General features: G+C 38.3%; 6 protein-coding genes and 1 long non-coding RNA gene across 15 annotated transcripts in view; 3 read left to right on the top strand and 4 right to left on the bottom strand.

Moving 5' to 3' along the window:
- The window catches only part of LOC125244520 (NACHT, LRR and PYD domains-containing protein 12-like), a 46,999-nt gene extending 31,393 nt beyond the window's left edge, over positions 1-15,606 (bottom strand). Inside the window, 3 exon segments of the mRNA XM_048154591.1 lie at positions 15,082-15,141; positions 15,273-15,441; positions 15,544-15,606. Of these exon segments, the coding sequence (XP_048010548.1) occupies positions 15,082-15,141; positions 15,273-15,441; positions 15,544-15,606 (292 nt within the window).
- An 8,128-nt stretch (positions 15,607-23,734) lies between these two features.
- On the top strand, positions 23,735-114,221 carry LOC125245792 (gastrula zinc finger protein XlCGF57.1-like). 6 transcript variants are annotated; one of them, XM_048156551.1, is made up of 4 exons: positions 103,467-103,540; positions 106,707-106,740; positions 107,246-107,393; positions 112,406-114,221. In XM_048156551.1, exons 3-4 carry the CDS (start codon positions 107,309-107,311, stop codon positions 114,073-114,075), a joined length of 1,755 nt encoding a protein of 584 aa, XP_048012508.1. In that variant the 5' UTR covers positions 103,467-103,540; positions 106,707-106,740; positions 107,246-107,308; the 3' UTR covers positions 114,076-114,221. The 6 variants fall into 6 exon arrangements, with proteins under 6 accessions (XP_048012510.1, XP_048012505.1, XP_048012509.1 ...); XM_048156553.1 differs by lacking the exons at positions 103,467-103,540; positions 106,707-106,740; positions 107,246-107,393; positions 112,406-114,221 and adding exons at positions 23,735-23,832; positions 24,585-24,729; positions 27,233-28,563; XM_048156548.1 differs by lacking the exons at positions 103,467-103,540; positions 106,707-106,740; positions 107,246-107,393 and adding exons at positions 23,736-23,832; positions 24,585-24,729.
- On the bottom strand, positions 42,225-52,275 carry LOC125245824 (gastrula zinc finger protein XlCGF57.1-like). The gene is made up of 3 exons (XM_048156606.1): positions 52,157-52,275; positions 49,208-49,357; positions 42,225-44,310 (listed from the first exon to the last, which is right to left on the bottom strand). The coding sequence occupies exons 2-3, from the start codon at positions 49,299-49,301 to the stop codon at positions 43,058-43,060; spliced, it is 1,347 nt and encodes a 448-aa protein (XP_048012563.1). The 5' UTR covers positions 49,302-49,357; positions 52,157-52,275; the 3' UTR covers positions 42,225-43,057.
- LOC125245809 (gastrula zinc finger protein XlCGF57.1-like) lies at positions 54,110-62,865 on the top strand. 3 transcript variants are annotated; one of them, XM_048156577.1, is made up of 4 exons: positions 54,154-54,172; positions 56,169-56,259; positions 59,835-59,985; positions 61,207-62,865. In XM_048156577.1, the coding sequence occupies exons 3-4, from the start codon at positions 59,901-59,903 to the stop codon at positions 62,706-62,708; spliced, it is 1,587 nt and encodes a 528-aa protein (XP_048012534.1). In that variant the 5' UTR covers positions 54,154-54,172; positions 56,169-56,259; positions 59,835-59,900; the 3' UTR covers positions 62,709-62,865. The 3 variants fall into 3 exon arrangements, with proteins under 3 accessions (XP_048012533.1, XP_048012534.1, XP_048012532.1); XM_048156576.1 differs by lacking the exon at positions 56,169-56,259 and having other exon boundaries at positions 54,110-54,172; XM_048156575.1 differs by lacking the exon at positions 54,154-54,172 and having other exon boundaries at positions 55,469-56,263.
- Positions 68,133-72,861, bottom strand: LOC125245932. The gene is made up of 7 exons (XR_007179621.1): positions 71,627-72,861; positions 71,323-71,454; positions 70,366-71,062; positions 69,845-69,946; positions 69,303-69,375; positions 68,907-69,049; positions 68,133-68,541 (listed from the first exon to the last, which is right to left on the bottom strand). It is a non-coding gene; the product is annotated as an uncharacterized LOC125245932 (long non-coding RNA).
- A 4,519-nt stretch (positions 114,222-118,740) lies between the features above and the next one.
- LOC125245876 (gastrula zinc finger protein XlCGF8.2DB-like) lies at positions 118,741-126,598 on the top strand. Of its 2 annotated transcripts, none has more exons than XM_048156686.1 (3): positions 118,741-118,883; positions 122,243-122,399; positions 125,443-126,598. In XM_048156686.1, exons 2-3 carry the CDS (start codon positions 122,315-122,317, stop codon positions 126,276-126,278), a joined length of 921 nt encoding a protein of 306 aa, XP_048012643.1. In that variant the 5' UTR covers positions 118,741-118,883; positions 122,243-122,314; the 3' UTR covers positions 126,279-126,598. The 2 variants fall into 2 exon arrangements, with proteins under 2 accessions (XP_048012643.1, XP_048012644.1); XM_048156687.1 differs by lacking the exon at positions 118,741-118,883 and adding an exon at positions 118,903-119,130.
- Positions 126,599-132,421: 5,823 nt separating this feature from the next.
- Positions 132,422-137,528, bottom strand: LOC125245873 (chymotrypsin-like protease CTRL-1). Its single transcript, XM_048156683.1, has 6 exons — positions 137,215-137,528; positions 135,843-135,863; positions 135,564-135,738; positions 135,209-135,480; positions 134,947-135,092; positions 132,422-133,106 (listed from the first exon to the last, which is right to left on the bottom strand). Exons 1-6 carry the CDS (start codon positions 137,261-137,263, stop codon positions 132,843-132,845), a joined length of 927 nt encoding a protein of 308 aa, XP_048012640.1. The 5' UTR covers positions 137,264-137,528; the 3' UTR covers positions 132,422-132,842.
- Positions 137,529-144,179: the final 6,651 nt, after the last annotated feature.

The raw sequence follows: 144,179 nt of genomic DNA, 5'->3' as shown, positions 1-144,179 counted from the left end.
CTCATGAAATCCAAAATGACATTTCAAAATGTCTCACTTTCAACATTTGATGTGTTATCTATATATCTGTTATTCTATTGTGAATAAAATATAAGTTTATGAGATTTGTAAATTATTGCATTTCTTTTTTATTCACAATTTGTACAGTGTCCCAACTTTTTTGGAATCGGGTTTGTAGACAAATAAACAACTTCCATCAATAATAGCTGGTATTTATAAATAACTCAAATTCTAATGCAGTAATACCACTTTTTAATGATTTTGGCACATGAACCTCATAAAGCAGACCTGGACATTGTATGGCACCTGGGCCACATCCAACCCTCAGGTTATACTTGACTGGCCCATGCAGGGCCGTTTCTAGCAGTTTTGGCACCCTAGGCGAGATTTCACCCCCCCACCCCCCACAACTCCACCCTCCCAACACCATACCAACAATTTGCACCTTCCATAAAAAAAAAAAAAAAAAAAACAATAAATAGTAACTATTATACAGCTGTATTTCATATGAGAAACATGCACACACCTGCTGATGGCTTAGTCTGGCCAGAATCCAGTGGTGTCAATCCAGTGGCTGTCCCTGAGTTTAATGTGTCAGCTTCACCTACATGTACAATCAAACATACCATTTTAAACACTTTTGAAACTATTCTATATAGCTAAAGCTGTAAACAAGAAGTAAACACTTACAGACTGGGTCTTGCCTCTGATGCTTGTCTTCCTACAGTAGCATCTACCTTGTGTTTCTCGAAAAATTTGTTGAGTGCACCTGTCATGATTGTTTGTAACATTAATATAAAACTCTCCAGCGTAAACAAATAGATTCTCATAATCTACACACCCATAGTGCCTCGAAATAGCAAAAGTACAAAATAATAATAAAATATATATAAATAAAAAAAATCTCTTGGTGGGGCGAGGGCTGTTTGCGCCCTTATTTTGAAGGCAACCGTTGTTTGTTTTTTACATGCGTGAGACTGTAAGCACCTTCACTCAAATGTGTTCACGATCACGTAGGAACTTTTAAGAAATGTGAGTTTGCCGTTAGCCATTAAATATGATAGCTAATGTTAAAAAATGAGAGACTGATGCAGAATGTTTTAGTTTGTGGAGAACAGATAGCTGTGTTAAAGGATTACAATTTGAATCGCTATTACAAGAACAAACATGCAGAGAAATAAAAGCGCAACTAAGCGCAACTAAGTCCTTGCAGATGATCCAGAATGTAGCAGCATGTCTGGTCTTCAACCAGCCTAAGAAAACCTACGTCACACCCTTCCTGATCCATTGGCTCCCAGTTGCATCCAGAAACAAATTTAAGGTTAAAGGCTGATTTAAACTTCTGCATCGAGTGTACGCCGTAGCCGAGTGTACGCCGTAGCCTGACGTGCACCTCTTCAAAATGTAACAATGTGTCAATTCTACGCGGACCACAAACGCTGTGATTGGTCTGCTAGAACCCCTCCCTCAGGTCAAAAAACTGGCGCGGGGCACTCGGAGAAGAGCGAGCGTTTTCCACTTCCATAGGAATGAAAAAATGCTCTGTTTCAGGTTGTTACCTATTTGCTGCATCTATTTATAAGCTTCTCTGACAACGTACATTACAAGCTGCTTCTTAGGTTTTTGCCTTGATACTCAACATGGCACTGCCCACTAGTGGTCTGCATGCACGTCGACGCGGACAACGACGCAGAAGTATAAATGAAAACAGACACCTGTTCCACAAGAACCTAACCACCCTACACTTTTAAATCCTTTAAAAATCTTCTCTGCATACATTGCTGGTTTGGAAAGATGTGAAAAAATATTTGAATATTCCTCAGGTTATTTCTGTTCGATCTCCCTTAGCTTTGAATCCTGATTTTCCCATTCAGATTAAGAGTATTGATTTGTTGGATTGGAGTTCTAAGGGCTTGTCTGATTTTTCAGGCCTGATGATTTCTGAATCTCTGAGGTCATTTGCGCAACTTAAAGTAGAGTTTAACATTTACCCTGTAGATTTTACAAATCTTAAAATTTTACATTCAGTTCAGCAGACTGGACTAAGATCTGTAATGGCATTTTTCCAAAAGGTACTTCAATTTCTCTACATGAACAAAATTTCACATTTTTTCACATGATGCCCTGGCTCTGTTACAGCTTAAGGGCATCAATGTACTGAAAAAAGATAAGGAGATCCCTGCCAGCCAGTACCAGAGGCTGTTGGGCCATATAGTCGCTGCCATCAACATGATACCTTGATACCAACATCTCTCTTGGCTCATTAATTGCCTAGAGATGAAAGCTGTATTTCTAGCTCTGAGGTACATTCTCCCAGATTTGAGAGGTTTTGAAATTTCACTAGTCTCTTACATAAGTTCAAGTTGCTCAATTTAGATTAAAAAATTGCTCTCTGTTGTTGCTCTCTGATGGCATCCTACATTCCAGGGTGCTCAAACTTGGGAGTGGGCATCATGTAGAGGCAGGGGCTAAGGCCCAGGGATTTAAGACACCACCACATGGTATTGTTGGATATGAAAAGGCAGAGGTATTACAGAGCAGAAGTTGATCTGTTTGCCATTAGTAGAGTAAACCCAATGTCCTCTCTGGTTTGCTCTCACAGCTCCAGCTCCATTGCGGATGCCATGGTACAGATGTGGCCAGGGTTTTCAGATTTTTTAAAAATTGTATTATTCTCTACCAGTCCTGTATAAGCATATGGTCAAACTCTAGAATTACAGTGGCCGGAGGATAGTTCCATTATAAATCTATATTTTCACTTTCTACAATGTTTTGTGTTTCTACCAAGAACTTATATTGTAGTAAATATATGCCTATCGCTGTGAAAAAATTTCCCTTGTGGTTATTATGGGTGACTCAATAGCGCAACACGTATTACCGGCATTTTTTTTTTTTTTTTTACATTTTTTTTTTTTACAAACCTCATTTATCCTGATTTTAGTGCATATAAAGCTCTAATGTTGAGTTGTTATTATTATTATGTAGCATATATTGTTAAATTTATGTATTATGTAGCATATTATTGTTAAATGCCAAACAGCTATAAGAGCATGCCTTTTCCATTTTAACCCTCTACCGCATAGTGTTGCCATATGGCAACATACACTTTGTGTTCATTTCCTTGCCACTGTCTCTTTAACAGAACATTTACGGTTTTTTTTGTTGGTAAGAGAAGACCTTAGTTTAGCCAATGATGTGCTTTGGTTAAGTCGCATGACATGCAATTTTTTTCTGTGGCGCGATTTTCTGACAGACTGCCGTCTCTTGTCGGTAGTTGCTGAAAGCAAATTAAAACGTCAGTAACAAACAAGGACCCGCCCATGTCACATTCACAAAAAAATTGTTAACATCATCTCAGGTAAGTTATGATGACATATTCACCACTAATTTTTTTTTTTATGAAATTAGTTTTTGGTAAATCGATAAAATGTCTGTGTTGCCATATGGCAACACTGTGCAATAATGGAATGATATTATTATAATAGGTTAGATAGCTAGCAAAAGCCAGCTGAAGTCTGTTAAGCTGTAACAATAACAACATTAATGCTAGTGATATAATGTTGATTAGTCATATGTTAAGGACTGCCATGGCATTTGTATTATGGATTAAATCAACATCGGAGACCTGCCACCACAGCCAGTATACTGGCCCAGACCAACCACTGGCCTACCATTGTGTCTCAAAAAGGCAGGTGCAAGTGGCTGTAAGTGTATTGTTAGGGTGAAGTGCACCAAATGTGATGTGTACATGTGTCTCACCTCTGAAAAAAAAAAAATGCTTTTTGAAGTTTCATACAGAAAAAAAGGTGAAGTTTCAAGGATTATGGGGGGTTCATGTTCATAACCTTCCTCTCATAAGATTGCGTAATGTTGACTTTTCATGAACTGCAATGTTTTTGGTTTTATGTCAATGTTTTATGATACATGATGAACAATATTAGATTTGTTTTTAACCATCTACATTTGCAATTTAAATAATATTCACGAAAAACGTAATGAAATTCAAAGAATATACAGCATTATTCAGCAAAAGAGAATGGAATAAATAAAAGCACATGTTGGAAAATAAATATAAGGTGTTTTTTATATTTACTGCTAAAGCTTATAATAGCACCAATTGATTCAATACAAACAACATTTTTTAGGAAAAATATTAACTATATACACTTACACTTATTCTAAGTTATTTCCACTATTGTACGTTGTTGCCATATGGCAACATATCATAAAGTACCTTAAAATAATATTTTTTTCCAAAAATTTGTTATTTATTTATTTTTTTTACAGCACTTCAAGTTAAGCCATTCTAAGAAAAGAAAAAGAGTCAAATATTTTTTTTTTATAAATTTATCATAATGCGTGCGGTAGAGGATTAAAAAATGAAAGAAATCAAAGAATTCTAAAGTATTTTAAAGAACTCTAATTCGAAAGTCTTACATTAAAACAAGCAATAAGAACATGCCTTTTCCAATTTGAAAAACTAAAGAATTCTAAAGTATCACATGAAAACAAAGTGTGAATGAAAATAAAGAAATAAACAAAATACTACTTTTGCATTAACGAATGTGATTTAGAACTGGGTTATCATGTCCTTGTTTCGCGCTAGGAAAACCAACATATTAACCTTGTGTGGTCGCATAGGGATAACAATTTTCCTGGTGGCACTGAAAACCCTTTCTGATGGTATGCTCAGTGCACAAATACACACAATGGCACAAAAAAGACCCATATCCTATCCACCTACGCTCCAACTGAGACTGGCCAGGATGCAGCCAGGAACAACTTCTAAAACTAGCTAAGATCAGACAGACATTGGTACAGACAGGACTGGATGAGAAAAAACTATTTGGTCATGGTGATTTCAATTACAACAAACTGATCGAACAAACTGGTAGCAGGTAACAGCCACATTCAGCACCATAGCAAAAACCAGCTTACAGGGCGCAACCAATCTCCTGATGCCGGAGCTCAGAACATGGAAGAATGCCGTTATCATGTCAATCCTAAAGAAAAATCATAGCCAGTATTGCAAGAACTGCCACGGCATCAGTCTCTTGTCGTTCACAAAGTGTTTATGAAGGTCATGCAATCAAGACTGCAGATACATCATGAACAGATGAAGCAAAAAGAGCAAGCAGGATTCAGGCCACATTAGGGCTGCATAGGTCTAATTCTCACATCACATCAACTGGCAAAGGAATGAACTGACATTACGACAGCATACTTAAAGGGATAGTTCACCCATAAATGAAAATTCTGTCATTTATTACTTATCTTTTTTTTAATTACCTACTTAACACTCCGGCCATCACTAAATAAGTCGTTATTTTGTTTTTTTGGCAAACCAAAAATATTCTTGTCGCTTTATAATATTAATATTGAACCACTGTACTCACATGAACTGATTTAAATATGTTTTTAGTACATTAATGGATCTTGAGAGAGGAAATATCATTGCTGGCTATGCAGGCCTCACTGAACCATCGGATTTCAACAAAAATATCTTAATTTGTGTTCCGAAGATGAACGAAGGTCTTACGGGTGTGGAACAGCATGAGGGTGAATAATAAATGACAGAATTTTCATTTTTGGGTGAACTAGCCCTTTAACAGCAACTTAACCATGCCCACCTCTTTTCAAGGATGGATACTCTACGCTACTCTAATGGCTTGCTCGCTGACATATCTGATGATTTTGGAATAAATTTTGGAAAGCACAATCCTTTATATCAGGCTGTGTTGAAACTATTTTACATAATTGAGACACTTGTGTTTGCTCTAGCAACATAGCTAAAAGTATTATAAGGATTAGACCGTTTTATTGAAAGTAACCTACTTTTACCTGTTGAGATATACCTTCACAAGCACCCATAAGAGCTGTGTTTGTAATGTTCGAGTTGGCGAGGCTAGTGCTGCAGGAACTACATACTTCACCTTTAAAGCAGGATGGATAAAATGGTGAATAGCAACCAGCCTTCTCTGCTCATTGATTTCTTTGGCTATGTGGGCTGTCAGTCATTAATCTGCTGTAGGGTCAATTAAGTGTAGAACTTCAACTTCAAATCCACATTAAAATGTATTCACTGGAGAGAGCACGTACTGCAGAAGATCATCCAACTCCTCAAAGCTTTTTTTTTGTTTTTTAGAAAGCTTTTGTAGCATTACTGTCACTTTTAAACAATATAAAGCACCTTGCAGAATTAAAGTATTGGCATATGTAGTTTATGAGGACATAAATGTGTATAATGACATGGGTATTACAATGTAATACAACATACTTTCTGTGTCCTCATAAACCAAATGGCTTAAAAAACATACTAAATTGTGTTTTTTTGAAATTCAAAAAATGCAGAAAGTTTCCTGTGCTAGGTAGGTTTAAGGGTAGTGTAGGGGTATAGAATATACAGTAGCCTACAGTATAAAAACCATTATGCCTATGGAGAGTCATGTTTGTGTGTGTGTCTATGTGTGTGTGGTTTTTTGAAATGAGGGCATGAAAATACAGAATCAAGCATTCAAATAACAATACGCATTCTGATGTAATTAGCTAACTCTTTCAATTAAATGACACATTCATCAACATTAAAACACATGTAGTAGGCTACCTACTTACTCAAACATGTAGAAACCTAACAGGTAATATTATCATTAGTAATACTTAAACCACCCGGAAAAAAACAAAACAAAACAACAACAAAAAAAAGGTAGCTAATGGTTTAAAACAATTTGAAAGCAGTTCGTTAAGAAAGTAAATTTAATTATTATCAAAAAGTGAACCATACACATTAAGAAAAATACACAATATTGCCTATTGATAATTACCAGCATAGGTAGGCTATAATTAATTATCAGAAGTTTACGTTCACATTTGGACATAAACCAGTAAATAACAAGTGGGCAAGAAATGCCCAAAGAGAGGCAAACAATAAACCAGTTAAAAAATTAAATTATAAATTAAATTGTATAAATTAAACTTACTTATATTATTAACGCACAACAACCAGAATTAGACGGAAAAAAGCTCCATTCCTTTTGTATTCCAAATTCCCAGCCGAGCAGCGCAACTGTAAACAAACTCACTTCACGGAAATAAGGAGTGGTAGGTAGCGTGTCTTTATTCCTTAGAGCAGTGCAAAGTGTTGAACTGTAGGCTATAATTAACCTACTGGGGTGGAGTAAATCAGAAAGGAAGTGGACTTTTTGCAAATAATATCTGTAGATCTTTCTTTTTCCTCTGAACTGTCGTATTAAACAGAAGCTCTGAAATATTTTTCACTTATGCATGTTTTTCATTAACCAAAGGTGCGTATGTTTGGAGATCTGTGCTGTTTTCAGAAAGTGGGCAAAGGTTAGGCACTGTGCGTTTGTACAAGTTTGGCTATGTACCAAACTGTCTTGTCTAATCTAGTCAAACCTGTAGAAGGACATAACTTAGACATAACTTATGTGGCAAGCAGGTTTCATATAGCAATTTTTATACACCATGGTCATTTAAAGTGCTTTAAATAAAATTATTTAAAAAATAGAACTAATAAAAAGGTTAAGGAAAAAAAAAAAAAACAATAAAAAGGAAAAAGGAAATAATATATTAATAAAAATTAGAAAAACAGAAGACGATTAAAATAAAACTACAGTGCGATCAGTATGCGAAACAGCGGTCAATCATGGAATGCACAGCTAAACAGTTATGTATTCTGTTTGGACTTTAAAAAAAACAGGTTACAATAGGGCACATCTGGCATCACCTGGAAGCTGGTTCCAGCTACGGGTGGAATAATAACTAAATGCCATCTTATTTGGTTTATATTCTACCAGCATATCTGCAAGGTATTTTGGTCCTTTAGGATTTACATTTACATTACTTCATTTACATTCATGGCAGACTGGCACAATTAGAAAGACGGGTGAGAAAATTAAGATATGATTGTTTGGAACAGAATTGATTAAATACAATTACAAGTACTTTTTGTATTTTAAATTAAACTGAAAGTGTTATGGAGATAAGTCAGGACACCCGAGTGTGTCTCTGGCCAGAGATTATTTTTTATTTTGCAATACTCAGCAACTTAAAAGTTCACCACATCTGTTCCAAACAATCATATCTTTATTTTCTTACCCGTCTTTCTAATTGTGCCAGTCTGCCATACGCTGGTCAACCCTTTATCATAAACAAGATGTAATATTTCCAAAGGAAATATGGCTCCTTCCCAATCATCACCAATCATTCACAACCTCTTGTGGTGTCCTGAAAAAAACCCTAACTTAGCAGAATCCTCAGTGGATCACATGACTTGCTCCTGACCTTGTGACAGTTCTTACAGTCATATAATAGGTCATGAGGCCTTCAAAACACATCTGGCTGTTTTATTATTCAAACTATTTCTACAATGGTTTTCTTATATGATTTATAAAACATTCCAACAGAAGCCAGTGTAATGACCTAAGAACTGGTGTGATATCCTGATTTTCTTGGTTTGGGTCAGGAGCCTGGCAGCAGCATTCTCTATGAATTGTACTTGTCTATTGGTCATTTTGGAAGGCCAGTGAAAAGTCCATTTCAGGAATCTACTCTGCTGGTAATGAAAGCATACTTCTCTAGATCTTTCTTGAACACAAAATATCTTATTCATGCTATGTTTTTTAAATGGTTGTAGACTGATTTAGCTATTGTTTGACATGGCTCTTGAAGCCACGAGACTCCAGAATGACACCAAGATTCCTGAACTTCATTGTTAGTTTTTAGACTCCTGGAGTCAAGGTATGCATTCACCAATGATGTTTTTCTTGTTTCCAAATACAATGACCTCTGTTTTGTCTTTATTTAACTGAAGAAACTTTTGAAACATGTAGCTGTTAAAGGCATAGTATGTAAGTTTCATTGCTAGAGGTCGCTCATTCAAAACAATAACAAAGGTGTAGCTTGATGACGCCATGAATGAGTGTGAAATCATGGGAGTCTTCACCTCCACAGCCAATGGAAATCAATCCGATGGGACTCAGGCAGAAATCATGTTCATGGTGAGCTAATGTATTAAAGTTTTATTAACATTACTGTGGTATGAAACAGGGCAGGGCCGAGAGCATGGGACATTTTACCTTCCCTGAACTTTCTTACATTTATGTTTTATCACTTAAATTTACATTATTTTATTTCCTTCTAATAAAACAGCCACAAGTGAATTACTACTTAAACAGGTCACTTTATCCAGCAAATTAAAATTGTGGGGTAATGCAGCGCTGTTTTCCTTGGTCAAAAAAAAAAAAAAAAAAAATCATACAAAAACTGTTGAAAGTTAATGTTACTCTGTGTGTTAGCTTGTAGAGCTGTACAATTATGGATAAACTGAGATCACGATTTTCCCACAATTCCGAACAGACAACTAAACAAAATAACAAGAAATATACCACTAGAAGTTATGATAAAATGTTAATTGCTGCAGTCTATTTATTTGATTTGAATAAATAATTTTTTTTGAATGTATGATTCAATGACTCGCTCATAAATACTTGTTTCATTTCTGAATGAATCAGCATTTTTGAACAAATCTCTTAAATGAAATACATTTTTTAAAAGTCACCTGTTGTCACCTACAATCATTATTTGAAGTGCCAAGTTACTTTCAAAAGGTAATTTGCTATATTTTGTCCTCTACCGTAGACATCAGTGTTTATATCTGAACTGTAAACTTTTATCCTAACTACTTTTGTGAATATTTGTAACAGAAATAACAATGCTGTGTGTGGTTGAAAAGACTGGTTCGTACATGACAACTGCTCTCTCTGGCTCAGCGGCAGCTCAAACACAGATTAGAATGTTCTGGTGGGATTTTGTCAAAGGTTTAATAGGCACAGGGAAATCACTGTCATTTAGGAATAAGATTGCATAGGTGTTTGAATTGAGATTACGATATTTTAACTAGAGTTGTCAAAAGTACCAACTTCGGTACCAAGTAGGTACTGAAATTTTAAAAATGTGATGCTTTGAGCCCTCTTGAGTGGATTCGTAAACACCTCTGATTGGCTATTGTGTTGATGCTTTCATTGGATATGTTTGTGATTGGCTTCAATTATCAACGCTTCAAAAACGTTGTAAACACTCAATAATGATGCTCTTTACCGAGCACTTACATAGATACACACGGAAGCATTTGAAAGCAGGCATAACTACACCCTTGCTTCATTTAGTATACGCGGATCTATGAATACGCTAATTAGCCCTGCCTCCACTCACTCGCACAAGCTCAGAGATCATCACTGCAGTTTTAAAGAGAAAATACTCAACAATGGTGCTGACTTATGAATTTGCACATGGTTTGTCTTAAAGCATATTGAAAACACTACATAGACATATAAACAACATTAAACAAAAACATTAAAATTTTCACCCCAGGGTGACTTTAAGTCTGTCTCGTTTTTCTCTTAAGACATAAAGTATCCTAACTAGGGTCGCAAAGGGGCGGAAAGTTTCCGGTAAATTTCTGGAAACTTTCCACAGGAACTTAACCTGGGGAATTTTGGAAATATTCCAATATGGAAATTTAACAGGAATTTATGGGAATTTACTGGAATTTATGGGAATTCATTGGAAATTTTGGGAAATGTATACAGATTTATAATATTTATATAAAATGTATCATATAAAACAAATATAAACATTTTGTTTGGTCATAACATGAAATAACAGTTATTTATTTTTCACATTCAATTAATTCAAATTTAGTAAATATGTAAATTAAATATATTTTTATTGCAGCAATTGTTATGTGTTATTTATTTCAGTGTCACATGATCCTTCAGAAATCAGCCTAATTTTGCTGATTTGATAATTATTTGTTATTATCATTGTTGGAAACAGTTGTGTTAGCATGTTAGAATGATATCTGAAGAATCATGTGACACTGAAGACTGGAAAAATTATGCTGAAAATTCAGCTTTGATCACAGGAGTAAATTATATTTTTATGTATATCAACTATTATACCATTATTTTAAATTGTAGTTATGTTTCACAATATTACAGTTTTTTTCTGTATTTTTGATCAAATGTGCATGTTATGGACTGGGGGAATGCACAGTGCATGCAGGGGGTGTGGCCTCAATAGCCCTGCAGTAAGTAGTGTGCTGTGTGAATGTCAGGGTAAAAATTAAACTAAAATTGCATTACATATGGTTGTTTTAACCAAAATTACAGGTGCTGGTCATATAATTAGAATATCGTGAAAAAGTTCATTTTTTTATTGTAAATTATTTTTAAAAATTAAACTTTCATTTATACTAGATTCCCTACATGTAAAGTAAAACATTTCAAAAGTTTTTTTTTTTTTTTTTAATTTGTTGATTAGAGCGTACAGCTAATGAAAGTCCAAAATCCAGTATCTCAAAATATTAGAATATTTACATTTGAGTTTCATTAAATGACCATCCCTACAGTATAAATTCCACGTATCTCTTGTTCTTTGAAACCACACTAATGGGGAAGAGAGACAATCATTGACACCCTCCACAAAGAGAGTAAGTCACAGATGGTCATTACTGAATGTGGTGGCTGTTTACAGAGTGATGTATCAAAGCATATCAAATGCAAAGTTGACTAGAAGGAAGAAATTGGGTAGGCAAAGGTGCACAAGCAACAGGGATGACCACAAGCTTGAGAATACTGTCAAGTAAAGACGATTCAGACACTTGGGAGAGCTTCACAATGAGTAGAATGAAGCCAGAGTCAGTGCATCAAGAGTCACCACACTCAGACATCTTCAGGAAAAGGACTACCAAGCCACTTCTGAAACAGAAACAACGTCAGAAGCATCTTACCTGGGCTAAGGAGAAAAAGAACTGGACAGTGAACAGTGGTCAAAAGTCCTCTTTTCAGATAAAAGTAAATTTTGCATTTCATGTTGAAATCATGGTCCCGGAGTCTGAAAGAAGACTGGAGAGGCACAGAATCCAAGCTGCTTGAAGTCTAGTGGGAAGTTTCTGAAGTTAGTAATGATTTGGGGGGCCATGACATCTGCTGGTGTTGGTCCATTGTGTTTTATCAAGTGCAAAGTCAATGCAGCCATCTTCCAGGAGATTTTGGAGCACTTTATGCTTCCATCTGCTGACAAGCTTTATGGAGATGCTGATTTCCTTTTCCAGCAGGACTTTAGCACCTGCCCACAGTGCAAAAACCACTTCCAAGTGGTTTGCTGACCATGATATTACTGTGCTTTATTGGCCAGCCAACATGCCTGACCCCTGGATCTATGGGATATTTTCAAGAGAAAGATGAGAAACAGTCGATCCAACAATATACAGATGATCTGAAGGCTCAATAGTGCCACAGGTTTATCACTTCCATGCCACACTTCACTGATGCTGTAATTTGTGTTAGGAGCAAGTCATTTGCTGTAATATGTGCTGCCGACCAAGTATTGAGTGTACAAATGAACATACTTTAAAGAACTTGAACTTTTCTGTTTTGAAAATCCATTTTTTGATTGATCTTAGGAAATATTCTAATATTTTGAGATACTGGATTTTGGACTTGAATGAGCTGTACGCTCTATTCATCAAAATTAAAAAAAAAAAAAAAAAAAACTTTTGAAATGTTTTACTTTACATGTAGGGAATCTAGAATATATGAAAGTTTCATTTTTAAAAATAATTTACAATAAAAAAAATGAACTTTTTCACGATATTCTAATTATATGACCAGCACCTGTATGTTGCAAGATGTTTTTTTCAACTACATTTAAGTACCCTGTTATAGGCTAACCTGCAAATTCCCTGTTTATTCCCATTAATTCTGTCATGATAGAATACTGGAAACAATAGCGAGTTAACACGTTTATTGAGACGTATAAAAATGGACAGTCACTGAACGTTGAGTTCACTGGTGGCACAGGGACTGAGATGGTCAGCGTGAAGACAAGGTGCGTTGATGAGATGAAGTGTGCTGGTGAAGACGACAGAAGAATCCAGACAAAGAACGTAATCCACATAGACACCGAACAGGAACAGGAATCACGAGACTGGCACGCCGAACAGGAACAGGATGGTAGACACAGCACGGAGACATCAAACAACGATCTGACAAATGAGATGAGATATGAGTGAGTATATATAGGGTGAGCAAATGAGCTGCAGCTGGTGCTGTGATAGGTGTCAGCTGGAAGCGCTGATCATCCAAGTGGCTCGGGCACGCCCACAAACACACACACACACCACAACAGTGACACGAGACAAGCAGGAAACAATGCATTCAAATACCGTGACAGTACCCCTCCTCCTAGGAACGCCTCCTGGCGTTCCCCGACTCCCTTACCTGTCGATTGTAATCATCGATAAGGGAGTGATCCAGAATGTCTCTGGCAGGTACCCAACTTCTCTCCTCCGGACCGTAACCTTCCCAGTCCACCAAGTACTGAAATCCGCGTCCCCTCCGTCTAGCATCCAGAATGCGATTAACCGAATAGGTGGGTTCCCCATCTACGAGTCGCGGCGGTGGGGGAACCGGGGCTGGCGGATTAATTCTAGAATGAAACACGGGTTTTACTTTGGATACATGAAAGACGGGATGAATCCTCCTGTACGCTGGAGGGAGTTTGAGGCGGACTGCCACCGGACTAATGATCTTGGTGACAGTAAACGGACCAATAAATTTGGGAGCAAGTTTATTAGACACGGAGCGGAGAGGAATGTTCTTGGTAGAAAGCCACACCCTTTGACCAACGACGTATACGGGAGGCTTAGACTGGTGGCGATCGGCTTTGGCCTTGGTGCGCTCCCTCACCTGGAGAAGAGTCTCTCGGGCTCTAGTCCAGGTGCGGTGACACCTCTGGACGAAGGCGTGAGCGGAGGGGACCGCGACCTCGGATTCCAGACTAGGAAAAATGGATGGCTGGTAACCTACACTACACTCAAACGGAGATAGGCCCGTGGACGACACTGGCAACGTATTGTGGGCGTACTCCACCATAGAGAGTTGCTGGCTCCACGAGGAAGGATTCTTAGAGACCAAACATCGCAACGTTCTTTCCAAATCTTGGTTGGCTCTCTCAGTTTGGCCATTGCTCTGGGGATGAAACCCTGAGGACAGACTGACAGTCGCTCCTAACAACTTACAAAATTCTTGCCAAAATTTAGATACAAACTGGGGTCCTCTGTCGGAAACCACGTCTGTCGGGAGGCCATGTAAGCGAAAGACGTGATTCACGACTATCAACGCTGTCTCCTTGGCTGATGGCAATTTGGGCAAGGGAATGAAATGGGCCGCCTTCGAGAATCGGTCCACCACGGTTAAAACTACTGTGTAACCCTGAGAGAGCGGAAGGGCGGTGATAAAATCTAGTGCGATATGGGACCAGGGTCTCGAAGGGACAGGCAGCGGTTGGAGTAGCCCATCAGGAGGACGATTGGAAGTCTTACCAGTGGCACAAACTGAGCAAGCCAAAACAAAACTGTGAACATCACGAGCCATAAGTGGCCACCAGAATCGTTGCTTGACTAGAAATTTAGTGCGTTTAACTCCTGGATGACAAGCCACATTAGAACAATGTCCCCACTGGATGACCATGGACCGTAATCCCTCCGGCACGAATAACCGGTTCGGTGGGCACCCGGGCGGAGGAAAACCGCGGGGGAGTTGGAAAGCCCAAACGGCATAACCAAGTATTCAAAGTGCCCCCTAGGGGTGTTAAAAGCGGTCTTCCATTCATCCCCCTCCCTGATGCGGACCAAATGATAAGCATTACGTAAATCCAATTTTGTGAAAATTGACGCTCCCTGCAACCTCTCGAATGCTGAAGACATCAACGGCAAAGGGTAAGTATTCTTTACCGTGATGTTGTTCAGTCCCCGGTAATCAATACAAGGTCGCAGAGATCCGTCCTTCTTCCCCACAAAAAAGAACCCCGCCCCCGCTGGAGAAGAGGAAGGGCGGATGAACCTAGATGCCAGTGAATCAGAAATATATTTCTCCATAGCCTCCCTTTCCGGAACAGAAAGTGAATATAACTTGCCTTTAGGCGGAGATTTACCTGGCACTAAATCTATGGCACAGTCATAGGGACGATGCGGAGGGAGAGAAGCAGCCCGAGACTTACTGAACACCTCCTTCAGGTCGTGGTACTCCGCGGGCACGTTAGATAAATCCACTGTTCCTCCTGAAAAACAGAAACAGAGACAGACGGACATGCAGACACAAGACACGACTCATGACACTTATTGCTCCAAGCCCCGATGGACTTCTGGAACCAGTCCACCTTGGGGTTGTGTTGAACTAGCCAGGGATGACCAAGGACGATGGGTGCAAGAGGAGAGTCCAAAATAAGAAAAGATATGATCTCGGAGTGGTTGCCTGATGTGATGAGGGTGAGGTCTTCAGTGGTGCGTGAGATGGTGGGGAGTTCTTGACCGTTAAGAGCGTGTACTGCAATCTTGTTAGTGAGGGATTTGAGGGGAATCTGAAGTTTGAGTGCGAATGCATAATCCATAAAATTACCTTCGGCCCCGGAGTCCAGAAGTGCTCGACAGTCGTGAATGTGATTAGACCATCTCAATCTTACCGGGAGGAGCGTAGATGTGGATGAGGTCTTCTCGGCGGAGATCCCACCCGATAGTAGCCTCATACTTACTACCGGGCTTGACCTTTTACCGGACAGTTGTAAGCGTAGTGGCCAGCTCCCCCGCAGTAGAGGCAAAGGCCCTGGGATCTCCGCCTCTCCCTCTCCTCCCGGGAAAGCCGAGCTCGCCCTACCTGCATGGGTTCGTGATCTTGAACGGGGCTGACCGCATCCCCACCGCTGGATCGTGAACTCTCAATTCCTCCAGAAACACGGCTGGGTAGGACTCGTCGCTCGACCCTGGTCAGTCGAGCATCCACTCTCAAAGCCAGTTCAATCAGTCCGTTAAGTGATGTGGGAAGATCCAAAGCATAAATCTCCTTGTGGATGCGGTCAGCCAACCCATGCAGGAACATGTCCCACTGCGCCTCCTCGTTCCATTGACACTCTGCCGCTAAAGTCCGAAACTCAATGGAAAAGTCAGAAACCGACCTCTCTCCCTGACGTAGCTCCGCCAGCATTCTGGCCGCTTCTCTCCCAGCAACCGCGCGGTCGAACACGCGTTTCATCTCAGCGGCGAGTGTCTGGAACGAGGCGCAGCACGGATCTTGGTTCTCCCACACCGCCGTTCCCCATAGCGCCGCCCTCCCAGTCAGTAGAGTCAGCACAAAAGCGACCTTGGCACGTTCTGTGTTGAAAGTTCTGGGTTGAAGAGAAAAATGCATAGAACATTGTGTGAGAAAAGATCTGCAGTAACTGGGTTCACCTGCATATGATTCAGGAACTGGTAGTCGGGGCTCCAGCTGGGCGACGCTTTCTGGTGGTGTGGGGAGAACGGCCGGTGTGGGTGGCGCAGTGGGAGCACGTAGAAGTTGGAGTTGTTGGGTGAGCTCGGACACCTGCGCCACCAATGCTTGAACAGCACGACCCGTGTCGTTCAGATTCTTCTCCTGTGAATCCATTCTATGAAGACTGCTGTTGATAAAATCTTCCAGCGCTGAAGATGGATTACTCGCTGCTTCCATGCTTTGGTCAGATCGTTCTGTCATGATAGAATACTGGAAACAATAGCGAGTTAACACGTTTATTGAGACGTATAAAAATGGACAGTCACTGAACGTTGAGTTCACTGGTGGCACAGGGACTGAGATGGTCAGCGTGAAGACAAGGTGCGTTGATGAGATGAAGTGTGCTGGTGAAGACGACAGAAGAATCCAGACAAAGAACGTAATCCACATAGACACCGAACAGGAACAGGAATCACGAGACTGGCACGCCGAACAGGAACAGGATGGTAGACACAGCACGGAGACATCAAACAACGATCTGACAAATGAGATGAGATATGAGTGAGTATATATAGGGTGAGCAAATGAGCTGCAGCTGGTGCTGTGATAGGTGTCAGCTGGAAGCGCTGATCATCCAAGTGGCTCGGGCACGCCCACAAACACACACACACACCACAACAGTGACACGAGACAAGCAGGAAACAATGCATTCAAATACCGTGACAAATTCCTGTTAATTCCCATATATTTTTAAAATTCCCGGAATTTTGCAACCCTAATCCTAACAAACTACTATGTTTTGTCCATGTTCTTTTGATTATCGCTGTTGTAACATATTGGGAAACCAGAATGCATATCCATCGACTGAAAAATATGCCAAATCTGTCTGTTTCACATGGAGTGGAGAACTGAACGGTTCGAATTTATGACGAGAACCGTTCCACCCTTAATCACAAGCCTGGCTGTAGGTTGTGACAGCACAATGTTACCGAAATGGCATTAATAGATATAGTCACTGTGCTTGGAATGCTGGAGTATGAGCTGAATATTCTGTGTACAGTACAGTAACTTCATCTGGTAATTCAATTTCACAGCCCTCACACATATTTGATTGCGCTGATCGGCATAGTTTAGCATAATGTCCAATCTTTTTAGACTTGCTGCATGTTGCAGTTGCAGGTGGGCAGTTTATCAAAAAAACAAGTTATGAAGCAAAATATCATACTTCTGCCAGACCGGCTTCAGTGTTCAAGTTATGAAGGAAGTGTAAACTGGCGTCGCATCAGTTACACTTTTTCCATAAGTCGAATAGTGAAGGCATAGGACGTAGCTTTTTGAAATGCAAGATTATATGGAAGGTGGTCTAGCGGAAGCTAGATATTTTACTTCATAACTTGTTAAATATTTTTTTTTTACACAAACGCATCGCTTCGCTTCAAAAGGCCTTTATAACCCCCCGGGGCTGTTCCATGTCTGGAACTGAACGCTGCGCTTCTGCACATCAGCCTTCACCGAATTCAGTACATCCTAGAACACTTGGTTGGGGATGATTGAGACGTTTACCGTTCGTAATATTTCTGAACTTACTAAAACGATTTTCTGTAGTCAGGACATTAAGGTATGTGTCTATACAGAAAGCGACTTAAACCTATCTGAGAAATATTCCCTGGAATAAAAAAAAGAATAAGTGATTAGGGAGAAACAAACAAGAATTAGTGATTAGGTAAGTATTTTTACAATTTCAAATTTGTGGAAAGGTGTGTCATGAAACCCTTCTGTTTTAGTACTAGTCGTTCACACCTCAGATTTGAAAAAGACTCAAGAAATGGGCGTGTAAAGGCCAGAACACACCAAGCCAAGCCGTCAAAGTAGTGGCGACGAAAGCAGACTGCGGGGTTGGCTCACATCGGCAACGTCTGTGTCCAAAGTTGTCCTGACACACCAAACTGACACTCGACAGCCGATGGCCAAGTAGCACGTCAGTTCTGCGCCTGCATGAGATGAAATGCCTTTCCGAACCAGCAGGCGGCAGTAGCTGAACAGCCAATCAGAATGATCAGATGGCCCGACGTACCGGCGAGCTCCAATGCCAATTCAACATTTCGAATCGGCCGAAAAAAGCCGACGAGGACCAACTTCAGCCAACGGTGCGGAACACACTGGAACAAACTTAGTCGGCCGACGAAGAAAAACTGCCAAAGAAGCATGTCAAAATTATTCAGGAAAATAAGATTTTCTTATCAAGGTGATAAAATGTTGTGTAGCAAAAGTGAGTACACCCTTCTAAAAGTTACTAAATAAAACTAAATAAAAATTTTCTGGTGTAAGTTTAAGGCAATGTTTGATCAACAGGTAAGTATGTTTAACCAAAACATTTAAAGAGAAGTAATTTCTTGACAATTAAAAATGTTATATAGCCCACTGAATCATTCTCAGACTTAATACTGACAACAATGGAAGCACTTGGGAGAGAACTGTCAGGAGACTTATTTCTTAGCACAGAAGAGGACAGTGCTACAAGAGGATTACCAAATCATTGTTTTAAGTGTGAAAATATAGCAAAAGTAACACAGAAATTCAAAAACAATAGACTTGTGACAAGGCCCCTGAAATAATCAGGCCTTCATTTTAAGCTTTCGTTTAGTATGAGGGATTTTTTTTTTAGACAAAGAGCAGGAGAAATACCAAGTGAGTGTCTCAGAGCCAGCAAAAGCTATGAAAAGAGTGACTGTTTATCTCACAGAGTAAGATGCAGCCTGCAGAAATGACATGCATGGTTGTGAATAGCCCCAGAGTCGGGGTCGACTCCAGCACAGGAATCAACTCTCGGTGTCGACTCTGTTGCTGTGTCCGGAATCGCTTACTTGTTTACTGATTCTCGAATCCATAGCCTACATAATGCATGGCAGTTAAGTGCATAATGTGTATGGTTAAGTAAGGAGTGAACGAAATGAAGCGAGGAATTCGGACACTGACGAATCGCGTCAGAGAGCTGTCGCAGAAACTTTGTCACATACATTTATTTAGCTTACTTTAGAAATAGACAACAGTCACAGTGACTTTAGTTTGTAATTATACCATAGACTGTAAAAAAAAGATGGACGCCGCGACGCCGCCTTCTTCCATTGTATTGAACTGAAGCCAAAACGGACGATGGGCGCTGACACGTTACGCAAAAACGTCAAAAAAAAAAAGTTTGGAACCTGGGCATGCGCAGAAAGACTCGTCAGTGGAGCCCGGAGGCGGAGTCGCGGTATCAAACTTCCGCCCAAACGACTGCATCATCATTGATGTATTTTAAATAGGCTATATAAATTATACGTAATTTAAAATTCTACCTATAAAATAATAGGCTATTCTGTTTCTAGAGCAATAATATTTTTGAAACAGCAAATTCAGTAGATAAACTCAATATAATATGCCTCTAGAAACTCTAAAATGTCAGAAACGGTCCTGCCATTTTAAATAAAATGTTTAAACTAATGTTACAGGAGATCGATTGCTGCAGACAGTGCTCTATAATTAATTAGAGTTGGCTATCATTAGTTTTATCCTGCTAATTATTATTTTATACCCATAAAAATAATTAGTATCTGCCAGATAACGATCACCTGCTTTTTTTCCCGTCATGGCTAACTTTAGGCATGTTATCTTAACTTAATAACGTTTATTAATTAGCTTATAAAGTCCACATTACGTTACCGAGAAAAGCTCAGATATCCGTCAGATCCTGTAGGTCAGTTAGTACAGTTTACTGCTGAACAGCTCATTTTGTCGGTGTGAAATAACACAGAAATTGAAAATTAATAGTTATTTATTTATCTTCAATCTCCCCTCGAAGCTCCGACAGTCCTCAGAGAAGCTGTCAATCAACTGTGAATCACGAAGACACGCCCTGTTTCTATAGTACCAAATTGCTAGCTAAAATCAAACTTATCACAAAAACGAACAATTGAATATAAATCAGCATGATAACAACTACTTTAAATGACCAAAACCATCTTTAGGAAAATTTTATTTGAAGCATAATTTATTTTTATGTTTTAACTTAAGTCTCATTTGTCTACATTGAGCGGGCGGGGTTTATGACCTGTACTGCATCCAGCCTCCAGGGGGCGATCAAAGAGCCCGCAGCTTCACTTTTCAGGACGTATGAGGCACACCCGAATTATACATACAGTTTTAGTATTGATGGTAGCTTATTATTGCATTAAATATAGATTTGATTTTCCATAGTTAACCTTGTTAATTAAACTAACCATACATAAAAATAATAAAAAAACTCACATTCAACAATAAACACATTAATAAGTATGCATTTTTTTATGTATTGTATTAATTTTGATATCTTTAACTCTCGTGTCCAAGCACTTTTAAGACAATTATCATGTGCGTGTAGCACCATACCCCGACCATTATAATGAGATGAATTCATTAAAGGTCCCGTTTTTCGTGGTTTTTTGAAGCTTTGATTGTGTTTATAGTGTGCAATATAACATGTGTTCATGTTTCGCGTGTAAAAAAACACAGTATTTTTCACATAATTTACTTATCTGTATACCGCTGTTTCCACTGTCATAAAAACGGGCTGATGACTTCCTTGTTCTATGAAGTCCCTCCTTCAGAAATACGTAACGAGTTCTGATTGTGCCAGCGGTTCCTGTGTTGTGATTTGACAGCAGCTTAGCGCTCCTTGCCCGGAAAGGTCACGCCTCTTACCATAACGTGGAGATGCACGCGCTCAGTGTTATTGTAAACATGTCTTTAATTTTACCCTATCAATTTGAGCCGGAATCAGACCCGGTGATTGGACTGCGGGATGAAAATAACAGCGTTTCGACGACATGGTGACAAACACACTCTACAAACGCAACTCTTGTGTATTCCTGTGGGCGGAGGTTAGTCAAAAAACTGTTTTAGTGACGTCATTAAAGAAGGAAGTAGAGGGATGTAGTCCAAACTGGCCATTCGATGTAGGCGACTTCTGTTAAATAAAATATCTCGCTTGGCATTGAACTTTGAGCTTTAAAATTTTACAGATTTTATTTATACTCTAACAACAACATTACACACTAACTAAAGTTTGAAACATGGGATCACGAAGACCTTTAAAGAATCCCTGCTTTCTCGTCTATTTAATTCTGACATAATATTCGACCACAGATGTTTTTTCGTGACTTTTCTCTCAGTAAAATTAGGTAGAATTTATTTTTCCCCGATGCGAAGCCTTAAAATCCCCTCATTAAAACAACACGCGTTTAGCGAGACTGTCCAAATTAGTCCAATTTATGACCCTGTTTTGATGTACAGTAAACAGAGTCGAACAACCCTAGAATTCCTACACCACTGTGTAATTTAATACACAAACTTGAAACAAGATGTTACCCTTTCCTCATTCCCTGCATTATTGGGCATTTTTTCAACATGACAATGAGGATATCCATTCTCCCATTCTCTTACTTTGGATTAAAGCGCTAGAAACACCGCACGCTGGCGACACGTGCTGATCAAAACTGTAAATGAATCTAGAACATATTTTACACACCAACTGTATCTTTTCATTAAAATATTGTATATTAAATGTAGTTTACCTATTATTAAAAATGACATATTACCAAGTGTAATTTGTATTCTTGAATTAATATGTAGTGCTAGTTTTTTTATTTAAGATAATCTGGTAATTTAAAACCATTAACTATCACCATGACTGACTCCCTTACCAGTGCGCTGACTACTGAGATGCACCCAGAGATTTAGTTTGGATTTATTTTCAGAGCAGTATATTCAAAATTATGGAGGGCATACTAAGTACTAGAATATTATACATTTGTTTAATTAAATCTAGGGTGTACTCATTTCTGCAATCCTTAATTTAAACAAAATTGGCTAATTTACTTATTTTATGGCTATTAATGACATATATTTCTCAGTTTTTATTATGTATATGTTTAAAACATTTTAGTTTTCCCATCTTTCCATGAATTGTATTAGTGATCATGAAGAAAATACATCTTTTGTATTTGTTAAGAGGGGGTGTACTCATTTATGTTGTGCACTGTAGAATAATACATGTGTCAGCAAACAGAAAGAGACAAAGCAGGTAACTTCCACAAAAAGGTGTTTTATTTGCAGGCAAGAGCAGGTTAGGTCGGTATCAAACACAACTAGTGCAAGCTAGTGCAAGCTGACTGGCTAGTGACTGAAGATGACTGAAGACTGGAGAGGATTGCAGAACGGAATGCCACAGGTAAGTATAGCGGATAATAAGTTTGGTAGGAACAATGAGACCAGTCAATGGTGAACTGAAAAGTGACTGCTAAAGTAGTGAGTTTGTGATGAGCTGCTTCCACTGGAGGAGGTACATCATCAGCACCAGACCTAAGGGAAGAAGGAATCAGAGGATTAGTGAATGGTTTGAGTAGTGAAAGACGGAATGTGAACGCAATGTAACATTAAGATTGAACCACTGTAGTCACGCTGACTTTTAACAATGTCTTAACTACTTTTATGGACCTTGAATGTGGTAATTATTTTGCTTTCTTTGGGGGATAAAACTTTCATATTTCATCAAAAATGTCTTATTTTGTGTTCTGAAGATGAAGGAAGGTCTTACAGATGTGGAACGACACGAGGGTGAGTAATGTCAGAATTTTAATTTTTGGGGAACTAACCCTTTAACTATAGCTTTTTTTTGGTTACAATTATAGGTTAAATCAAGTAATATGCATGTAGAGATTAAATTCAACCAAGATTTATTAATGTTGTAAAAATGTTCATTCATGTTATCTAATGATGCTGTCCCACTGAAACACATATAGCTGTCTCTGTTCTATGTTGTTCTTCAACATCAACAAAGTTGTAACTTCATCTGCCAGTTGAAAAATAAATAAATAAATTTTTTTAGTTTAGTCAGTATGTTTATGGCTCAAAAATGAAAACACGTTTCTCTTTAGCTCCTACAAAATGTTTAGATATGTTACTCTGAACCAATATTAGCTTGAGCGACATATGCTGGCCTCTAGAAAAGATGGGTGAGATTTTCCTGGATGAAAAAAAAAAAAAACCCTAACAAGGAGGTCAAATGTTTCACAAATGGTGTTACTTAAACCAGAGAGAATGCATACACAATCAAAATTAATTTTGCACAATTTATAATACATTGCAACATATGTTGATTCTTGTTTTTGTGTTTTTAAGGTAGTATGTGGCCATAATATACATTAAATATACAGTAAATAAGACAAAATGGCTTTGTGCACCTAAACTTGACTGTTTTGCCTTTTAGACAAAATCTCACATTTTAGATGTGGTAGTTATTTATTGGGCAACATGTATTTAAAGTTGTAGAATGAAACTCTGAATTCATCTGACGTATTTTTATTATTTGCTTTACAATTCCATGCTCTTTTGTGATTTTGGCTGATCAGTACTTTTATTTTGGTCTAACGACCTGACGTCACAAGGCCGCGCCGCGCTCTTGCGTCTTTGATTTGCCTCAACAAAGGTTTGTGTTTATAAGCATTTAAAGTGTTTTAACCAACGTAACCCATTGATGAAATTGTTTATCCTTTAAAAGAATTCTGTTTTCATTGTCACTGAGTTTGGCATTGTATTTCTTTAGCTAGTATTATTGAACGTTATTTTTGTAAGTAAAGCGCATCCGCACCATACATAATTACGTTTCATTTCGTTTCTACAGAGTGAATTAGTTCATCGAAAACACTAACTTTACTACTGGCAAGTAGTGATGGAGAAACTGAGCATTTCGAAGTCAACTGAACCAATTCAATTGACAACCAAAATTGATTAATGCTGCAAGTTTAATCCATGTCACATTTGTCGGCCGTATACATCATCAAATAGCTCTTATTTTAATAATTATAACGTTGCCTGTTATTGCTCATATGGCCCAAATGACTGTTTCTTACTTTGGATTAAAGCGCTAGAAACACCGCACGCTGGCGACACGTGCTGGTCAAAACTATAAATGGATCTAGAACATATTTTACACACCAACTGTATCTTTTCATTAAAATACTGTATATTAAATGTAGTTTACCAATTATTAAAAATGACATATTACCAAGTGTAATTTGTATTCTTGAATTAATATGTAGTGCTAGTTTTTTTATTTAAGATAATCTGGTCATTTAAAACCATTAACTATCACCAGTGGCTGACTACTGAGATGCACCCAGAGATTTAGTTTGGATTCATTTTTCTCTCTGTTAATTATTCTCATCCTAATCATGACAGAGTGTCCAAACACTCAGAAAAACTCCTGGTGAAACAACTGAGATCCACATGATGTACAAGATGGCGTTTATTAAAGAGGAGAGTGAAGAAATGAAGATTGAAGAAGCAATTAGAGTGAAACAAGAAGATACTGAGAAACAAACAGGTTAGTTTCATTCTCAAAACTAAACTCAATCATTTGATCCTTTTTATAATGTTGACACCTACATAAATCATATTTTTGAAGATTTTTTTTTTTTTTTTTTTTGAGTGTCCTAATCAAAGCAGTTGTACTTGGCTTGGAACACATGACCAGCCAAATGAAAAGCGCTTACTTCCAAGCTGGGAATTTGTTAGGAAAAATAATGCAGAAGTAGTCAAAATATAATTGTTTTGTGTGATATTAAACCTAGTATCAACTTCTGAATTGAAATCAATGAAAACCATTAATTTAATCATCATCACATCACTTAATGCTACCGTATCTAACAAAACATGGAGGCTACAGTAGCAAAAATTATAAAAACTCACATAAAAAAAAAGATCTGAATATAATTAGCAGTAAATATTCATTGAATCAAACTATAAACAGTTGTGACTTAAGAAATTTCCCTGTTCAAGTCTCTACTCATGTACATTGAGAATACTATCTTAACAGCCATTCATGAGCACTAATTATTCATATCACACATTTAAAGTCCCCCTGTGGTGTTTTATTTTATATGCTTTAAAGCCCTATTCGGACGGGACTAGTTTTCCAAACGACGTTTGAGTAACAATTCTTATCAACCTACGTCTGTGATTTTATGTACGGATTCGGACGGGACTAACATCTCCGTGTTTATTACCGAGGTAGGAGTGTCTGTGTTTTACATGTGGGCATTTCAGAAGATCAAGTGTTCAGAATGCACTTTGAAATATAAAGTAAAACGTCCTAACACATTTAGTGTTTTGTAAACATTTTATAAAAATTGTAGTGTGAAAAAACTAAACATACATTTATCATCATGATTTAATAGAACTGGGTTCTTATAATAAACCCACTGGAATAAAAAGTTTTAACTTATGTAATTTACACATTATGTAATTAAGTGCAGAAATGAAAGTAATCTTACCTGAAATCTTCTTGTTGATTTATTTTTTTTTATTTCTTCGCAGTGTACCAAACACATCTACATCCATTATCGGTGCGCAAAAAGCAGAAACTTGAATACCGGCGCGATAGCGAGAGATTGTACGGTAGTTCACGTTGACCAAAACACACAAGAAAAAGCGTTTTGGAAAAAACATTTTCGGAAATCACAGACATTCGCATTCGGACGGGATTAGATTTCTCTGAGGACCGCCGAGTTTGACGAAAAACAGTAGGTAATTTGCTCTGGAATTTTTACAGAGGTCGTGTGAGAAAAAGACAGACATGGCAGATTCGGACGGGATTAAAATCTCAAAGTACGTCTGTGAAACAGAAATTTCTCTAACGTTCCCCTGTGAAACTAGTCCCGTCCGAATAGGGCTTAAGACAAACCATGTACCATTTCACATGTCAGCACCAATGACTTTTGACCCGCGGTTTGAAATCGCTTGTGTGTGTGATGTCACAAACTACCTTTGTAGCCGAAGGGCTTTAGAATATCAATAACAGCAAACTAGCAGGGGAGTCTCGATACCAGGGGCCTGTTATAACAAGGCGGTTCAACCAACTCTGGGTTGAAACTTGAACTCTGAGTTGACTTACCCTGAAATGGGAGTTTTCGGTTTCAGAACAGCTGAATTGAGTTAATTCAGTTGACTCTGAGTTAAGCCTGTGCACCATGACTATGAAAAGCCATCATCAATGGAGCTCCGATATTACGATTCAACATGGCAACAGCAATGACGTCCACATACTTCTGAGTCAATGCAAGTTTAATTCTTATCACTGTTATAATATCAGAGGTGAAAACTGGCAGAACAGTAAGTCATTGAACTAATATTCATTTTCATTTTATACTGGCAGATACATACTATTTGCACCTCCAGTATTGTAAAGTAACGGGATGCAATAATATCAGAGGGTAAATTATTTTATCATTATTAAACACTCGTTAGGCAAATTCCTTCCACTTTTAGAACATTTTCTTCATTTTTATTGAAAATAAATGCCTTTCTGATGTGATAAGGAAGAAGAGCGAGTTCGGAATAAGGCAGATTCGAACCCCGTCAATCGCGTCTGACTTACCCTGCTTTCTCGGGTTTGACATACCTCCCATTCTGAAACAGAAAACCCAGAGTTTCCCTCATTTCAGGGTTAACATACTCAGAGTTCTCACTTAACCTCCTTTCTGAAACAGGCCCCAGGTTATCTCGGTATATTTATATATCATATTATAAGAAATGAGGTTACGTGTATGCTTGGTTGAAATTATATCTTTGTCCAGGACTCAGACTCTTTCAATTAGAGATGCACCGATGTATCAGCCTCTGATTTTTGCTCAATTTACAACCATCGGTATATCGGCTATAGCAGGAAAGAGGCCGATATAACAAACTGATGGTTTATCAATTAACTTCTTGAAGGCACTGAGCTGTAAAATGTCTGTTGCATGATCCTATCACTTTTTGATCCATTACATTTTTTGCTTTGTGCCATTAAAATGGAGTTAACTTGTATATGTCTTTTTACATCTTAGACCTAATGCCGCTAAAAGAGGAGAATCAAGAACTGAATATAATGAAAGAGAAAGATCAGAATGAGAAACATCATGGTATGATAACTGGAGAAAAATTGTTAAGTTGCTCACAGACTGAAAAGAATTGCTCACAAAACAATGCTCAGAAGACGGCAACTAAAAGTAATTTCACCTGCCAACAGTGTGGAAAGACTTTCAATCAACATGGAGACCTTAAAGTCCACATGAGACTTCACACTGGAGAGAAGCCTTTCACCTGCCAACAGTGTGGAAAAGGTTTCACTCAAAGTGGAAGCCTTAAAGTCCACACAAGAATTCACACTGGAGAGAAGCCATACACCTGCCAAAAGTGTGGAAAGAGATTCACACATAAAGGAACCCTTAATGCCCACATGAGAACTCACCCTGGAGAAAACCCTTTCATCTGCAAACAGTGCGGAAAGAGCTTCTCTCGAAAAGAAGGTCTTAAGACTCACATGAGAATTCACACTGGAGAGAGGCCGTTCGTATGTGGTCATTGTGCAAAGAGTTTCAGATGTAAAATAAGCCTTAATTACCACATGAGGATTCACTCAAGAGAGAACTGTAATCAACAGGTATGTCGTCAGTGTGGAATGAGTTTCACAGACCGGAATAACCTTAAGAATCATGTAAAAACTCACATCGGAAAGCCTTACATGTGCCACCACTGTGGAAAGACTTGCAACAGCAAAGCTAGCCTTGACGTTCATATAAGAGTTCACACTGGTGAGAAACCTTTCACTTGCCCTCAGTGTGGAAAGAGTTTCACAGTTAAAGGAAACCTTCAGACACACATAAGAATTCACACTGGAGAGAAGCCTTTCACTTGCCCTCAGTGTGGGAAGTGTTTCACATATCAGAAAGACCTGAAACGTCATTTGCAAACACATTGCGGAAAGAAGTTGCAGAATTCTGACAATCTGAATTCTGAGTCTGATAAGAGTGAGACAATAAAAAGGAACAATTTTGAAAATCACATGCACATTCACTCTGGAAGGCAATTTAAATGTGATCTGTGTAATAAAACATTTCTTTTGCCATCACACTTACAGATACACATGAAAAGTCATGGATTTTTGAGACCCTATTTTTGTTCTTTGTGTGGAAAGGGTTTTAAATGGCTCAGAAGTTTAAAATGGCACCAGAAAATATGTATCTGTGCAAAATTATTTACGATTGTGTAGAGGTGTCACTTTCAATTTTGATTTGTTTAATATGTTAGAATCAAAATATTACATAAACATCTGTCTTGCTGTGAAATGCAACATTGTAAATAAAGTTAGAAATAAAAGGACAAACAATGAAATAATGAACATTGCACTGCATTATTTTAGTCATCTTTAATGACATAATGTTTATTAAGCCTTGTGTTAGAATTACCTTTAGTTGTATAGAAACAGATTATGATAAGCTTAAATGGACTAAAAAGGGACTTTATTTTTTTATTATTATGAAATGTATTTAGAAACTGATTTGACAAAGCCTTAAACACAGGGGATAAACAAAATATTTACGTTCATATTTATGAGTTTATGCACCCCAAAACTTGTTTCTGCAAGCTTATTTAAGGTAAATTCAGGTGTCCTTCCAAAAAGGATCCTTGGAATTCAAATTATTTAAAGGCATCCAAAACCACACATTAAAAACAAAACACAATTTGCTCCTGATCCATGCAATGTTCTCACCTTTTTCCCGCCTTACCTGTTTGCATCTCTGCAATTGGGAAAAAAAAAAGGTTAGGGTTAGGGAATGACTACTAAGTACTAAGCTACATTTTATTCTGTTTTGTACCCTTGCAGAATATGCAACATTTTAAAGGTGCCCAAGAATGCTTTTTCACAAGATGTAATATAAGTCTAAGGTGTCTCCTGAATGTGTCTGTTAAGTTTCAGCTCAAAATACCCCATAGATTTTTTTTTTATTAATTTTTTTAACTGCCTATTTTGGGGCATCATTAACTATACCCTGATTTTGGCAGCGCCGCCCCTTTAAATCGTGTGCTCCCTGCCACACGAGCTCTCGACTATATTACAGTGCATTTACAAAGTTCACACAGCTAATATAACCCTCAAATGGATCTTTACAAGATGTTCGTCATGCATGCTGTATGCATGCTTCGAATTATGTGAGTAAAGTATTTATTTTGATGTTTATGTTTGATTCTGTATGAGTCTGAGGCTATGCTCTGTGGCTAACGGCTAATTCTATACTGTTGGAGAGATTTATAAAGAATGAAGTTGTGTTTATGCCTTATACAGACTGCACATGTTTAAAAATGAAAATAGCGACTGTTACGTAACAGTCGGTGTTATGTTGAGATCTGCGTGTTTTCCGGAAGTCTTTTAAACAAATGAGATTTATATAAGAAGGAGGAAGCAATGAGGTTTGAAACTCATTGTATGTCTTTTCCATGTACTGAACTCTTGTTATTTAACTATGCCCAGATAAATTCAATTTTTGATTCTAGGGCACCTTTAATAATTTTAACAAAATAAGAGGGGTAATAAAAATGGCATGTTTTTATTTAGTACCGTCCTGCTTAAGATTTCACATAGGGTAACAGATGTTTACATAATCCACAAGACAAAATGACTACATTTATAAAAAGTTGGCCCATTTAAAAATTTACATACCCTTGAATCTTAACTGTCCTGTCATTATCTGGATGATCCACGACTGTTTTCATGTTTTGCAATATTTGTGAGTCCCTTGTAACTGTAAAAAAAAAAAAAAAAAATAATTGCGACTTCTTATCTCACAATTCTGACTTTTTTTCCTCTCAATTGTGATATTTAAACTCAAAATTGCTAATTATATTTACATCATGAGTTTATTTCACAATTCCGACTTTTTTTCTGGAAAATTGTGAATTTATATCTCACAATTCTGACTTTATAACCTCGCAATTCTGAGAAAAAAAGTTGCAATTATCTTTTTTTGTGTTACATACTTATTAATATTCCAAAGTATTCTAAGGTATTTAGATTAAGTTACAAAACTTGGGTAATCTAACAAAATACGTAACACATTACTTTTTAAAGCATGTATTTTGTAATCTGTAGTGAAACAGATTTTAATAGTAACCTACCCAGCCCTGTCTTATAGTATTATATAGCTCTCCATGTGAAGCATATCTTAACTTAATTCAAGCCACACAACATTCCTGTCATGTCAGCCGTTATGTGCTCACAGCTCGCACTCTTTAATCTTGCGTAAATTTGGCACGCTGTATATCTAAAGTGCAAAAGAAACTACGTCGTAGTTAGTCAAGTCATGAAAAAAACACAATCACAATATATAAGGCACAAGCTGATAATTGTATATAATACACAAATGGATTATATTTAAATGCATAAAATAACTCATTTTACATTCTGGCATTCATGTGCGACTTTCGCTCTTATTCACATTCTTGCACATGGGGATTCAAAAAAATGAACACTTTTCCCCCCTATTTACCGAGTTTAGGTATGCAAGAACTGTTATAATTAATTTATTTTAACAACTAATAGAAAGTGAATCATTCAGTGTTTTCTTTTTCGCAAGTTTTTGAAACAGACCTTACAGTCTAGCTCAGAATTGTTGAAGAGCTCAATGATTATATAAAATTCAGTGAAGATTGAGTAATGTATGTAGCTATCTGCATGTCTCATCCATGAAGATGCAACAATGGAGAACCAGAACCAAGCTGACTGAGCTAGTGTGAGCCCCTTTATTAATATGCCTGGAGGTTAATTAATATGTGGAATAATACAAAAATTGTCAAATACACTCAGTATTCCGTGATCTAATTCACTACTATCTCAATTACAATTAAGTAGAAATGAACTGTATTCATTTGTGTTGCAGACACTAAAACGCTATTTCCCTGCACTGAAATTTTGGACAGTGAGGCACAACAAAAAGATCAGTTGGTCATTCAAAGAATTTTGAGAGGTACACAAATGTGCCGAAATGCCATCCGTTGACGTTAGAGCGGCTAGCCTGGGGTGCGTTTCTCAAAAGTATTGTTAGCCAACTATGGTCACAAGTTCTCTTGAATTGTGTTTGTATTGACAAAACTTGCGACCATAGTTGGCTTCAGTAAATGCACCCCTGGTTGGAGATATCGGTCTTGAATTACAGAGGCATGATCTGTGCTATGCTATGTATTACTAGAAATATGACAATGAAATGCCTAGGCTGAAAGATGTAGTGGGTAGGCTGCCTTGAGGCTGTGAACAAGAGGTTGTGTTGGAAGTGGTCAAATTTGTGAGCTATGATCCAGAACGGGTATTAATTAAGTTTTGAGCAGCTCCATGTTCTCATTGAAGAGCTGCCAATCAGTCAGGCATGGCTGCAGAGTCTGCAGATCCTCTCCAGGTTTCTGTTGCCCAAAGTGTATTCAGAGAAAACTTCCTTCAGAAATACATTCATAGAATTCATTCATATTTTAATTCATATAATTTCCATCAACGCTTGGTTGTAAAACTTAATTTTTCAGACAAAATGAACCCTATGCTTCATGCTGTGTCTGTGTGAGACTGTTGATTACTTTGCTTAAAGTCAAGTCATCCCCTTTATTTATATAGCGATTTTTACAATGCAGATTGTGTTAAAGCAGCTTTACAGTGATAGAGGGAACATAATTTTGGCTGTACAGCAGCTCTAAAAGAAAATGGTGTTATTGCCCACTTTAAGTAAGTTCAGCATTGATTCATTCTGATGTCAAAATCATTAATTATTAATTTAGCTTATTCATCTATACAGCGGCTATGGAGAAAACAGTGATGTCATCGTCCAGCTCAGTTCAGTTCACATATAATGGTGTCAATACAGGCAGATCAAAAACATTGTTGAATATCAAGTGTCCCCAACGAAGCAGTTCAAGATGAAAATTATCCCATGATTTACTCCCCCCTCAAGCCATCCTAGGTGTAAATGATTATCTTCTTTCAGACAAACACAATCAGAGTTTTAATAAAATATATCCTGACTTTTCCAAGGCCTACTGAAGCAAAGCAATGGGTTTTCATAAGAAAAATACTAGCTTCCGCAACAGCCCTGCGGTTCTGAGTTTGCTTAGGCTGTGCGCTTTTCTGTCCACATGTGTTGTTTTGTGTGCGGTGCATGGTCTTGATCCCGGCATTTGGTCTAGTTTAGTTTTGGTTCTGTATTGGACATTCATGCTTTGTGTGTTTGTCTTCTATTGTGAGCGCATGGGATTGGCAGTCTTGTTGTGCGACTTGTGCATGTAGATGGGGGTACACTTTTTGGGCCTGCCAGTATTTGAGAGGGTCCTTACTTTGAGGGAGGTATGCATCATTGATGTATCTCCTGACCTCTATGGTGGCATCAGCATTATAGCTATTGTGTCTCACTGACCCGGCTATCCAGGAGTTCCCACAGGTAATCTGAGGATGGTGGATTCTGAGCTGCCTGAGATGATGATACTTCTGCTTGTGAAGCATGCTCACTGGTTAGCTGGACTGAAGCACATTCACCCGTCAACAGTCATTCTCCTTCACGGGCATTATCCTGGTTGACAAACCCAAGGGTCTTAAATCTGGGGTCTAGGAATGTGGCCAGTGCAAGCACACAGATGGATTCAGCAGTACTGCACAGCTTGTTGATGTACTGCTGAAGAGCCATCCCTAAGGATGAAGCAGATGCATTTCTTGCCAGGGCTGTTTTGCCACCTTGTGCTGAATCATCCTAATGATTCGGATGATATTTGAAGCTGACACTCTCTTCTCCCCAGAGAGCTCTTTAGCAGCATACTTGAAGGTTGCCAGTACTTCAAGGCTTACAGAAATTGTCAAAATCAGCACTTAAAATTGGCATGATGTCACTTGTCAAACTAGGAAAAGCAGCACCAACAGGCTCTCCGAGGTCAAAGAGTCTTTGCAGCATATTCACATTTGCATCCTTTTTTGGGCAAGGATTAGCTTTTCAGTGGCCTTAGTGCTATAATAATAATAATAATAATTTTTATTTATATAGCACCTTTCCAGAGCTCAAGGATGCTTTACAGTGAACAATTAACAGGGAAGAGATAATACAAGTAGACAATGATGAGAAACAATAATGGAAGTATACAGAAAAATAGAGTCAAGTACAAAATTACAAAACAGGACTTAAGAGACATAACATTCAGAGAAATATTAGTAATAATGCAGAGTAATCAATTAATCAAATCAGGGGTATAACATTCAGAAAACAGGTGAGTTTTGAATAATGATTTAAATTCAGAGATATTATTGACACAACAGAGTGAGTGCTGCTCCTGAAAAAAAGACACCACTCTTCTGGCTCTGCTACAGATGTTATTCGCTAATTCAGATGACATTTTTCACTTTATCTTCTTATTTTGGACACACTTCCAAGACATAGTAGCCTATGTACCACACTGCACCAAATATCAAAGCACCACACTGGTTCAGAGTTCAGATGGTTACAGTATATTGTAGATGTAGACACAATTCAAAAGTATTTGTTTGGAGTTGGCCTTAAAGGGTTAGCTCACCCGAAAATGAAAATTCTGTTATTAATTACTCACCCTCATGTCGTTCCAAACCCGTAAGACCTTCAGTCATCTTTGGAACATATATTAAGATATTTTTGATGAAATCCGAGAGGTATCTGACTCCTCCATAGAGAGCAATTTAACCACCACTTTCAAGGTTCAGAAAGGTACTAATTTTTCATAATTTCCATCAATTAAATTTTTTTCACTGACGAAAATGAGATTAAATAACTAAATAAAAACCAGTTTTGAATGGCAAAAGCTATGATAAACTTTTGAAGTTTTCGTCAATGATAAAATTTGATTAAAATGTTATTGAGGAACAAGTTTAGGAAGAGATCCAGTTTTTCTACATTTGAATAGTAATGTCCTGATCTACCCAGCAAGACATAAGTTGACATTTCTCATTACATGTTAAAAAATGTAAACATCTGGGAGAAAGAGAAGAGCAGACATATGGATGAATCTGAAAAAGTGTGAAGACGAGAGAGAGCTCAATTCAGTCTGGTTTTATGTGTGTATACAGAAAGTCGCCTCTCACACAGTGCACAAGTAGTGAACTGAGTTTTCTTTTGCATCTTTCTGTGCTTGAACAGACAAATTCACACAAAATTATGTCAATGTCAATTTTTGCGATTATTCACGTTTTGTCGTTTATGTCTTAAGTGAACAGAAACAGAAAATCGGATGTGTATCAGTGAATTAGATCCTTGCATTAGAGGGATGGTGACAGTTAAGGGGTTACAGTGAGAGCAGTCTAATAACATGCTGCTGTCATTTATGGTAATCAAACAACAACAGAAAAAGAAAAATGACTCAATGTTAACTGAATAACTATAATAGCTTTATTAAGGATTAATCTATATTATTTATACAAATGTCTGCTTGAAAGAATGAATAACATTGTATGCAATTTGCTATAACAAATGCAGAGGCCTATATCATTAATTAAAAACAAAACCATGTACTTGTTTCTTTATGAGAGGTAGCTGGGTCATTCAGTGTCAATTCAACCAGAGGTCCCCAGCTCAAATTTTTTATTTTGTTAGTATTTTTCTTTGGAAAGACAAACATAAATAGTGATGAAAGCCAAAATATTAAATGTCACAGATGTATATTTACTGAGTAATCCGCTATTTTGTAGAGGGGTGGTCAAAATGACAATTTTCACCTGAGATTTGGAGCTAATTTATAGGGGTATAAAATGACTTCAGTAAGATGGCAGCTCCTTTTGGTATCTTCATTTTAAAAGCTCTTGATGGTTCAATCCCAGAGATATGGACATGTAAATGTGGCTCCATGAGTAAACATTTTCAGTGTCAAAAACCAAATGTTGGTCACTTTGTATATAGCTGATACTTCTTTCCATTAAAGAGGAATATCTAAAGAACAAATAACGTTGAAACTAGAAAATGTATCTATTTTTTTTCTATCACATAGTCTGTCTGAGTGCCATAAATACTCTTTTTCCAAAGTTGTCATGCCTGTAACTCTAAAAGTATTCAAGATGTCTTAATATCCTTCTAGATTCTAATTATTAATAAACTTTTATTTTGGGACTCCATGTCCAAATTGTTTGGGAAGTTTCTGAAATTTGGTTGTTTTGACACAATGACCCAACTTTATTTAATTTTAAGATAAAGTTTGAGATAAAGATAAAGGTTCCTGAGTTTGTTTTTAATGACACCCATTTGACTGAACAGCCTTTCTACCTCAGCATTTTAGTGTGGGAGGGAGAGGGCAGAAACTGTAGCTGAAGCTAAGTCTTTTTATGGGTTTATACCTGCTAAATCCCTATTTTTATTAATTTTAGCCCAGAATGCCAATGTGTTTGTTGTTTCCTCCCCTTTCTGAAGGTAAATAGACCTCCACTGATTAATAATTTTATCAGTTGTGGCCAGGCAATATCCTAGGAGGTTTGCAAATTTTGCCAGGCTCTTGTTGTGGTTTAGAGTCTCCTCCACTTTGAATAAAAACATTTGCTGCAGTATCTCCATATTATTTGGGAACCTTGCTCTAAGTTCTTTTCCTAAGGAGATGGTGTAGCTCACACATCTTCACACACAATCCTCCTCCTTGGGAGAGATGTTCAGCTCTGCTGCCTTGGACTAAAATATATAGCCAAGGTATGGCTTGGGAGAAATGTGTCCATCTGTTGGTTCTTAAAGGGCATCAGTTTTTGTCATTGGGTTAATGACTCTGCTGCAGACAGTCTTTATAAGCCTCAATAAACAGTCAAGCAGCTTGAGCGGATCCAATACAATTTTAACTCCTCCCACTGATCCACAATTCTGGACACAGCTGGCTCTATGGAAAGCCAGTATGTGGCACATACCTTTCTTATCAGTAAAGGCTTCTCCGCACAGTTTGTTGTCTGAAAGACAGTCTTGTTTGCCTCTCTGCACTTTGGAGAAATAGACAGCCAATTATATGTTTCTCTAACAAATTCCACACTACTAGGAAGAGTGTTTTTGGAGGCAGAGCTTACAGGTAACTATAGTGAGTGATACACACAGCGGATGAGGACTAGATGTTTAAGACCAGATGTTTCTCCTCCCTCAGAATTTTGTGCACACCATTGTACACTTACAGAAGCATCATCTGTGCCAATTCCAAGCAAGTCCCAAGGCCACACTTCCCAAGAAAAGCTAGAACTTGGCTATTGATCCAGCATCACCTTCCTCCAGCTCAACAAGGACTAGGTAGGTGGCCACCACATTTGCCTTGTACTCACTAAAATTCAGAATTACGATCCCAAGGTACTTTGAGACACTTACATCGGTACATTCATCAAGAATGAACGTACCGATGGCTGTATTTTCAGTCACCAGTCTTTTAATTAAATATGGTGCCAACACCCCAATGATAATTTCAGTACATTTAGTGCGGTGCATCTTAAAATGTTTGGCTGCACTGGAATCTGGAAAAGCAGCTTTGCATGCCTTACCAATGTGGTCACAATTGAGAATGGAACAGTGCTCTGCAATAGCCATTGCTGCCTCTGCCTGTTTTGAAGAGTCTGTGTTTTTGGAGCAAATTTCAATGTAGATTGCTTTGCTTGATTATAAGGTTTGGACTTTTCATTGTGCTTCTGAGTTGATGCATGCTTTTGATGCCATCTCTGTCCTCGTATTTCATGATGCTACAAATGATATCCAACTGTAAAAAAAAAAAAAAACATTGTTGAAAGAGTCAGAAATTAGATTGGAAGTACAGAGTTGTTGCTATTCAGCATCATAAAACAACGTCCCGTCTCGTCTCATTGGTGTAAACTGACAACTTTCAGAATGCTGCAGACCGTAGCATTGCAAGGAGTTGCAGGTTTCAACTCGTCTCATTACTGGGCTTCCCATGCTTCAAGGCTTGACAGCTTCTACTACTGAAATACTGAATCTACTACTTTAGAATGCTGAACCATAGCCAGCCACTCAAACATGACATAATTTACAGGGTAAACTGGGATGTGTGGGAACCCTGAATTAAGCTCTATTGTAGAGATGGTCATAGAGCCTCTTGACTTTTTTGATCATGCCTTTTGAGTCCAGCTCTATGATGTCTTTCTAGACATATTTAAATGTCAGTTTAAATATATAATGCACCATAAATTTGAGACATATTATTGTTTCTAAAAGCAATGTTAACAGTACAAATTTAAAATATTACATTATTTTTGTATTATAAATCTGTAGGGTGAATTCACAAAGGCAATAGGAGCTCTGTCATCTCCTCCTGTCAAGAAGTGAGCCATTGCTGAATGTTTAATGAGCTCTTTAAGACTGAAGTGGGAAACAAGCCTGCCTTACAGCTGCTGAAGGAAGAAGTTACCTCATATATGGCAGCAGTTTCACTGGATTTTAAGTCACCTGCATGGTAGATAACCAATTAGCCTAAATATCCCTATGTTGATGTATTAGCAAAGTCCTACCTGGCTGTATCTGCTACCTCTGTCCCTAGCACAAGAAATTGTTAGTGCCAGCATCTGCCCTTTGTGCAAATAATGCGGATGTAAATTTTTCTAGAAAAAAAAGAAAGAAAAAAATACAATGAATTGCAGTACATGCTGGGACTTGTTTCACAGTCAAAGAAATTATAAATACCACTGTTTAACTCTAATTACTATAACTACCACTGTTCACTGTTCCCAATCCAGAGCAATTCAGTATTGTTATGAACTTTTAGAGGTCTATGGGTTAGAACATAACATTTAGTTGTTAATATTGCTGTGATGGTGGAGGCAGTAGCAAAGACCAGGCACAAAAAAACAATTAAACCCAACTGAATGATTTATTTTTTTCAAGCCGAGAAGAAACTAAACAGTGTGTATGAGCTATTTACAATGTGTGATTTAGAAAACAAAAATAAAGAAAATACACTAAACTAAGGGTGCTTTCACACTTGGTTTGATTGCCTGGACCGAACCCGAGTACGATTGCTCCCCACTGGACTGTGTTCATATTATATTATTTGGGTCCGATCAGTGGTTTGTTTGCATCATCAAACCAGCAGCTGTTTACTCCGTTGCTTTGTAATGATGGTACAGGAGAAGGCAAAATGCATAACATTGCTCTCCCCACTTTTATATTTTTGTTTTTGAACCTTTGGTTTTGTTCATAATGGCACTTGCGTCTATCTGCCATGAATGTAGAACACTAAAGGCAAGCAGAAATGAGATAACTGCTTGCAACACGTCAGTCACGCTCATTGGGAAAATGAAACACACATTTTTATCAAATAATACGGCATTAACAGCGGTTCACTTTCACAATTTGGTACGTTTGCATTCATATCAGAAATGAACCGTACCCCAGACCACCCTTTTTAAGCGGACTCGGGTACACTGCAAAAAATGCTGTTCTTACTTAGAATTTTTGTCTTGTTTCTAGTCAAAATATCTTAAAGTTCTTAAACCAAGAAGCATTTTCTTGACAAGTACAAATTATTTTCTTGTTTTCAGGAAAAACAAATCAAAATTAAGTGAGTTTTTCCTTAAAACAAGCAAAATAATCTGCCAATGGGGTAAGCAAAATAATCTTAGTCCAAACTGAAAACAAGATTATATATCTTATTCTTGGTTTGAAATAAGATACTTGTCAAGAAAATGCTTCTTGATTTAAGAACTTTAAGATATTTTGACTAGAAACAAGACAAAAACTCTAAGTAAGAACAGCATTTTTTGCAGTGTACGGTTCGTGGGTGCACAACCGAGTTCAGAAGACAGTGTTCACATCATCCAAACGTACCGAACTCTGACATCAATTGAACCCGGGTATGCACCAAAAGTGCTAATGTGAAAGCACCCTAAAGGGGAAAAGGAATGAGGGTGGTGCCAAATTAAATAATTAAAAAAAAAAAAAAAAATCCTCAAAACCCTCTAACTTTGCTAACCAAAGAAAAATGTGAAAAACAAACCCGAAATCTTCGGTGCATACGACGCCACAAACAATCTACAATGAATACAAAACAAAATTACAAAGAGGGCGCTCACCCTAGAGAAAAGACAGTCAGGCCAGTCCAGTGCTGCTTCAGCATGAGCTCTACCTAAGCAGAACATGCACGCGTTGTGTGCATCGGGGAACTCAATTGGTCCTCTGCACACGCTACTCTCCTTTATCGCCATCTTTGCAATCGCAACAGGAATGGTTTGAGGGCATCATTCTTTTAAAGTGTCTTCAACGGCAAGAAGAAAAAATATTTTGATGCTTTTTGCTTGTTTGTGAAGGAGAAGATTCTGATGCAATGACGGTGAGCTCCGAGCTGTACAGGTGCTGGTCATATAATTAGAATATCATCAAAAAGTTGATTTATTTCACTAATTCCATTCAAAAAGTGAAACTTGTATATTATAGTCAAGTCAAGTCACCTTTATTTATATAGCACTTTTTACAATGCAGATTGTGTCAAAGCAGCTTTACATTGATAACTGGTACATAATTTTTGATTAAAGAAATAGTGTCAATGCAGGCAGATCAAAGCACTGTTGAATAAATGTCAAGAATACTGTTGAATATCAAATGTCAAGTCAAATGTCAAATATTATATTCATTCATTACACACAGACTGATATATTTCAAATGTTTATTTCTTTTAATTTTGATGATTATAGCTGACAACTAAGGAAAATCCAAAATTCAGTATCTCAGAAAATTAGAATATTGTGAAAAGGTTCAATATTGAAGACACCTGGTGCCACACTCTAATCAGCTAATTAACTCAAAACACCTGCAAAGGCCTTTAAATGGTCTCTCAGTCTAGTTCTGTAGGCTACACAATCATGGGGAAGACTGCTGACTTGACAGTTGTTCAAAAGACGACCACTGACACCTTGCACAAGGAGGGCAAGACACAAAAGGTCATTCCAAAAGAGGCTGGCTGTTCACAGAGCTCTGTGTCCAAGCACATTTATAGAGAGGCGCAGGGAAGGAAAAGATGTGGTAGAAAAATGTGTACAAGCAATAGGGATAACCGCACCCTGCAGCTGGAGTCAGTGCTTCAAGAACCACTACGCACAGACGTATGCAAGACATGGGTTTCAGCTGTCACATTCCTTGTGTCAAGCCACTCTTGAACAACAGACAGCGTCAGAAGCGTCTCACCTGGGCTAAAGGCAAAAAGGACTGGACTGCTGCTGAGTGGTCCAAAGTCATGTTCTCTGATGAAAGTAAATTTTGCATTTCCTTTGGAAATCAGGGTCCCAGAGTCTGGAGGAACAGAGGAGAGGCACACAATCCACATTGCTTGAGGTCCAGTGTAAAGTTTCCACAGTCAGTGATGCTTTTTGGTGCCATGTCATCTGCTGGTGTTGGTCCACTGTGTTTTCTGAGGTCCAAGATCAACGCAGCCATATACCAGGAAGTTTTAGAGCACTTTATGCTTCCTGCTGCTGACCAACTTTATGGAGATGCAGATTTCATTTTCCAACAGGACTTGGCACCTGCACACAGTGCAAAAGCTACCAGTACCTGGTTTATGGACCATGGTATCCCTGTTCTTAATTGGCTAGCAACCTCGCCTGACCTTAACCCCATAGAAAATCTATGGGGTATTGTGAAGAGGAAGATGTGATATGCCAGACCCAACAATGCAGAAGAGCTGAAGGCCACTATCAGAGCAACCTGGGCTCTCATAACACCTGAGCAGTGCCACAGACTGATCGACTCCATGCCGCATTGCTGCAGTAATTCAGGCAAAAGGAGCCCCAACTAAGTATTGAGTGCTGTACATGCTCATAATTTTCATGTTCATACTTTTCAGTTGGCCAAGATTTCTAAAAATCCTTCCTTTGTATTGGTCTTGAGTAATATTCTAATTTTCTAAGACACTGAATTTGGGATTTTCCTTAGTTGTCAGTTATAATCATCAAAATTAAAAGAAATAATCATTTGAAATATATCAGTCTGTGTGTAATGAATGAATATAATATACAAGTTTCACTTTTTGAATGGAATTAGTGAAATAAATCAACTTTTTGATGATATTCTAATTATATGACCAGCGCCTGTATAGTGGAAGGCTCCGCCCCCAGCTTGTGCGCTTGCACGTCATTGGCCTGTTTATTTAACTGGCACGATGCAATTAGGTTTCAGTATTTGTGAAAGGAAGATAACCCCCATAGCGTAGTAAAGCAATGTCAATAGACTGACTCGAAAGGGAACACTTGATAACTGCAGGCAATATGTATATCACACAACCTGCTTAGTGCTTACCTGTTCATTCCCCAAAAAATAAAGAACAGTTAACTCTTAACAACAGAATACAATCATATTTGTTTCAGTTAGAGACCAAACTATAGGCCTACTGAATTTTTGGTAAGAAAAAGCACCACATATGCACAAGTGAAGAGTAGGCCTATACACATTAGACTTTTGCGCCATGTTTTGGTTTGTAACTTCACAAAACATTAGTAAAGTTATCGATATTTGAGGATCCAATTGCGTTCCATTGATAATGTAGTGTTTGAAAATGTTGGCTAGTCAAACCAATGTAAACTTGATCTAGGATATGGTGGGTAGGGACAATAAGTAGAGACCAATCAACCACTGTTAAAATTTTACGCCCTTGAATTGAATTCAAGGGATCGCTCAGATGGACAGGTCTACCATTTACTGTGCACCATAGAATAGGACGCCAAACACTGAAAAAGATATCGCTGGAAGATCATCATTCTTCCACCAGGATTTTATTACTTTTCACTTATTCAATGTTATTATAATAGTTTAAGTATGCCACTTAGGTGTGAAATCATTAGAAATGATGGAAGAGGACGGAAGAGCATAAAAACTATTCTATTCTGAGCTTCATTAAAGCTCAGAGAGACATCAACATGGATATTTTCCCCCAGGGACATCTGGTTGAGTTGACACAGAATTACCTATTTACAGTGCCATGCGAAAGTTTGGGAACCCCTTGCAGAATCTGTGAAAATGTGGAAAAAAATAATAAAAAATAACATGCATTTTGTATGATCTCTTTAGTACTGTCCTGAGTAAGATATTTTACATTAAAAAAAAATAGCTGCATGTTCACCTGTGCATTCTCTTACTAAAGATGAATCAAATACTGCAGTGCAATATTCATTATTTTATTCAGTTTGTCTTTTTATTTTTAGTTTTGCATTTACAAATCAGCATTTCACTGCAAAACAGAAGTTGAATTAATATTTTGATTCCAACATATCAATATGGGCCGTTCTACAGAATTGGTGCAAACTGCTTTTTTTAAAAAGTAGCAAAAATGTATTTACAAGTCTGATGTAAACAAAATCTTAAGTCAATATAACCCTTCTTAAAAGTGCCATCGAATGAAAAATTGAATTTACCGTGGCATAGATGAATAACGAGTTCAGTACATGGAAATGACATACAGTGAGTCTCAAACTCCCGCGCTTAATCGGTGCAAATGTAATTATGGCTCAAAATAGGCAGTTAAAAAAATTTATTTAAAAAAATCTATGGGGTATTTTGAGCTGAAACTTCACAGACACGTTCAGGGGACACCTTAGACTTATATTACATCTTTTGAAAAGGGATTCTAGGGCACCTTTGAGTTATTTATTATTGTGTTTCAGTAGTGACATTTTCTGAAAATAGAATTTGAGAATTAACTGCACAATTACTAGAAATGAGTACCTTGGATATTATTTAATTTGCATACATAAAAAAATTGTGGAAAAAGATCAATTGTTTTTAAGATGTTTTCCAACTCTGACCTTGAACCAATTCTGTAGAATGGCCATACATGAAATGGAGTGACACCTATGCACAATGGAACACCTTGAGAAGAAAATCCAATTTGTCCCACATTCATCTGTGGCGTGAACGTAGCCTTAATTTCACACAGATACGTATTTTCTGATGCCATTTTAAATCGCTGAGCCATTTGAAACTTTTTCCACATAAAGAACACGAATAGGGTCTCAAATCTGTGTGACTTTTCAGGTGTATCTGTAAGTGTGCCGGCAAAATAAATTTTTTATCACACTGATCACAATTAAATGTCTTTCCTCCAGAGGGAATTTGCAAATGTCGTTTCTTGTCTCTTTGATATGTGAAACTCTTCTTACGCTGAAGACATGTGAAAGGCCTCTTTCCACTGTGAAGTCTCATGTGAGTTTTAAGCTTCCCTTCACTTGTAAAACTATTTCCACAGTGATGGCATATGAAAGGCTTCTCCCCTGTGTGAGTTATTACATGATTCTTAAGCCGATTAATGTCTGTAAAACTTCTTCCACACTGATGGCATATAAAGCAGTTCTCTCTGGAGTGAATCCTCATGTGTCCTCTAAGGTTTTCTCTACATCTGAAACTTTTTCCACACTGAACACATGTGAATGGCTTCTCTCCAGTGTGAATCCTCATGTGGGTCTCAAGGGTCTCTTTACGGCTAAAACTCTTTCCACACTGACCACATACGAACGGCTTTTCTCCAGTGTGAATGTTCATGTGATACCTAAGGCCTAGTTCCCGTGTGAAGCTCTTCCCACACAATTTGCAGGTGTAAGGCTTCTCTCCGGTGTGAATTCTTAAGTGCTTTTTAAGGTTTCCATTTTGAGTGAAAGTCTTCCCACACTGTTGGCAGGTGAAAAGGCCCTCTCCAGTGTGAATTCTCATGTGTTTTTTAAGATTTCCCTTTCCACTGAAATTCTTCCCACACTGCTGGCAGTTGAAAACACTCTCTCCAGTGTGAATTCTCATGTGGACTTGAAGGTTTCCTTTTTGAGTGAAACCCTTTCCACATTGTTGACAGATGTAAGGCCTCTCTCCAGTGTGAATTCTCGTGTGAACATTAAGGTTTCCTTTTTCATTGAAACTCTTTCCACAATGTTTGCAGGTGTGAGGCTTCTCTCCATTGTGAATTCTTATGTGTACTTTTAGGTTCCCACGTTGATCAAAAGTCCTTCCACACTGATGGCAGGTGAAACACTTTTTAACTGCTGTCTTTTTAGCTCTTTTTTGCGAGGTCTTTTCAATCAGTGTAGATTTTTTTCCAGTCATGAAATCATGTTTTTCATCAATTTCATTCTGCTCTTGACCCTCCTCTTTCAGCACCATCAAGTCTAAGGTGAAAAAAGACAAAAACAAGTTAACACATCTTACATTCTATATCCAATAAAGCAGTGGTTTTCAATACTGGTCCTAGGGACCCTCTGTTCTGCACATTTTGTATGACTTATTTAATCTGATCACCAGTTCTTTAGGAGAGAGCTTCATGAACTGAACGGAGTGTATCAGATACGACACGACAGGATTGAAAACCACTGCAATAAGTTATTAAAACAGTCGAAAGGGAACATCTAGGTTATGTGCGTCACCTTCAGACAATTAGAATCTGAGGACATGCATTGCTAGCATCTATTTATGCCTTCGTTAACGTGCTATGCTACGTCATCAAGTGGCGTGGTAACTAAATACATTTTTTAAATACAGAGATGGGAAGTGTGGAGTACTTTTTCCACCTGGGCAGGAACAGCAATCAAAGAAACAAAGTTAAACAAGACGTCATGCTGTCTCTCTCTTCTGCAAGCAATTTCCATTTCCTGTGATGCTTGGACATTGAGAGCAACACAGTCATACATTACGATAACCTGCCACCACATATCTTCACAATGGGAACTTGTCTAGCACGTTCTGCAGATTAGTGCAATGTTTGACAATCACTCTGGAGCAAAAATGGCAAATTTGCTAAATAATGTGATGACTCAATGGGGAATAGAAGACAAAGATCCTGAACTGGTGACTGACAATGCATCTAACATATCAGTAGCTGCAGAGATGGCCAAATTAGTTTACGTGAGATACTTTGTGCACTATTTGTACCTGGCTGCTCAATGTGCTCTGAAGTTACCGGCAGTTTCCCAACTTCTCGAAAGAGTTCAGAGCATCACAACATTTTTAGTTTAAAATTTTAATAATTTCAGTAAACGAGGCTTTGGCAGTTTGATGCATGCTTCGAACTACTGATTCAAAACGAAAGATTCGTAAAGCTTCAAAGGTTCATGAAGCAGTGTTTTGAGATCGCCCATCACTAGATTTTTTTTTTTTTTGGGGGGCCGCACAAAAAGTATTTACGCTGCTTCATAACATTAAAGGTGCCCTAGAACGTTCTTTCACAAGATGTAATATAAGTCTAAGGTGTCCCCTGAATGTGTCTGTGAAGTTTCAGCTCAAAATACCCCATAGATTTTTTTAAAATTTTTTAACTGCCTATTTTGGGGCATCATTAACTATGCACCGATCCAGGCTGCGGCCCCTTTAAATCTCGCGCTCCCTGCCCTCCTGAGCTCTCAACTATAATACAGTGCATAAACAAAGTTCACACAGCTAATATAACCCTCAAATGGATCTTTACAAGATGTTCGTCATGTATGCTGCATGCATGCTTCAGATCATGTGAGTACAGTATTTATTTGGATGTTTACATTTGATTCTGAATGAATTTGAGGCTATGCTCCGTGGCTAAAGCTAACATTACACACTGTTGGAGAGACTTATAAAGAATGAAGCTGTGTTTATGCATTATACAGACTGCAAGTGTTTAAAAATGAAAATAACAACAGTCTTGTCTCCGTGAGTACAGTAATAAACAATGGTAACTTTAGCCACATTTAACAGTACATTAGCAACATGCTAACAAAACATTTAGAAAGACAATTTACAAATATCACTAAAAATATCATGATATCATGGATCATGTCAGTTATTATCGCTCCATCTGCCATTTATCGCTATTGTTCTTGCTTGCTTACCTAGTCTGATGATTCAGCTGTGCACAGATCCAGACGTTGGCAACGACTGACTGCCCTTGTCTAATGCCTTGAACATGGGCTGGCATATGCAAATATTGGGGGCGTACATATTAATGATCCCAACTGTTACGTAACAGTCGGTGTTATGTTGAGATTCACCTGATTTTCGGAGGTCTTTTACACAAGAAGGAGGAAACAATGGTGTTTGAGACTCACTATATGTCATTTCCATGTACTGAACTCTTGTTATTCAACTATGCCAAGGTAAATTCAATTTTTGATTCTAGGGCACCTTTAAGGTTGAACCACTGTAGTTACATGAACTGTTTTAAATATGTCTTTAGTAACTTTGAGCATCTGAAAGTGTTGATTATCTTGCTGTAAATGGAGGCCTCACTGAGCCATTGGATTTTATCAAAAATATCTTAATTTGTGTTCTGAAGATGGACGAAGGTCTTATGGGTGCGGAACAACAACTAACTCTTTAAGCCCCAGGTATACTTCATTTTCTGTGTTAATTCGTTACATTTATATAGCACTTTTCTCTGCACTCAAATCGCTTTATAAATGGAAGGAGGGAATCTTCTCAACCACCACCAATGTGACAGCAGCCATACTGCAACCAGAATGCCCACCACACACCAGCTTATTGATGGAAAAGAGAGTGATGAAGCCAATCAGTTTATATATGGGGTTGATGGACAGAGGCCAATGGGCAAATTTGGCCAGGACACCAAGGTTAAGACCCTGATATACTTCAAACGAAGTTCTTTTTCGTTCTTCGTTTAGGGTTAAAACGAAGTTTGAAATACGTAAGCAGCGATATACTGTAATCGAACATCTGACACCACCCACACTGCTGAGAGCGGTGTTTAGATGAATATGTAAATATGTGCAGTGCACTTTCTTCTCAGTAACAAAATAAACCACAAAAATGCGGAAACAGCGAGCATTTTTATAGAAAGCATAAGAAAAGCATCTGATCATAACATGTATGTTAGTTAGCACAAGCTCTGCAAATTAGCACTCCAGTCACGTCACGTTTATTTTTATAGCACTTTATTCAATAGACTGCTTAAAAGCAAGCAGCTTTACAGTATCAAACATGAAAAACAGTGTCAGTGACTCATTTCATCAGAAGCACAACTTCATTTTGTACTGTAAAGTGGCTATCTAACGTGTTCATTTTTTCAACCGCAGACATCTTACCTCAATGAACTCAACAGATGAAATGAGTCAGAGAAGACTTCCACGTTAAAGAAGGCAGAGCCTCAGCGCACACCTCCTGTTACATAATCGTCACAGACCAATGATAGTACGAAGGTGTTTTGCAGCTGGAGCGAACTTTTCCTGAAAGTTCGCTTTGGCAAGCCGTTTCGAACTCCCAAAACAAACTTCATTTTGGCCTGATTTTGTTCGAAATTACGTCACATCAGCTCTTCGATTTCATTTGAAGTATATCTGGACCTTTACGCCCCTATTCTTTTTCAAAGGACATCCTGAGATTTTTAATGACCAGAGAGTCAGGACCTCAGTTTAACATCTCATTCATCTCAAGTCTGCACGAGCCTTTCAAGGTATACTCCTTGGCCGTGAGCATTGAAAGACACGTTCGGTGCGTGCGCTCTAGTGACGGACTTTTGTTCTAAAGCGTTCAAATCACTCACACATGCAACGTTGTGCTTGCACCATTCATCTAAGTATCTAAAGCTCAAAGTATTCTTCGGCTGTCCATATTCCAAACACTGACCACTTGATGTAATTTTCATCATCAGAAGGTTCCGAGGACATCCACGGACACAGAAATTGGGCTGCATGTGCGGGGACGTCCTCAGACCCTCCTGATGATGAAAATTACGATCAGTGTTTGGAACGTGGACAGCCAAAGTATATTTTGAGCTTTAGATACTGAAAGCACTCTGTTTATTGCTTGTAATTAGTGCTGTCAAAATTAACATATTTATGCATACAATTTATTTTTTTCAGTTTAACGCATTGAAAATATTTAACGCAATTAACACCGCATAATTTTTTCCCCATCATCCTTTTCCTGGCATTACATTATATGATTATAATGATATATGACAAATGGATTTAAAACCATTAAAGCGTGACAAGACACATAAACACCTCAAGACACAAACTTAGTGCAGTACTGGCACACGCTGTCTGTGAATCTCCTGTTTGTGTGACAGTAACATGACTTGTGTGCACCGAAAGCCACTTCAGACAGCGCTTGCATGGACAAAAACAAGCAAAAGTATGCCAAAATGTCCATTTTGTCAAGTCTCCTTGTAAGCATAGTCTTAAATGAGTTCAATGAAGTAAAGAGTTGTAAAGAGAATGTAAAGAGTTGTGAGAAAATGGGATACATGTCAGATCTGCATCATGTTCGGCAGCAAAGTCACAGCAGCCTTATAAATCAGTTGCTTTGATGCCTGTCATTAATGTTAATCGAAGAACAAAAGAAAAATCACACTGCTATTGAATGAATAACTTTTGTAGCTTTAATAAAGATTGATATATATTTAATTTATAATTTATGGAGTGAAGACTGAAGTGTTCAATAATTCAATTTTTGTAAATTTCCTACCTGTTAGACCTACCTGAAAAAAAAAATCTTAGAGCACTGTTTCCAAGCTTACATGGGTCAAAACCATTTTTTTTTTTTTTTTTTGCATTTTGCCAGGTAATTTACAAATCTGAACCGGTCTGACTGGGCCAATAGAAAAAAACTGAGCGCTGATATTAAAGGCACAGCAAATTGTGACATTTATTACAGTGTGTTTGCGTGAGGATTGTTTTAAGTTTCCTTAAATTAAAAGTTATCTTCAGTAGCAGTATTGATATCAGTGATACTGACCTTCATTCATAAAAAAAAGATGCCATTAAACAAAAGTTTAAAATATACTGTTTGTTGTTTCTACATTAATTTGGAGATTCAATGTGAAATGAAAACGTGATATATATATATATATATATATATATATATATATATATATACACACACATGCGCATCACAGCCATCTGAATTGTAATCAAATTGAATCCTGAGGTGCCTAGACATTCCAACCCATACTGCCCAAGAATCGACCCACTACATGTCAAATAAAACTGCTTTAAATAGGAAACTCTTGAGATTCTTCTAAAACATTATTCATTTCTGTAGACAATTTGACTTAGTTCAGATTTTGAGAATTGAACAAACCTATTTGTTTCTCAGTATCTTCTTGTTTCACTCTGAATGCTTCTTCAATCTTCATTTCTTCACTCTCCTCTTTAACAAACGCCATTTTGTACATCACGTGGATCTCAGTTGTATCACAAAGAGTTTTCCGGTGTGTTCGGATCCTCTGTCCTGTTTAAGATGAGAATAAATAACAGAAAGAAAAATAAATCAAAGCTAAATCTTTGGGTGTGTCTCAATCAGCTCCTTAGTTTAGTAGTCAGCGCACTGGTAAGGGAGTCAGTCAGAGTTAGAGTTAATAGTCTTTGTTAGATAAGGCGGGTCCACACTGTGTGATTTTGGCCACGATTTGGTCTTCTGAGACAAATTTTGAGAATCCTAAAAGATTCCTATAATCCTAGGCAAAAATCTGTAGTCTTTGATCACTAGTTTGACATGTTCACCGACAGCCGATTAATGACCGCTGCAATCAAATTTCACCTCAGACGAAATTCTGGCAGTGTCAGAAGATTTGGCGCACAGTCCTGCAATGTGACTTCTCCTATGACAAATGTCAAATTGTCTTCATTTTTCAAGATAAGACGTGATCAAAATTAATGCTAGAGATTTCTTTGTTAGCCATCATTTCAGTACCGTGTGTAATGCAGCTCACAGTCACCGAATGTATGGGTTGATGATGTAAAACTCTGGACAAGTTTTCATGGGCAAGTCCGTTTTTAATGCGTCTTGACTGTCGTACAGTCTGACATTAATGACAGCTGAGATCCCACAGTGTGACATGAGGATCATGTTCGTACAGTCTGACGAGCAACAATCGTAAAGAACTATTATAAATCGCACAGTGTGCACCCAGCTTTAATTGGGCAATTGTGGCCTTACGGTTAGAGAGGCGGACCCGAAGGTCACGGGTTGAGTCTCAGTATCGGCAGAAAATGTAGGTGGGGTAGTGAATGAACAGCGCTCTCTTCCACTCTTTTTACTCACAACTGAAGTGCCCTTGAGCAAGTCACCTAACCCCCAAACGCTACCCAGGCGCCACAGCAAAAATGGCTGCCCACTGCTCTGGGTGTCTGCACTTGGATGAGGGCACAAATTCTGATTATGGTACACCATATTATGGTACACCATGCTTGGCCACACGTCATGTCACTTTTCAAAAAATAAAAAATAAAAAAGTGGTATTTATTGATTTGATAATATTACATATGGCTCCGATTTGTAACATAAATGAATTTCCGCCACCATTGTCAATGAATGGTTGCCAATTTCGAAAACAAAAAATTAAACTTAAAAGGTGCAGTATATAAGATTTCTGTCCGCTAGAGGCCTGTTCAAAACAAAGACAAAGCTTGATGACGTCAAGTTTGAGCGTGGAATCTTGGGACGTGTGGTATTCACCTCACAGCCTGTGGAAAAGAATCGGGATAGTACTTGGGAAGAAATCATGTTCATGGATGCGATTATTAATGTTACTGTAGTATGAAGCAGAGAAGGACCGAGTGTTGTGGGAGCTGAACGAGGCTGCTGGAGCGATTGCGCAACACATGCCTCACAAGCAGCTGAACTTTTATTATGCCGCAGTCGCCGGCGCCGCTTCTCCAGTCATAAGTATGAGGTAACACAGCTCTGTTTATCATATTAGATACATTTGAGAGTGTTGAAAATGATGTTATAACGTTACTCTGTGCGTTCGCTCGGTGGCTGCTGTGAGACACTGTTACACACTGCAGTAAGATAGATCAATTTTAGCATATCATATTAAATACTGGATGGCTTGTGTTGATAAATGGCATGTGATTAATTTTAAAACGTATTGTATGATGGAGAAAATGCTGTATTACTCTGACTAAAAATAAAGCTGCATCTGGTTATGCTATGTCAGCTACTTGACAAAATAGTGTTTTTCTCTGAGGCATGGTAAAGCATGGTACTCGCTAAAATCAAGAAAATGTAAACAATAAGACTAAACGTGTTGTGATATATAACAATAATTAGTTTTCTGTCTATAAATATATTAAAACAGTTGTTCCCTTGCCTATTAAAACATGTAAATATTAAAGCATCTTTGGTGTTTCCATGGTTTCTACAAAATAAAACCTTAAACCGAAGGTAACGCGGGTATGACGCAATTGACAGGCGACTCCTCACACGTCTTGGTTCAAATTGCAATTTTCTAATTAGGATTTACAAATAGTTGGAAACATTTGGGATATTGTAAGTACTCAAGTTAACAAAATACATGACACTGGCCTAGTGGTTTTTGGATATTTTACTGCAAAAATCTTACATATTGCACCTTTAATGTTAGTTGAACAAAAAGCATCAATATTTCAAATGGTTTATGTGATTCCACATCATTTGTGTAATTTTCCATTTTTATATGCAACATTATGTGAGCAAACCACTTGAGGGTGAGTAAATGATTAATAAATACTAATTTCTGAGTGAAATACCCCTTTACTAATAGCTACCGATAACAACGGTTAACTAAGGAAGTTGATACTTTAAAAAAAAAAAAAAAAAAAAGTTTATTTTTTTAATCGCTAAACAAATATATAAAGCAGACTAACTGCCAGTCTCGCTATTTAATTCGTATTGGCTGATTTTCAACCAGTGTACTCAATGATGGTCAATTATTGTTTTGCTTTCTCGGTAATTGAAAGTAAACAAGCAGTGTTGTGACCCGGAGGCGCAAGAGAAAAGGCTAAAATGTTGTGTTTGAAGATTTATATTACATTAGGGACGAATCTACAATTATCAACCAAGAAAATGAGACGCACCTTTTCTGTTAACGTTAACTCGAGAGGATGCGCTTTAGTCACTTATAACTAAAAATAACGCTAGTGAATGTTTCAGCATTAATGTTACTTTGAATAATAAGTCATTAATTTTATCACACTTTCAAAAACTATAAAATTGTCTGAACAGCTTGTATGTATTTAAACACATTAAAAGCTTAAAAACACAAACCTTTCTTCAGACACTGGAGCGCGGCGCAGCCTTATGACGTGTTATTCTTCTGTGGATTTACTGGCGAGTTGCAAACCGACTAAAAGGGTGCATACCGCCACTGATGTGCTGGAGTGTGACAAAGAGCTCATTATCGCCCTTATATATAATAGAATACATTCTACCAGTTTCTGGTCCAATATTTAACATATTGCATAAAGGGAATTATGTGCTTCCTAAAGCTTGTAACACACTTATAAGTTTTTTCCTGTTCATATTTGGCAAATGGCAGTTTGTTACATTATATCAAAATATGTTTTACATTTTCAATTTTCTGACATATAGACCTGTGTTGTATCTGCCCATAATGTGAAGTGTAGGCCATTCTTAAATTTGCTTTTCAAAAAACGCACCAAATAATTTTTAAAAAGTGGCTTGATATTGAAAAAAGTTTCCGATCCTTGGTATAAATGGTTTCTGCACTCAAATATGACTGTTTTGTCTTTAAAGTCCCCCTGAAATCAAAATGTTAAATGCTAAAAGTTTTTTAGCTTTAGTATGAATATGTTAGCCTTAATGTTATGAATAATCTGGTGTGTTCTAAAACAATGACAAAATTCGCATTTAGGTGATATAAGCATTTAAAACTTACAGTCTCTCACTTCTGCTAAAATGGATCACGGATTTTCCTGACATCACATCGCACTTCAGCTTCTTGTCAAATCTTCGGTCCAATCAAATGCTCTCTAGAATCTGAAGTCCTGCCTCCTACACTTTTACAGATGCCGAAGCCTCGGCTGAAATCGGTCATTTACTCACACATTTACTAGTTTCTACATGGTGAATGGCACATAGTGCACTATATAGAGAATAGGGAATGATTCAGACAGTGAATGAAGTCCATTTTCGCATTAGTATAATGTGAACCGCTGCAGCGCGAGCACAGTCTGCTCTGGTCCAGAGACACGAGAGCACAGTGTGGATCACATATGTGAGTCGGCTCCAGGGTTGGGGAGTAACGGAATATGTGTAATGACCAGGGGCGGAGCCAGACATTGTTAACATTCGGGGCTTAGCCCAAATCTATATTTTTCCAATGACATTTTAATTTTCTGTTAACAGCTTTACTGACATGAAAGAAGCTTTTTTATAGTATTCTTGAGTAAAGTTCCTAAAATGTACATGATTTGGCACTTTAATTTGTAAAAAAGTTTTTAATTTTACCCATTCAAAAGTATGGAATGTGTAAAATTTAAAAACTTGCAGAAACTGAGAAGAAATAATTAAAATTACAATTTAAAAATACAATTTATTTACAGTAAAGTTGCCCCCCTCCCATTTTTTTCTTTTTTTTATACATTTGACCTTTAAGTAATCCAAAAGTAATCAGATTACATTACTTTCATATTGTGGTACGTTACTGAATACTTTTATGAAGCAATTTGTAACTGTAACGGAATACATTTTTTTAAAGTAATCCTCCCAAGCCTGGTCGGCTCAGACCACGAAAGGTATCAGACCCATTTGAATTCTGCACAGAATGCTGTATATAAGCGATATAAAGGACATTATGAGGAGAAACGGTTAGAGATTAGCAGGAAACAGAGGTTTTACAGAGTCTAATGGCTCTGGTGTGCTGTAACATAAACAAAACGCTATTGTCTACTTTAAAATAAGGGGTGGGGCTGTTCGATATATCGCCTTGTCTTCCTGTTTCAGTTGAAATTACATCAACACATTGAATAATGCTGTGCACTCTTCAGTGGGCCTTTAAGACAGAATGATAGATGTGTTACATAGCCATACACTTTCACTGGTAATTATTTTCAGCACATCCTCGGAAAACATAAGAATGTAACTCTAAATACCTCTGACAATTGTTGTTGTGTGTGTTTTCATAAATTTTCATTTTCTTCTCACTTAAATTTCTATTCACTATAGGTGTCTATAAACTATACAGGACTTTTATTTTGGTCTGGTGGTGTGACGTCATAAGTAAGCGCCGCGCTCCTGCGTCTGTGATTCGACTGAAGAAAGGTTTGTGTTTCTAAGCTTTTAAAAGTTTTTAAATCGATATAAACTAGTAAGGTAATTGTATAGTTCTGTAAAATTAATTATTTTTTTATTTAATGTAACAATGCATTGCTTTATCTGACATTTATGAACGTTATTTTTTGTGACCAAAGCGCATCTAACTAGACTAATAGTAAAGCTGCGTCTTCGGCTGCATTTACACTACAAGTCTTGCCCCTGGTTTCACAGACAAGGCTTAAGCTAGTCTCAGAATAAAATGCATATTTGAGCTGTTTTAAGTAAAAGCAACTTGCACTGACATATTTTAAGATATTTAAGATACCATTGTTTTTTATCAAGATGCTCAATGGTAATGTTTTTTTTCTAAGGCATGTTTATAAAACCTACTTAAATGTTGCAATTGAGCTAAGGCGTAGTCTAATCCTGGCTTAGTCTGTGAGGTCTTAAAGGGGACCTGTTATTACATAATTCACTTTTAAATGGTGTTTGAACACAGATGTGTTTCCACAATGTGTGTTAAAATCCACCCACTCCTTTTTTATTGCAAGAAAAGAAACAGCACTGCATTAAATACATTAACATAAATGGAAAAAAAAAAACATACAAATAACAATGGCACCTCAATATGGTCATAGTCCTTAAGAAACTTGTTGTTCTTGTTATTATCGTTGAGTTTAAGAGATTTAACAACAAGATTCAGCAATGTAGACATCAAATCTTGGCAAAGTCTTGAAAATTTAGTTTTTGTGAATAAAAAATGTACAATGCAACACAAAGAAATTAACAACAAGATCAAATAGCATAGTCACTCCTAGAAAAATAAAGGAATATATCATTCAAAGAAAAGTTTAAATCACATTTGATAAAAGGAGAAAGATAACAATTTAAGCTCTCCCAAAGAGATTTAACATGATTGCAATGGTAGATTAAGTGAAGCAAAGTTTCTTCCTCAACTTTGCAAAGAGAGATCAAAACACAAAAGTGGCAATTTCTCTATCATACCACTTTTTCATAAAAAAAGGATTTGTTTCAGATTAAAATATTCAAGTTATTCCACAGAATTTCTTTGTGGGGAGAAAAGTTGTGCACATAACACAATTTCCAAACAAGTAAAACTTGATTTTGAATTAAGAGAGAGAAATCTGTAATTTAGAAGGGGTAAAATTGCATTATAAAAGAAACTCTAAACCACCTAATCTATGAAATATGGCATTGGGGATATAGTGCCAAATTGAGTCATTACTACAAAGACATTTTTTTGACCAACTAATTCTAAAAGAGCTGACAAGATCCTTATTCAATTCAATTCAATTCAATCTTTATTTATAAAGCACATTTAAAAACAGCTGATGCTGACCAAAGTGCTGTACATGTCACAAACATAAAAATAATATAAAAAGCAAAATATTCATAAAAGCTAAGGAAAGGCTAAGGAAAAGAGAAATGTTTTCAAGGATGACTTAAATGTGTCAACAGAAGGGGCTAGCCTGATATATAAAGGTAGGCTATTCCATAATTTGGGTCCCACAACTGCAAAGGCCCGATCACCTCGTTTTTTAAGTCGAGTTCGTGGTACAACAAGTAAGCTCTGGTCACATGATCTTAAGGTTCTTGACGGGGAGTGGCGAGAAAGTAAACTGGTCAAGTACTCAGGGGCCAGATTATTAAGAGCTTTATAAACATAAAGTAAGATTTTAAAATCGACTCTAAATTTGATAGGGAGCCAGTGTAAGGCTGATAAGATGGGAGTAACAGACTCATGCTTGCACGTCTTAGTGAGAAGTCTAGCTGCTGAGTTTTGAACCAACTGTAATCGAGAAAGAGATGATTGGGAGACCCCATAATAAAGAGAATTACTGTAGTCTAAACGTGATATAACAACAGCATGGATCAATGTTTGAAAATCACCTTAAGATAAAAATGATTTAACTTTTGAAAGCTGTCGGAGATGGAAAAAACTGGATTTTACCACAGCACTAATCTGTTTATCGAATTTTAGGTTGTGGTCGAAAAGAACACCCAAATTCCTGGCACAAAGGGTTTCATAAGGAGTGAGAGAGCCACAATCAACATTAACAACGCTGTTTTCTGTAGGTCCGAACAAGATTATTTCTGTTTTATTTTCATTTAAGTTTAAAAAATTATTGGATCCTTAACATTTAAAACTTCCAGTCCACGTCTATTAGACAAAACAGATTTCCTACCTTTGTGAGATCTGTTCTTCCAAATAAAATTTTGTCAATATCATAACAAATTTTGTTGCTAACAAATAAAGATAAAGAGGGATAAACACAACGAGACAAACCCTCTGCTTTGGATATAAGAACTCTGACATAAATTGACAAGTCTTGTTGTAACCAACAATTAAAGATTGTTCTAGTTTTCGTTATTTTAGTGGAAAAATTAAGTTGTTGGCGGAGCAATCTATCTTTAGTAACGAAAATCCCAGGTACTTGAGGTGTGTTCACACGGCCTCGGATTTCCTGTAGTTACGAGATTTTAGCTTGTAAAAAGCGTTCACGTCCTCGTAGAGCTCGTAATTACAGCTTGTAAGCTGGGAGTTTTCTGAAAACTTCCAGATGTACCACATGGCCGCTGTACCACGTGGCCGCTGTAGATTCATAGGCGTTGATAGTGGTGCCATAGAAACGTGTAATTCCCAGTCAAAGGACGTGAACAGCTCTGAATATAATGTCACATGTTGTCATCTCAAGATTCTGGTAAAAACGAGGTGGCGTGAACGCAGTCTTTCACTGTCCGTAACTCTTTTTTTGTTCAAAATGTACAAAACGGGATGAAAATCGCCTGTACACACCGGGATGAATATCGCACGCGCTTATCGCCAGCGTTTTTCGGGACGTTTTTTGTGTTCATACCCAAGTGATTTTTACTGGCGATGCGTGCAAATTCACTCCCTGACAGTATATGGCGCTTGTGCTGAACAGTAGTGCAAATAAAAATATTTATGATATTAATAAAGTTAAAGAAGATAAAAATACATATATAAAATTGCTTATACATGACATATGAGAGATGGTAGTCAGAATCGGTAGTGCAAATAAACATATTTATGAAATAGACATTCTCAACTATATTTCTTGAATGTAAAAGAAAAAAACAAACAGTAGAAATACAGAAATACACATCTATTGGTGTGGCCAAGAACTGACAGAGCACCCATAGCGTACATCTCAATCAGCTCCCTAGTTCAGTAGTCAGGGCACTGATCAGGGAGTCAGCCAGTCGGCCACATTCATTTACACAGTATACTGATACACGACCTAGGAAGCTTGGGAGCGCAGGGCTACTTTGTAGGGGTCTTCCTCGTCTACTTACTTTCTCTTCGTCGTCTTGTTATCAAAGGTGTGTTCGGCAAGACCGTTTTGTGCTTGAGCGCCACCAAGTCATGGTTTACTGTAACTTCAGCAGCTCCAGGCACGTGAACAAGAGCACCACTCTCATTGGTCGGCCAGTTATAAATAACGCCGTTACTTTTTGCAGTAACGAGTAATCAAACGAATTACTTTTTCTCCCGTTACAACGCCGTTAGCGTTACTGACAAAAAAAATACCGCGTTACTATAATTGAGCTCACTGAAGCGGTTTTCATCCGAGTAAGCTCTCTCTCAGCCATAGGACCTGCAAAGTTTTTTTCTCTGGTATGTGCTGCGGTTAGTCATGCACAAATATAATTTTAAACTGATAATAATGTATGATGCGCTGTGTGTGTCTATCAGAGCATGCGCGCGAAGCACGAGCTCAAACCAGAATACCCTTTTTGATGCTTGATCGAAAATATGTGAAATGAGTTTTTTTCTAGTTGACTAGTAGTTGTTCATTTAAGCTATTAGTTGACTAATCACATTTATATTAATTTAATTTCTTAAATACTGGAGAGAATAAACCATAATAAGGAGAGTTTACATAATATAGGCTATATAGCACTCAAGGGCACGCATAATTGCCATAAAGAATCGGCAAAAGTAATGATTATGAGTGTGACAAAAACAGCAAGGAGACATTTTAATTGTTTATTAATAAAGTAATGTTTTCTGAATCAGTGTCGGCTGCAAAGATGAAGTTGACATTGCTGATTCTCATTGCTGATCATCTGCTCATATGGACGCGCCTAGAGAGATAACGCACATTTCATTCGGATTAGGCTATATATTCAGAGTAGCCTCTTTCTTTTCGTGTTTAATTACTTCATTTTCGTTAAAGTAGATATTTCAAGCATTCTATAGATATATTTCTCATGTCTGCGAGGCAAGCAGCCTCTGAGTTTCGGTTCATTTAGCCTATAAGACGCGCTCCAGTTCACGCGCCAGTGATCGCGCCCACGCCTCCATGTCATGATTTTATTGTCTGCTATATTTGCTTGTTAAATCTTAAATCCAAGCAATTGGTTGATGAAACATTGATTAAAATTAAGATACAATTTTTACAAAACGAAATTCACTTTAAAGAGAGGCTTTCTATAAAACAAAACTTAATGAAGTGTTTAAAATCATGTCTGACCCACTCCATGTCTCCCGATATATTTGCGCATCTTATGATGCATCTTACTCACGCTGTTGACTTTTCATAATCGAATAAATGGATTTAAAACATAACATAGGACTATTTAAACATAAATATGAAACTACGTTTTCTTTAATGGCTATACCAACACAGTACAGAGAAATTTCATGTCGTGAGCAAGAGCGGATCATGAGTCAGGAGTCGCATCAAGAATAATTTATTCTTAGACTTATATTAATATTGGGGGCATTCAATTTATTTGGCATATTTTTATTTTTTTAAAAGTAACGCAGTAGTTACTTTCCCTGGTAATTAGTTACTTTTATAATGATGTAACTCAGTTACTAACTCCGTTACTATTTGTGAGAAGTAACTAGTAACTATAACTAATTACTTTTTTAAAGTAACGTGCCCAACACTGGTCCCGGGCCTTAACTTTTCACCCTTGTTTTATATGGCATGAGAATGTCACATAAACCATGCAAAATCCGATTAGAGTGGTCAGACTGAAACTGATTTCCAGACATGCTATTTGAATATGTTTTCAAAACGCATATGAATGTCCCTCAAAACTGATTTGTAAAAATCACATTTCATGTGAATTTTTTTTGTTCTGTATTTTTTTTTTTTTTGGCCATTTACACTTGCTAAATATGATCGGATTCTAATCGGATATGCACAAAAATTGGATTTGGACTGACAGTCTGAACAAGGCTTTTGTCACAAACTTCAAATCGTATTTGATCTTTTGACATGCACACTCTACCCGTATACAGTTTCATGCTGTTTGTGCATACTAGCCATGCTCCTCCTTCTAACTGTTCTCTAACTCAGTGTTTCCCAACCCTGTTCCTGGATGCACACCAACACTACACATTTTCCAACTCTTCCTAATCAGATACACCTGATTTAACTTATTAGCTCATTTGTAGAGACTGCAAGACCTAAAATGTATGTGTCAGATAAGGGAGACATCAAAAATGTGCACTGTTGGTGTGCCTCCAGGAGCAGGGTTTGGATACACTGCTCTAACTGACTCCCTCACTAGTGTGCTGACTACTGAACTAGGGAGCTGATTGAGATGCACCCAGAGATTCAGTTTGGGTTTATAATTCTGTTAATTATTCTCATCTTAAACATGACAGAGTGTCCAGAATGAACAGAACAACTCCAGATGAACCAACTGAGAACCACATGACACACTAATAAAGATGGCATTCATTAAAGAGGAGAGTGAAGAAATGAAGATTGAAGAAGTATTCAGCCTGAAACAAGAATACACTGAGGAACAAACAGGTTGGTTTCTTTCTCAAAATCTGAACTCAGTCATTTGATCCTGTTTAAAATGTCCTTCTCTACAGAAATGAATGATATTTTTGAAGGATGTCATATGAGTGTCCTAATTAAAGTTGTTTTATTTGACATGGAGCCAAATACTAATGCTGCCTTCAACAAGGTCTCTGCGGTTCCTTAAAGTCTTAGGGTGTGTTCAAACTTGTAGTTTGTTTCTCTTGGTTCTTTTGGTCTGGACCAAAAAAAGAAAATGATGCATTTAGTCCTGGTGCTTTTATGACGTATATTTTAATAACTTAAAACAAACATCCAAAAACTTAATAAACATCCAAAACATTGCTGTGTGCTGGGGTAAATGTGCTCGATGTATGTGCAAACATATGATAGCATTTTTACCTGCTGAGAATAATATGTCAAAAAGGAGTCAAAAATGCACTATAAATTATTCCATTGCACACAAATCTCCTATAAGTAGACGGCGGTTCTGACTCCTGTACCAAACTGTATATCTGAGTTTTTACCAAATTATGACAGAAAAGTAACCCAATACTTAGACATAAAAATAAAAGGTAACATGTATATCTGACTCATCAATCAAAATCTAACCCTTACATGTATGGCATAACCTCCGTTGGACAGCGACCTGCTTGAAAAACTTCGGTTTGTTTGATCAATCCAGTTGTTACAAGGTTTTGAGATTTTAGGTAACACCTCTTGCAGTAGTCAAGTCAAGTCACCTTTATTTATATAGCACTTTTTACAATGCAGATTGTGTCAAAGCAGCTTTACTGTGATAACTGGTATATAATTTTGGCTGCACAGCAGCTCTTAAAGAAAATTGTGTCAATGCAGGCAGATCAAAACACTGCTGAATATCAAATGTCAAGTGTCCCCAACTAAGCAAGCCAAAGGCGACAGCGGCAAGGAACCCAAACTCCAACAGGTGACAAATAGACTTCTGTGGTAAAATGGAGGAAAAAAACCTTGGGAGAAACCAGGCTTAGTCGGGGACCAGTTCTCCTCTGGCGAACAGTGCTTTATTATGATTCAGGTAGCTATCATAAGTCTGATGGGATCACAACAGTCAAAGTATTTATTCCAGTTCCATCCCGTTGAGGATGGAGCAGGAGACAGTAGCTTAGTGCATATAGGATCTAGTTGCTTTGTGCCATTAAACTGGGGATAACCTGTATTTGTCTTCCTTCTTTTTTTTTTTTACTTTAGACCTGATGACACTGAAAGAGGAGAGTCAAGAATTGAATGAAGTGGAAGAAAAAAAACTGTTTGAGAAACATAATTTCATAACTAGAGATAAGTCTCAGTGCTCACAGAATGAAAAGGCTTCCTCACAAAAAAAAACTAAAAATTCAGGAACTAAAAGTAATTTCACCTGCCTTCACTGTGGAAAAAATTTCAATCAAAAAGGAAACTTTAATGTCCACATGAGAATACACACCAGAGAGAAGCCTTATGCATGCCTTCAGTGTGGAAAGAGTTTCACAATTAAAGGAAACCTTAATACCCACATGAGAATTCACACCGGAGAGAGCCCTTACACCTGCAAACTGTGTGGTAACAACTTTTCACGAAAAGAAAGTCTTAAGACTCACACGAGAATTCACACTGGAGAGAAGCCATACACATGCCTTCAGTGTGGAAAGAGTTTTACACGTAGAGGAACCCTTAATACCCACATGAGAAGCCACACTGGAGAGAGTCCTTACACCTGCAAACTCTGTGAGAAGAGCTTCACACGAAAAGAAAGTCTAAGGACTCACACAAGAATTCACACCAGAGAGAAGCCATTTGTATGTAGTCAATGTGGAAAGAATTTCAGATGTAAAGAAAATCTTAATCAGCACATGAAAATTCACTTAAGAGGAAACTCTTTTCCGTGTCATCAGTGTGGAAGGAGTTTCACAAACAGGAAAAACCTTAAGAATCATGTAACAACTCACAACGGAGAGAAGCCTTTTATGTGCCTTCAGTGTGGAAAAAGTTTCAATCTTAAAGGAAACTTAAAGGTTCACATGAGAATTCACACTGGAGAGAAGCCTTTCACATGTGATCAGCGTGGGGAAAAAATCAGGCATAAAGTAACCTTTAATTACCACATGAGGATTCACTCAAGAGAGAACTGTTTTTTATGTCATCAGTGCGGAAAGAGTTTCAAAGACAGTAAAGAACTTAAGAATCATGTAATAACTCACACTGGAGAGAAACCTTTTATGTGCCATCACTGTGGAAAGACTTCCATAAACAAAACAAACCTTGATATTCACATAAGAGTTCACACTGGAGAAAAGCCTTTCATCTGCCTTAAGTGTGGAAAGAGTTTCTCACGTAAAGGAAACCTTAAAGTTCACATGAGAGTTCACACTGGAGAGAAACCTTTTACATGTCTTCAGTGCAAGAAGAGTTTCACATATCAAAGAGACCTGCATCGTCACTGGCAAACTCATTCTGGAAAGAAATTGCAATGTTCTGTGTGTGGTAAGAGATTTAGAAAGAGGAACAATTTCAAAAATCACCTGCGCATTCATTCTGGAGGAAGGAGATTTAATTGTGTTCAGTGTAATAAAAAGTTTATTTTGCCATCACACTTAGAGATACACCTGAAAAGTCATGCATATGTGAGACCCTATTTGTGTTTCTTGTGTGGAAAAAGATTTAAATGGCTTGGCAGTTTAAAATGGCATCAGAAAATATGTAGAGTACGAAATTAATTTCAATTGTATAGTGTCATTTATTAGATTCAGTTAAATACCTTGGAAACAAAAATTATTTTCAAGAGAAATGAATATTGCTGTGAAATGCAATACAATGTAAGTGAACAGTCAGAAATAAAGAGACAAACTGAATGAAACAAGATAATGAACATTACACTGCATTTTCTGATTCAGTTTTACTGAGTGAATCCACAGTTAAATATAGGAGTCGTCGGGTGGGGGATCAATAATGCATAGTATTGCAATATTTTGTGTGAGGATAATGTATCAATACAAGAGCGCCAAGAATCGATCTTTTCAGTGCCTGGGAATGATGTCACACCAGAGTTGACCACATTCCAGAGCACAAGTCGAAAAACCAAGATTGATGCTAGAACTATATAACTAATATAACTAATAACTAATAGCTGAAGTACCCAGATTTTGCGTGTTTGCACCGCAGGAACTAGGAACGATTTTTGTTCCAGGAACTCTTGGGGGACTAAATTAGCTCCTACTTCAGAGTCTTATAATCACTACCCTTTTTTGAGCTTAAGTTATATATTAGAGTAAGGATGGAAGGCTTAAAACTAGGTATTATTAAAAAAAATATATATTGATCTTAAATAAACCTTTGGTTTACCCAACAAAGTACATGAAGTAACAAACCTAAAACTTGCAGTGAATTGCACGTATATTATATTCAACAATCCAATCAATCATCACAAAACAAAACAACAAATAAACCACATAGAAAAAAAATGAAATTATCAAAAACATTCAAGAAATGTTCAATGTTTGGTTGACATAAGTCAAATTTGATGCAAAAAAGAGTCCGCCTGTCTTCCACATGTAAAATCCACCACCTCTTTGTGTTCGTGTAAAGGCAGGAACACACCAAGCCGATGCCGCCGAACTAGTGGCGACGAAACAGACTGCAGGGTTGGCTTAAGTCGGCAGCGTCTGGGTCCAAAGTTGCCCTGACACATCAAACCAACGCTCGACGGCCAAGTAGCACATCCGTTCTGCGTCTGCGTAAGATGAAATGCCTTTCTGTACCAGCAGGTGACAGTAGCTGAACAGCCAATCAGAATGATCAGATGGCCTGACGGACCGACGAGCTCCGACGCGGATTCAACATGGAATCAGCATAGGAATAAAGGTCCATCTAAATAAAAATACTTTCACAACATGCGTGATTATCTCAATGATCAAATACATATGCAATACAACAGTTACACACTAAGAAAAGCCATTGCACAAGAAAAGCCATTGCTTCCTCTATCCGTTTTTTTTTTTTTCCCCAAACGATTCAGAGGAAATCCCCACCCTGCAACCAATTTCATTGGCTGAAGTTACAGTGACGGCTAGGTTTAAGGATCAGGGTTGGGTGTAGGTAATTGACATGGCCAATGAGATGTTTAGAATCGGATCCAGGGCGGGATTTCCGCTGAACTGGTTTGGGGGAAAAGATCAGGGGTGCTTCTCAATTCTTATTTGTGCATCCTCGTTTCCTTTCCTCGTGTCTTAGCTCCACCCCTTCAGGATGCGAGGGAAGGAAACAAGGTAAAGAAGCGAGGACGGAGGAATTGAATCAAGTGAAATTATATATCCTTGCTCCCTTTAGCATCACTTCAAAGTGTCATCAGCTGTACTCGACGGATCTACCCATATGTTGTTAAAGTTTGGTTATTTAAAAAAAAAAAAAATTATAAATATTAATAAAGCAAGATGCCCCGCCTAAATATGTGAGATGTAAAGTTTATGTAAACTGCATTCATTAAAGCATACATTTAAATTATTGTGACAGATATGAAGGGGGAGGAGAATTTATGCGTGCGTCACGTTTCTCGACGAGAAAGACTTCCGCGAAGGATGCACCTGTGTATCCTCACTCATGACTCCTCAGGAAGCCTCCTCACTCCTCGTTCCTCACCTCCTCGCGGTGCAATTAGAGAATTGAGATGTCCTTCAAGACGGCTGAGCTTGATCGGTTTCTGGGTCATAGAAAACGAGGAGGGATATTGAAAAGCACCCCAGGCCTATCCAAATGCTTGCCTCCTTCTTCAGGCATAGTACCTGGCTAAATACTCATCTAAGAAGATGGTTAGTGCCCCCTAATGGCGTGGAAAAACACAAAACGCAGATAACAATAAATTATGCATTTACATTCCATCTCCATTATCACAAAACCCACGACACACAACAAACACAGCACCGATCATGGCATCCTCCTTCCACTGGTGTGCTTAAAGACGCCTCTGTTGGCTACTTCAGAGTTCCTATTTCCGGTGTGAATGCAACCAGGAACATGGCCCAGGGGAGAAAATTGTTCTCGGGGAACTATCCTAGTGGCTAGTTCCTATAACTGAGTTTCTAGAACTATTCCGTTTCACTTACTGTTGATGCACTGAGCATCCATTTTGAATTCTGAAGTCAGGGTTGTTGCAGTTCCTCCTAGTGATGGGAAGAACAGATCATTTCACTGACTTGGATCTTTGAATCTCAATCAGCAAAATAATAATAAAAAAACTTTATTCAAGACATTTTGTTCATCTGAACAGAATTACATTTTCAATAGCCAGATTACCCCAGCACATCTACATATGCAAACTTTGATCATAGTCCAAAAAATTATGACAAATTATGAGAAACAGATATGATTAATTTAGGGCCAGAGTTGTTCCTTGTCACGTGAACGCCACATAGGCTTAGGCTCTGCAGGTGTCATGGTAAGCAAAGGATGATGAAGCAAGGGTGTCAATTTCAGCAATCTTTATTTAACTAAACATAGCAACAACACTCTGAAAATCAACAGGAGAACCACTAAGCAAAACAGCCTTCACACAGACGAGGACTGACAAAACTTAATTGGAAACACAGACATAAATAGACAGGTAAAACAAGATAATTAACAGAACACTGTTTGGCTAACTTCAGTGGACCATAGATCACCACTTCAGATTTTGAATCATTAATACAATTATCCACAGAATATTGAGCAGAATAATGGGGGAAGATATCCACAACTCGGAGATGAGACCGGACAATGAACTGAACAAAACAGGGAGTATATACACAGATTAAATTAGTTAATTAATAGAATGACAAGTGAATGGAATCAATAGTCAATGGAACACACTAGGTCACACAGGCGAACAGAAAAAAACAAAGAAACTAAGCCAAAACAGAGCATACATATGCGTATACATAAGATCACCTCTTTGGCCAATATGGGACAGGCAGAGAGTTCAGAGACTATTCTTCTGCCTTGAGCTACGGGACGGTTGTGGTCCTAGAAGTATGCTACATGGGGGAAATGATGGCTGGCTCACACACCTCGTCAGACTTGGCTCTCCATATCACTGGGTTTGCACAAGGCTCTGGTTTCAGATCCTCAAGGGACTTCGGCTCTTTATTCGTGGTGGGCTCGGGCTTTGAGACTGTGGTGGGCTTGGTTGTGTGGTCCATTGGAGGCTTGGCTGCTGGTGCTGTGTGCACTGTGGGTGCTAGTGGGTCTTGATCCTCCTCACTCTCACTGATGGTGTAGGGGAATCCGTATTGATCTAATAACCATCTTGACAAATTCTCTGAACATCCCTCTAGAGGATGCAGAGGCTGACGTTGTTGCAATGCACAAGAGGGACCAGATCTAAAAATCTCTGTGTGTGCACCTCGAGGACGAGAACCACCTGGGAGAGAAAGAGGATCCGAACTACTGCTAGATCCATTTTGACGGTCAGATCTTCTGTCATGCAGTGGATGCAGCAGAAATGAAAATAAAAAGCTGGATCTATTCAGTACCTTTAATCAAAAACAAATGTAGGAAAACACTTCTAAGGTTCTCAGGATGCAAAAAAAAAAAAAAAAAAAGAGATCTGATGAAGAACAAAACAAACATATAGGGCTATAATACACAAGGAAACACTAGATACAAAGCAAGATAAGTAACTAGACACAGGTGTAACACGTGAGGGCAAATCAAAAACTATGTCAATTAATGAACAGGGACATAGGAAACATGAAATAACACAGAAAACTGAACTGGTAACAGTGCAAAATTAACAAGAACACAACTCAAACCCAGTTCAGACGTGACACATTTACTCTCCCTCTCATGTCATTCCAAACCTGTATGACCTTCTTTCTTCTGTGGAACACAAAAGAAGATATTTTGAAGAATATTGGTAACCAAACAGTTATACTATATGGCTAAAAATTATATAGAAGTCAGTGGGACTTCCTGACTAATAGAAAGGCAATGAATGCCTAGATCAATGAGAGCCTACAGAGTTTTTCTGGGAAGTGGACAGAATCTCATTGAATGAGAATGGCCTTGATTTAGCCAAATATGATTCCATTATCACTTATCAAACACAAGAAAAAAAAAAATGTATTTAGTCCCTTTAATTTTTGCCTCAAGTGAAATGAGACTGACAGAGATTAACAGTTAAGGTGGGCAATAGCTTCTCTGATATATTCATTGTAATCTGCTGGGGAAAAATCAGTTCCCTTTTCAACAACAACAACACGGAGTGGTGAGAACAGACTGCCAACACTTAAATTTTAAGTTTCTGATGCCTTTCAGCAAGAGTAGAGCACAAGTTCTTAAAGTTGTGCAACTTCCTCAAACACTGTTTGAAATATGTGTACTTGCTCTCAAATCTGAGTGTCCACAGACAAATAAGTGGCCCAAAACTGGACTGTAAGCTTGTATCAAAAATACAAGTCCTCAATTTCCTTTAAGTAGGTGATCTGTCCAGAAGAAATGTTAGGTGCACAAATGAACTCTACCATCTGTTGCAGCTGCAAGACAGGTTGCCACACATCATTTTCAGCTGATGTAGAATGAGAGAAACTGAAACACTGCCATACAGTAACGTAAAGAGATTCAGTTTAAATTCCACTAATAAATGTCACTAATTGATTGTTTTGGATTATATATGCTCTGAAACAATGTGTTGATGTAACATTTGCCACTTCAGAAAGAAACATATCTTTGTGAAAATGTAGAGATCAAACACACAAGAATGGAGAGATCTTGGTGAACGTGATGTTTGTGTGTCTCTCCGCTGCGACCCAAGCCATCTGGAGCCTCTGTTATCGCCTCTGCAGACACTCCATACAGACTTTATCAAGTAGGAAACTGACTAAATCTGGCCTCCTAGTAGAGTTGATACTGATGAACATGGACAAAATGTAAGAAGTTTCACTCTCAACTTTATCCTGCAATCAAACACTTTCTGTTCTACAGACTGCCAATAGACAAGAATTGCACCAGAGATGAGAAACAAGAACCAAGATGAGGTTTATTTACAAGCTGCTGCAAAGAAAAAAAAAAAAAAAAAAAAAAAAGGAAGTGTTAAGGAATTTAAAAAAAATATATATATATATATATATATATATATATATATATATATATATATATATACACACACACACACACACTCTAAAACCGGCATAAATACAAAATCTTCAATAACTAGGTAAAAGTCAATAAATACAAATGGATAAGTCATTTTCTTAAATAGTTAAAAATGTGAAACCCACATAATATAAATGTTATAAAAACAGATGGTTTAAAAAGGTGAATCTGAAAGTGAATAAAAAAAAATAAAATAAAAAAAAATTCTAAAACTGACAAAATCTTCAATAAAAGAGGTAAAAAAAAAAAAATACAAATGGATAAAAGTAATTTTCTTATAGTTAAAAATGTGAAGCCCACTTAATATAGTTATACAAACAATGTTTAAAAAGAAAAAAAAAGAAAGGTGGTGAAGGAGGAGGACATGTCCCTTTATTTCCATCAACTTCTGGTGGACGCTGAAGGCAGCGAGGAGCTGGTGAATGGCTGCAGACATCATAGATCAGGTGTTAATGGAGAAATGAATAGAGCTTCAGTGTGAAATGTGTTTCTGACAGCAGAGTCACAGTTTCAGGATCAGGGTTGGTGTAGTTAGTGTAATGCAGATGTGTGCAGCTGTTGCTCTCTAAATAAACACATGTGGACTGAACAGCTGAGCTGGGAAAATGTAACCATGTGACACATGTCTGAGATGACAGTGAAGTGTGCTGCGTTTGTGTCCTTCACTCCAGAAAGTTCAACATTTACACAGACAGAAAGAGCTTTAGCGTCACATCTGATTATGTACAGACTGATCAGAGTGTGTGTTTGTGGACCTGAGCATCTGTGTAGTTCAACGGGTGTGTGAGTACCTGAGGGGGTGGTGTTCTTGCCTTCCTCTCAGCCTCGCCCACCAGGACAGCCACTGCTACTCTTGCTCCTCTCTGGCCTGCCTTTTGCTGGAGGTGCTCATGGGGAGGAAGGTGCGCCCCCCATCTTCACTCGATAGCTAAACCTGAAAGACAGAGACTGGTAGAAGAGAGACTGACAGGTGTGCGACACGTGATCTGTGAGACAGTGAGAACACAATGATTCATGGTTGAGATCAGAGAGAGTGAGAGTGAGAGTGAGAGAGAGTGTGTGTGTGTGTGTGTGTGTGTGTGTGTGTGTGTGTGTGTGTGTGTGTGTGTGTGTGTGTGTGTGTGTGTGTGTGTGTGTGTGTGTGTGTGTGTGTGTGTGTGTGTGTGTGTGTGTGTGTGTGTGTGTACCTCTGAGCATTGGGGCGGCCCGTTTGCTCCACTAGCTCCTCTCCATGAACGCTGGCCATCCTCGGCTTGATCTCTAGGACAGAGAGAAACTCTTGATTTGATCATGCAACACAGAAAATGGGAATAAAAGTATGTGGTAACTGAACGTCTGACTCTAGTTCTGAATTAAACGGGGCTGAAGCGCCTCCTACAGAAATCCATTCGGGTCGCTACAGGTTTTTAAATCACGGAGCGTCTCATCGGTTTTTCCTGTAATAATCAATGGAAAACACTCCTAGACACTGATATGGTTACTAGTTGGAGTAGTTTTAGCACTATTTATTGAAATCTCACATTTCCAGAGCAGAATATGAAGCATCTACTGAAACAAAACCATAAAGCTGAACTCCAGTGTGACCAAATGAAAGTGTTCCATCTCTAATATTAAAGGACACATTTTTGTTTCACGGCCAGATCTTGGACTTCTACAGACTAATTTTCATCTCTACAGCAGTTTCCATTTCTCTAGAGTCACACACTCTGTGTTTTCAGTCTTCTCTCACCTTCTCCAGCAGCGGCCCTCTCTTCAGCTCCTCGCCGCCTTCTTACTCCATCCGGAACCCTCCGGGAACAGCTCCTGGCCAATTCTGGCCCATACTGTGAATCTAACAGAGAGAAAGATGAGGGAGAAGGAGAGACATCAGTCAGAGCAGATCCTCCAGATAAAAAGTCTTAATGACTTAATTTCTATTAAAACCCAGTGGGTCTATCGGAAGCAGTGCTTGAAGTTCTCCTACAACAGAAGGAAGTGAAACTGATTCTGTTCACATTTACTGAAATGATCAAGTCAATTTTATAGTTATGAACCATGTTATGAGGCCTCAAGAAACAGCTGGAAATGAGTTTCAATAATATCTTTGGGAGGAAACACCAGTCTTGTTCAGATCAGAAGTGAAAACGCATGAACAGATGAAATAAATCAGGGTTTCTCTTCAGCTTCTAAGCCGTATCAGAGCCTCAGCAGCTGTACTTGATGCTTCTTTCTGCACATTATGACATTCAGAAGAAATATTCAGATTCTTACCGCTTCTCCAGCTCTTCAAATGATAATCACACATATGCACATCTCCAGCTGGAACACCTCCAGATCTTCTTATATAAGGAGATCAAACCTCACTGAATAAAGAGAAACGCTCAATTCGGATCAGCTGTGTCTCATAATCAATCATGACTCGTTCTGGAGTCAATCAGCCGTTCGAACGAATCGTTTGAATCAATGACTCACTCATTAAGACTTGCTTCCCGTTTCATAATTAGAGTATCATTTCATATTTTCATTTTCAAAGCTTTGAAAAGATAACACTGATACATTTAATAAGGTAATTATAAAAATCTATAAAAAAAAGTTTGGATCCTCAAACTTCACAGAAACACCTGAACAGTAAAAATCAGTTTCTGCTGGAACACAAGCTATTCAGCAGAAGAGCTTCAATCAGTCTGGATCATTGATTTAGTTCATTCATTTATTATTTAAAGCCACATCAGCAGAAAAGGACATTTTTCATGGTAAACTAAGAGTAAATTATATACACTCCTCAGTTACAGTAACTCTGTTCATCCATCCAGATTGGTGACAGAAGTGGATGATACAGTGTTTCTTATGACCAGCAATATGTGAAATATTCAACTATTTTGACTGAATGTCTTGTGAGTCTAACACATCTACATGTTGTAAGATAATCTTTCCATGGAATCAGATCTGGGAAATCCTTCATCAGGGTCTATGAGAGAGAGAAAGATGAAAACATCAAGTCATGAATGTTGATGTAAAATAAATGTCATTATTCTTCATACACATGGATCTGTGTCAGTGTGAACAATAAGTAAAATGTCATTTCTTTGACATGCACATGACATAAAAGATGCGATTTGTGATTCTTAATCTTTAGCTAATGATAAAAACATCAGATCTACTTTTAAAACAGTGAGCAGTGATTTAATGTCTCAATGAAGTTTCAGCATGTGAAAGCATGAATCATACCTGTTCCTCCTCCTCCACCGGGCATTTTCATCAGAAAGAGAAGAAGAGATAAATGTTTAATGTTATAAAACTCAAGTGTTTGATGGTCTTCCAGTGGATCTCTTCCAAAAATCACCCGTAAGAGATCTAGATCTGACAAAAGACAAACATTAGTAACATATGATGAACATCTCAAATGACATGTTGACACACGAATATGAAAATAATTTGTAGGCCTACATTCACAAATGCTGTTTATGAACAGATAATTGTGTTTTATTTATTTTTTGCTCTTTGTCTAAAAGTGTTATCTCAGGAGACCTACCAGGTGCTCCAGGAATCTTCTCTCTGAATTTCTCCTTCAGTTCTCTGATGGTGGTTTAATTAAACTCTTCTAATGAATCCGCCACTTCTAATACTTTATTCTTGCTGTCAGTAAAGTTGATGAGGACCTGATAGATCATTCTGAATCTGTTTTAGCAGAAAATTACCATGAACAGAGAAGAAACAGGAATTGTTTGATCGCTGTAAGTTAAATCATGAAAGTGACTGTCAGTTTCACTTTCACTTTGATTCAGTGTGTGTTAAAGGGCGTGTTTAACTGATCATAACCCAGTAGAGTTAGTTCAGAAGGTAAATGAGAGGAACAGAGTACAGAAACATGAACATTATAAGGTCAGTAGGCCAATGTGTTTATTAAACTTTGGTTACACTTTATAATAACTTTCAACCTTAATAATATTATATATATTATATTGGATGCACAAAAGTTGTCTCCATATACACAACAAGCTATAAAAGTAAACCTTGTTTTATTACAGCACAAACCCATCTACCTTTATCAGAGATCAACATTTCTAACAGTTCTTTTAAACCGATGTAACATAATGGCAGTCCTAGCCAAGTGAGTGGCTGCTGTCATTGCTAAAGAAAATCGAGTTTCCCCATTGCATCTTCCAAAACTTGAAATCTGTTTCCCCTGAATGAATTTCTTGAAGAAAGATAAGATCAGCTGCACTTCATGCAAACCTCTATCATTTGAAATTACAACGAACCCCCAAACAAATACAAAATAAAAATATAACCTTTCCTAGATTTACCCTGAATGTAAAGGGAGAGGTGGATAATAACCCATAAAGCACACCGTAGTCAAGGTGATAAACAAATAAAGAGATTAATAGTAAATGTAACGTTCCTTCGTTTCATTCATTCTCGTGTTACTCAGCACATTTGAGCTTCTGCTAGAAGTTTGTTCACTCATGTCAAGCAAGTTCGGTTTATATTCGCGGATCAATATTTATATGGGAATAAAAAGCCTAAATTCAATCTGTTGATCATATAAAGCAGGGGTCTTCAACGTTTTTCAGGGCGTGGACCCATTAGGCGAAAGAGACATGGAGCGAGGACCCCCGATATAAAATGTCAAACAGAGCTACATATTAAGCATATAGCATCTGATTTTAGTAGAAACTAACCATATTATGATTAGAATAAGTTAGATCAGAACTATGCACATTATTGTTGATGCACAGGCACTGCATGTACACTTAACATTGGCATTTAGCCAAACAAACACGTTCCGATAAAAAAATGCAACAACCATGTTGCAATAAAAATTCATTAGCTGTTTGTAATTGTTGTAAATTATTTTAATGGATTTGCAGAGTCATACATTTTAATCTTACAATCAGATGGAGAATTTGGACAATGGATATTTACCTGAACTTTAGCTGCAAGTTTATTAGAAATTCACATATGAATTTTTCTGTGAGATGGACAATTAAACATTTACTTGAGCTTTAGCTTTAAATTTAGTAAAAGATCACATTTTACTGAGACATTTTACTTTTTTACTTTATTTTACATTTTACTGAGAGATGGGCAATTAAAAATCCGATCACTGCGTATCGGAAATTAGTGCAGGTTCTCTAATAAAGTTCAGATGTAAAGTTCAGCGGCTCCACCATAACAAGAATAATGTACAGTGGGACATTTAAGATTATTTACAAGTCATTACCTTCACAAATAACTGGAATGGAATTTACAAATTATATTGAAACAAATATTTTTTAGTATAATAGTCTGCATTTAAATTGCGTGCATCAATTTTGACATGCACGGTTACTTCCTGGTTGTCGTTAAGCCAGCTCGGGCATTTCCGGTGAACTGTTAGCTGTTCATTCTGTACTCAATGTACATCAACACAAAACCATCAGTGTTTGACTTTTTAATGTTGTATTTATATTTTAATGCAGTTATCACATTTACCTAATTTGCCAATAAACCAGTTTTATTGATTGCAATAAAGACGAAGCTATTGGGACCGTTTAAAAATGCTGTGTCTGTAATTAGACACACACACCAGCACTTCACTTTTTCCCCAGCACTTCAAATGTTATTTTTAATGTGATGACCACAAACATTATTTGCTCATCCTTCTGAGATTGCCCCCATTGTAAAACCGAATGTTTCAAAATGTAGGAAATTCAACATTTGATAGAAAACACTTATTTAAAAATAAAAAAGACAATAATTACCACTTTAACCAGCAGGTGGCGGCAAAGTAATATTTATTTGCGCATATATTAGCCATTTCTTCTAATCGTTTTTCACTTAGTTTTTGACTAAATATTAAACTTTGTAAAAAATATCTAGGTTTAAAAATACATTTCGCGCTCTCTCTTTATAATCACATCAGCTGTCAGTCAGTGCAGCGCAAGATCAGTGATTTCAGCACACTTGTGAAAACACACATTTTATTCAATTAATCTAACTAAAGTGCACAATAAATATTTAATTTTTGAAGCTTTTTTTCACACTAAAGTGTGAAAACTGCTGGTCGAATTGAATTTACCCGAGGTACAGTGAGGTACGTCTTTATTTATTTTTTATGCCGTCTTATTACGTTTGAATAACTAAATGAATGCTATGCCTGACTATTTAAGTGATTATATTCTCATTACAATCTAAATTTTACAATACTGATGCTCAACACACCAGCAAATGACATCTCACCTAAAGTTTTCGAGCTGGTTTATTTTATTGCGTTTTTATTATGCATTTTGATAGTGAATCACGCATTTATATGTACTTTGCAGCGTCTAAATGGCCATCTGTCACAGAAAGTGCCAAAGACCGCTCCCTCTCCTACAATTACTAGAAAACTGTCACTCATCATCATTTGCGATCTCACAATGTCACCTTTATATCAATAAAGTTATCTACACTGCATAATGAATATCTTACTTACATCGTGTCTTTGTTTGTTAATGAGAGGATTCAGTGAGCAGAACTCTGCAAACTCCAGCGTTTTGAGCGGTGAGTGGATTAACTTAAACACTCCTGATTGGCCAATATTGCATTCAAAGCGTCAACAAACTTGTCTGTGATTGGCTACATTTCTCAGCGCTGCAAAAATATGCTGTAAATCGGAAAATTTCATGTTCTCGAGAGCGCAAACTCAAAATGCAATGGAGGGTTTGCCAAATCTGTTTTGCCAACCATATTATATTATTACAGTATCAGCTGAGGGTTTTCTTGCTTGTTTCAGAGTGCTTATATTGAAATTAGAATTTGTGATTTTTTTTTTTACCCATGTTTTAATTTTTTTAACAAAAAATATTTGTGATCAAACATTAATTGACAGACCCCCTGCAGTACTGCTATGGACCCCCGGTTGAAGACCCTTGATATAAAGTGTTTGTGTCTCTTCAGAAAATGTTGACTAAAACCGCTCAATACATATGGATTAGTTTTATGATCTCTTCATTAACTTTTTGAAGCGTCACAGTGGTAGTTGTGTAGCTGTCAACGGAGAGACAGAAATCTCTCAGATTTCATCAAAAACAGATGAACAAAGGTCTTGCAGGTGTGGAACGACATGAGGGGGAGTAATTAATGACAGAAGTTTCATTTTTGGGTGAACTAACCCTTTAATGTTAGAGCAAGCAGCAATGTAAAGTGACTAACTTTAGGCTATGGCCTGGTTTCACAGACAGGGCTTAGACTAAGCCAGGATTAGGCCTTAATTCAGTTAGGGTATTTCAGTAGCTTTTATAAATGTACCCTAGAGAAAAACATTATTGGTGTACATCTTGAGACAAAACAATGACACTGGCATATTGTAAGATCTGAAAGCAACTTATACTGACATTAGAAAAGGCTCAAACATGCAATTTAGTCTGGGAATAACTTATATGTTTTAAATATGTTTTAAATCAGTCATTTGAGGTCACATGTCAGCTTTTTTGTGGTCATTCTTCACCCTCTACAAATGTTCCCATACTTTGATTTTCTACCCGATACTAACTAAATAATGTAGTCAATCAAGCCTGGTTTCCTCGACTATCTATTAACACTGTTTTAAGAAGAACATCTTTATTTTGACATTAAATTATATTTAAATTGTGATATAATAGCCCAAGCCACCATGTACTCTCTGTAGTCAGAGGATCGACCTGCTGTCTGTTCTGTCTTTCAGGAAAAGTCTCAAGCCGGAGGATTTAAGAGGTGAAAACCTGCTTCGGGAGGATTCATCAATTCAGACCCCTGAAGGTCAAATAAAATCTGCTTCAAGAAAATGAAACAGACTGAAATTTTAGTCTTAATTAAAATCTTATTTGACTATTTTAACAATGGACAAGCCATTCAATGTGTCACGCTTCAACTTCTAATGAGAGAGCAAAAGTTCAGTCCAAGGTATGAGGGTAGATGGAAAATAGAGTCCAAATGATGTGTGTAGTCCAGGGTCGAGTGCCCTCTGGTAGCACTGACGGGCACTCTCCTCTCACTGGTGATCGTGACAGATACACTATGGCATGCAACGTCAACTGGCGGCCCGCCAGAGATTTCCATCCGGCCCCCAGAATAATAATGAAATCAGGAATAGCCTTGTAAGAGGAAAAAGTTTAGGGCTTGTCCGAATACCATTTTTGATGAACATCGACTATTCGAAGCTTCGGAGAGAGGGGCTGAACATATTTTTCTCTCTAATAAAGGCAGGAATCTGTGTCTGTATGTCCGTTTGCATTTATATTATTTCGAGAACCGTTCATCCAATCGACTTCACAAGGGAGTGCAGTGTCGAATTTGGTGCAATATAGATGGACACGCGAGACAGCGGGAAGCGGCGCACCTCACGCGGGCAGGGCTTATGCTCCGAGAACGGACACTGCACTAGTGATATAAAACGCACACACAGGTCTGTTAAATTAAGCAATACTTTTAAGGTAGTCTAATATTTTTCTGACTAACAAATTGGCACAGTAAGGGTAGATTTAAATAAAGAAAAACGAAATTTAAATAAAGAAAAACGAAATTTAAATAAAGAAAAACGAAATTTAAATAAAGAAAAAACGAAATTTAAATAAAGAAAAACGAAATTAAGTTAAATTAAAAACGAGATCAATTTAGATTGATAATAACGGGTAAAAATGCTAATACATTTTGTTTCTATTATTCTATTTTACACAATGTCAAAGCAACAAAACACAAGTTCAGACATGCACTTAGGTCCATACAAACTCCACTGTTCTGCGCTCTAGCCAGAGAACACTCCCGTTGCTGGAACCATAGGGCTGGAACACGCGTCGGTTCTATTTCTAGCATGCACGCGTTTTCTGCGTGGCTCGAGCGCGCCTGAGACGCGCGTCTCAGTGTGCAAACTCCAACCTGTTAAATATGGGAGCCGAAAAAAAAACGGACACGCCACGCAGGTGAGACGCTCACGCAGCCAGTGTGTCGCCGGCCTTATTCAAGGGGGAATGAGAACCGTTTTTTATTTTTAAATCTAACGAAAAAAAAAGCCTTCTGAAAAGTAGCTTGTGCCATAGCCTGCCTTCAGTCAAGAATGACGATAAACGCGTTCTCTCATTGAACATCTTTTATTGTTTCACGTGCTCATTTTTTCACAAATGTCAAAATTTTCCTTGCCTGGGATTTTCGCACAATTGCGTGACAGTGATGGACAGCTTGACAGCCTCACGAATATGAAGCCTAAAATATCGCTATCGCCCCCTGGTGGCTTGCTGCAGTAGGTAATATGTAAAAAATAACATAAATTTGGAATTAGAATTAGTATATCAAATAATAACATATTAGGATACAATTCAAATTTTATTTTATATTACGAGTATCTGGCCCTTACAGTGTCTGCAGTGAAAAATTCTGGCCCTTGGACAAATATAGTTGATGACCCCTGCACTATGGCAATTCAAAGTGGTCTACATAAAAAGGAACAAATACATAAGAATTAAAAAGATTGATATAAAATGCATTAAAACAGTTAAGAGAATACAAAGAGAATACATGAATAAAATACATTGCAGTCAGTGTGGACGTATCACAGTGCTCATTCAGTAAATGCACAGCTAAACTGAAGTGTTTTGACTCTGGATTTGAGTGTGACTACTTTTGGAGCACATCTGGAGCCTCATTTCTGTAGATTTCATCCTAAAAGTGTATGTATGCACAAAAGCTAGATTCTGCATATGCACAAGTTTTCAGATGTATAAAACTATATGCCAGAACCTGTGTAAAAATCTGTTTATAAATCCCAGTCAGAGGAAGATTGCAAATCAAATGTATACAGTTTTGCTGATAAAATGAACATATCTTTTAGTGACAAAGTATTTTTAAAAGGAAACATGTAAATCTTAAAATAATCCACCCTGCTGGAGATGAAAACATGAACAAGTTTCTCCAAGTCTTGCAATATTTTTGAGGTGATAGTGTGCTGATTTCGTTATTGCTTTTTACGAGACTACTGAAACTAAGATCTGACTCCAGAATCACACCAAGATTCCTGACTTGATGTTTTCTTCTTTGACTCCAAGAGTCAAGGTGTGTGTTCACCTTGAGATCTTTGTTTCCAAATGCAATGACTTCAGTTTTGTCTGTTCTACTTAATGAAGTTTAGGCACATCAAACTGTTAATTTCATCAATGCATTGGCACAGGGAGTCAATGGGGCTGTAGTCGTTAGGTGATAGGGCAAGGTAGATCTGGGTGTCATCTGCATAGCTGTGATGGGCAATTTGTTTTTTCTCATTATTTGGCTCAGTGGCAACATATACAGCAGGGGTGGGCAACTCTGGTTCTGGAGGGCCAGTGTCCTGCAGAGTTTATCTCCATCCCTGATAAAAACTCACTTGCCTATAGCTTTCTACTAATCCTGAAGACCTTGATTAGCTGGTTCAGGTGTGTTTGATTAGGGTTGGAGCTAAACTCTGCAGGACACTGGCCCTCCAGGACCGGAGTTGCCCATCCCTGCTATACAGATTGAACAAGAGCGGTCCAAGGATTGAGCCTTGAGGGACTCCACATGTCATGGATGTTCACTCAGACTTATGGATACTCACATAATAACCTCTCCATTCTGAGTTTTACCTGAACCATTTCAGGACCATCCCAGAAATCCCGACCAAGTTTTCCAGCCTGTCGAGAAGTATTCTGTGATCGACAGTGTCAAACACAGCACTGAGGTACAGTAAAACCAGCACTGATAATTTACCTGTATCAGTATTTAAGTGAATATCATTTATAATCTTTATGAGCGCCATCTCTGTGCTGTGATGAAGTCAGAAACCAGATTGAAAGTTGTCAAAGTGTCCAATTGAACTTAAGAATTTGTTCAGCTGATTGAAAACAACTTTTTCAATGATCTTGCCTATGAAAGGGAGATTTGAGATTGGTCTGTAGTTGCTCAATATGGCGTTATCCAGACTGCCTTTTTCAGGGGGGAAGAACCACTGCAGTTTTCATAGAGTTTGGAAAAGTCCCAGAAAGAAGTGAGGCGTTTACCACGTCTAGAAGATCTGCTTCTAAACAGTTCAACACACTTTTTTTTGAGTTTCTCCAAGGTGTTTTGTGTCTGCCACTCTTCTTCCTGACTTTCACTGGAGCAAAATCATCAATTACACTCTTAACTTTTGAGTTAATGGAATCAAGGAGAAAATCAACAGAGTCTGCAGATATGTTTGGTGTTAAAGATACAGCCTTCATAAACAGCACATTAGTGTTCTCATTTAAGACACTTAAATGTATGAATATAAAGTTTCCTTGAAATAAAAACAACTGAACATGCTCATGTTGAATTATTATACTAAAGATAATGATGATGTTTACTAGACTCAAAGTCATGGAAATATTAATCCGATCATACATGTCAGAGCAAAAGCCACTGCTGTTTGTACAGCTGAAAACAAATGATCTGTTGTTTCAATTTCAGATTCACAAACAATCCAGTTATTATGATCAATATTAAATCTATGTCTACTGTGCTGGAGTGTGACACAGATGAAGTCAAACAATCATACTTTCGAAACTTCCCCATTTGACCGACTTGAACCTGAAAACTGACATTCAGAGAGAGAGAGAGATGCAGTAAAGGAGCTGATCACTCACTCATGGCCTGATTACGCTAGGCTCCTCCCACTCATCCTCCTCCACCAATCAGAACGCTGGAAGGCTCATTGATCACAGCTGCACTGGAGTACAGGAGCTTTGAAAAGCTCTTGTGGTGAATCAGTGTCTGTCTCAGATCTCTCTCATTTTCCTCCCTGCAGTATGGTAATATAATGTTTCCTCCTTTCAGCTCCAGTCTCTTCTGGGCTGTTTGTTCTTTTGTTTTTTTATCAGTTTGGGCCTCTATGTTGGTCTCAACCTTTGACAAAACCATCTTACCCATTTGCTCAGGAGTTTTTGTCCAGTTAACAATCTACATGAAGAAAAGTTTGGCCTCATACTATTTAAAACCAGAAGAAAAGAAGTGGATATTTTTCAGCATTTATGTTGCAGTAAAAGATAGTTGTGTTGGCCAGTGAATCCTGATAACAGATGCTGTATGGCGGTTTTCACACTTCATGAAGCAGCACAGCCATTTTCAGCTGTGATGATAAAAAGAAAGGTTTCTTGAGCAGCAAATCAGGATCTTAGCAGGATTTCTAAAGGATCAGTGTTTGTTTGAAATGAACTCGAGATATAATATTGTATGAATAAAACACAGATCACATCTGTAAATCTAGAATAAAAGATCCATAAAAAGGAGTCTTGATTCCAACAGGAGTGTCTGTTTAAAAAAAAAAAAATAGTCCAGTTCTGAACTCCATTTGAGCACTTTGAGCAAAGCAGATGTGGTAGAAATACATCATGTGCAGATAAAAAACATGAATAACAAATACTTATTTCTGAATGCTTACAAATTAAGTGTAAAAATTCCCAATCTTCTGATCAGATGTGTGGAACAAGAAGCCATGAATGAAATCACAAAAGCAGCTGATAACAAACATGTAATTTCTGCTTTGGTAAATAAATGATCTGTTAATTTCTACAGCACATGCCCGGGGGGGGGCTTTTCCAGCACCCAGACAGTCTTTACTGACAGAGACAACAGCGTTCACGCACGGCTTTCGTCTCGCTTCAGAAAAACACTTCAATCACGTTTGATGTTGTTTCTTAGACTGCACACTCTGTGACCCACCAGTTGAGAAATACATTTCATAGATTAATATATCATGTCTTCTACATTTAAAATATACACATTGTGCACAATGAGGCTCAATATGTCATGCCAAAACTGACTGACTGGTCAATGCAGTCTCAACACTAGTGTTACAGGTTCAACATTCACTTTATTGATGATCAGGTTACAGAAACAGCAGCTGTTGAGAAACTCGCACAAATGAGAAAGTTCAGCACTAGATGTGTTACCTGGGCGCATATTACGGTCCAGATTTACCTTCATTTACCAAGGTTACCTCGACCCCCTTTCTCTAACTGTAATTGTACAAAGCTGAAACTGGGTGTTCCATTGTTGGTGGTAGGTTTTTTTTTTTTTTTTGTGCTGGTTCATTGTCATGATTCTCTCATGGAGTGTCAAGCACCCGTCTCAAATGCTCATCATTCTTTTTAAAGTGGACAGAATTCATGTGTGAGTCCAGATTTGCATTCAGGCTTAAACCAGATGTTATCTTTCATGGATCCTCTTCTCCTGATTGAGATATTTGCCCTGGTGTCCTCCTGAGGGCATCTTATTGTCCTGCAGCCCCAGAATCCTCCCCACAAAGTTCACCTGACAGGAGAAATTTGTTAAATTATGTGCAACAATCACTGCATTGTACAGACAAAACTCAGTGTATGATGACTTGGGCAGGGCAAGGCAATTTTGTTTGTATAGCACATTTTATACCCAATAGTAATAGTAAAAGTGCTTTACATAAAGAACCAAATACATAAGAATAAAAAATGGAACACATAAGAAATAAAAATAACAGTAAAAAGAGAATACTGCTATCTGGATGGAAGAGTTAGGAAGTTTCAGGGAGTTTTTTGTTGTCCGTCAGAGTGGATCTAAATGGATCTTCCTCACGCGGAGGAATAACCGTAAAATATTTGTCAGGTAGCTGTGCGTTTAAACGGTATTCTTACAGACAAATCTTCCTGGAAAAACTCTGTCAGAGCTCCATCCAGGGATAACAAATGCTTACTTCCTAATTCTCCCAGCTCTTTCAACCTGACAGCAAGATTTAAAGTGCATTAAAAGACAAATAAAAAGATGATAGAAAGATGACATAAAATATTGATATAAAATCCATTGAAAATTAAATAAAAACAAGAATAAAAAGATAATGCGTATAAAATAAAGTGCAATCAGTTGGACATAGCACAGTGCTCAATCAGTAAATACACATCTAAACAGATATTTTTTGAGTCTGGATTTGAATGTGGCTACTGTTGGAGCACATCTGAGGTTTTCTGGAAGCTGGTTCCAGCTGCGGCTGGTGTAACAGCTAAAAGCACTCTCCTTGCTTTGAGTGAACCCTTGGTATTTCTAAGTGACTTGATCCTGATGATCTGAGTAAACGTATGTATTGCATTGTATTGAGGTCGTAGGCCACTGAGTGATTCATAAACAAGTAACAGTACTTTAAAATAAATTCTAAATGCAACTGGAAGCCAGTGCAAGGACCTGAGGACTGGTGTAATGTGTTCATATTTTCTGGTTCTGCTCAGAATCCTGGCAGCAGCGTTCTGTATGAGCTGCAGCTGTCTTATGGTCTTTTTGGGAAGTCCAGTGAGGAGTCCATTACAATAATCCACCCTGCTGGTGATGAAAGTGTAACACCTGCGTCGATTGACAGGCACTGATGATATACTAATATCTATAGGCCAATAGGTTCGGCTCGGAAGGCATAAATTAAACAGCTTAACTTCGTGAGGAAATAAATCTGTATTGAAAATAAATTGATTCTTTGTGGTGAATAAAATGAAAGTAAAAGAAAAATTATTTAACAGTATTCACAGTTTCAATTGAATGACAGGTCGTAATGACAAAGAAACAAATTGCAATACATGGATTATGTATGGACTACCCTGGCTGCACCCTATAACTATAGAGTTTAGTTAGACTGCAAGCGTATAACAAGTTCGCAATTATAACTTTTGACAACCTCAGTTAACTCAAAACAGGAAAAGAAACATTTTGAAATTCAAAATGTTACAAGAGCAATTCAGACAATTTTGAGTCAATAGATTGTTCAATAACTCTATATATACATTCAATTTGATAAATAAAATTCAAAAAAGGTTTGGTTCAATACATTCAATTCAAAAGACTTCTGTGCAAAGATTCAACTCAGAAAAATATGGTTCAATTCAGTAATCTCAGTTCAGAAAGATTCAGTTCAAGTGAATCGGTTAAACATTGTTCAGTTCGATAGATTCACCAGGAAAATGATTCGATTCCACAGTTCTGCAAAACTTCGTGTGGTACGGAAACATTAAGGAACAACAACAAAAAATAATAGTTCCGTCTTCACAAAGACATTTCTTTGAGCGGTCTCTCGAAGGAAAAAAAAAAAAAAAAAAAAAAAAAAAAAAATATGGCTCCGCTTGTGTGAAGAAGCAGGTAATCGGAATTTTCCTACCCGGTTCCTGGGTTAGATTCAACTGTTTCACCTCAGCGTTCGTCTCGTGCGGGTTGACTCGCCATCTCACATCGTCCTCAAATTGAACCGATCGGAGTTCCAGCATGAAAAAAAAACCTGACCAAAATTCAAAGAAATAAATGTATAGATGTATTTTATCTTCTTTGACTCCTCTTTTTAGCTCTTGCTCAAAGTTATGCTGCTGCTAATATCATTAGTCTCGTAGAGAAAAGAAAATGGCTTCTCACATACAGCAACTGTCACGGCTGTATACTTGTCGTTTTTGCCGTGTCTGGGTGTGTTTTGCTCCTCTTACAGGTGTGCTGCGGAGCTGAGGCAATCAGGTGGATTGGGTGCACCGGTGCACAGGTGTGCCTGTCATTAAAAGCTTCCTGTTTGGCGTCCTCAGGGAGCGTTCCATTCTGTCACCTGGAACCCTGGCCAGGACCGAGATGTTGATCGGCGTTGCGGCGTATTGCGAGAACTTGAGACAGTCTTTGCTATGTAAAGCCAAGAATAAAAAATATTGTAACTGCTGTAAACGTTTTATCCTCCTTCATTGTTGCTCCCTACTAAGGGCGTAACAATTGGGGGCTCATCGAACTAAATTTGTGTTGGATTCGTGCGAACGATTTTGGAAAAAGATTTTTGAAGGAGGGTAAAAGGTAGGATATTTGAATTGAATATATTTGAATATTATCCGCTGATTTTTGAACTGAAAAGTCGGAACGCTCCATTAATTAGTTAGGCTCTATAACATGAGATGTTGGGTGTAGGTTATTTAAAGAACAAACCTTCCGGGTAGGTTTAGTGCGTGTCTTTGTGCACGTAGTTTTTTTTTATTTTAGTTTGTTATTTTTGGTTGGCTTGGGGCTTAGAGCAGTTGTCTCGGGGGCACAGCCGAGGTTTGGAGGGTGACTTGGTAATTGGTCGTCTTTCCAAACTTGCGGGATTTAGTGCATAAGTACCCGGTCTTGGGCCAACTGAAGACTAGGGTTTGTTTAGTTTAAATGGATGGTTTAGTTTCTTTAAATAAACCTTGATTGTCATTTAAAAAAAAAAAAAAAAGAAAAAAAATTTCTTTATTTTGTTGTGGGTGTAATATTTGTTAAGCGTGTTTTGTAAGCGTGATTAGTGGTAATTATGGCGACCGATGTTATTGAAAAATTTTTTCAGTCTCCGTCTGAAGAATTGTTAAAGGAAATGACCAAAGAGCAATTGTTGGAATTAGCTGCGCATTATGAAATCGAGTTGACGTATAATCAAAGAAGGTCAAAAGATGGAATTAAGCTAGTTCTTGAAACTGCACTGGGTGATCTTAAAATCTTGAGAGGATCTAAATTGCCTGATTCAGCTGCGTTGCCTGCTGTAAGTACGCCTATTTCAACTACCCTTCCGTTGTCTGCTTTAAGTTCTCTTTCATTTGAGCAACAGAAAGAGTTGTTGCTCATACAACGTGATACTGAGTGTGAGAAACGTCGCTTGGAATGTGAGAAGGTCCAAATGGAGTTGCAGTTGGAGAAAAGCCGGCAAGAATTAGAGCAACAGCGTTTAGAGATTGAAAGGTGTCGATTAGAGTTACATGAAGAAGGTAAGCCGGTGGACGCAGGTGTTAATGTTGATTCAGCGAAACTGAGTGTGGTTCGTAATTTACGATTGGTACCGCCGTTTAATGAAGCTAAGGTGGAGATTTTTTTTCTCCTATTTGAACGAGTCGCAGTAGCGTATGATTGGAGTGATGTTGAACGCGCTATGCTGCTTCAGTGCGTTTTAACCGGGAAAGCGCAACAAGCCTATTCTATGCTATCTGATGTTGACAGCCAGAATTATGAAGCCATTAAAGCGGCGGTGTTAAAAATTAATGAGCGTGTTCCAGAGTGCTATCGGCAAAGGTTCCGTACGTTACAACGAAAGGTGAATGAAACAAATGTTGAGTTCGTGAGAGATTTGACTGTGCAGTTTGATCGTTGGTGTGTAGCGGCAGATAGTACAACAATGGATAAGCTGAGAGAGTTCGTTTTATTTGAACAATACAAAAATACACTTCCCGAGATGATAGCCACTTATGTTGCGGAGCGTCAGGTTAAAACTGCTTCAGAAGCTGCACTGCTGGTGGATGACTGGGAGCTTATTCATAAGCCCCGTGCTGATAAATTCAGTGATCGTCAGGTTCATACACGGGGGAATTCTTCCATTGTCCCTATGGGTCCAGCCAGGCGTTTTGTGAAAAAAATAAGAAGTGACTATGATAACTGTAACTACTGTTTGGGTAAAGGACATTGGAAGTCAAATTGTCCAGTGCTTAAATCAAAATTTGTTAGACACGCTCATTCCGCGAAACCTGCTGTCCTGGCTACTTCTGTTCCTGTATTGAATCAGGAGGGTACTTTGAAAGGAATATCGGTGTTAGCACCCAAGGATGTAGAGGATCATCAGCAATTATTTGAACCATTCATTTCTAATGGTTTTGTGTCGCTTCCAGGTAGTGTTGAGAAAGTGGCAGTGAAAATACTCCGGGACACGGGGTCATCGGAGTCGTTTATTTTGGAGTCGGTGTTGCCCTTCTCAACTGAATCGCACACTGGTAGCTCGCTTTTGATTCGTGGCATTGGGCTTAATACATTATCCGTACCCCTGCATAAAGTTGATTTGACCTGTGAATTAGTGCATGGAGTGGTGGATCTTGGTATACGCCCTATTCTACCTGTTGATGGCGTTTCACTGATCCTTGGAAATAACTTGGCCGGCGGACGTGTTTGGGTTAATGAATCGCCCTCTCTGGTTGTGACTGATGCACCGTCCTGTACTGATGGTCTGGATGACAGTGCGCGACAGTATCCGAAAGTGTTCGTCGTGTGTGCAGTGACTCGTTCTGGTGCTCAACCTAGGGCTGAAGAGAAAATCAGTGACCCTGAATCATGTTTCATTTTGAGTGATTATCCCATAGTGGTTTCTCGGGAAGAGTTGTCTACTGAACAGCAGAATGATGAAACATTAAAACCACAATTTGAACAGGTTATTGATAGCACTGAAATTTGTGACAGAGCGCAAGGCTATTTTATCGAACAGAATGTGTTACTGAGAAAGTGGTCCCCGCAAGCTGTGGATGGTATGGGAGATTCTGTCATTCAGGTCGTGATACCAGTAAAGTTTCGTTTGTTAGTGTTAAAGATGGCTCATGATCAGCTCGCCGGTCATGCCGGTGTTCAGAAGACATATGACAGAATTCTTCGTTACTTCTACTGGCCTCGTATTAAAAAAGACGTTGCAAGTTTTATTAAGACCTGTCATACGTGCCAGCTTACCGGCAAACCGAACCAGTCATTAAAACCAGCTCCTTTGCGTCCAATTCCGGCTGTATGTCAACCATTTGAACATCTCATTATTGATTGCGTCGGTCCTCTTCCTCGTTCGAAGGCTGGAAGTGAGTACCTGTTGACCGTGATGTGTCAAGTTACACGTTATCCAGCTGCGTACCCATTGCGCTCGATTAATACAAAATCTATTGTGAAAGCGCTTACTCAGTTTGTGTCTATTTTTGGGTTACCGAAAATCATCCAGTCGGACCAAGGAAGTAATTTTACTTCGAAATTGTTTGCGGAGGTGCTTTTCGAGCTGGGTGTTAGACATAATTTGTCAACAGCGTATCACGCCCAGAGTCAAGGGGCACTTGAACGTTTTCATTCTACGTTAAAATCACTATTGAGAGCTTACTGTCTGGAAATGCAGCGGGACTGGGAAGAGGGTCTTCCGTGGCTGATGTTAGCAGCCAGGGAGGTTACGCATCAGAGCATTGGGTTTAGCCCAAACGAGCTGGTCTTTGCACACAAAGTCCGGGGGTTGTTAGCTGTCTTGCGTGATCAATGGGTTGATTCAGAACCACCAAAAAAATTTTCAGAGTACGTGCTGGGTTTTCGTCGTCGGCTTTCATTAGCTGGGGAGTTAGCTGGGAAATGTTTAAATAAAACTCAAGGGAAAATGAAAAAGTTGTTTGACCGTAACACTGAACATAGGAAGTTTAGTGTTGGAGATCAGGTCATTGCGCTTCTGCCTGTAGTAGATTCCCCGTTTCAAGCCAGATATACTGGGCCGTATGAGATAATACATTGCGGGGCCATGGATAATTACACGATTCTGACGCCAGACCGAAGAAAGAAATCCCAAGTCTGTCATGTAAATCTCCTTAAGCCATATTATCAACGAAACCGACCGGTCTCCGTGCTAGTGGCGCCTGTGGTGCTAGTGGATAGCTCCCCTCGGTCAGGTATTTCACAGGACATGAGTATGTCTGTGGACGAATTAAAATCTCCTGATGACTGCGTATTACTGGGGCGTTTGAATAATTCTGAAACGTTGAAAAGTTTGTCTCCTAATCTTAAACATTTAGACGTGACACAAAGTCAGGAATTGATTAGTTTGCTTTCTGAGTTCCTGGAGCTGTTTTCGGATGTCCCAACCCAAACGACACAGGTAGAGCATGATATTGAGGTGGGTGAGGCTGCTCCTGTCCGTCAGCGTTTTTACAGGGTTCCACTGAATAAACAAGAGTTTTTAGAAAAGGAAGTTCAGTATTTGTTGGATAACGGATTAGCCGAGCCTTCATTTTCCAGCTGGTCCTCGCCGTGTTTGTTGGTAAAAAAAATCGGATGGTACGTTCCGTTTTTGCACAGATTATAGGAAACTGAATTCTGTTACAAGGCCAGACTCTTTTCCTCTGCCGAGAATGGAGGACTGTGTTGATCAGGTCAGTGCAGCAAAATTTGTGACCAAATTAGATTTACTGAAAGGCTATTGGCAGATTCCGCTGACAGAGCGTGCGCGTGAGGTTTCATCATTTATAACACCTAACGGATTATTTTCTTACCGGGTTATGAGCTTCTGTCTTCGAAACGCACCGGCGACGTTTCAAAGAATGATGAATAGAGTTATTGCGGGACTAAAGGGCGTGACGGTTTATCTGGATGATACGATCGTGGTGAGTGATACATGGTCAGAACATCTTAAACGTTTACGTTTACTTTTAGTCCGTCTCTCTCAAGCAAATCTTACGTTAAATCTCGCTAAGTGCGTGTTTGCAGGAGCTACAGTCACGTATCTGGGTAAGGTAGTGGGGCAAGGACAGGTGTGTCCAGTGAGGGAGAAGGTGAGAGCCATAGATGAATATCCTGTTCCAGTCACTAAAAAGGAGTTAATGCGTTTTCTCGGCCTGGTGGGTTTCTACCGCTGTTTCTGTAGGAATTTTTCGACGGTCGTTGCCCCTTTGACGGACCTTTTGAAAGCTAAAGCTTTGTTTGTTTGGTCTGAGTCTTGTCAGAATGCCTTTGAGGCAGTGAAATCGTTGTTAACTGTGACACCTGTCCTTACGGCACCTCAGTTGGAGAAAACGTTTAAGATTCAGGTAGATGCCAGTAAAGAGGGAGCAGGGGCAGTGTTAATTCAAGAGGATGATGCAGGTATTGAGCGGCCGGTTTGTTTTTTCTCGCGAAAGTTCAATAGTCATCAAATGAACTATTCCACAATTGAAAAGGAGGCACTTGCGTTAATTTTAGCACTCCAACATTTCGAAGTGTATGTTGGTGGGAACAGTTCAGCGGTAATAGTTTATAGTGACCATAACCCGCTTACATTTTTACATTCTCTTAAAAATCCAAATCAACGGCTGATGCGTTGGTGCTTGTTTCTTCAGCCCTTTCATTTGGATGTTAGGCATTTGAAGGGCTCAGAAAATATAGTGGCCGATGCACTGTCTAGGGCACCTTTGTAAAACCTACTGTAAGCTGTGCCTTGAAGAGTTAACAGGTTTGTTTTTTTATTTATTATTCTATTCATGTGGGGGAATGTTGTTGATATTGTGAGTATAGGCCTACTAAAGTGTGTTGGTGCAGTTATGAATGTTTATTGTTGGCGGAAACTTAATTGTTTCCTTTTCTTAAGGGGGGGAGTGTCACGGCTGTATACTTGTCATTTTTGCCGTGTCTGGGTGTGTTTTGCTCCTCTTACAGGTGTGCTGCGGAGCTGAGGCAATCAGGTGGATTGGGTGCACCGGTGCACAGGTGTGCCTGTCATTAAAAGCTTCCTGTTTGGCGTCCTCAGGGAGCGTTCCATTCTGTCACCTGGAACCCTGGCCAGGACCGAGATGTTGATCGGCGTTGCGGCGTATTGCGAGAACTTGAGACAGTCTTTGCTATGTAAAGCCAAGAATAAAAAATATTGTAACTGCCGTAAACGTTTTATCCTCCTTCATTGTTGCTCCCTACTAAGGGCGTAACAGCAACTAACGTGGTGGGGCGGGACTTCAACATAAAACTCACATAATTGGACAGTCATTAAAATGTCAATCATCACACTAACATACATTTCACTTTGATTTTATAATTTCTTGCACTTTTATTTTTAGGATTATTTCTGGTTAGTTTATTATTTTAACACTCTTTAATTAATTTATTCTTTATAATAAACAAATTATACAGGGTTACAAAAGCATGAACAAGTTTCTCTAAGTCTTGACTGGAGACAAAGCCTCCAATTCTTGCAATATTTTTGAGATGATAATATGCTGATTTAGTTACTGTCTTTACATGACTACTAGTAGTAAATATGCTAAACGACCTGTCACTTTTTTGATGGATAACCTTTGACCTGATATTTGACCTTATGAATTATGATATTAGCCCTCGGGAAATTTCCCCTCCTTATGAATTAGTCCATTGATTCCCGGCATTTTTGAAATACCTATGGTGTTAACCCGTTGGTCATTTATGGGGTGGAACGAATGGATAATTTTTGAACTTTGACCGTTGCAAATTGGAATTCCTGAGGTAATTTTGAAGGTTGAGGGTCATGCATGTGTTGGACAGATGTGTGGCAGCATCCGCATTCCAGCTCATACTCTATAATATAAAAAGACTGCAATGTATTCTGCAGAAAAGCGTGAAACATGGATCGTTTAAACTCACCTAAAACCCCTGAGACAGAATAGAACGAAGAAGAGATGACAGAAAGCCTGACTTTGGCTCCGAGAAAAACACACGGATATGTCTATTTGACAAATGTTCTACACGACCGTAAGGGCTGTGTGAGCAGAATTTGTAATGAATAGTAACCGCGTATTTGGTTACATATTCAATAAGGAGTCCCGTGTCATTACGCTCTACACTGCCGACAGCACCGGGAAATTTATACCTGGAGAAGACCCCTGTCTGATGTTTCCTGTTAAAGACTGGACTTTATTTCACAGTTGCGTCTGGAAAAATCTGAATGAATGTGGAGAAGAACCTTTGTACATCGCAGAGTGGGAGGGGTGACTCCAAATGTTCGCTATCGTGTGGTCAGTGATCACTCTAATAAGAAACAGTCTACATATTCTGTTGCAAAGACAAGATAAAGCTCAGCGACCGTAGTGGGGTAATCCTACATGAACATAATGATATGTATGAGATGCGATTTTTGTTCAAGTGGTGTGATCTAGCTATGTTGAGTTCCCATTTCTCGATCATAAACAATGTTTAAGTGGTGTGACATGCGTGATGGATACAATAAAGTTAGAGTACAGCTATTCAACACAAAGAGATGCGCACGCACCAGCACGTATGCTCTGCCGTACCCGCCCATTCACTACATCCATTTATAAGCATCAGTAAGTCACACCCATATCCTCAGAACTGCTTTATAAGCCATAGCTCAACACGGTACTTCAGAGCTTGCTCACATTTGCAGAGTCTCTTTTGACTATGGATTCGACCCTCCTGATGACAACACTACTGACCATATTCTGACAGACAAACCTGGCGCATCTGACACCAATAAACAATGGCTAGATAAATTCTGCACTGAGCTTGGACAATGCAACCTGAGTTTCCTGACTGATCAATGCGAAAGTACATCTACAACGACTGATAAGGGTTTCGATGCTCCTGACGGTTGCTTCACCGACGTTGGATTCAAAATCGTTAAAGCTACGATCGTAGTGCTACTGCATCACCTCTTCGGCAATAAGCAGAAGGAGGACTGCGAAGGATGTGCTATTAATCATCCGAGCCAACTACAACATTCCTGCCTGTTGAGCCCCCGACATACTACTTCGATACCCACTTTGACAAGCTGACCCACAGACTGTTTAAACCCTATCTCCGAACCATCATAGCCTACGCGCTACGTCGGTGTGGGTTAAAGTCTCATCCTCAGCGAATTCAAGGAGCAGCCGTAGCTATTCTGCATGAATTAAAAGACGAGCCATTCATCACCACTAAGCTACAAGAAATCAGGGACAAACTTCTGAACAAATCCTGCGAGAAAGTCGTCAACGAGACCGTTGACCTCTGGGAGGGATTCTCTGTTGTGAATGGCAAGTACCCCGCCACCATGGGGCGCCACCCCTGCACAGATTGCGCAACAATGGTTGTGTATCCTCTCCACCCCCTCCCGGACAGTGAGTTAAATCTCGTCGCTCCACTTGAGCACACAGCTATGATGCTGTGATCTGTTATCAGTACTTCTTGGATCTTTCTCAACTCCCAACTTTTCACAACAACTGCAGCTTGTGCTCTCACGATGGGCTCTAATTTGCACACTGGCTGTTTCAACACAACATTCCAGCTGTGTCCTTGTTCCTGAGCTGATAATGGCACTTGGTGTTTATATGGGATCTTGGCATTGATTGACATGTCACTATTCTCTTCTTGGCACTGATGTGTTGGTTCAGATTAGCCAACCTGAACGTCCCCCTTGGCACGGGGCAGCCTTCCGTTTACTCCTCCCTTTGCTCCTCCTCTTGAGGCGGGGTTGGGACCTTCCTGCAGTGGCTGGCGTGGATCCAGGTGGCCCTCTCTGCCACTTTCACAGCCGTGTGAGTCGTCAGAAGCACCTGGAATGGCCCTAGCCACCTCTTTGCCCTCCAACTCTTTCTCCTCAGGTCTCTCACCATGACAAAGTCGCCTGGCCTGATGTTATGAAGGGTGGTCTCTGCCACTTTCCCCTGAGCAGCTTTCACCTGGACACAAATATTAGACAATAGAGAAGACAGCTCTTTACAATAACTTATGTCATGCTCACACAATTCTGTTGATGGCAGCAGTAGCTTACCCCCCTGAACCCCAATTCGTGGTGGTTTACCAAAGAGAATTTCAAATGGGCTCAGGTTTATCCTGCTTTTTCTCATTCTCATATACATAAGAACGATCGGCAGCGCCTTGAGCCATGTGAGCCCAGTTTCCTCACAACATTTTGCTAATTTGTTTTTCAAAATACCATTCTGTTTCTCGATCGCCCCTCCCGAACATGGAGTGTAAGAACAATGCGTTCTCATGTCTATAACCAGAAATTGACCCACCTGTTTTATTGCCTCATTGACAAAGTGTGTTCCATTGTCTGAACTGATTTTACGTGGGATTCCCCATCTTGGGATGATTTCAGTCAGCAGACGCACCGCTGCTGCATCCTGCTTTGACGTGGGGAATACTTCTACCCATTTCGACCACATGTCCACCATCGTTAGACAATATTTCTTCCCATTGCATGGGGTCAGTTCAATGAAATCACACAAGATATTCAAATGGGCCTGATGCTGGAGGCTGAGACATTTGAGGCATTTTTATTCCCCTTGCCACATTGTGGTTTTACAAAAGTTTTCCGCGATTGTTGTAAACCCCTTTGTAAACCACAATTCTTTCATTTCTGTCACCATCACCATTTTTGATGCATGATCTTGTCCATGTAAAGACTTAGCATAATGAGGGTAAAAATGTCGGGGTAAACAAGGCTTGCCATCACAACTCATCCACACTCCATCCACCAGCATACAGCCGGCCTGCTTCCACTGGTTCCTCTCTGCCACTGAGGCAAAGGTCTGCATGGTACACTCTGCTTCCTTTGTCTCGCCAGACAATGCCGCAGCCTTCGCTTTTCCGTTGGCCAGTCTGTTTCCTGTTGAGATAGAGCTGGTATCATTAGTGTGTGCCGCACATTTGCAGATGGCCACCCAGGCAGCAGAATGGCCTCCAAAAGAGCAGCTACAAGAGAATAATTTAGTATTGGGCACAAAGCTCCACATTTAGTATTGGAGCGTGTTTCCACAAAGCTCCAAAGGCATAACGCGAATCAGTATAAATTGTGACACATTTACCCGCCATGAGTTTGCATGCTTCTGTTAAAGTCACAAGCTCAGCTGCCTGGGCTGAGTAATTTGATGGCAACGCGCCAGATGTCACAACCTCAAATTCGGTCGTTACCGTGTACCCGACTCGATTCTTACCTGTTTGTGGATGGTTCGGCATCCAAAGATCCACAAACAGGATATTGTCACAATTTTCTATTGGTTCATCAGAAAGATCTGGACGTGATGTACACACTTGTTCGAGAGCTGTTAGACAACAATGATGCTCCTCCCCATCCTCCTCCGTCGGAAAGAGGGTGGCAGGATTCAAGGTTGTGCAACACTTAACCACAACATTTGGCGTATCGTAACCACCTAGCTGTCGATAAATGCGATGTTTTCTGTTCTTGCAAAATCATGTAGACCTCATGAGGCACCATCAAGGTTAGGTCAGAATACCCCACAAATTCTCTAGACACCATCACAGCCTGCTCAGCAGACGCCACGGCCCTCAGACAACGTGGCAATCCCTGAATCAGAAACGGGGTTTCTGGGGTTTATTTCTTGCAAGAAAGATCAAACAGTCATACAGGCTCACGAGAAGCTGCAGAGTGTGAGACAAAAGATTACAGTTTTCCTGTGGCTCTTATACCCTCTAATCTTCAAGGTTGAAACCTTATTCTCTCCCATATTTGACACATAATCAGGAGAAACGCTGCCACCTGTCACGTGACAATCTCAGTTCTCTTACACTGCAACTTATACAAACATGATCCTTCACTCTGGCTTGGCTCTGAGCCAAAAATAAAAGCCCAAAAGTAACTGTTCTACGTGACTAAAAGCCCTACACACACACACACACACACACACACACACACACACTTGTAAGAGAAGATGCCTTCACATTAGTATCAGCACTTCTAAAAGAGACAATTCAGTAGCATACAGGTTGGCAGTTTAGAGGAGACATGTAATCATCAGTGTATAAGGATAATTACAATCAATTTTTAAAATTTCTACTACATGCACATTTGTGATTTTTGCTTTGACCTGTGACTAAATATTGCCTACCGCAAAGTTTGCAATATTTTATAACGTCGCATGCAGGATTTTCTGCACTGGGGGGTGTTTTTTTTAATGCATTTCATAGCAGTAACCCAACTTACAAAACCGCAAACAATCATTGCAGTGCATTGTTTTTTTAGGATGATTATAACATTCCCCATCAAAACACACGTTGCAGATGTGCTTACATTGATGGTTTCTATGATTCGAGTAACCTTTGTAACAAAATTCAGACACATAGTTGGTGCCGATGAAGGCAGTCAAATTCAGAATCATATAGTAACAGTCATTATGCAAATAGAGACATACCGTTTTAGGGTGTGGGTCATTGTGATTTTTGTATGTTTCTAATGCACCCGTGCTCGTCCTGTAAAAAAATACAATTTTAATGCCTAAGGAGATTCAAATGACCGTATGTCATCGAATCCAATTTGTTTTTGAATTGAGAAGCCAGCATTGTTATGGATAGTCACTGCTGTTCTTTCTAACTCATTCTCGTGTAATTGTGGGTTGAGAAAGTGGGCTAGACAGATAGAGAAGCAGATAGAGAAGTCTATTCATGGCAACGTTAGTCTCGATTTCAACAGAATCGTGAGATATCAATCTATCGCTGCTCTGTAAAACATTTTCAATTTGGTCAGTAAATATATTGACGTCATAATTATTCCTATCTGTTAAAACAGCGCTAATGGGGGATTTTAGTGTAGGTGCTGTAAGGCAGGGATGGGCAACTTCAGTCCTGGAGGGCCACTACCCAGCAGAGTTTAGCTCCAACCCTAATCAAACACACCTGAACCAGCTAATCAAGGTTTTTGGTATTAGTAGAAAGTTATAGGCAAGTGAGTTTTTATCAGGAATGGAGATGAACTCTGCAGAACACTGGCCCTCCAGGACCAGAGTTGCCCATCCCTGCTGTAAGGGATAAATTGATTACACATGCATCGCCACTGATATCTCGAGCATGTGAGACCATTTCATCAAAAGCGCTGTGTCAAAAAAATGTGGTACAGCCAAATCTGCAGAGTTAATCTCCCTCAGATTCATGAGTCTTCGCAATTGTACACTATTGAAACGAGGTCGCAGTAAAACGCAGTAGTCGTTAATCAGACCACCCTCCCGAATCAACGTATCAATGCCTGATTGTCTTAGTGCTGATGTACCTACTGGTTGATCGGACGATGTTGTATTGTTTGCCGATGCTCCGACAGTATCTGTAGGGAGAGCTGCAATGCTAGACGATGGATGCTGATGTCAACATTAGTGTTAGCATTAAATGTCGCTCCGCCTATCATTCGAACCCCCGCCATCTTGTATTACGTGTACATAATGAGTGTTTTAATAATTCCTGTAATCGTTCTGACAAATTAAAATTTGGAAACAGTTCAATAGCTGCTTCTAAATGTCCCAAATTAGAAGTCTGAGGCGCCGGTGCATCATCGTCAAAAGACGATTCTACAGGGTCTGAATACATGTTTAGCAAATTCTGCAGTCTGTCACACGTTTTGGGTACTCACAGTTTGCGTTTCAAGCACACTTTGTAACACGTCTGAGAGAGTTTGGTCTGGATGACTGCTATGTGTCGTGGCTGCGGAAAAACAGCTCTCTGTATCCATTTTAATTTTTATTTTTAGAACAAGAGTAACAAACAGATTATGTAATATCGCAAAATTATGAAGATAAACATCAAAAACAAACATTCAAAGTAGTAAGGCGAACATCATAACATATCAGTTGAATAAAGGCATTACATTTGCATGTATAATCAAATGTGACAAATACTGTTGAACTGAAATGTATTACGATTCACGTGTGCATACCTATCTTGGGCACGCTGCAGCGACCATGGCACTAAGCAGACTCACCATTAATTGTCTCTCTCTCTCATCTGATCATTTGCATAATTCTCTTCAGCAAATCTCTGCATTCTATGGATATCACCCTGTATAACGCCTATTATTTCGCGCTGTCCAACACCAAGTCCATCAAATCTATTGTGCATGATCCTCCTGGATGCTCGTGTCCAATAAGTCCAATCTGTTGTGAATAAACGCTATCTCCCTGGCCGTTCTGTTACGATCCATCTTCGAATCTGTTAATAGTTGCAGTGAGTGTGTCTATTTTGTTAGCAAGCTTGTGATACCAACAAGCACCCCCTTGCTCTTCTTCTTGTTCTTCCTCCTCTCCTTCAGGCACGTCGTGAAAAGGATAGGGGGTTTGTCTACCTCGCACTGTCGACGCATCGTCTCGATCACTGGTCCAAGACGAACAGTCCCACACATTCACTTTTAAACCGGTGTTGTGACGCCGCCTCTTTGGAGGGTCTGCTGAGCTCGGCCCCGGCAGTGGGCTGGATCTGCCGTCGCAACGTCTCTTCTTTGGAGGGGATGCTGTGCTTGGTCCCGGCTGCTCGCTAGCTTCCAACACTAGAACTACCGGTTCGCTGCTGGATATTATTTGCTCCTGCGACGGTGGTGTTTGACAAAAAATACCGGTAGAGTCGTGTCTCCTAACCCTTGACGACTCACTTGTGGTGGGTTCTTCAAAATCGTCTCCGGTAAGGTCAATGAAGCCAGGAAATGTGACCAAGTTGGCTAATTCTATTAAAAATAAAATAAAAAGTTATATTTTAACGTGAACAGGAATAAAAAAAAAAATGTATCTGTAGAAAATAGTATTATTTTTTACCGTCGTCTGAGTCTTCTATAATGCTTGGGCTGTCTGCTACTGAAAAATAAAATTGTACATTTTGTATACATTTATAAATCATAAATTTGTAAATTTAATTTGTATACAATTATGATAAAAACAAATTTGCATAAATATGTACTTACAGCGGTCGATGGCTTCGAATGCACTCTGTTCAACATTTGTGACTATAACAAAGACAAATGACATATGATATAGTAATCACATTTGCACCACCTAGACACCCCAATAAGAACCGACCAACAGCACGGACGGTAAAAGCGTTCTAGTGATAGCAAATACACAATGGTAAAAACAAAAAGCAAGATGATTTTGCCATGTAATAGCCACACAAACAAACTCGAGTACACAAGCAATGGAAGCAAGGATTCAGCACGCAATGGTAACATACAAAGAACACTAGTGCACAAAAGAAAACATTCCAATTTCACCACGCGCTGAACAGCTCCCTTTATCAGTCCATTCAAATGTTTCAAATACATAGACACAATATACAATATGGTGCGATTAAACCAAAAATAAATAAATAAACTAACGTTAAAAAAAGGGCGCAGAGAGATTGGAGAGATGAGAAAGACGTTTCATGTTAAAGACAAGGAGTGCTTTTCCCAGTTCTCCAAAACTGTGAGTTGTTTTATAAATTATTTTATAAGCATTTAAAAGAAGAGAATGTTATTCACTTTGGAAGTGTGTGTGTGTGTGTGTGTGTGTGTGTGTGTGTGTGTGTGTGTGTGTGAGTGAGAGAGAGATGAATTTTGAAAAAAAATTATTCACAATGATTCTTCACACAAAAAAAACATAACCTTCAAAAAACACCCCAAAAAAACTACACCAAAAATATCAGCTTGGAAAAAAAAATAGGAAAGAAAAAAAATTACAAAGAAAAAAAGAGAACACCTTCAGAAACACACAATGCACCATTGCTGCACCAAATCATCTCAAAAGTTGACAAATCATCCATAGTTTTATAAAACTTAAAATCAAACAACTCTTGATTTAACCAAACTTAAAAAGACTCCAATGACACTTTGGCAAGATTTTTGCTCAATTTTGTTCTTCCTACTGATATATATCGCCAATTTTGCTTGTCCCAACATGAAATTCAACAACTGGCAAACATGCCTTTTGTTCCGGCTATACTTGAACCCCAAGATAAAAGTCTTAACTGAGAAAAATTCATTAAAATAGCTGAAGAATCCTTTCAGAAACATAAATAGAGGTTCCAATCTAGAACATTGCGTAAAAGCATGAAACATTGTTTCCCTTTGACAACAAAAAGGGCATTCAGAGCTGTCTGGATTTAGTACAGAGATAAAAGAATTAATGGCAATAATACCATGAAGGATTCTCCACTGTATATCCCCTCCCCTTTTAGACAGTGGCGGTTTATACAAAGATCTCCACTCAGGTTTTACATTTTCTTCCAGCTGTTTTCGCCGTTGTAACAAAAATTAGCTCCGCATCATCCTGGACTATCATATATGCAAAACGCCTAAAAGACACGATGTGTTTTAAAAGAGGAGATTCACTGCTAATCGGAATCTTCTTAATTGGAGATACCAATTTAATATATCATCACTGAGAAAAGGAGGAACTTTAGATAAAGTAACTCTTTGATGGCAATGAGAGAGGGAGAACAGAAACAAGCTCACCGCTAAATTTTTAGGATCATGAATACGAAAAAACGCATGTGAAAATTTCGGACTCAGTGTGCAAAGGCCTTAAGTGTTCAATACTTTTGGCCAACATATGCCATTACCACATTTTGATCAAGTCTAATATTTTGAATTTAGAATTAATTAAAAATCCAAGAGGCAATGTTACACAAGGCAGTGGAAATATGCAAGGAGATAATTGGATGAAAGGTTTATTGGAGAGGAATCATCATCCAATAACACCTCAAGGAGGAAATAATGAACAAAATTACATTGATGAAGGCATCTCAAGTGTTATTGAAACTGGAATCAGTGGGGAGAGCTGCAGTTCGGGACCTGACAGTGTGGACGATGGGCTCAGTGAGGAAAATTGCATTTTAGGAGTAAAAAAGAAATGGCCTCAACTTCTTACAACATTTCTACAAGACTAAACACTTTATCAAGCATAACGCCACAGATGATCTCCTGAGGGGACTTAAAAAAAAAGTACACCCAGAGCTCCCATGAATAGCAAGGACATTGCTGAAAACTCCAAGACAAATTTAATCAGTGGTAAAGTCTGGAATGGAGTGTGTCCTTTTTAATTTAAGAGAGAGAATGAACAGATGCATCGCTATCCAAAGGAGATAACAAAAGGAGTTTGCACTTTGGAAGTACTTTATAATATAGATAGTCAACAGGACAAAATATCAACAGGACACATTGTTTGTCCATCTTCTGTGCCATTCACCTGCCACCCATCAGTGTATTTCCTATAACACTGACACTTGGTCCCACCAAACCAAAAAATCTGGATTTTACTGAAGAAGCCATAAATGACATTCAGGAACTACTCAACAATGGAGGTGGACATCCTCACTCTATGGACCAATGGCGCATGCTGAAATAACAAGATATCGAGAATGAGGACACTGTATGCCTCCCTTTGGACATGATAGAGCAGTCTCCAATTGACTACATGCACCAAGTCTGCTTGGGTGTAAACTCATCATTGTCTGCTGGACAAATGAACGAGGTAACCCAAAGGCTCAGGAAGGAAGGTCATTCCAAGCCATTTTAGCAAGAACCAAAGAATATAGAAAACATTGACAGGTGGAAGGAAACTGAACTGTGTCAGTTTGCTGTATATGCTGGCAAGATTGTGCTAAAGGGATTTCTGGCAGACCAATTGTATGATTATTTCATGGCATTCAATGTTGACTTGACTTGAGTCTTCTGCTTTGCCCTACATTGGCAGTGGACCACAACAGCTACAGTAAAGAGCTGATGAAGTTAAAAAAATATATATATATGGAGATTGCTTCATGGTGTACAATGTACATTAAATGGCACATATACCAGAAGAGGCAATGGCTTTTGGCAGTTTCGATGTTTGCAGTGCTTTCCAAATTGAGAACCATCTTGGGAAGCTGAAACGACTTGTAAGGTCAGGAAAGCGGCTGCTTACTCAAGTGTTCAAAAGGCTGGTGGAGATGTAAAAATTTATCTGGGAAGCATAATAAGTTCAAACTCAATGGTTTTTGAAAATTTAACTCAGCGTCATGGAGTGAAAGTAGATGGAGGATTATGTTTGGCTGTAGGAGACCTTGTGAGTCATGAAAACATTATGTCAGCTTTGCGAATGAATAATGTGATTGTGTTTTTTCTTAACACTATTTAGAAGGCTAATGAAATTGTGCAAAATGGTGTAGTAATCAAGGGTTCACTCACGCCAGTGCTAACTTGAGAATGTAAAAAAGCATCAGCACACAGCAAACCATAGGGTTGCAACATTGAAGGATGTTCATTTGTGGCAGATTTTTATTCTGTTACATGTTCCTTCAACCCTCCACTAAAATGGGGACGCAACAGTTCAAAAGTTCACAACTTTTCAAAAGTTTTAGACAGTAAGGTTTTTAATATTTTTAAAAGATGTCTTCTCAGCTCACCAAGGCTGCATTTATTTGATCCAAAATACACCAAAAACAGTAATATTTTTAAATATTTTTACAATTTAAAATAACTATTTGGATATATTTTGAAATGTATTTCTTGAGATTTGCTGATCAATAACATTTCTGATTATTTTCAGTGTTTTAAAAAGTTGTATACAATGTTTTTCAGGATTATTTGATGACTAGAAAGTTCAAAATAACAGCATTTTTCTAAAAAAATAGAAAGCACTACTATTACAAAGTTTGGGGTAAGTACATTTTTTTTCTTTAAAGAATAAATATTTATTTTATTAAAGCTACTGTCCGTAACTTTTTTTTTTGTATTCAAAATTTACAAAAACTATATAATGAGAATGTACAACATGAATCCATTTTCCAAACCATGTTTTTGTCTTACCATTAATCATTATGGTACACTTATAATAAGTGTTTATATTCAGACTATTTCAGACCGGACTGGTAGGACCCGCCGCAGAGTATCACAGTAACTGTGTGACTCGCCATAGACATACACGGAGAAAAGTAGCTCCGGCTACAATGTTCTTCTGCAAGACGCGTACAGTTCTGTTTATTAACTGCTAGAGGGCCAAAAAACGTGGACTGGAACTTTAACCAAGAACGCATTAAATTGATCAAAAGTGACAGTAAAGAAATTTGTAATGTTACAAAAGCTTTCTATTTCAGGTTTAAGTTTAAAGGGCCAAAAGGTTACTCACTGTACCTTCAGGCAATTAAAAGAGTTCCCTAACAAGGATGTGCAATAAAGCTTGCTATTCAAACGGTAGCACGTCCTGATATTGCTGAGTTAGATGCGTTCCTGGGTCAACATATTTTGTTGATCCTGGAACAACATTCTAGTCTGAATTTAGTCTTAACCCTATTCCTACCCCTAAACCTAACCCTACCCATAAGTTATCCCAAAAATCAGAGGGAAATGATAGATGAATAACACTGATGTAGAAGCACAAATTCATGATTTTAAGTCTAAACTTGACATAATCTGTAAACTTGTCCCTCAAATCTGCTTGGTTGATTTGAATGTTGTTCCAGGATCAACAAAAATGTTGACCCAGGAACATGTTGAACTCCGCAATATCAGGTTATGCCAAACGAAACGCTACTGGGAATAACTGCTGTTGCACAAGTTGTTACCTACTCTCTTGATGAACAAATTTAGATGAAATAAACTCATGACCATTTCTCACACATTTTCCCTGTTTTGTTTCAGATCCGTCATCAGTTGTTTACCAGTATGGAGACCAGCCAAGACCAACTGGGAGGTTTTGTTCATAATAAGGACCACTGTTCTCAATCATGACCTTACAATGGCTTATGCAGGTCTAAATGTGAACTTTATACAGATACATACTATATCACACACATACACATGATTACATATATCACAAGGACATTTTACAGTGATTTGTTGACAGACCAACAGTAAATACAAAACTGTGAATCCTGTCCATTCTTTCCCAATCAGTCTCCCATATACAGTAATGTGTCCATTTGTAGTGGTAAAACTGATATATGCCATGCAGCAAAGTGCAGTTTCAATCACTGTCATAAAAACTGTAGCCATAGTTTACATCTGAAATATTCATCACTGTTATATTGACAAGATGGCTAAGCATTTTGACTATCTTGTTCCAGAACAATGACACAAGGACTTATTGACAGCACTGATATGTTCATTGACATAAATACTTGCTTTTGAGAGATGAACTAAGGATTTTAAGCAAGTTACAGTTTTAAAATTTAAAGTTTGGGACCAAAAAAAAAAAAAAAAAAAGTCCCCACAAGGATGGTACATAATACCAGTAATGTTAGACCTTGTGGGGACATTTTTTGGGTCCCCATGAGGAAAACGGATCATAAATCAAATGAAATGAAATGTAAAAATGCAGAGTTTTTGGTGATGGGTAGGTTTAGGGTTTGGGACATTTGGTCCACAATGAAGGGTTTACTTTAAAAATTGTGGTTATCATCTAAGATGAATTGCTAATAATGTAAAAATAATTTATTACATTTGGTTATTCACATCAGAAATCGCAAACAAGTTATATAGAAACTATGCCTATAGAATCAATATCTATAGAAATCTACAGATGTACCAAATTAACCTTTGAGATCATTTGGATTAAATAATAGACAAATGTATTATGTATATGCAAATCAAAAGTTTGATAGTAATAGCATTATGAAAGGCAATTACTCTGAATTAAACATTTATATAGATGAAACACTTATTTTGTGTTGTGAAAAGGATACTTTGCGATTTTGTGTATTGTACTATCACAATTGAAAATATGCTGAAATGTTTAAAAAAGTGCACTTTTGATGATCTGTTGTGATATTAGTACTAAGAGTTTTGAAAATCTACCAATTGCTTGTGAAAATTGCATCAAAGCAATAAAAAAAACTGTTAAGTAGTCTGTGGTGGATCCTAAAGGTTTAACTTTATTGGCAACCCTTATTGTGTAAAAGTGAAATAATAGATTTTGCTATGGGTCTTTAGAAAAATGAAATGCTTCAAACAATTTTTTAAATTGGCTTCTTATTAAAAAAAAAAAAAAAAAGCTATAATTTTTTTGCACTCAAACATGTTTTGTTTTTTTTGTCAGATATGTTACATAACCTATTTTCAATGGTAGTTATTTTAAGTACATCCTTGGACAACATGTATTTAAAGAATGTAACTCTAAATACCTCTGACAATTGTCGTTGTGCGTGTTTTCTTCAATTTTCACCTTAAATTTCTATGCACTATGTTTCTACTAACTATACAGGACTTTTATTTTGGTCTGGTGCTGTGATTTCACAAGTCTGCGCCGCGCTCCTGCGTCTGTGATTCGACTGAAGAAAGGTTTGTGTTTTTAAGCATTTAAAAAGTTTTTAATCTATACAAACTATTCGGGCAATTTTATAGTTTTGTCCCGCCTTGTCTACATTCACTTTAGACACGACTGTTATCCGAAGTCTGTGTTTACAATAATGCCTGCCCAAAATTATTCTGTTGGTGATCACTTTACTATGCGACATGGTTGACCCTCGGGTTTATTTTGATACTAAAATTATTTTAAAACCGAAGAAAATAACGGTCGTTTTCGTTTGTTATTTTAGTAGCGCGGTAATATTTAATTTGCTTTGAATGAATTAGAGAGAGATTGTGAGTGTGAATTTCCTTCGTGTGTCTGTACTCTGCATAAAAATGTTTTCCTAGTATTTTGTCTTGTTTCCAGTCCGAATTTACCAGACGAGTAACATGGCACAAGATATTATGTCTTGTGTTCTGAAAGAAGAAGAAGAAGAAGAAGAAAAAAATACAAGTCAATATCTTGAGATATTTATGCCATCTTACTTGTGTAGTAAATTCATCTTGACTTAAGAAATTTAGATATTTGGATTGGAAACAAGACAAATAAGTGAGAAAATAGTTTTTTGCAGTGATGTAATAGAGAAGTTTATAGTTTTATTTAATTTTTTTATTTAAAAAAAGCGAAATTATCCCCTCATTGCAGAGAAATAGCATATAATGTAAATTTCGGTAGCAAAGCTGTTTTATTTTTTTAAATTCACGTTAAGGGGTTGAAGAGGTTGGCACGGTTCAGTTGGACTCGGGCAACTGTCTTTCACAGCATTACAACAAAAAACATCTTCTATTACTACACTTTTGTAGTTTGTGAGTAAAGGTGCAAATTCCTGTCTAAACGTCACCTGCCTCGCTAATAATCTTTTGATACATGCAGCACAAATAAGTGAAAAGCACTGCGCTGCATAAATGATAAATCAATTAGACAGTTTAATAGCAAGAGTGCTTTTCTTCCTGTTTTCTTCAAAGTTGCTCTGTAAATGTGTTCAGGCCTGGAACATTAAATTGTGTTTCCACTGTTGGGGCAAAAGTGAGCATTCTAGTGCGTGCCAGGGTCAGTCGCGTTTCCACTGTCACTTCCGGGGCTTGTATCGGGCCTCATTGGGGCCAACGGCCCACCAAATACCTTGGTAAAAAGCGGGCCAACTGGGGCTTGAGGAGTGGTCATGAACAAAGGCGGAGTTTATCCGAGTCAGAATTAGATCAACACGGGTGTGCCTTATACTTCCTGAAAAGTGAAGCTGCAGGCTCTTTCATCGCCCCCTGGTGGCTAGATGCAGTACGGGTCATAAACCTCGCCCTCTCCATTCAAACGAACGGGATTTGAGTCAATACAAAAAAGTAAATTACGCTTGAAATAAAATTTTCCGAAAGATAGTTTTGGTCATTTAAGGTAGTTATCACGCCGATATATATTCAATTGTTCGTTTTTGTGATAAGTTTGATTTTAGCTAGCAATTTGATGCTATAGAAATGGGGCGTGTCGTCATGATTGACAGTTTTGATTGACAGCTTCTCTGAGGACTGTCAGAGCTTTGAGGGGAGATTGAAGATGTATAACTAACTATTAATTTTCGATTTTTGTGTTATTTCACACCGACAAAATGAGTTGTTCAGCAGTAAACTCTACTAACCGAACTACAGGATCTGACGGATCACTGAACTTTTTTCCGGGCTCCACTGACGATTCCTTCTGCACGTGCCCAGGCTCCAAACTAACGTTTTTGCGTAATGTCAACGCCCATCGTTGTACGTTTTACATTCAGTTCATTACAATGGAAGGAAGCAGCGTCACGTCGTCCATCTTTTTTTTCAGTCTATGGGTCAACACCACTGCACATTTTCCATGTTATCATTTCAGGCTACCGGCTAACTTCAACATTTTAGACATTTTAAACCATTTTCAGCTCAAAACTCACTTTCAGACACCAGTGAGTGTTTGAAATAACTTCTGATGATGATCTGATTCTGAAAACTGTACGAGGCAGAAATATATTTATATGTGATGCTAAAGGCTACTTATGCTAACTGTTGCAATAATAAATATACGTATTTTTATGGAAAAACCAAAGATTGCTTGAAGTAGTGATGAGAGAAATTAAGCTTTTCAAATTGAACCAATTTCTTCGCAAAATGATTCACTGTTTAAGCGCTCAAAATGCCACACTCTGGTGACCCCTGCTGGTCAAATCAGTGTATTTGCAACAAAAACTCAGGCCAAACATGCATAAAGCTTTTATAAACGCATTGCAAATGTTTTATTGAAAGGAAAATCTATACAATGCAATTAAAGGTGCAGTATGTAATAATTCTGTCTGCTAGAGGCCTATTCAAAACAAAGGCGTAGCTTGATGACGCCAAGTTTGAGTGCGGAATCTTGGGACATGTGGTCTTGCCTCAACGGACGGTGCAAAAGAATAAAGATAGGACTCGGGAAGAAATCATGTTCATGGATGCGATTATTATTGTTACTGTAGTATGAAGCAGAGCAGGACCCAGTGTTGTGGGAACTGAACGAGGATGCTGGAGCGATTGCGCAATCGCGCCGGCGCCGCTTCTGCTTTTCAGGTCATGAGTATGAGGTAACACAGCTCTTTTTATTAACAGTTTATTAATTTTAAAACTTATTATATGATGGAGACAATTCTGTATTACTTTTACTAAAAATAAAGCTGCATCTGATTATGCTATGTTAGCTACTTCATAAAGTAGTGATTTTCTCTGAGGCAAATTTGATTTAAATAAGACTAAACGTGTTGAGCTATATAACAACAATTAGTTTTCTGTCTATAAATATATCTATATAAATATATATAAACAGTTGTTCCCTTGTCTATTAAAACATGTAATATATCAAAGCATCTTTGGTGTTTCCATGGTTTCTACAAAATAAAACCGGAAACCGAGGGTAACGCAGGTATGATGCAATTGACAGGCGACTCCTCACACGTCCCGGAGCCTTGGTTAAAATTGCAATTTTCTCAAGATTTACAAATAGTTGCAAACATTTGGGATATTGTAAGTACTCGAATGAACAAAATATATAACACTGGCCTAGTGGGTTTTGGATATTTTACTGCAAAAATATTCATATTGCACCTTTAACTATTCATGTAATAAGATTAAATGTCAATTGTCTGTATATGTGTTTTTTCATCAGTTTTGTTTGTTCCATGGATGGCTCAGCTAAACAGGCAAGTAACTATTAACTACTAGGCCTATTATTCCTTTTAATTATACTAATGCCTAGCACGCCCTGGCTCGCATTGGCCCAACCGTGGAAAGATGGCTAATGTGAGGGCAGGCCAGTGGGTGGGGTGTGGATGGGGGACCAACATGTTTGTACTTAGTATGAGGCAACTGTGCCTAGTGTGAGTACGCCCTAAAATCAGTGTCAAATTTGCAATTGTGGTGATAGTTTTTGGAAAAACAAACAAACAAAAAAATGCAAACTTGCTTGTGTGATGTTGTTTGACTGTATTTTATTTGTTATAAATATTAGAAACAATAACTCAATACAGGGACATTTTCTTGCCCCATAAGGCTAATAAGGCCATTAATTATCACTCTGACTGACTCCCTTGCCCGTGCACTGAATACTGAACTAGGGAGCTGATTGAGAAGCACCCAGAGATTTAGTTTGGATTTGCAAACAAGTTCTTTTCTTTCTTTTAATTATTCTCATCTTAAACATGACAGAGTGTCCAAACACACGAAAACTCCTGGTGAAGCAACTGAGATCCACGTGACACTATTATAAAGATGGCGCTAATTAAAGAGGAGAGTGAAGACATGAAGATTGAAGAAGCATTTAGAGTGAAACAAGAAGATACTGAGGAACAAACAGGTTGGTTTCATTCTCAATCTGAACTCAATCATTTTAGATCCTGTTTAAAATGTCCTCCTCTACAGAAATGAATATTTTTGAAGAATGTCATACGAGTGTCCTAATTAAAGTTGTTTCATTTGATATGGAGCCAAATGAAGAGTTTGGTTCCAAAACGCAATAACTCCATTTTGATTATTTTGAGTAAAAAGGTGTTTTCTTTACCAAGAAATTGGCAAGATGGAAAAACACTATTTTCTGTTTCAAACTTTCACATAGCATCATTTGGTTATAAAAACATTAAAAATTCAAATCTACATTTTGATTTTAAAAAGTTTATTATAAAAACGTATTATTTTTTTCTCAAAATGCAATAAATCCATGACAATTTTTTTTTTCAAAATGCAATTAATCCATCAATATAAAAGTTATTTTTCAAATTGAAAATACACAACAAAGTAAGTTGATTCACATATATGTAAGAGTCTAAACTTTGCCAATATTTATCTTATATTCAGGCATTTTACTAAAAATACATTCAGCCGTCGCTCCCAAAATGGTCATCTTGTTAATGTTATGAATTATTTGTCATTACCGATTAAAGAGCATCTGGCACCACCGCACAGTTAAATAAACACATTTGCCGAGTACATTGGTATTAAAAACGGCTTTTTAAAAAGCCTTCAATGTTTACAGTGCGTGGAATGGTGCGCTGTGATTGGTTGAGAGCGGAAATATCGCATTCTGCAGAAAAAGGAGACTGCTGTTTGTCGCGTTTTGGGAAGAAAGGGAGAAAACGTGACAGAATAACACGACGGATATCGCATTTTGCGCAAAATTAATAAATGACTTTTCAATACCGACCAGATACAATACTGACTTTGGCGGAAACTCAAGTTTTTGAAAATGGCGTTTATCGCGTTTTGGAACCAAACTCTTCAAATATTAATGCTGCCTTCAACAAGGTCTCCACAGTTCCTTAAAAAGTCTAAGGGTGTGTTCACACTTGTAGTTTGATTCTCTTGGTTCTTTTGGTCCAGACCAAAAAAGAAAATGATACATTTAGTCCTGGTTGGCTTTAATGACGTATATTCTGTGATGGAACTAAACAAAAATTCAAAACAATGCTGTGTGCTGGGCTAAATGTGCTCGATGTACAGTCAAACCAAAATGTATTCAGACACCTTGAACATTTCATGCATTATTACAGTTTATTAACTATAGTTTAAAAAAATGGTAATAAAATATGACAAGATCTCAGAGTTAAACTGTTTAATTCAACCAAACTTGCCAATTGTGAGCACCCTTAAGTTCAGTTTTATTTAACTTAAGTTTATAAAAGGTCTTAAATATCTTAAATGGTATAAGAAAAGTCTTAATTATTTAAAAAGGTCTTAAATGTGGGGACATTTAATTAAATGTAAGCACTGCTCTTTTCAAATTAAATACATTACGCTGTTGCACATTCTAAAGGCTCATGGTTTCAGAGCAGTTCACAATCAGTGAATACCACAGATTAATGCCAAGCAAGTGGTGATTGCAAATGAACTACTGTTGATTGATTATGTGTTAAATTATGGTGTTTATCATGGCTCGGCATTAAGCCTTGGCATGTGATTAATCAGTCATTCACTTGTCCAAGTAAAAATGTTGGGATTTTTTTGTGGTGTAAATATAATTTATTGTTAAGCAATATTCTTATCAGTGTTCTGCATATCAGCTTTGACATATTTAAATATGCATATTTGTGATATTTACCCCAAGGCCATTTTTACCTAATTGTATGAAGTGTAGCTATGCTTCATCTTTCATTTTAAATTTATACATTTGATGAATAAATTAAATTAGAATAAGACACTATAGGGCTGTTATCAAATTAAAGGGTTAGTTCACCCAAAAATGAAAATTCAGTCATTAATTACTCACACTCATGTCGTTCCAAACCCATAAGACCTTCTTTTATCTTCGGAATACAAATTTAGAAATATCTGATGAATTCTGTGAGCTCTCTGACTCCTCGATAGACAGCAATTAAATTACCACTGTCAAGGTCCAGAAAAGTACTAAAGACATTGTTAAAACAGTCGACGTGATAGCAGTGGTTCAATCTCCATTTTATGAAGCAACAAGAATACTTTTTGTATGCAAAAACAATCATTTTATTCAATCATTTATTAAAAATGTATTCAACAATCTCTTCTCTTCCCTGTCAGTCTCCTATGCTGTTGACATAGTAAACAAAGTGCAGCGCTTCCGTATTTACGTGCGAACGCCGACTCAGTATTTACGTACTCCGTTTGATGCTGATGCAGGAGCCGCATTTACAACTACAATTACAACTGCATTAAATAATGATAATTAATCATAATAATGACATTACACGATAGTGTGGCGACCAGGGCGGGCGAGAGCCGTGAGGGAACGGCGCGAGGCCGGTGGCGCGAGTGTTAATGAGCTTCACCTGGGAGGCGCACCGGCCTTGAGTCCCTCACGGAGGAGCTCCGGGAGCATAAAAGGAGGAGCGACTACAGTGAAGGACGAGAGAGGACCAGGCCTGGACTTTATTTTACGTTTTATTATGTTTGTGTGGCCGGCAGACGTCCGCGAGGGTCTGCCGGCATTACTTTCGTTTTGTTCTTTGTTTATTTCTAATTAAAGTTTTGTTGAATGTTCGCCGGTTCCCGCCTCCTTCTTCCCGTATTGACGAACTTCGTTACATTGGTGCCGAAACCCGGGAGGAAGGAGGGACATGCTGTCGAAGAGCCCTCGCTGCTGAGGGGGATCGCGGTGCTGCGGAGTTCGGGCAGCGCGGGAGTGTGTGTAGACCGCGAGAGGCTGCCCGAGGCGGTGGTGCTGGAGCCTAGTGACAGGTGGGACGGAGAGCTCGAGGCTGTGCCCCTGGGACGAGGTGGGGTGGCTGCCGTCCAAGAGGGAGCGGAGGAGTCGCCGCCGTTTGCCGTGGGCCGGAGCCTGCTGCCGTCCGCCATAAAGGGGAGGAGCAGGGAACGGGGGACTCGCTGCCGGCTGCCCTCAGTCCGGAGGAGCCATCGCCGGCCGCCAGGAGGCGGTCGAGGATCGGGCCGTCCACCGAGCGTCCAGTGCCACCGCATGGCACCGCGAGGAAGAGCCTCCCGGCTGGCTGAGGACCGAACGGCAGTGTGTCGGGGAACCGGACCAAGAATTTTTTTTTTCTCTTTTTTCCTCTCTCCCCTCTCTCGTCCTGTCGCTCCCCTTGCTTCCGTCTCCTTTCTCTCGTCTCGTCTGTCCTTACCCCCAGGTGCTGCGGCCGCCGAGACAGGCCCCGGGGGGGAGTAGAGCGCAGTCTCGGGAGTACCCCCCGGCCTGCGAGGGGCGATGGGGGTATGTGGCGACCAGGGCGGGCGAGAGCCGTGAGGGAACGGCGCGAGGCCGGTGGCGCGAGTGTTAATGAGCTTCACCTGGGAGGCGCACCGGCCTTGAGTCCCTCACGGAGGAGCTCCGGGAGCATAAAAGGAGGAGCGACTACAGTGAAGGACGAGAGAGGACCAGGCCTGGACTTTATTTTACGTTTTATTATGTTTGTGTGGCCGGCAGACGTCCGCGAGGGTCTGCCGGCATTACTTTCGTTTTGTTCTTTGTTTATTTCTAATTAAAGTTTTGTTGAATGTTCGCCGGTTCCCGCCTCCTTCTTCCCGTATTGACGAACTTCGTTACAGATAGTTTTAAATATTTTTTGAATATACAAATAAATGTTGGGGGGGGGGGGGGGAATATGACTTTTAAACATGAAAAAAACAAGTGACTTGCTGAAATGGAACAAAACAGTCAATATTGTCTAAAATGTAAGTGATATTAATAATAACTAGTTTATTGTTTGAACATTTTATTCCTAGAAGTAGCATGTTATACACTATATTGCCAAAAGTATAGGAACACCCCTCCAAATCATTGAATTCAGGTGTTCCAATCACTTCCATGGCCACAGGTGTATAAAATCAAGCACCTAGGCATGCAGACTGCTTCTACAAACATTTGTGAAAGAATGGGTCGCTCTCAGGAGCTCAGTGAATTCAAGCATGGTACTGTGATAGGTTGCCACCTGTGCATTAATTTCCTCACTACTAAATATTCCACGGTCAACTGTTATTGCTTCCACTTTATGATACCACTTGAACTCAGCAACAAAGTGGTAAGCCACGTAAAATTAGAGAGGAAGTTGCCAACTTTCTGCAGAGTCAATAGCTACAGACCTCCAAGCTTTGTGGCCACTGGACTCTAGAGCAGTGGAGACATGTTCTCTGGAGTGACGAATCACACTTCTCTGTCTGGTAATCCAATGGATGAGTCTGGGTTTGGCTGTTGCCAGGAGAACGGTACTTGCCTGACTGCATTGTGCCAAGTGTAAAGTTTGGTGGAGGGGGGATTATGGTGTGGGGTTGTTTTTTAGGGGTTGGGCTTGGCCCTTTAGTTCCAGTAAAAGGAACTCTTAATGCTTCAGCATACCAAGACATTTTGGACAATTTCATGCTCCCAACTTTGTGGGAACAGTTTAGGGATGGCCCCTTCCTGTTCCAACATGACTGCGCACCAGTGCACAAAGCAAGGTCCATAAAGACATGGATGAGCAAGTTTTGTGTGGAGGAACTTGACTGGCCTGCAGAGAGTCCTGACCTCAACCCGAAAAAGAACACCTTTGGGATGAATTAGAGCGGAGACTGTGAGCCAGGCCTTCTCGCCAACATCACTGCCTGACTACACAAATGCACATTTTTTTTGGTCTACAACAAACTAGTTCTGGGTAAAGCTGTGTTTGATAACTGCCAGCTTTTTTGGATGTGTCCTAAAGAAAGAAAATATTTAACAGTATTGAGAAGAGGTTGAGATTTCAGGTAACACCACTTTCAGTAGCTTAGTGCATATAGTATCTAGCATGTGTATTGTTTTAATGCTTTATGCTGGTTTTGATTATGTAATGCTTTTTGTGTTTGTTTTGATGTCTGTTGCTTTGTACCTTTTAACTGGGGTTAACTTGTATTTGTCTTTTTTAACTTTAGACCTGATGGCACTGAAAGAGGAGAGTCAAGAATTGAATGAAGTGAAAGAAAAACAGTATGCGAAACATTATGATTTCATAATTGGAGATAAGTCTCAGTGCTCACAGAATGAAAAGACTTCATCGCAAAAAAGAGCTCGAAAGACAGGTCCTAAAAGTGATTTCCCCTGCTTACACTGTGGAAAAAGTTTCAATCAAAAAGGAAACCTTAATGTCCACATGAGAATACACACCAGAGAGAAGCCTTTCACATGCCTTCAGTGTGGAAAGAGTTTCACACTTAAAGGAAACCTTAAATCCCACATGAGGAGTCACACCGGAGAGAGCCCTTATACCTGCAAACTGTGCGGCAACAACTTTTCTCGAAAAGAAAGTCTTAAGACTCACATGAGAAGTCACACTGGAGAGAAACCATACACGTGTCTTCAGTGTGGAAAAAGTTTTACACGTAAAGGAACCCTTAATACCCACATGAGAAGCCACACTGGAGAGAGTCCTTTCAACTGTAAACTGTGTGGGAAGAGCTTCACACGAAAAGAAAGTCTTAAGACTCATATGAGAAGTCACACCAAAGAGAAGCCTTACACATGTGATCAGTGTGGAAAGAGTTTTACACGTAAAGGAACCCTTAATATCCACATGAGAAGTCACACTGGAGAGAGCCCTTATACCTGCAAACTGAATGGGAAGAGCTTCGCAAAAAAAGGAAGTCTTAAGTCTCCTGTCAGAACTTACACTGGAGAGAAACATTTCATATGTGGCCAGTGTGGAAAGAGTTTCAGATGTGAAGAAAATCTTAATCAGCACATAAAGATTCACTCAAGAGGAAACTGTTTTTCATGTCATCAGTGTGGAAGGAGTTTCACAAACAGGAAAAACCTTAAGAATCATGTAACAACTCACAACGGAGAGAAGCCTTTTATGTGCCTTCAGTGTGGAAAAAGTTTCAATCTTAAAGGAAACTTCAAGGTTCACATGAGAATTCACACTGGAGAGAAGCCTTTCACATGTGATCAGTGTGGGAAAAAATTCAGACATAAAGTAACCTTTAATTACCACATGAGGATTCACTCAAGAGAGAACTGTTTTTTATGTCATCAGTGCGGAAGGACTTTCACAGACAGTGAAGAACTTAAGAATCATGTAATAACTCACACCGGAGAGAAGCTTTTCATGTGCCATCACTGTGGAAAGACCTGCATAAACAAAGCAAACCTTGATATTCACATAAGAGTTCACACTGGAGAAAAGCCTTTCATCTGCCTTCAGTGTGGAAAGAGTTTCACACGTAAAGGAAACCTTGAAGTTCACATGAGAGTTCACACTGGAGAGAAGCCTTTTACGTGCCTTCAGTGCAAGAAGAGTTTCACATATCAAAGAGACTTGAATCGTCACTGGCAAACTCATTCTGGAAAGAAATTGCAATGTTCTGTGTGTGGTAAGAGATTTAGAAAGAGAAGCAATTTTGAAAATCACCTGCGCATTCATTCTGGAGCAAGGAGATTTAATTGTGTTCAGTGTAATAAAAAATTTATTTTGCCATCACACTTGCAGATTCACCTGAAAAGTCATGCATATGTGAGACCCTATTTGTGTTCCTTGTGTGGAAAGAGATTTAAATGGCTTGGCAGTTTAAAATGGCACCAGAAAATCTGTATAGTACGAAATTAATTTCAATTGTATAGTGTCATCGCTCAATTATTGATTCAGTTAAATATCTCAGAAACAAATATCAGATACATAATCTTCTTTCTTGCTGTGAAATGCCACAATGTAAATGAACAGTCAGAAATAAAGAGACAAACTGAATGAAACAAGATAATGAACATTACACTGCATTATCTGATTCAACTTCAGTGAATGAATCCACAGTTAAATATTAGAAGGGTGGGGGAAAAATCAATAATGCCCAGTATTGCAATATCTCACACAAAATATTGTGTAGATACAAGGGCGCCTGGTATCAACCTTTTCAGTGCCTGAATTTCTGCTCAGGATTGCATCATTTTACCTTAAAGGGGCTATATGTAAGATTTTCACTTTAATAAAGCATAAAAATACCCCAATATGTTTGCAGATATTTAGGAAACATGCTAAGTTCACCTACTTGTTTCTCAGAAAAACAATGCTTAAGCCAGATATTCTACTTTGAAATGTATGTTCCGTGTCGGAATGTCTGTCTTTGTTTTGGTCTGTGTGAAACCTTGTGCTGCAGTTTATCCAATAGTATTTCGACATCACAGGTTGCCAGTTGATGGAAAACACCGCATATTGCAGCCATGGAAACCAGCAAACAAACTGGGTCAGAGAATCGCAGATTCTACCTGACCTAAAAAGTCTCTGCATCCATCTAAAAATGAATGACAGCATATTAAAACGGATAAATCAACAGATAAATCAGCTTACAGCATGTAAGTCTCCTCAGCTTTCATTGTCAATTGCGCTCCCTCTTGCTGCTGGCAACCCGCGTCTTTGAAGGAGGGGGTGGGCCAAACAATATTTTGAATTTGGACTGCAGTACCTATTTCAACCACTGGGTGTCATTCCTACATACAGCCCCTTTAGGCTCTGCGCTTATAATTAAAAAATAAAAAGTAATTTAAAACCTTTCTTTTAAACGAATTTCACAACAGCGCAAGTAAATCAGCGGTACTGCATCTCGCTTTCGAACATGCACAGTGAAGTGTGTGTAAAGGAGGTGCATTTTCACATGTTCTTCTGAACATGGACCACTCAGTGAAGGCTAATGGTGCGTTCCATTTACCTCAGAAGTCAGGGCAGGAAATGATGTCACGCCCGAGTTGACCACATTCCAGAACACAAGTTGAAAAACCAAGATTGATGCATTGAGGCAAACCTTTGGTACAGGCAATACCAGTAGACAAAAGTACTTTGTGCACCACTGAGTTTAAGACAGACGAACAGAAGTGCTAATAAACAATATATTACTACTGTTTCGCTTACTGTTAATGTGCTGAGCAGCCATTTTGAATTCTGAAGTCAGAGTTTTACAGTTCCTCCTTGTGATAGGAAGAACAGATCATTTTACAGACTTCAATCTTTGTTCAGTTGAATGGAATTAAATGTTAAATTTAATAAATGAAAAATGATAAAGCTAATGGACAAATTATGAGAAACAGAATGGTTAATTTAGGACCCTAAATAGCCCTAAAGAGCACAGCAAGTGGTGGCCATGTAGGGGATGAAGGTGTAGTGGAAATCGTTGAGTTTTAAGAGAACCCAGTTTCAGCACTCAGATATACATTGAATGACTGTTTGGATGGAGTAAGAGCACTGCTTTCAGTGTAACCCTTTATGAGCCACTTGTCTCATATTATACATAACATTATCTAACTGTAATGGACATACAAACAGTTTTCATCAACAACTCCTTGGAGATCATATGAAGTCCAGCCTTTTCTATTGACAAAATCCCGGTAGCCGTCGCTGGGTGCCAAGATGGGGATGTGTGTCTTGTCGATACATCCAATTACTTGAGGGATATGATACTTCACCTCAAATGTCTGAGCGATCACCTCTTGCAAAGTTGGGGCCTTCATAAATTCTCAGATTTAATGAATAACCATTATTTTGCAGAACATGTACACAAATTCTTAACCGTGGAATAACCATGCACACCAAACTGATTTGCCACCAGCCTATACTCTTCACAACTGGCAAGCCTGTAGAGAGCTTCTACATCTGCAAAGGTACTGGGGCACACACTCGCAAATCTTTAGGACTCATAATATCTTCCATGATTTGGCATAGTTTCACAAATGCTTGCCGAGACGTGCGAAAGTTTTCCTTTCACTCGTCAGTAAATTCAAGCAAGACTACCCGCTCCCACCAGTCCTTACTGCGGATACGCATCCAGCATGAGCAGGTGGTTCGTTAACAAGGAGGAGGTAATATTTTGTACACTTCGAGACTTTCTTTTCCTAATAAAGCATAAAAGCATAGTGTCGACTCACGCAGTTGATGGAAAAACAGCAAAATCAAAAACTCTTGCTGCATTCGCAGGCACTGCAGACATGAGAAGAGATACAATAATATTTATAGGATAGGATTTCCTGCTGATATTTTGGACTACACAGACAGATGTTTAGGTAGTTAGATTCTCGTTGCTGGTTTATTGATTGGCATGTAAACACAAAAACTGGTTCCTTTAATAATCTGACAATATCCATTTCAGTAAGATCGATTCCATGTGATGTAATTAAATCTAGTGTACGAATAGAATGGTGAGTGGGTTTGGTGATGTTTTACTTGACCCCAAAATAGTCCATAAACACATGTCCTTATGAATCAATTGTATTATCTAATTGTATTATTGTATGTCAGGGGTGTAACACTCAGTTCCTGGAGTACCACAACCTTGTAGAGTTTAGTTCTACCATCACCCTCTAAAAAATATATTTTGTATGAAGTAGGATATGCATCAAATACGGTATACACTGCTGTACCTGAACATACTCAGCCCTCAGCTGTTTCACCCGGTCATTGTTTCTCTCAAAATGCACCAGGTAAATGTGTTTCATTATTACCTGGTGCCTCTTCAAAAGGTGGGCTACTGTTGGTAGGCCGATGGATGCCACATTGGCAAAGATGTCATTGTTCTCCTCAATTGCCTGCTTTGTTTCCAAAAGCCATATATAATTCCTGGCCCTCACTTGAACAGTTGTCGCAGATCATGAGTGAACGTGATCATCTCTTCCTCTTTACTACTTTACAGATCGAAATAAACATGAATGAACATCAGAAAATATGATGCAAGATACAGTAGCTTACTGAAATCAGTGTAGGAAACCATTCGTTAACCATAAACTTGATAGTCAGCAGGAAAAATAAAAAAACATTTAAAACAAAACGAATTGAATTAGAAAATTATGTACATATAAGTATTATAACTTTATTATTATAAAATGGACTTAAACTGGGTGCTCGCCTGTGTGTAATGTCGTGGAAATTCTCAATACAAATCTGACTTCACCACTGACAATTTAAACAACTCCTAGTTGTTAATACAATACTACAGTATCTCGAGGTAATTCCCTGAATTCCTGAATACTTACAATAAAATCCAATACTTCCCTGAAGTATGGTGACGGCATCCCGTCAAGAAGCTACTATCACTACCTCAATCACACTTGGCTGTTACTTTTGTTGTCTTTTGAGCGTAGGATCTTCTATTTCTCAACTGTGCAGCATATACCTGACACGACTTCCAAGTTGCTCTTTGTAGAAATTAAGTTTTATTTACGGCCGGGAGGTCACTTGTCACAACAACAGAGTGAGTCTCAATGAATAGAAAGATAGACTAGCTGACTAGCTCCTCCAGTATTACAACTGTTTTGCTGTGTTTGTGGTGCGTCTTTTAGACTTTATAACTAAACTCTGCCTCACATGGCATTAATTTAAGTCGTTGAACATGAACAGACCATGGAGAGGTCTTCTGTCTGATTGAAACTAAGTGTTTTAAGGTGCTTATAATTTAGATCAGATTTGACTTACTTACCTAACCTGAGAAAAATAACGAATAAGGTAAAGGTGTTTAATTACGCACCATAAAACACCACATGCTGTACAGTGGAGCAATTTTGTTTTCTTTCTCAGTTGTAGCTGCCTTAATAAACATATAAAAATGCCAAGATATATCTCACAACTATTTACGGAAACTATTACAATGGGATAACGGAGTTGACATGTTAAAGCTGCTGACTTTGATATTGTTTATATAAAATATAAAACTATATAAAACTTCCAGGACTGTGTGTCCTACTGTAAGATCCACAATGAGCAGAAAATTGTAAGTGCTCCTCAGAGTTGAAATGACCATGACATTGCCTGATTTATTCAGAATTTTAAAAAATCCTGAGTGAGTTGATTTGCATATTTTTGAATTTGTTGCATTTTTAAACACTTTGTCTGGCAATTTAACTTCATGGCCTCATGCTGAGAACAGGTTAAATTTACATGTATTTCCAAGTATAGAGCATGTATTTAAAATAATACTAACAAAATTATTTATAAATAAAAGTAATGAATGTCCCAAGTATCCAGATTTCCTTTAGATGTAACTTTTTAAATATTTTTATTTTGATGAATTTATTTTTAACATAAAGAGGGCTTTTGTGTGTATGACATGTTTGGCCCTTATCTCAAGAATCAGTGAATTAATAACACACTGCAACATGTTTTCTATTGCTGCATTTTTGTTTTTGAGTAATCTGCCCTTAACAGTGGTTTGATTTTATTTACAAACATTGTTCATTTTATAATAGTAAAATAATAGTTTTTACTGTGGCACTAGAAAAAAAATGACAAAATGGCTGTTTTAATGGAAAAAAGTTTACGACCCCTGATATAAATGTACTTTTTGAGATTTTATTTTTTGAATGTGACTTTTATTTTGGCGTGTCGATATGACGCCATAAGGCTGCGCCGCTCTCCTTCGCCTGCTGTTCGGTGGAAGAAAGGTTTGTGTTTTTAACAGTTTAAATTTATGTGTTTAAGCCGTTTAAGTATATTTTATAGTTTTTACAAGGGAGGCAAATGCATTTGTTTTGCTTTATCTAACATGAATGAACGTTATTTTTTTGTGAGAAAAGCACATCCAAAACACATGAGTAACAGAAAAGGTGCGTCTCATTTTACGAATTCGAGCGATGAGAGCTTTCTAGCGTGGAAAAAACACAATGGAACTCAGGTGAAAGTGAAACTAAGGTAAAAAAAAAAATGCCACTTGTAGTGAACAAGACTGAATTAAATTACTGACATTAGAGAGCGACGGATAGAAACTGCAGTACAGAATAGAAGGCTGCATTGGGACGTAAATCTCACGGGAGCGGGTTGTTTTACCTGTGCTGCGGGTGGGAGTGTGCGCTGGTAGAGCCCTGTGCGGGACTGTTTTCTTAAAGGTATAGTTCACCCAAAAATGAAAATTATCCCATGATTTACTCACCCTTAAGTCGTCCGACTATCTTCTTTCAGATTAACACAATCAGAGTTATATAAAAAAAATATCCTGGCTCTACCATGCTTGATAATGGTGAGATTTTGAAGCCCAAATAAGTGGATCCATCAATCATAAAAGTAATCCATACGGCTCCAGGGGGTTAATAAATGCTTTCTAAAGCAAAGCGAAGGGTTTTTGTGAGAAAAATATTTATATTTAAACCTATAATAACTAACGGCCATATGCATTGATTTTTTTTTAAGCTTTAAAATCTTTCAGAATAACCGAGATAAGACATTGCGTTTAATTAAACAGACCATAAGGTAAAGTAATCCTAGCACTAAAAATGACAAACACATTCTTTTTATTAGCCTTATAAAACTCTTATCAACTGTTAAAACAAAACATTACAACCAATAGGGCCTAAAAACTTGTAAACGTATGCGCAACAACAACACACACACACCTAACCATAACAGTTAAACTCTGGTAACCTAACAGGCTGTAAAAAAAGATGGATGACGCGACGCCGCTTCCTTCCATTGTATTGAACTGAAGCCAAAACAGACGCCGATGGGCGCTGACACAATACGCAAAAAGAATACGCAGAAAGAATCATCAGTGGAGCCCGGAGGCGGAGTCGCGGTATCAAACTTCCACCCAGACTACTGCGTCATCATTGATGTATTTTAAATAAGCTATATAAATTATACACAATTTAAAATTCTACCTATAAAATAATAGGCTGTTCTGTTTCTAGAGCAATAATATTTTTGAAACAGCAAATTCAGTAGATAAACTCAATATAATATGCCACTAGAAAACAACTCTAAAATGTCAGAAACGGTCCTGCCATTTTAAATAAAGGGTTAAACTAACGTTACAGCAGATCGATTGCTGTAGACAGTGCTCTATAATTAATTAGAGTAGGCTATCATTAGTTTTATCCTGCTAATTATTATTATTTATAGTAACTGCCAGATAACGATCACCTGCTTTTTTCCGTCATGGCTAACGTTAGGCATGTTACCTTAACTAATAACGTTTATTAATTAGCTTATGAAGCCCACATTTAAAGGTCCCGTTCTTCGTGATCCCATGTTTCAAACTTTAGTTAGTGTGTAATGTTGTTGTTAGAGTATAAATAAAATCTGTCAAATTTTAAAGCTCAAAGTTCAATGCCAAGCGAGATATTTTATTTAACAGAAATCGCCTACATCGAACGGCCAGTTTGGACTACATCCCTCTACTTCCTTCTTTAATGACGTCACTAAAACAGTTTTTTGACTAACCTCCGCCCACAGGAATACACAAGAGTTGCGTTTGTAGAGTGTGTTTGTCGCCATGTCGTCGAAACGCTGTTATTTTCATCCCGCAGTCCAGTCACCGGGTCTGATTCCGGCTCAAATTGATAGGGTAAAATTAAAGACATGTTTACAATAACACTGAGCGCGTGCATCTCCACGTTATGGTAAGAGGCGTGACCTTTCCGGGCTTCAAAAAACCACGAAAAACAGGACCTTTAACGTTACCGAGAAAAGCTCAGATATCCGTCAGATCCTGTAGGTCAGTACAGTTTACTGCTGAACAGCTCATTTTGTCGGTGTGAAATAACACAGAAATTGAAAATTAATAGGTAGTTATACATCTTCAATCTCCCCTCGAAGCCCCGACAGTCCTCAGACAAGCTGTCAATCAACTGTGAATCACGACGACACACCCCGTTTCTATAGCACCAAATTGCTAGCTAAAATCAAACTTATCACAAAAAAAAAAGAACAATTGAATATAAATCAGCGTGATAACAACTACCTTAAATGACCAAAACCATCTATTGGAAAATTTTATTTGAAGCATAATTTATTTTTATGTTTTAACTTAAGTCTCATTCGTCTGCATTGAGAGGGCGGGGTTTATGACCTATACTGCATCCAGCCTCCAGGGGGCGATCAAAGAGCCCGCAGCTTCACTTTTCAGGACGTATGAGACACACCCGCTAACAGGCGCAATATTTAATTGAATTACTCATAAAATAAGTAAATTATTAAACAAATTATATGTAAAACAAATAAAATAAATAGGAAATAAAAACTACACAGATGTCACAGCTGTTGTAGCCTAAATAATTAACATCTAGCAAAAAATAAATAAATACTAAAAATCATTAAACATACTTAACCAAGGATTTAAATAATGAATCACTTGGGGTAGTCTGCTATAAAGGAAGAGAATATTACTGATCGACTTCGTTTGTTGGATCCTTTTGTTATGCGGCAAATCCCTGCACTGTATTTTCTGACTGCAATGTTTTATCTGGTGATGTCAACGAGCCACAGCAAGTAACATTTCTGGACACGTTTTCCTACATTATTTGTGGTGTGAGTGCTTGCACATTTGAGTGGTTCAGAAATTATAAACCTATAATATATCTATTGTTGTAACTTGGATACTAAAGGTAAACTCATGGGAAACCATGGTTGCCAGAATTTTTGCTGTATTATATTATATAAAGTATATATTCTTTCAACTGTTGCTTTCAAGCTGGTAAGCTGAAAAATTGCACTCCATTTGTGACACATTTTTGCCATTTACACCGGTCATGGTTATGGCATTTGATAATACCGCAAATGTATACAGTGCAATCTTATTAAATTAAACCCGTAAATCATTAAATACCTAATATAAATCATAAGTATATATGAAGTGTCTGTATAGTTTGTGTTCTTTTGTTAATTTGTAGTATTGATTTTGAGTTTTTATTTAATTAATTTTTGGCTAATCAGTATAATTAGAGCCATTAACTATCCCTCTGACTGACTTCCTTCCCAGGAGGGCATTTTTTTTGTTTTTCTTTCTGTTAATTATTCTTTTCTTAAACAGGATAAAGTGTCCGAACACAGAGAAAAACTCCTGGTGAAGCAACTGAGATCCCCCTCATACAGTGTTATCAAGATGGCGTTTATTAAAGTGGAGAGTGAAGAAATGAAGGTTGAAGAAATAATCATAGTGAAACAAGAAGATACTGAGGAACAAATGGGTTGGTTTCATTCTCAAAGCTGAACTCAGTCATTTGATCCAAATGTCCAGCTGTACAGAAATTATATTTTTGAAGAATGTCATATGACTGTCTCAATTAAAGCGGTTTTATTTGACATGGGCCCTGTTTCCACCTGGTAATAAGATGCCTTTTGGTCAATCGGATCACAAGTGGATGACGCTAAATACAGCTGTTAAGTGGGTGTAAAAAGTTTTGAGCTTGTCCACTTTCGACCACTTCCAGATGTAGTCAAAAACACATTTGACCTGATTGCTTTCTTAGTGTAGACGCTCATGTGGTCGAATGTGTTCGAACAGCCACAAAAGACTGCTTAAGCCCTTTTCCGTGCCTGCAGCCGTGTCCGTGAAACTTTCAAAGTACACCACGGATGCGCGCAGATGACCGCGTTCGACACATGCGCAGTACAGTTTTTTTCTATGCTCTACCAGACATCGGAGGACAGTACTGAGTCGTGTCATCAACGGGACATTCGCTGGGCATGATCGGAGAAGAAAAGTAGTGCATCCTTACCCATATTTTTACTTGTCTCCCTCCATGAATTTGCTGCCCTAAACACGTCTTTGTACTCTTTCAAACATGAATTGTACAAATGTTACCCACATACTTACCCAAATGTTACCCACATTACTTTCTAATCCTTTCGCACAAACACTCATCAAGTTCGCCGTCCGTTGTCGTGTTTTTCCTCTTTTTTTTTTTCAAGCGTGTTGTTTTTAAACCAGTCTTTTTACACTCTTCTTCGACGGCTGAACACTGTGCTCAATACTGTGCGTATTGCCACCTAGTGGACTCTTCTATACTGCTTGCGCATGCGCTGTTGCACGCGGACTGTTCGCGCGGTCTCAAAATTTGGGCTGCACACGAATGGGGTGTGCGGCCGGCCGCAAGCCCTCCGCACGACAAAAATTACGTCGTGCGGACGGTGCATGAACGTGGACGGCCGAAGTATACCCGGGGCTTTACTCTCCACATACTGACCTAACACAGAAACATTATTGGAAGCGTGCTAGCCAGACGGGGTTTTTTGTCATTTGAAGTTGAAAAATGTACCAAGCACAATGTTCTCTCACCATTCCTGATTTCTAAAATGCACTCACCATGTTCTGCATGGTCTTACGGCTCTCAGAGCAGAAATGAAAGATCATTATCCGTATGTTTTTCCATCGTCTCTGGTCGCGTTCATATGTAATTTGCGTGAGCTTATTTTGTCCATTAGATCAAAAGGCCTGAAAAAAACGTACATTTACCCACCCTTAGACCGTCCCCTTGAAGAAATCAGGATAGAAATGGTTGAAAGTGGACAAAAGAGATTAAAATACCAGGTGTAAACGGGTATGTCTTTCTCATCCACTTGTGATCTGATCGACCAAAACGAATATAAATAGACCAATTCAGAGCAGACGTCACAGTTACGTCACTTGCAGCTGTGCTCACATGGTGGCAGAAAAATAGCGGTAGCGAGTGGAGGAAAATGTGCAAAATCATTCTGGATGTCAGAATCGGAATGCAAAAAATATAGTCTTCATTTTTATAAAGCAGATGTTTATGTTGCAAGTCACAGACTGGACTGATGAAACCTGCTATGATTAGTCTACTATTAAATCATGAATTTGATGTAAACAGTAAGTCTACATAATATTCACATAAGCAGTACATAGGGGACAGACATACATAGGTTTAAATATTATTTCATGCTGTAACTGCTATGACCAAACTCACATGACCAGACAAATACTAATGCTGCCTTTAAATGCACCTGAGAAGATCCTGCTTCCAGTTTAGACATTCAATATTAAGACGTCACACATTAAATTAAAAAAATATATGGAAGTAGCCTAAATAAAACGAAATTATTTTGTGTAATGTGTCATCCCAGATGTATATGACTGACTCTCTTCAGATGAACACAAAAATAATTTATTTATTCATTCAACCAATTAATTTAAAACAGCTGATTTATTCAGGAACAAAGAAAGTGGCTGTCTTTATGAATTGGTCATTAAAGGCTTAGTTCACCCCAAAATTAAAATTCTGTCATTTTAAGATATTTTAGTTGTTGTGGTAGTAGCCTGCATAGGGAGCAATGACACTTCCTCTCTCAAGATCCATAAAGGTACTAAAAACATTTAAATCGGTTCATGTGAGTACAGTGGTTCAATATTAATATTATAAAGCGACGACAATATTTTTGGTGCGCCAAAAAAAACAAAATAACGACTTATAGAGTGATGGCCTATTTCAAAACACTGCTTCAGGGAGCATCTGAGCATTATGAATCAGCATGTCGAATCAGCTGTTCGGAGCGCCAAAGTCACGTGATTTCAGCAGTTTGGCTGTTTCGCACGCGAATCATGAATCATGATTCGATATGCTGATTCATTATGCTCCGAAGCCTCCTGAAGCATTGTTTTGAAATCAGCCATCACTAAATAAGTCGTGTTTTGTTTTGTTTTTTGGTGCACCAAAAATATTCTCGTCGCTTTATAATATTAATATTGAACCACTGTACTCACATGAACTGATTTAAATATATTTTTAGTACATTAATGGATCTTGAGAAATGTCATTGCTCCCTATGAAGGCCTCATGGCGCCATCGGATTTCAACAAAAATATCTTAATTTGTGTTCCGAAGATTAACGAAGGTCTTACTGGTGTGGAACGGCATGAGGCTAAGTAATAAATGACAGAATTTTCATTTTTGGGTGAACTAACCCTTTAATTTTCATTAATAAAAGTGGCAGAAACAAAAACAGTGAAAACTAATGATAACGTCTCTCTTAAGTTAAGCGTATACAAGGAGAAAGACAGAGGACTTAATACTGAGCCCTGTCTCGCCCTTTGTGTACTTTTTGTGTTTGAGATGTCTCTTCATTTAAACAAGTGTTAGCAGTCAGAAAGATGGACCCTAAACCAAACTAATGCTGCCAAGAGAATATCATAGTCTGTTGTCCACAGATTTAATAAGAGACCTATAATCCTATTGCTTTTTATTTATTTTCCTTTTTTTCCCCTCAATTTAGACCTGATGGCATTGAAAGAGGAGACTGAGGTACTGAATGAAATGGAAGAGAAAAATCAGTATGAGAAACATCATGATTTCATTACTGGAAATAAAGAATCCACAATGACTGAAAAGACTTCCGCACGAAAAAGAGGTCAGAAGTCCGAATCTAACAGTTTCTTTAAATGCTTCCAGTGTGGAAAGAATTTAAATTCAAAACAAAACCTTGAAGTCCACATGAGAATTCACACTGGAGAGAAGCCTTTCACCTGCCAACAGTGTGGAAAAAGTTTCACTCAAAACCAAAACCTTAAAGCCCACATGAGAGTTCACACCGGAGAGAAGCCTTACACTTGCACTCAATGTGGACAGAGTTTTACACATAAAGGAAACCTAAATGCCCACATGAGAATTCACACTGGAGAGAACCCTTTTACCTGCAATGTGTGTCTAAAGAGCTTTTCACGAAAAGAAAGTCTTAATACTCACATGAACATTCACACTGGAGAGAAGCCTTGCATATGTAATCAGTGTGGAAAGAGATTCAGTTGTAAAGAAACCCTTCAATGCCACATGAGGATTCACTCAGGAGAGTATTGTTTTATATGTCCTCAATGTGGAAAGAGTTTCAGTCATAAAAGAAGCCTAAGCACTCACATTAGACTTCACAGTGGAGAGAAGCCTTTCATCTGCCCTCATTGTGGAAAGAGTTTCACACTTAAAGGAAATCTTCAGACTCACATGAGGCTTCACACTGGAGAGAAGCCTTTCAAATGTCTTCAGTGCGAGAAGAGATACACATATCAAAGGGACCTGAAAATTCATTTGAAAACTCACGGAATTGTGAAATTCTGAATGTGATGAGGCTTTGAGACTTTCTGTTTTCTTCATGTACACATAACACTACTGACTCCCTCTAATTTCGTTTGTACACCGATCAGGCATAACATTATGACCACCTTCCTAATCTTGTGTTGGTCCCCGTTTTGCTGCCAAAACAGCCCTGACCCGTCGAGGCATGGACTCCACTAGACCCCTGAAGGTGTGTTATATATATAATGTATACTGTTTTTTACAAAAACTTTCAGAAGCACAAACATTTAATGTTGCTTTGTATGAAAAAGAACACCTACAGAATCTATAAATAAAGTGTTTACTGTTCTGAGCTTAAAAAATGTAGATTCTCTTTTTACAAACTGCTTTGTGCCTTTTGTGGGGGGATTGATTGAGGCTCTCGTGTACATGTTTGTCCAAGACTCACGGCCTTTCACCATTGTGGAGGATGTTGGTTTCAGACATTTTGTCGGCCTTTTGGATCCTACTTACATTCTCCTATCAAGGCAAACATTGAAGACAAAGTTAATGGAGGAGAATTTTTTGTTGGAGTTTGGGTTCCTTCCTTTGGCTTGCTTAGTTGGGGACACTTGACATTTGATATTCAACAGTGCTTTGATCTGCCTGCATTGACACCATTTTCTTTAAAAGCTGCTGTGCAGCCAAAATTATATACCAGTTATCACTGTAAAGCTGCTTTGAAACAATCTGCATTAAAAAAGCGCTATATAAATAAAGGTGACTTGACTTGAGAAAGGTCATGTACACAGCAGCTAAATTCAGTTGTCAGTTCATCTGTTAGTGCTAAATTACGTTCTGTACACACACAGTTCAGTAAAATACAGGTAGTGACAACTGCATTTAAAGAAATTCCACGCAGTGTGTATGGAACCAAACTGAACAACTCGTTGTTAATCATGATTTCATGGAAAGCGCGCCAATAGGCGTGTATTGACAGGTAGCAAATTTTTACCTCAGAGTTGGCAGGATGGTGGAGAGGTGTATTGTGGAGCGACCAGGAGACAAAATTCATACCTGCAAACTAGTCACTTTTTGGCGAAATTCGCCGTTTTTAATCAAAATATGTAATTTATGAATCGTGTAGATCCGAAAAGTTTTTGGTTTTTTTTTCCGGGGGTGTCAGGGTAAGTTTGCAGGCAAAAATAAACCTCACAAGAATCGAAAATGGGCTTCTTTCCCATACACTGGAGTGAGACCATAGACACAGGGGCGCCCCCAAGGGGTGGCCACAGCCACCCCTGCATAAACTCTGGCCACCCCAGTATAATTTTGCATTGGGTACTATTAATTTAAATGCATAATGTAAATTCACAAGTTCATGAAGTGAAAGAAAATAAAATGCCACCAAAAAAGATAGATTGACTGACGCCACCAGAGTAGCTGTTTTACTGCCACCAAGAGTCTAAATAGTAATGTCTACAGACCTGAATTTCAAATGTTATTTATACTGTGAAGAGGATAGGGTAGGGGTGTGCGATATATTTAGTCTACGATTTTATCATAATTGTTGTTTTAACGATGCACAATCGATCTGACATCCTTGTATGTGATGTTGTCTTGTAGATTAGACTAGTGTCAGTGCGCATTTAGAGTGCACGCTTTCACTGTGTTAATAAATATCACATGAAGAGTGCCGTTTTTCTCCAGATATCAGCATAACAAATGTTATATAAATTTTATTTATGTTTACATTTTAGACATCATTGCCTGTTTCTGCACAATTTCGCCAACGAATATAGTTCCGATAAAATCCAGAGCATTGTATTGCGTCCCTGAGCAACAAATGGCACTGTTTACTGAATGAATCAGCTTTTTGAACGAATAAGTTGAATCAATGAAAATTGGGAAAGATAGGTTACAAGTGACGACGAGGGAGCTTCAGTTGAACAACAGTGAACTGCGGTCAGATGAGATGTTGTCAGACTATGTCAGTAAAATTCAGAAAAATGAACAGGTCCAATCAGCCGTTATTCTGTGCTCGCGGCGCGCACTCAAGTATTGCATGCGCAAATGTGCCGGCGCGCGCTGCATAATTACTTTATTATAGCTTAAATAAAGCCCAAGAGAATACGAGCAATGACCGTCATTGCTCTGTTGTAAGCTAAGTCATGAAATTACCACATATGCAATTAAAGCTGCCTCAAAACTGTGAATGCATGTATTTGTTGACATGGTTTTAAAGCTATTGTTATCCAATTTGTTGGCCTTAAAACGTTAAAAATGCACATATGTACACCAGATAAATCTAAATTTATCCCCCCTAGCAAACTATATTTTATGACCTCGGTAATTATGAAACCATAATGCAATCTGAGGTAAATGTGTATTTCTACAAATGTGCACACTTTTGGACTAAAACGGTGTAGGTATGTGTATGCAAATAAATGGGACCGAACGCGACTGAATGTAAAGGTTTGTGTCCTCATTATTCTATTAAGAACTACCAATTGATTTTGCATGTATGTACAGTTGTGGCCAGAATTATTAGACCCCTTCATAAATATGATCAAAGATGACTGTAAAAATAAATATGCATTGTTTATCCTTTTGATCTTTAATTTATAAAATTAGCAAAAATCTAACCTTTCATTGAAGGTAAAGAATTGAAAGTGGGGGGGAAATAACATTAAGAAATAAATGTTTTTCTCCAAAACACATTGCCCACAATTATTAGCACCCTTTTATTCAATACTTTTTGCAACCTCCTTTTGCCAAGAGAACATCTCTGAGTCTTCTTCTATAATGCCTGATGAGTTTGGAGAACACCTGACAAGAGATCAGAGACCATTCCTTCATACAGAATCTCTCCAGATCCTTCAGATTCCAGCTCCATGTTGGTGCTTCTTCTCTTCAGTTCACTCCATTCATTCTCTTTAGGGTTCATGTCAGGGGACTGGGATGGCCATGTCAGAAGCTTCATTTTGTGGGCAGTGACACATTTTTGTGCTGGTTTTGATGTTTGTTTTGGATCATTGTCCCGACGGATGATCCAACCACAGCCCATTATAAGATTTCTAGCAGAAGCGGTCAGGTTTTGATTTTTATCTGTTAGTATTTGATAGAATCCACGATGCCATGTATCTGAACAAGTTGTCCAGGACCTCCAGCAGAAAAATAGGCCCACAACATTAAAGATCCAGCAGTATATTTAACAGTGGGCATGGGGCACTTTTTATCCATGTGTGCACCAAACCCATCTGGTGGGTTTGCTGCCAAAAAGCTCTTTTTTTAGTTTCATCTGACCTTAGAAGCCGGTCCCGTTTGAAGTTCCAGTCTTGACTGACAACTGAATATGCTGGAGATTGTTTCTGGATGAGAGCAGAGGATTTTTCTTGAAACCCTCCCGAACATCTTGTGGGGATGTAGGTGCTTTTGACTATTTTTTTAAGGCTTTCTGAGACTCAAAACTCAAATAATCTCTCCAATTCTCCAGCTGTGATCCTTGGAGAGTCTTTGGCCACTCAAACTTTTCTCCTCACTGCGCATTAGGATGATTTAGACACACGTCCTCTTTCAGTCAGATTTGTAACATGTTTAGTTGATTGGGACTTCTCAATTATTGCCCTGATAGTGGAAATGGGGATTTTCAATGTTTCAGCTATTTTCTTACAGCCACTTTCTATTTTGTGAAGCTCGACAATCATTTGCTACACATCAGAACTATATTCTTTGGTTTTTCACAATGTGATGAATGATTAAGGGAGTTTGGCATTTTTGTTTCTTCATGTTTATACTCCTGTGCAACAGGAAGTCATGGCTGGACAATTTCATGTTCATGATCACCCTGGATCAAAAAATTTAAATATGAATGGGAATATACTTAAGAGATATTTTACTCATAAAAAATTCTAGGGGTGCTAATAATTGTGGGCAATGTGTTTTGGAGAAAAACATTTATTTCTTAATGTTATTTCCCCCCCACTTTCAATTCTTTACCTTCAATGAAAGGTTAGATTTTTGCTAATTTTATAAATTAAAGATAAAAAGGATAAACAATGCAGATTTATTTTTACAGTCATCTTTGATCATATTTATGAAGGGGTCTAATAATTCTGGCCACAACTGTATATGTATACACACACACACACACACACACACACACACATATATATATATATATTTTATTTTTATTTATTATTTTTTTTGCCACCCCAAGAATTGCTGTGGCCTCATCTGGCCACCACTATTAAAATTTTCTGGGGGCGCCACTGCATAGACATCTCTCAAGCTGTCGCTCTGTGGTGTGACTTAAAGCCGGGGACACACCTAACGATTAGCTAACGAAGACTGAACTGACCACACATACCGATTGTTTCCTTCGACTGGAGCCGATTTATATACTCACACATGGAATTTGAACACCGACTGTAATCGCAGACTGAACGCAACTGGCTCTGACTGGACGCATTTGAGCGCGATCAGTCATAAGTATCAATTTACATTCATAATCGGCCTTACAATCGTTAAGTGTGTGCGCGGCTTGATGCATCGCTGTAGCGCTTCAGTTCAAACAGAGGCAGAGCGCACGTGAACCAATCATCTCTTCTGCTTTACAACACGAAAGATGTATGGAGATGAATGGATGCAGGATGAATGAATACCGGAGGTATGTTGAAAGATGCAGTACAGCTTACTGAAATCTGTATCATGCCATATGTAACGTTAATCAATCAATAATTGTTTCAACCGCGGAAAAGCGGCAATAAAATAGCTTGTAAAAATGTAACATTTACCGTAACATTTACCTCAGAAAAGCCGTTCAATGTCAAAAAACTCGTTAGTCAGCTACAAAAATGAACTTAGAGAGAAGCATTTTATATCCACTGTGACTATAGGCCATTGCATAATCATGTATGTTTTAAGACGGCCACCATTTAAATGTTTAGGCCAATATTAAAAACGAGTAGAAACATAATTACGTAATTAAAAATGTATTATAACGTTTGTGTTATTTATATGTAAGAACCAGCTGTGGTTCCCTGTTTAGTTTACAGCATTTTTTTTTTTTTGAGATATTTTTGAGGAAATTTGCCATGTACTGTACCTGATAGGCCCAAATTAATCATTACTGAATTGAAGGTAATCAAATCTAAATCAAATCGCAAGCTCCTGAATCAAAATCGAATCCAATTGTGAAATTTGTGTCATTGCCCAGCCCTAGTGTCAATAAATGTTTTTTTACTTGAAGCAAATATTGTTTTTTCCATTTATTTTCTTGTGGGAGTGCATCAGAATGCTTAGTTTATATGTTAAAATCACAATTTTCTCATGGGGGACGTTGCCCACAAACCCCCTACTACTATTTACTTTGTAAACATGTCACCTTTTTCACCACTTTGGAGTTTGCACCCAGCATTTGTGTTTGATTTATCCATCGAGATTGGCGTTACCGGCGAAGACTGTTCTTCACCTGAGAGTGATATGCAAAGTGCTAATGGTAAGTTTGCGTTATTTGCTTTGCTAATATGATAGTTACCAAAACTTTTTCTGTGATTATTTATTAAACATGGCTCTTCACTTCAACCTTCAGCATCTGGATTTACCAGGAACCTACGCTAGGATCCTGTTTTGTGGATTTTAGTTCTGCTTTTAACAATATCATCCCTGTTATGCTACAGGACAAACTCTCCGAGCTGAGTGTACCTGACTCCATCTGCAAATGGATTACGGACTTTCTAACTGACAGAAGGTAGCAATTGAGAGTGGGAAAACAGATTTCTGACTATCGGACCATTAGTATGGGTTCCCCTCAAGGTTGTGTGCCGTCTCCTCTACTTTTTTCCCTGTACGCCAACAGTTGCACCTCCTGTCACCAGTCTGTTAAACTATTAAAGTTTGCGGGCGACACCACCCTCATCGGGCTTATCTCCGGAGGGGACGAGGTTGCTTACAGGTGGGAAATTGACCATCTGGTATCTTGGTGCAGTCAGAACAATCTAGGGTCAGCAAGATTTTTTTTTTTTTTTTTTTTTTTTTTTTTGAGGACATTAATAGATTTATTGACATAAATTTTCTTCTTTTTTAACTTTTTTTTTTTTTTTTTTTTTTACTTCATTTTCATCAAACAATCAAGAAAAACAAAGTCATGGTTTACTCAAAAGATCTTAAAACAGTATGAAGTGAGATGGACAGAAAACCCCAAATCAAGTTCATTCTTTTGTATTTATTCTGTTAAAACGGTGTGATTACAACATGGTAATTGATTACATTTACAAGAAGTATCCCTGATCACATTGCAGAGCTTCAAACCATAAAACTGTTATACATATTGGTTATCAGACACATAGACCCAAATAATAGGCTTTGTTATTAAAAAAAACAATATCAGTTGATGTCTATTAGTTATGCAAACATCCTGAATCTCAGAGTACACAAGCATGCTGAACTTAGTTTATGCTTTTATAATGTCAATAAGAGTAGCTTTTCAAGAATAGTACATTTTTGAAAAGATAATGAATAAATGACAACAATATAACTCCTCTTTTTTTACCTCTTTATGAGAGCATGTACAGCACAACTATCCTCTTCATTAAAGAACCTTGAGAATTACAGTTCAAACAATCTTTAGGAGTAGAGATATAGGGAGAAGGTGAAAGGAATGGACAATAAAAGGACGTTGAGTGAACTTCTGAATCCACTCGAGTTGAATTCAACAAATCCAGGTGGGTTGCTGCCCGTGTAAGACTTGATCCAATCCTGGTACTGAGAAACTCTGGCGTACACACTGGGATATTTGGGATTATCACATTGTTTTGGACCAAAACTCACAATGCCGGACTGAATCCACAGGGAGCCGTTCCTCCTGACCACTGGACCTCCAGAGTCTCCCTGTATTGACAATCATTCATCATTTGACAACATTCTGTGAACAACTGTTACAAACATAAGTATGCAATAATTGTAAAAGTATGCTGGCCGTGTGTCCACCAAAGAGTTGTTACCTGAGGTCATTGTACCTTTTTAAATGATTTACAGTGGAAGCACTGAGCATTTTTATCTTGTCACAGAGTTATAAAAAATGTTATTTAAATTTGGGTAAAACCAAGCTCATGTCCTGAAAAGTGAAGCCAAAACATTTTGATCGCCCTCTGGTTGCTGGCTGCAGTATAGGTCCACGTTTCATTATTTATTTATTTTCAGCATCACAGATTATTAGCGAATTCTAATCGGAAATGAGCGTCCTTATGCACTTGAAGTGTGCATTCTAGAAGAAGCATTTGTTGCAAATAAATATTCATTTTTAAAGTTTGCTGTTAATTTACTCACTTCATACCATCCAAGATTTAAGTGACTTTTTTCTTCGGTAGAACAGTAAATAAAATTTTTAGCTGAAACTGTGTTATGTAAGGATATTCGGGACAATTTTAAAAAGAAATTCCAAATTGTATTTGCCCGCTTACGAAACCCCCGATAGTCAGTTTTCAGCATGTCGGACATATCCGTACTGTTCTCAGTTCAGTGTACTGTTGAGTAACTGAAGCGCTGAATGAGTTGACAAAAACCAGGATCATATATATACACCAGTATTTTGGCTCATTTCAAGTCAGAGTGACTGTCAGGCAAGTCTGAAAGTGAGTTTTGATCTAGTATCTCAGAGATCTGTGCTGACTCAAACCGCAAACTGTTTCAGACTGTTCAGTGAACTAGTTCATCCAGTTCACTAAAAATAATTTATTCATGAAGCTCAGGACCGTTTGCCTGAAGCAATGGGTTAACGGTAATGTTGTAAATAATGTTTCTTGCACAGACCGTTCGTTTCGCTTCCTAATACCACAGCCACGGGTAATAATTTTGTCATGTCTGTATTTGCTCTTTGACTTTTAAAGTGACGATAGTCATTGATTTGCATTTCAGAACCACAAATGACCACAGTTTTAGCTAAAAATCTTCCACTGAAAAAAAAAAAGGAAAAAAAAGTCACCTACATCTTGGATGGCCTGAGGGGGAGTATAATTAAGAGCAAATGTACATTTTTTTGGAACTATCCATTTTTTTTTTCTCTTAATATTGTTTTTTTTTGTCTTATTTGAAATGGTTTTCTCTATTGATATACTATATTCTCCACCGCAACTCTTTTCCTTAAAACCTTTATTTTAATATGGAAACATGACACCTCATTCTTACCTTACTCTTAGCTTCAGACTTCAGTCTATTCCTTAGTAAAAGTTGGTCTCAGCAGCTTTGTGAATAGGTTTTAAGAGAAAACTCTAAGCTAAGAACTTTTACTGCCATTTAGGAGAACTTTTAGTGGTAAGATAAAATGTTTTGTGAATACAACCCTTGTTCTTTGCACGTCCCGTAAACATCGAAGTAGGCTACTGCCAACCCAATTTATCAGCGGCCCACTGGGAATTTTTTTCAGGAGATAATTTTATTATATACTGTAGATTTATTAACAAATGTACAAAACCTCCAGTCTTTCACATCCATCTCAAAGATAGCGTTTAATTGTGAGTGAGAAGTGCCCCAGACAGCAACATAGTGTGGCCCAGATCCGGCCCACATGCGGGCCGGATCTGGGCCGACACTATGTTGCTGTCAGGGTGGGGGCGGCAGTGTTTTGCCTAGAGCGGCAGTTAAGCTTGTGCAGGTGACCAAAAACTTGGGAGTAGTGTTTTGTAAATTGCTTTGGATTAAAATAGGTTAAAATGAATGACTGATGTCTTACCTGACATGAACTTTTCCCTCCCACATTTAAAAATCCAGCACAAATCATATTGCTCGTTATGCTCGGATTGCCCACATAAGCATTATTACATTCACTGTTGTTCACAACTGGCAACATCACCTGCTGCAGTATGTTAGCAGCCGGGCCTGTGACACAGATCAAAGGACAAATTTGATGGCTTTTAAAAACATTTCAAGGTAAATTCTTGAGATTTACCGTAGTTTTTTGTATTCAGTTAATTGGTAAGCAAATGTTCACTTACCTCCTGTCTGTAGATTTCCCCATCCAGTCACCCAGATCTCTGTACCTCCAGCAAATGCACTACCAGCAGCCGCCAGACAGACTGGCTTAATATAGTCAGTGAAATTCACAGAGGAGGAGAGCTGGACCAGTGCTATGTCGTTGTTATGAGTAACATCACCTTCATAATTGGGATGGTTGATAATTCGACTTGCTGTCCTGTATGTCTCATTAGGGTTTGAGCCTGATTGTCTCCAACGCCCGAAGTACATCCATATGTCAGATGCACCTACCCTGTAAACAGAGAAAGTCTCTTTTAATCCCACTTTTGTCAATCTACAATTGTATCTTAAGCTTTATTTAAGATTTCAACATACTTCTGGAAGCAGTGAGCTGCAGATAAAACCCAGTCTTTATTGATTAGACTCCCACCACAGAAATGGCCGCTAAATGGGTACTTGTTACTTTGAATGCTGACTTGCCACGGCCAAGACCCTGCTGCTGCATCCTCCCCTCCAATAATCTTTGTGTTGAGGGGGGCTTGGCCACATACTAATGCGAGAAAAAATGATATGAGAATTCCTTGTTAAAATGCCTCACATATAAAAGAAACATTCTGCATGGAAAAGAGTTTTATGGTCATTATGACAACTTACCATCTGACTGGCAGAGGGAACCTGTGTGGGTAGACAAATACAAAGTAATTAGACAGTCATTTGGACAGAGATGATAAACTGTTACTGACACTTGTAAACTCTTACATCAGTGCAGGCACGTACCATTGGCATGAAAACAAAATAAAACCTTCACCTGAATAATGGTATATATGGATTTTAGCCAAAATCGCTGTTAAATGTCAAAAATCATGTATGTAAAAAATTCTTGTATAGGCCTATATTTAGTTATCAGTTTTTGACAGATACTCAAGTTTCAATGTATAAATGACTAAAATGTATTTAACATTAAATCTTTTTTTTGTGCATCATGCCATTGCTTTTGAACTATGGACACTATATTATTCCAATTAAAAAGAGTAATTAATACTATCATATTTCACAGGTTTTTATAATTATAAACAAAACTATTGTCATTTAGAGTTGCCTTACAAAAGAATCTGAACTGTCTTCATAGTTGTTTCCATAATTGATTCTGTTCTATAGATTCGATTCGATTACTGTTCACATGCTTTCGATTCGATTCAATTATGATTTCAATTCGATTCAATATCGGTTATTTTGGATGTAGTATTTCAGTTACAGTACATGGCAAATTTTCTAGAAGAAAAAAAAAAATCTCAACTAATGCTGTAAACTACACATGGGAGTCAGTTGGTACTATAATAATATTGAAGGTTAAATTAACTTATTTATATACACAAACACTTAAATTACACTTCTGGGGGGGGGGTGATACCTCCCTGAAATGACTTTTTGCAGGTTGGGATGTCTGCTTTTAACATACCTTCAGATCTTTATTCATGTATATTTTGCGCTGTAACTGGTATTAAATGTTCACATGTGGTCGTGCTGCCGCTTCTCTTTAACTGAGGTGCCAAAGCGATCTGTCACGACACATTAAACAGTGCCAAAACGGTATTTTTTTTTTGAATTTCATAATAAGATAGACGTCATTTGAAATCAGAGACTTTGCTTCATATCAAAAGTAACAAAGCACAAAGATTAATGCGATTTATTGGATGGGAGGCGCTACATATTCTGCTCATTCAACTGAAAACAGACTAGACTAATCGATTCTTGGGATTTAAGAATCAATATCGGTTCGTAAAAATGAGAATCGATTAAAATCGAGAAATCAATATTTCTACCCAGCCCTAATAAATATACTTTAAAAATAAATGTGATTTGTCTTGATTATAGACAGCAATTTAGCAATCAACCTATGAAAAAATAATCTAGCTATAAACGGTTTATAGCTAGTTCTTAGCAATTCAATTGCTTGTCAGTTATTAAACATTTGAAACAAATGCTAATAAACTTACATCCAATTTTGTCATGTTATAGATTTTACCTGCTATGTTGAGAAGTATGAATCCGGCAAAAGCTGTGTTAAACTTCATATCTTCTGGTCTGTGATCTGACTGCTGTTTCCTCAACTGTCAGGTTTCTAATGAGATGTAAAGCAAGTACTGCCACATTTATCTAGTTATCCTGCCCCACCCCCATTACGTTTATCTCTGAAAAAAAACTTTTTTCGAGAAAAAAAAAAAGGAAAAAAAAACTAAAGCTGATTTTGTCCCCACCACTTTTTTACTCTTTGCAACATAGCTTGCAGAAAGCATGTACAACACAGAAAAAATAATCTCCAATCTATTCTTTATAATTTAATTCATACATGTATAATGAAATACATTTATTCCCAAATGCTTACACTAATTTATTTACTGGTGTGATTGTAGTCCCTTCCAAATCTAACAACTGCAGACATATAGATTTTAATCAACAATCCATTTCTGTAATATAAATATAATTACTGTAATATAATTAAATATAAATAATAAATTAAAAATAAATATATATAAAAATATCTATGAATGTTAGATGTGGTAGGCTTTGTCCTAACTTTAGATCTGTAAAACATTTTCTGGTACCATATAATTTTTTCTCATGGTACATTTGTTCATATGTTTCTGTATTTACTGCTATTAAATGTCTGTGAATGTTAGATTTGGTAGGGTCTGTACTATTTTTTTTGATTTTTTTATTGCAATTAAAAAAAAAAAAAATTAAGTTGCCAAAAATGTAAATATCTTGCTTAATGCTTGAAGTAGTGAAATTGTTGAAAATTCACGTGTGTTACTTAATTGTGATACTGTGATAAAAGAAAACTGACTTATATGATATCTATAGTTCAATATTTTATATGACATATATGATGGGGGCATAAATATGTACTGTATTAAGGCAATAGTTTATGCCAGGGGTTCACAATTCCAGTTCTTCTTTTTGTGTTAACAGGTTTCTGGGACAGGGTGTGCAGAGACATCTAAGAAGTGGCACTGAACATGACTAAGTGTGTAGTTATGATCCTTTGAAAAAATTAGAAGAATTTACTGTCACACAACATGTAAAACCATACCACTTTCTGTAAGAACAGCAGTTTCCAGTAAGTCACATTATATCCGGAACTATGCCTTCTAGCCCATATACACTTGCACACTCAGAAAAAAAAAAAGGAAACGGATTGTCTGATTTACTCATATTATTTGTGATCTACTTAACAAAACTGTGTTTCTCTTCTAAACTTTTGATTACTGTAACTCTAAAATTTTCAGTCTACTAGATTAAATTATGTAGGATAAATATGAACCAGTCAAGTAGCCTATTGTCAGGTGCTGGCTTGGCTAGATGATCCAGAATAAAGAGACTTGAAGAAGATGAACATTTAAGTAACATAATAGAAACCAAGAATCAACCAAAGATACAAACCAACTAATAACATAAACACAAGACAAAGAACAGAAGCTAACTGAGAGTAGAAATACACAGTAACAAGAAGGGACAGGTGAGACTCAACTCAATTAAACAATTAAAAACAAAAATAACTATGGCAACCAAGGAAACAGGAACTAAACATACTGGAACTGAACACAAAAGCTGCGTCCCAATTTGGAGGGTTACCCAGTTTTATTTTGTAGAAACCATGGAAACACCAACGTATGTACCCAATCTGCCGTCCAAAGGCAAAGCGCAGTAACTACACATTTGATCAAAAATGAGTTATGGCTTGAAATGGGCTTTGTAACATCTGTTCTGTCTTGTGACAAAGTATCCCGGTTCAAAATTGTCCCGTTTCTGAGAAACGAGGGTGTCAAAATTGCAGTAACTACAAAATTGAAGCTAATACCAAGGCAAACCGCAGTAAGTGATGTTACTGCGTTCTAGCTTTGTTTTCCCGGCTTTGACAGCTGCGGCATGATGGTTAAACTCGCGTTAAAACGCAAATATCCAAAGACGAGAAAGGAAGATAGCAAAATATTAACTCCTAGCCAAGCAAATGACAGCTTTATAATCAATTAACATTAACTTGCTAGCTGCTAGCAAATTAGACCGATATTTTAGCCTACCTGCGCTGCTCCATTGATGGCTATTATACACTCAACGTAATCAGGGGCGGACTGGACATCCGGAATACCGAGAGTTTTCCCGGTTGGCCACTGGACAATGTTGGCCGGCCCGTTGCGATGTAAATATATGTGAAGAATGAATTAAAGTAAATTCACGTAGTCTGTATCCTCCGTCAACCCAGACGAATTGTTCGCGCGGGCGCGGCCGACCCACTTCAGCCAAAAAAACTTAGTGTGCTCAGTCTCTCTAGCGTTGTCTGTCTGTCTGTCTACTGTCCACAGAAACTGAGCAGCGTGGCACTTTTACTGTTTGATTAAAAAATAAATAAATAAACGTTTTCATAAATATTTTTCATATTTTAATGACGTTATTCATCACACAATGGACACAGAAACATTAACGTTGCTTCAGCATGCCAGATAAGAGTGAATGTTTGTGTATCTGTTATTAGGATTTCTTCAGTAATTTCACAATCATTTGAAAATTATTCATAAAACTCGAAATATCATTCGCAAACTTATACTAAACATGGCATAACTAAACATATTTAAGTAGCCTATGTCCCGTGTTAGGAAAGTGTCTAAAATATATCATTTTCTAATTAGTTCACATGCATTATTTTACACACTGGTGATCAAGTTTGAAATAATACTTCTTTAATGTCTTTGAAAGAGGAAGGCAGAATTTATTTGATCAAAAATAGTCAAATAGCTGTTTTCTATGTGGATTTATTGTAAAATGTTATTTATTCCTCTGATTAAAGCTGAATTTTCAGCATCATTACTCCAGTCCTCAGAGCAATTTTAACATTCACAACATGCAAACATCAAAAAATAAAATATTAAAGTTATTAAAAACAATTAACGTGTAGTAAGAAACACAACAATAAAGTTGGATGAACACATTTAGTTTGTAGATACTGCACTTTGCTTTTGCAATGGTGTTTTAGTTGTTTAAGGTCATCCAAAGGCAGAGTGCAGTATCTACATTTTGGAGGTCAAAGGTCACATCAGTGGTCATTGTTTTTATCTATAAAAAATGTCTTCCTAAGAAGGCATTACATGAATGCATTACCACTAATCTACCTACAACATGTTTGACTGGCTGGTGTAAAAACTTTAAAGGCATTTTTCTCAGTTTCAGTGTTTGCGTAGTTACTGCACTTTGCCTTTGTAGGGCAGCAATGTATTTAATATGATAAAACAGTGCTGCTTTACATCACACGCTCATGACCGGAAGCGGCGACTGCAGCATAATAAAAGCTCCAGTGCTCTCGAGCTGTGTCTCGCATTCGTCTCTCATTAGCAATCGCTCCAGCGGCCTCGTTTCTGCTCTCACAGCACTCAGTCCTGCTCTGCTTCATACTACAGTAACGTTAATAATCTCATCCATGAACATGATTTCTGCAGAGTCCAATCCTGATTCTTTTCCACCGGCTGTAGACGTGAAGACAACACATCCCATGATTCCACGAAATCAAGGCGTCATCAAGCTACGCTTTTGTTTTGAATAAGTGACTTCTAGCAGTGAAAATTAACATATCGTGGATTTAATTTAGTTTATATTATGACATTAATAAATTGTTTACATTTATTTTTATAGTCAAAATATTTCTTCCTTCTTATAGAGACTGTTTGATTTAGCTTTCCCCTAAATGTTAATTAATGCATTATTTATCAAACATGTACTAACATAGTTAGATAGTTGTAGTTAAGGCTGCTGTTATTCATTCATGAATCCTTATGACTCCTGCCGTAGTTAAGGATAGCTCTTAATTGGTTCATGATTCATGAGTTTACGTTGAAGTAATTATTAATTCAGGTATTAGTACATGATTATTCATGTACTGTTATTATAAAATGTAATATACAGTATACATAAGAAACTGTAAGCACATAATAGGGCTTTTCACACTTTAAATAGTTAACCCTGGGTAATATATACTATCTAGACAAACCTCATTCTTTACATGGCTGGGACATCAAATAACATGGTTGCGCCATTGACGCCATCTGTAGTATCTCTACTCTTTCCTTGTCTGTTACTGGAACTATTCTTTTTATTCTGATTATGAAATACACAGTTTTTTTAGGTAATTTTCTTGTCATTAGATTTATTTATTTATTTATTTTTTTACATTTTCGCTTTGGGGCACCAGACAAGTGCCTCTTCCCAACCATCTCGTTCTTCTTTGCATTGTTAACGTCACACGCTCTCTATTTTGAAGTGACAGGAGAATGGGTTCACTTTCACTAATCATTTTCTGTCATTTACAGATTTTAATTTTATTTTACTACACTATTAATAGTTAAATGGCATTTGTGTATACTAAATAAATTTTAAATATATATATTTAGAATTAAAGGATTAGTCCACTTTTAAATAAACTTTTCCTGATAATTTACTCACCCCCATGTCATCCAAGATGTTCATGTCTTTCTTTCGTCAGTCAAAAAGAAATGAAGGTTTTTGATGAAAACATGCCAGGATTATTCTCCTTATAGTGGAGATGGCCTCCAGACGGTTGAAGGTCAAAGTGCAGAGTGCAGCGTCAAAGGCTTTTAAACAATACCAGACGAGGAATAAGGGTCTTATCTAGTGAAACGATCGGTCATTTTCGAAAGAAATGCAAATGTATATGCTTTATAAACACAAATGATCACCTTGAACGTACTTCCACTTTCTGCATTCTTCAGAACGCTCACGCTGTATGTCCTACGCCTTCCCTATTCTACTTGCGGAACGAACGCGGCGCCAGTTTAGTTTTTTTCCGTAAGTAGAATAGGGAAGGCGTAGGACATACAGTGTAAGCGTTTTGAAGAATGCAGAAAGTGGAAGTACGTTCAAGGCGATCATTTGTGTTTATAAAGCATACAGTTTTTTTTAGAAAATGACATATCGTTTCGCTAGATAAGACCCTTATTCCTCGTCTGGTATCGTTTAAAAGCCCTTCGAAGCTGCACTGAAACTGTAATTTTGACCTTCAACCATCTGGAGGCCATTGAAGTCCACTATAAGGTGAATAATCCTGGAATGTTTTCATCAAAAACCTTCATTTCTTTTTGACTGATGAAAGAAAGACATGAACATCTTGGATGACATGGGAGTGAGTAAATTATCAGGAAAAGTTTATTTAAAAGTGGACTAATCCTTTAATTCCAAAGTGCTGATTTGGAGGCCCCTAGCAACCTGGTGGGCCCATATGCCTGGCATAATCTGCGCTCCCAATAAAGGCACTCCCTGCCTATACTTATGCCATGTTCCAGGCAACCCATAACCCATGTTTTTCCAACCTTCTACCCGTGGAAGTGCACTGGAACGGCAGTCAAACCTGTGACTTCCCACCCGTGAACTCATACTAGATCGATGTACTCCCAGTTCCGCGCTCTGACGTCACATAGCCCACGAAACAACAATGGCAGCCCCTACGGATGCGGTGGTACACGGTGAGAAATAGACTTTAGGAAAATATAACTTTGCAATCAAATTAATAATAATATAATAATGATAAATAATACACACACGATTATGTATTGCAATGTTAAGCACCTTTGGTGATAAGAAATTATTGTAAATGAGCATAAGCCCCATATGGTCCGCCATGATGGTTTGTTTACATCTAGCTACCACAATTCCTTGTGCTCAGGCAGTTTGGCCTGACTTGCCTGGAACGTTACAAAGTCATGAGTCATGTTTTTAAGTCGTGACTTACGGGCTCAAAAAACTGCCTGAAACGCAGCATTACCTAGAGTGGTTTGGTTTCTTATTGCAGGTTCATCAATAGTGTAGTGATTTTTACTTTGTCCATCCTAGGACACAAAGTAAAATAGGGATTGGTACTCAAGTCACCGCTGACGTTGTGATTTTTGGACACATGTCTCTTAAGATGTGGTTATGAGTACATCAGATGACCACTTTCCCCTTTTTCCCTAGTTCAGGGCACCAGTCAAGGTTTGTTACCTTGGCAGTATGAGAACACTCCCAACAGGGGCTTTCATTCATTTAGAATTAACGTAAAGTGGTCAGCTGATTTATCTGAAAGATTGGTGATATTGCTAACTTGTAGAACCTTTTCTGTATTATCAGCACAAGGAAGACACAAGTGTAATAAAATAAATTTTATTAACAAAAGGATAAACAAGTATGTGACGAGCAGGGCGGGCGAGAGCCGTGAGGGAACGGCGCGAGGCCGGTGACGCGAGTGATAATGAGCATCACCTGCGAGGTGCGCCGGCCTCGAGTCTCTCACGGAGGAGCTCCTGAGGCATAAAAGGAGGAGCGACATCAGTGAAGGACGAGAGAGGACCAGGCCTGGACTTTATTTTACGTTTTATTATGTTTGTGTGGCCGGCAGACGTCCACGAGGGTCTGCCGGCATTACTTTCGTTTTGTTCTTTGTTTATTTTGAATTAAAGTTTTGTTGAATGTTCGCCGGTTCCCGCCTCCTTCTTCCCACATCTATGAACAACGTTACATTGGTGCCGAAACCCGGGAGGAAGGAGGGAAATGCTGTCGAAGACCCCTCGCTGCTGAGGGGGATCGCGGTGCTGCGGAGTTCGGGCAGCGCGGGAGTGTGTGTAGACCGCGAGAGGCTGCCCGAGGCGGTGGTGCTGGAGCCTTGTGAAAGGTGGGACGGAGACCCGGATGCCGTGCTCCTGGGACGAGGTGGGGTGGCTGCTGTCCTGGACCTGGAGGGAGCGGAGGAGTCGCCGCCGTCTGCCGTGGGCCGGAGCCTGCTGCCGTCCGCCATGAAGGGGAGGAGCAGGGGACGGAGGACTCGCTGTCGGCTGCCCTCAGTCGGAAGAGCCATCGCCGGCCGCCAGGAGGCGGTCGTGGATCAGGCCGTCCACCGAGCGTCCAGTGCCACCGCATGGCACCGCGAGGAAGAGCCTCCCGGCTGGCTGAGGA

The sequence above is a fragment of the Megalobrama amblycephala genome, linkage group LG14 (assembly GCF_018812025.1).
Source record: "Megalobrama amblycephala isolate DHTTF-2021 linkage group LG14, ASM1881202v1, whole genome shotgun sequence".
Classification (NCBI taxonomy): domain Eukaryota; kingdom Metazoa; phylum Chordata; class Actinopteri; order Cypriniformes; family Xenocyprididae; genus Megalobrama; species Megalobrama amblycephala.
Note: the sequence above shows the minus strand (reverse complement) of the source record. Positions and strands in the feature narration are given on the sequence as shown.

Bases quoted from the DNA above. Each gene is read 5' to 3' on its own strand.
- LOC125245792 (XM_048156548.1), top strand. From the start codon at position 24,633: ATGATGTACAAGATGGCGTTTATTAAAGAGGAGAGTGAAGAAATGAAG. The intron at 24,730-112,405 runs GTTAGTTTCATT...TTTTAACTTTAG, and splicing joins AGATACTGAGAAACAAACAG to ACCTGATGGCACTGAAAGAG.
- LOC125245824 (XM_048156606.1), bottom strand. From the start codon at position 49,301: ATGTACAAAATGGCGTTTGTTAAAGAGGAGAGTGAAGAAATGAAGATT. The intron at 44,311-49,207 runs GTTTGTTCAATT...TTTTCACCTTAG, and splicing joins AGATACTGAGAAACAAATAG to ACTTGATGGTGCTGAAAGAG.
- LOC125245809 (XM_048156576.1), top strand. From the start codon at position 59,901: ATGGCATTCATTAAAGAGGAGAGTGAAGAAATGAAGATTGAAGAAGTA. The intron at 59,986-61,206 runs GTTGGTTTCTTT...TTTTTACTTTAG, and splicing joins ATACACTGAGGAACAAACAG to ACCTGATGACACTGAAAGAG.
- LOC125245876 (XM_048156686.1), top strand. From the start codon at position 122,315: ATGGCGTTTATTAAAGTGGAGAGTGAAGAAATGAAGGTTGAAGAAATA. The intron at 122,400-125,442 runs GTTGGTTTCATT...CCCTCAATTTAG, and splicing joins AGATACTGAGGAACAAATGG to ACCTGATGGCATTGAAAGAG.
- LOC125245873 (XM_048156683.1), bottom strand. From the start codon at position 137,263: ATGAAGTTTAACACAGCTTTTGCCGGATTCATACTTCTCAACATAGCA. The intron at 135,864-137,214 runs GTAAAATCTATA...CTACCCACACAG, and splicing joins CATACTTCTCAACATAGCAG to GTTCCCTCTGCCAGTCAGAT. The intron at 135,739-135,842 runs GTAAGTTGTCAT...TTCTCGCATTAG, and splicing joins TTCCCTCTGCCAGTCAGATG to TATGTGGCCAAGCCCCCCTC.